General features: G+C 48.9%; 1 protein-coding gene across 1 annotated transcript; it reads left to right on the forward strand.

The window, feature by feature from the left end:
• The first annotated feature begins 26,501 nt into the window (after window positions 1–26,501).
• plek (pleckstrin) lies at window positions 26,502–104,037 on the forward strand. Its single transcript, XM_085981631.1, has 8 exons — window positions 26,502–26,644; window positions 27,481–27,662; window positions 47,767–47,858; window positions 52,363–52,547; window positions 61,383–61,487; window positions 97,381–97,464; window positions 102,492–102,567; window positions 103,361–104,037. Exons 1-8 carry the CDS (start codon window positions 26,642–26,644, stop codon window positions 103,498–103,500), a joined length of 867 nt encoding a protein of 288 aa, XP_085837757.1. The 5' UTR covers window positions 26,502–26,641; the 3' UTR covers window positions 103,501–104,037.
• The last annotated feature ends 40,142 nt before the right edge of the window (window positions 104,038–144,179 follow it).

Genomic DNA, 144,179 nt, shown 5'->3' on the forward strand with positions numbered 1-144,179 from the left:
TGTAGCCGGATGGTATGGGGCAGATGTATAGTGTTTCACCCCATTCTTTTTCATGAATTTCTGGAATTCTTCTGACACGAACTGTGGTCCGTTGTCTGAACAAATTTGCTCAGGCAATCCATTCCTAGCAAATATAGTTCTCAAGACTGCAATCGTCTTCTCAGTGGTAGTGGTCGACATCTTGATCACTTCTGGCCATTTAGAGTGTGCGTCTACTGCTATCAAAAACATGGAATCCATGAATGGACCTGCAAAGTCAATATGCACGCGTTGCCATGGAGCTGAAGGCCATTCCCACGGATGCAGCGGTGCAATTGGAGGTGCATTCTGAACTTTTTGACACCCTGGGCAGCTTTTTGTCAGGTCCTCTATTTGTTTGTCTATACCTGGCCACCACACATAAGCCCTAGCAAGGCTTTTCATCTTGACTCCCCCCAGATGACCTTCATGCAATTCTTTTAAGACTCTCTCCCGTAATTTAGGAGGAATAACCACCCTTGTTCCATACATCAGTGTTCCTTGACATACGGACAGCTGTTCTCGTCTGGCTGAGAATGCTAGTAACAGTGGTTCACCATGTGCTGGCCATCCCTTCACCGTCAAATCGTAGACCCGAGACAGTGTCGGGTCATTTCGGGTCTCTCTCTCAATACCCGCATTGGTAACTGGCAAGCATTCGATGATGGTCGAGTGGAATATCTCGACAGGATCAACTGCCGGTGCCTCTTCCGCTGTAGGTAGTGGCAGGCGCGACAGCCCATCAGCATTACCATGTTGCTTTGTACCTTTGAACTCAATATCGTATTGATGTGCCCCTAGGAAAAGGCACCATTTCTGAAGCCTCTGCGCCGTCATTACCGGAACACCCTTTTTAGGATTGAATATGGAAACCAATGGTTGATGATCTGTCAGCAGTGTAAACTGTTGTCCGTGCAGGTAGTGGTTAAATTTCTTCACTCCCCACACGAGGCTGAGGGCCTCCCTATCTATCTGAGCATAGTTGCGCTCAGCGGAGGTCAATGATCTGGATGCAAAAGCGACTGGCCTTTCCGAGCCATCTGGAAACCTATGTGAGAGCACCGCCCCGATACCATAGGGAGATGCATCACAAGCCAACCGAATAGGTAGCGTTGGGTTAAAGTGAGCCAACACTTCCTTAGACGTGATCAGCGCCTTGCTCTTCTGAAAAGCCCGCTTACAGTCATCGCTCCACTTCCATGGTATTCCCATTTGCAAGAGGGTGTTTAGTGGGTGTAACACCGTAGATAAATTTGGTAAAAACTTGTGGTAGTAGTTAACTAGCCCGAGGAACGACCTCAACTGTGACACATTTTCCGGTGCTGGAGCCTTGACTACTGCCTCAATCTTGTCAGGGGACTTATGTAACCCCTCCTTGTCAATAACGTGGCCGCAGTACGAAATTTGCTTCTGAAAAAACTCGCATTTCTGGCGATTAGCTCTTAGCCCATATTCTTTCAATCTGATGAGCACCTGTTCCAAATTCGCGAGGTGATCACTATCATTATCTCCTGTAACCAGGATGTCATCCAAGTAACACTGTGTCCCTGGAATTCCCTGCAAGACCTGCTCCATGGCCCGTTGCCAAATAGCCGGAGCCGATGCCACACCAAAAACCAGCCTATTATACTGATATAAGCCCTTATGCGTGTTTATCGTGAGATACTGTCTCGACACTTCATCAACTTCCATCTGCAGGTACGCCTGCGCCAGGTCTATCTTGGTGAAGTGCTTGCCGCCAGATAGCGAAGCAAAGATATCTTCAATCCGCGGAAGCGGATATTGCACTGTGTGAAGAACTGGATTAACAGTGACTTTGAAATCACCACAGATGCGAACCTTCCTAGGTTCACCAGGCGTGTTGCTCAACGATCGCTTCATGACAGGAACAATGGGTGTAGCCCACTCGCTCCAGTCCACTTTGGACAGTACTCCTGAACGTTCTAACCCTTCCAGCTCTGCTTCCACAGCAGGTCGTATCGCATAAGGCACCGGTCTGGCTTTGAAAAATTTTGGGCTTGCATTTTCTTCAACCTTGATGGTTGCAGTAATTCCTTTCAGTGTCCCAAGTCCCTGTTGGAACACCTCCTTAGCATCGTCTAAGATTTTGGACAGTCGTCCAGGTTTGACGTCGTCCTCCTTACTGGCATCCACAGTCAGTGCTCGTATGGAATGCCAATCCAGTTGTATTTTCCGGATCCATTCACGTCCTAGTAGTGGCGGACCTCCATCAGGTAACACATATAAGTCCATTTTCTGACTTTCTTTACCATTGTAGACCACGTTTACTTTTATTTTTCCTTTGGGGTATACTTTTTGCCCCGTGTATGCTTTCAATACAATCTTCGTATCCCTCAGGGGAATGTGCGAGAATAACCTTTTGTAGTCTCGCTTATTTATGACCGTTAAGGCCGATCCTGTGTCCAATTCCATCTTCACTTGGACTCCTGCTATCTTGAGCATGGCCCAGATAGTTTGGTGGTCTGCTGTGTTGCCCACATTATGTATCTTCAGACAACCCAGTTCCTTGCTGCTGGAGTCTGAATCAGTCTTCTGTTCATCCGAACTGTTCTCTGTCACTTTATGTACTTTTTTGTACTTCTCCTGCGGTGACTTTTTGCTGTTGGTCTTCTTTCCTGACCGGCAGACTCTCGCTATGTGACCAAGTTTGCCACATTGCCTGCATTCTTTGTCTTTGAACCAGCACTGGTTCTGGTCATGCGTTGTCCTACTGCAACGATAACACTTTACTGCACCCAATGCCATTTCATTGGTGCTGAATTCAGGTGGCTTTTGCTGTATTTCCGCATCTCCCCGTGCTGCTGCTTCATACGATACGGCCACGCTGAAAGCCTTGTCCAGTGTCAACTCTTTCTCTGAGAGTAGCCTTTTCTGGGTTCCTTCGCTCAGGAGACCGCAGACGAATTTGTCCCGTAGGGAATCTACCAGTCCTGCTCCGAACTGACAGTGCTTTGATAGCTTGCGTAATTCCGTAAGGTAATCAGCATTACTCTCATTTTTATGCTGATTCCTCTTGTAGAATTTAAATCGTTCTGCTATCAGCAGCGGTGTAGGGTTTAGGTGCTCCTGCAGGATAGCAACAATATCCGTGAAACTTTTTCCTACCGGTTTATCTGGGGTTATCAGGTTCCTCAATAACCCGTACGTCTTCGCACCCATCAAGTTTAATAGGGTTAGTGCTTCCTTATCATCCGGCACTTCATTCTCTCTACAATAAACTTCGATGCGTTCCACATAAGTGGACCAATCTTCCACATCGTTGTCGAATGCAGTAATGTTGCCTGTTTTCGGCATCCTAGCTGAGTTTCTTCTTTCCCTTCGGATATTATTATTATTTTTTAAAATTTAAGATGGCGGCTCCCGCGCTCGTCTTCTTCTCCGCTGGCTCAAGATGGCGTCTTTTCCCGTGCTGCTGCTGTTGTTGTTGTTGTTGTTGTTGCCACGCCGCTTTCTGCGGTCCTCGTGGCAATGGAGCGCCTTTCTGGCTGCTGCGTGTCTCTGCCCCGCGATTGCAGTCCGGCCCCTGACACCGGCTGCGGTCTTGTTCTCCGCTCTCTATGCTTTCCTCCCCTTCTCCCTCCGACAAGCTCGGCCGTCTTCCCCCGCGCCGCTCGATCGGGCTTACCCGCCGCTGCCTTAGAAGGGTTGCGCACTACCTGTAGCCAGCCCTTATGCTGGACTTCGTGGCCAGGAAACCAAGCCCGGTTCTCGATGGCCTCCCTTGCGATGCACCGCTCTGCAGGATGCTGAGGGCGGATGCCCTTGGTCGGCGCCCGTGTTCCAGGATGCAGCCTCCTTCCAATGTACCCCAGATTCAGTACTGGGGGAGGTGATGCAAAACTGCTGCTAGGTTCGATCAGACACATCGCCACTGTTGAGTCTGTGTTTACAAGTGCAGTTATTATGAATAACACGACACAGACAACAGAGAGTAACTAAACAGGTCTTTAGTGATTGAGGGTCAGAGCGGGAACTGAGATACATATTACTCCACAGGGTTTATATACCGGTGTGGTCACTACCGGTACTACAATGTACAGGAGCTGTTAAAAGTAGTCCTTCACCTTAAGGTATCCTCTTAAGGTAGTACAGGTTACATACACTACACCTTCCACCCTATCACAGACCTTCCCTTTGTTCTTTCCTCCACTCCCCCCTTTCCCTGTCCCACACTTGCTTAAATCTCTGTTACTTCTCCAATTTTTTCCAGTACTGACGAAGGGTCATCGATCTGAAACGTTAACTCTGTTTCTCTCTCCAAGATGCTGCCTGACCTGCTGAGTTTCTCTTGTTGGTTCAGACTTCCAGCATCCGTAGTATTTTGCTATTGTATTACACAAACTAGGGTTGTATTCCCTGGAATTTAGAAGGATAAGGGGTGATTTGATCGAAGGTTTCAAGATATTAAGGGCAACTGATAGGGTAGGTAGAGAGAAACTATTTCCGCTGGTTTGGGAGTCTAGGACTGGGGACATAGCCTAACAGTTAGTGCCAGGCCTTTCAGGCGTGATGTTAGGAAACACTTCTACACGTAAAGGGTGATAGACGTTTGGAACTCTCTTCCGCAAACAGCAATTGATGCTCGGTCAATTGTTAATTTTAAATCTGAGATTGATAGATTTTTATTAATCAACGGTATTAAGGGATATGGGGCAAAGGGCCGTGGAGTTAGGTCACAGATCAGCCATGATCTCATTGAATGGCGGAACAGGCTCGAGGGACTAAATGGCCTACTTCTGTTCCTATGTTCCTAAGTGCATCACCTTCTATTCGCTCCTCTAGGTGCAGCTCTGTTTACTCCTTCATCTTGCTCCTTCTCCTCCTACAGTAGGATTCCTAGAAGGACCCTAGCCAGAAGCACCTTTACAGTACAGAACTTACAATAGCAACTAAAAGCACCCTTTAAAAACATTCAGGTCAAAATATCCCATAAGCTTCAGTAAGAAAAATGTATCCAAAAGCTTTACCAGAGAGCAGCTGCGGACCATTTTAAGTAGCATTTGAAATGGCCGCCACAGAGCTTGTACCACCCACAGTTTGTGGGTGGGTGTGTGAAATGGCATTAGTTGGGCATTATTAAATCATAGAATGATAGAACACAGAAGGAGGCCATTCTGCCCATCGTGCCTATGCCAGCTCTTTGGTAGAGCTATCCAATTAATCCCACTCCCCTGCTCTTTCCCCATAGCCCTGTAAATGTTTTCCCTTCAAGTATTTATCCAATACTCTTTTGAAAGTTACTATTGAATCTGCTTTCACCACACTTTCAGGCAGTGCATTCCAGATCACAACTCGCCATGTAAAAAAAATGTTTCCTCATGTCGCCTCTGGTTCTTTTGCCAATCACCTTAAATCTGAGTCTTCTGGTTACCGACCCTTCTGCCATTGGAAACAGTTTCTCCTTATTTTCTCTATCAAAACCATTCATGATTTTGAACCCCTCTAGCAAATCTCCTCTTTACCTTCTCCGCCCTAAGGAGTACAACCCCAGCTTCTCCAGTCTCTCATAACTGAAGTCCTTCATCCCAGTAAACCTCCTCTGCACCCTCTCCGAGGCCTTGACATCCTTCCTAAAGTTTGGCACCCATCATGGGCCACAATACTCCAGCTGAGGCCTAGCCAGTGTTTTATATAGGTTTAGCATAATTTCCTGACTTTTGTACTTTATGGGCTCGAATTTCCAATCCCTGTGGAGGCGGGTTTGGAGGCGGGAGTGGTGGGAAAATTGCAGAATCGGGGGGCAGGAACCCATCCCGCCCCCAACCCGCCTCCGTGCCAATGTCCCAGGAGGCGGGTATCCGACCTGTGCTGGGTGCCACCTTCCCGAGGTGGGAAGGGGATTAGTGCCAATTAACTGCCTGTTAACAGGCAGTTTTTTGCCTAATCCCTATTTTTAGCCCTGAAGTGTGGGCTTCCCGACGGCTCTGAACTATGCTAAGTTAGCAAGGTGGACCGTCGGTCTGAAGGGGTTGGAGGGGTCGAGATGTCCGTTGTGCAGGTGAGTGATGGGTGCATGTGTGCAGAGGTAAGTGTATGAGGTAAGTGTAAAGTGTTTTAATAAGTTTTACTTACCTTTACTTTCTCCTGCAGACTTCCTTCCTTCAGTTCTCGGGAGTCCCTCAGTTCACCGGCACAGAAAGCAGAATGGCCGCTGAACTGTCAAAAGCTGCAGCCTCTGCTTTCTGGTCTGGAGAGATCTCTAACTGAGTCTGAGTAGAAGGACTCAAGTTAGAAGACAGATTGTCAGTGTTTGACAGCTTCACAGAGCTGTCAAACGCTGATTTTTCATCTGTCACAAGCTCTTGAAAGATGAAATGTCAATCACTGACGTCACCAGTAACCAAGTGTCCCTTAATTGGCTTGCTGAGCCTGCTGGGCGGGCTTAACAAGGTCAATCAAGGGAAAATAGTGTGGGTTGGCCACAAGTCGATGGAGGCGGGACTACAACCCAAAAAGTGGGAGTCCCGCCTCCATCACGTCCCCATTGACAAAATCCAGCCCTATGACTCTATTAATAATGTCAAGGATCCCATATTAAGGTTGCAAAATGGCGGCATCGTAATGACGCCATGCGACCCTGATTTGAACATATTCATGAGGCTCCAGTCTGTTTCAGACTGGTTCTGTTCCTTGCAGAAATCATTGTAACTCACCCCATGTTCCCCATTGCTCCCCAAACCCCCAACCCGCTCTCCACTCTCCCTCCCCACTGCCTCGCCAAAGAAAATCAGGTGAGTTGTAAAAGCAGCATTAACTGCACAGGAGAATCTGTGCCTGCTACTGTCCCGATTTCAAAAGCAAATAGAACATTAAGGAGAGCAAAATCATCCCCACAATGTTTAATTAGCATCCTGTTTGCAATTGCCTCATTGGCGGTGTCACAGCTGAAAACATTAACCAGAGAGTTTCTGTGTGAGGAACGTAACTGATGCTTGCAGTCAGTCAGTCAGGTGACTATGTTTTTGTTCTTTGTGACTTACTTCAGGGCAGGAATCTCAGATATGAAAGTGGTAACATTGAATTTAATATTGTAGCGGTACCACCGAGTGTCTCTTACTTATTGTACATAATTCCCTTTAACTACGTTTCTATAGAGTTTGCATGTTCGGGCCATTGCCCCTTTAAGATCGCGACCTAACGCGATGACGCGGGTAAACGCGAGCCGGCCCAGCTCGGCCTCCCGCTCCCGCGACAATCACCGGCCCAGCTCGGCCTCCTGCTCCCGTGACAACCGCCGGCCCAGCTCGGCCTCCCGTTCCCGCGACTTCAGCCGCAATGGCCAGCTGCACTGCCGGGTAAATGCGATGATGTCATCACGCAATTCACGTGACCGCCCAAAGCGCGGGCAAACGCGATGACGTCACGTTGCGCATCACGTGACTGCCGCAAGTGCGGCAAAACGCGAGCAACGCGATGACGTCACGACGCAAATGCGATGACGTCATCGCGCAAACCTCCGGACTGCCTAGTCAGTCCTCGTGGCGTCCCCGTTCGGGTAAGACCTGTTACAAGGCTCTCCTGCATCGATCCTTGTTGTTTTCTGTACTTTGCCAAATCCTTCATTAAAGACCTGTTGGATTGTTTCTCCTGAGTCGACTTCAGTGATTTGGTTAGGCTACATTGGTGACCCAACGACGTGAGGACGGGAATTCATCAACACCTACATTGGTGACCCTGTCTCCGTGAACGTTTTTCACGGAAGAAGCGCACAGCCTGAACCCCGTCTCTGTGCATGTTTTCATAGAAGTCGAACAACATCCGACGAACAACAACCGACGAAGAACAACTGACGAACACCAATTCCTACATTGGTGACCCCGAGTTTCGTGAACGTTTTTCACGAAAGAAGCGCAGCCGGACTCCGATTTTTGTGAACGATTTTCACAAAAGAAGCACGCCATGGAAGCACCAGCCGTTTCGCTGTCGCTACCGTAATTCAGGGAGCAACAACTGCCCTCGTGCTTTATTCTGGTAGAAGCCCCGTTCACCCTGTGCAACATCGAGGCGGCGCAGACCACGTACCTGTATACGGTCTCCGTACTCGACTGCTCTACCGCCGCTCAGATCGTCCGCCTCCTTGACATCTCCCAACGGAACAGCAAGTATGAAACCCCTCCAAGCGTGGGTGCTGCAGGTTTTCGGGCCCAAAAGATCGGAGCGCGCCCCGGCGGTGATGCCATGAGGACTCAGTCCTCGCAAATCACGAGGACCCATCCCTCGCAAACCACGAGGTTTCATCCCTCGCGAAACATGAAGACTAATTCCCCGCCGATGACGCACCAGCCCGTCAGCCTGCTGGTTGTGTTTTCTACCACGCTTTTCGGCACGAAGGCGCAACTTTGCCGCCCTCCCTACAGTTGTCCCCAATCGCACTAATCAACAACTGACGCTGCAACCGCTGAGGAACGTGTCTATGGTCGCGATCGGCCACGCGGGACTATTGCTGACCATCTCTGATAACTGATCAACGCAGCAACTGTTAACTCGCTTCGGTGTTACCGTTGTAACACTACGTCGCGCACCGTCTCCGGTGCGTTTTCGACTTGCGATGAGTTCACTCGCCTGCTCGGCGAGTTCCCCGACCGACAAGACCCACGTCCATTTCCTCCTGGATCGCCCATTTCGGCATTCCCGCAGCTTTCGCCAGACAGGGGACTTCCTACCTCACTTCCTAACAACACCGACAGAGCCACGGTCCGCATCTACCCAGCCTGCCAGTTACTACGAGGCGGCCAGATTTTTCGCACCGGTGCCCGCTTCGAACCACGGGCTGCAGAGGTCACATGTCTACGGTCCTTCACGTGGCTGGATACGTCTTATTCGCCACGACGCACATAAGGATCCGCGCACGACCAACACATTTAGACCTCCACCGCCCCGTCGGAACAGCACAATCGCCGCAATGAGGTCAGACACCCATCGACGTTATGGCAGACCAAGTGCGACCGCCAGCAGCCTCCGCCTCGAGACTACACGGCAGACCAAGTACGACCGCCCGCCAGACCACCAGCCGCCCAGCAGCCTTCGCTTCGAGACTACAGGAGTCATTCGGACAGCCTCGTCAGACCACCTCATCGTTTGACTCTGTCCGTTAAAGCGAATTCTGGGGGGACGTATGTAACGGTACCACTGAGTGTCTCTTACTTATTGTACATAATTCCCTTTAACTATGTTTGTATAGAGTTTGCATGTTCGGGCCGTTGCCCCTTTAAGAACATGGCCTAACGCGATGACGCGGGTAAACGCGAGCCGGCCCAGCTCGGCCTCCCGCTCCCGCGACAATCGCCAGCCCAGCTCGGCCTCCCGCTCCCACGACAACCGCCGGCCCAGCTCGGCCTCCCGCTCCCGCGACTTGAGCTGCAACGGCCAGCTGCAGTGCTGGGTGCCGGGTAAAGGCGATGACGTCATTACGCAATTCACGTGGCCGCCCCAAGCGTGGGCAAACGCGATGATGTCACGTCGTGCATCACGTGACTGCCCCAAGCGCGGGAAAACGCGAGCAACGCGATGACGTCACGACGCAAACGCGATGACGTCATCGCGCAAACCTCCGGTCTGCCTAGTCAGTCCTCGTGACGTCCCCGTTCGGGTAAGACCTGTTCCAAGGCTCTCCTGCATCGATCCTTGTTGTTTTCTGTACTTCGTCAAATCCTTCATTAAAGACCTGTTGGATTGGCTCTCCTGAGTCGACCTCAGTGATTTGGTTAGGAATACGTCTATTCCTACAATATAACTATACTCTCTCAGGATCTGAATGTTACTTCTCGAAAATGTAAATTTTGCCATCTGTTATTTTACTACTTCCTGTTTCTTTTCTCGATGTCTGAAAGCAACTGAAAAGTTGCCAAAGATCAAATGAAAATTAACTGCCTTGCAGTTTTTTTTCCCTCTGCACTGCTTCTGCCTTCTATTTATAATCTTGCAATTCAGCTCACCCCCTATCAGCAGCTGTACAAGAAAACCGAGAATGGCTGCTTAGGGAAGCAATTTTAAACGCAGTGCTCTCAGTGACAGAATTGTGTTACTTCCTTTGTGTTAAAAGACCATGTAAGGGCATTCTTCCCCACTTCTGCTGCTACAACCAATTGCAGCACAGTGTGTTGCAGAATTGTGAAACAGCATAACCTGGTTGACTTGAGTCGATCACTGGGGACAGTGCTATGATATTGAAACTGGGGTATGTTTCAAGATTTTCAACACTGATTGGCTGGAACAATGATCTTTGAGGCCCATTTTCATCCAAAACCCAATGCTGTGTGGTCCTCCTCCATAAAATGGATATTGGTACCTTGGAGCAACAACAACAACTTGTATACTTATATAGCGCCTTTAATATAATAAAACATCCCAAGGCACTTCACAGGAGTGTTAACAAAAAACAAAATTTGACACTGAGCCATATAAAGAGATATTGGGGCAGATGACCCAAATCTTGGTTGAAGAGGTAGGTTTTAAGGAGCGTCTTAAAGGAGGAAAGAGAAGTAGAGAGGCGGAGAGATTTACGGAGGGAATTCCAGAGTTTAGGACCTAGGCAGCTGAAGGCACGGCCGCCAATGGTGGAACATTTAATATCGGAGATGTTCAAAAGGCCAGAATAGGTGGAGTGCAGAGGCCTAGGGGGATTATAGGGCTGGAGGAGATTACAGAGATAAGCAGGGGCAAGGCCATGGAGGGATTTGAAAACAAGGATGAGAATTTTAAAATGAGGCATTGCTTAACTGGGAGCCAATGTAGGTCAGCGAGCACAGGGGAGATGGGTGAGCGCGACTTGGTGCGAGTTAGTACACGGGCGGCAGAGTTTTGGATGACCTCAAGTTTATGGAGGGTAGAATGAGGGAGGCCAGCCAGGAGTGCATTGGAATAGTCTAGTCTAGAGGTGATAAAGGCATGGATGAGGGAAAAATGGGTGAGAACAGAAGGAGGAGAATGTGGAGAAAAGTGAAGATAGGGAGAGATGAAGTAAAGCAGTTGAAATTTTTATTTATTAAATTATAGGGTTACTGTTACAGTCAGAAAGCTGCATCTGACGGAGGATACAGAGAAACAGAGAAAAAACAAGCAACTAGCATTTTTTCCCTATTTCCCTGGATTAGATTGGAAAACTACTGTTAAGCCCGCCATGTAGGTTACCCGCCCTCATCAGAAGGTGTGGGTCTGTTCAGCTGATATGCTGACACGTTTGCAACCAGTGCATTTAAGGGGACCATTTCACCATTAGATCTCAGGTGGTTTCTGGTGCTTCTGACTGCTGCTTCTCACCACGATGTCTGCACACAGAAACACAGAAACACAGAAGATAGGAGCAGGAGTAGGCCATTCGGCCCTTCAAGCCTGCTCCGCCATTCAATGCAATCATGGCTGATCATCCAATTTCAGTACCCAGTCCCTGCTTTCTCCCCATATCCCTGGATCCCTTTAGCCTTAAGAAATATATCTAACTCCTTCTTGAATATATTTAATGAATTGGCTTCTACTGCCTTCTGTGGTAGAGAATTCCACAGGTTCACCACTCTCTGGGTGAAGAAATTCCTCCTCATTTCTGTCCTAAATGGCTTACCCCTTATCCTTAGACTGTGACCCCTGGTTCTGGACTCCCCAACCATCGGGAACATCCTTCTTGCATCTAGTCTGTCCAGTCCTGTCAGAATGTTATAAGTTTCAATGAGATCCCCTCTCATTCTTCTAAACTCCAGCGAGTACAAGCCCAATCGTCCCAATCTCTCCTCATACGTCATTCCTGCCATCCCAGGTATCAGCCTGGTGAATCTTCGCTGAACTCCCTCCATGGCAAGAACATCCTTCCTCAGATAAGGTGACCAAAACTGCACACAATATTCAAGATGTGGTCTCACATGTACAACTGCAGCAAGACATCCTTGTTCCTGTACTCAAACCCTCTCGCTACGAAGGCCAACATACCATTTGCCTTCTTAACCACCTGCTGCACCTGCATGCTTACCTTCAGCGTCTACAGAGGAACAAAAGGCAGCTCCCCGCTTCAATGAGGACTCCCTCCATGTTCTTGTGGAGGGAGTTAGAGGACTTCAGGAGGTCCTGTCCCCAGGTGATGGAAGAAGGAAACCTCCTCAGCAGACAAAGGTATGACGGTAGACAAGCAATGGCTAGCATTTAAAGAATTCATACATAATTTACAACAAATATACATTCCTTTAAGGCACAAAAACCCCACAGGAAAAGTGGTCCAACCGTGGCGAACAAGAGAAGTTAAAGATAGTATTAGATCAAAGGAAGAGGCTTATAATGTTGCCAAAAAGAGTAGTAAGCCTGAGGATTGGGAGGATTTTAGAATTCAGCAAAGGAGGGCCAAGAAATTGATAAAGAAAGGGAAAATAGAATATGAGAGTAAACTAGCGAGAGACATAAAAACAGACTGTAAAAGCATCCATCCATAGGTATGTAAAAAGGAAAAGATTAGCAAAAGTAAATGTGGGTCCCTTACAGGCTGAGACAGGAGAAATTATAATGGGGTATAAGGAAATGGCTGAGAAATTAAACAATTACTTTGGCCGTGATTTTCTTCCTGGAGGCGGGTTGGCATCGGGAACGGTAGTGGGCGGGTTCCCGCACCGCTGTCGGCTCCTGCTGGCATGCTGACACAATTTTCCATTGATTGGCCTAGTTAAGCCCTCCGTGTGGGTTACCCGCCCTCATCACAAGGTACGGGTCTGTTCAGCTGATATGCTGACGCGTTTGCAACCGATGCACTTAAGGGGACCATTTCACCATTAGATCTCAGGTGGTTTCTGATGCTTCTGACTGCTGCTTCTCACCACGATGTCTGCAGAGAAACAAAAGGCAGCTCCCCGCTTCAATGAGGACTCCCTCCATGTTCTTGTGGAGGGAGTTAGAGGACTTCAGGAGGTCCTGTACCCAGGTGATGGAAGAAGGAAACCTCCTCAGCAGACAAAGGCAGCCTGGCTGCAAATAGCTGAGGAGGTCAATGCCAGGTCTGTGTATAGACACACCTGGGTCCAATGCAGGAAAAGGTTCAATGGTCTCCTGCGTTCTGGAAAAGTGAGTATAAATGGTCACTTACCTTAATACTGCTGTGCCCGTCATCACATCCCCATCACTCTGCATTGCTAACCCTTCTCCTGCACATCCTGACTCAACCTAACATCCCTTGCACCATCACCCATCACTCTCTCCCTATGCACAGATTCACTTCCCCATCTAACTATGCACCCCTCACACCCACCCTCAAGGTTATGCACTGACAACAACTAACAACTCAAAACAAGGGAACTTCATTATGGGAAACCAGTCCTTCACAGTCTCCCTCTAAACATCTATCCTATCCATTCTTTACTCTCATTCCATCACTCTCACTGAAACTTCACTTCTTTCCCTCATTGCAGGAAAAGAGAGCCCACAATAGAGGGAGAGGGAGAGAACAGGCGGAGGACCACCATCCTTATCACAGCTGACCAACACTGAGGAGGCCGCTCTGGAAATTGTGGGATCAGTGGAACAGCTCGAAGTGGGGGACGGAGAGACAGGCTCAGTTGAACAACCTGGTGACAGAAAGCTTCTCCATCCATCTTATTTGGCTTTCATGAGTGACACATATGGCATCTGATGTCATTAGAAATTGAATGCTCATCATGTGCACAATGGGATGTGTCTGCAATCTACATATCACATGTCTAACTCATGTCTTTACTCTCCCACAGGACCATCAAGAGCCGCCCTCCCTACTGTCCAGGACGAAGAGCCGGAGGACTCCTCAGAGGATACTGCATCCTCTGAGGGAGCAGCGTCAGCAGAAATGATCGCACCCAGCACCAGCGCAATGATGCACACCTCGGTGGGTCGTTCGCGAAATAGAGTAGTGTGGTCACCTGGCATATCACAACTCATGAGTGAGCAAGAGCAGATGGTGGAGACAGGGACAGCAGTGGAGAGTCCTAATTGGAGGCCGCAGGGCGCTCCTAGCTCTGCTCAGCTGTATGTTGACGCTGAGCCTCGGGGGGCCATCCAGAAAGAGAGCGGTGCTGGAGTTTCAGGAACAAGTGCAGGAGGCTCTGACTGGGTTTGCAACCATGGTGACTGTGAGTGCGCAGAGAATGGAGGAGTCCATCTCAAACATGAGCAATGCCGTGGTGCACGCAATGGCGAATGTAGGTGCCACCGTGGAAAGGATGGCAACCTCCATGGAGGGCATAAATCACCACATTCAAATGAACATGGTGACTGTTCTAAATAGGTGGTCTGCTATGGAGGATAGATCTGCATCTATCGTGGAGAGGAACCAGAGGTACATGGACGTCCCCGTTATGAGGACTGTCAGTACAGAGACGGGTCCTCTTGGCCCCACTGATGTGCAGCAAGCTGATCTCCAGCTACTTGCTAGCAGAGAAGAGTGGGTGGCCCATGAGAGGGATGATGGTGGGAGGCAACATGCAAGTGGGGGCTCCCTTCCAAGCACCCCAACTTCCATCCCCTTGCCAACCCCTCGGTCAGAGCCCCAGATGACTCCCCAAGCAGCGATGGCCGAGGCTGCCCTTGTGCCTTCAAAGGCTCCAAAACCCAGAGGACGACCGCCAAAGGCATCTAAGCAGGCGCAGCAGGGAAGTGAGCAGGCTGCCGCTTCATTTTTTTAAATTAGTTTTTATCGGATGTGGGTGTCGCTGGCAAGGCCAGCATTAATTGCCCATCCCTAATTGCCCTTGAGAAGGTGGTGGTGAGCCGCCTTCTTGAACCGCTGCAGTCCGTGTGGTGAAGGTAATCCCACAATGCTGTTAGGGAGGGAGTTCCAGGATTTTGACCCAACGACGATGAAGGATTGGCGATATACTTCTAAGTCAGGATGGTGTGTGACTTGGAGGGGAACTTGGAGGTGGTGGTGTTCCCTTGCGCCTGCTGCCCTTGTCCTTCTAGATGGAAGAGGTCGCAGGTTTGGGAGGTTCTGCCGAAGAAGCCTTGGCGAGTTGCTGCAGTTCATCTTGTAGATGGTACACACTGCAGCCACGGTACGCCGGTGGTGGAGGGAGTGGATGTTTAAGGTGGTAGAGGGGGTGCCAATCAAGCGGGCTGCTTTGTCCTGGATGGTGTCGAGCTTCTTGAGTGTTGTTGGAGCTGCACTCATCCAGGCAAGTGGAGAGTATTCCATCACACTCCTTACTTGTGCCTTGTAGATGGTAGAAAGGCTTTGGGGAGTCAGGAGGTGAGACACTCACCACAGAATACCCAGCCTCTGACCTGCTCTTGTTGCCACAGTATTTATGTGGCTGGTCCAGTTAAGTTTCTGGTCAATGGTGACCCCCAGGATGTTGATGGTGGGGGATTCGGTGATGGTAATGCCATTGAATGTTAAGGGGCGGTGGTTAGACACTCGCTTGTTGGAGATAATCATTGCCTGGTACTTCTGTGGCTCGAATGTTACCTGCCACTTATCAGCCCAAGCCTGAATGTCATCCAGGTCTTGTTGCATGCGGGCATGGACTGCTTCATTAACTGAGGAGCTGTGAATGGCACTGAACACTGTGCAGTCATCAGTGAACATCCCCATTTCTGACCTTATGTTGGAGGGAAGGTCATTGATGAAGCAGCTGAAGATGGTTGGGCCTAGGACACTGCCCTGAGGAACTCCTGCAGTGATGTCCTGGGGCTGCTGAGGCCACAGGGGTGGCACAATGTAGAAGCACGCATAAGAGAAAGCTGACACATAAATGATCACAAGGGTACTCACTTGAGTGTTCTCATAGAATGCAATGTGAAATTTCTGTTCTTTTATTATGCAATAAATTAATCTTGTCTGAACGTTTGACATCCTTGCCATTTGTGTGATCCCAATTTGAGGTGGCACATGAAGGGTGGGGGCACATTTATGTCCAGCAATGCAGGTGACAGTGGATATAGAATTAACAACAGACACTTACAGCCTCAAGACAGTCTCTCAAATCGTGAAATCAGCAACCACTGATATCTGAAATTGAGCAGATTTGAGAGTGCAGCTTTTAGACTGCAGTTGCAACTGTAAAGTTTCCAGGTCGTAGGCCTTCCCGACACACTTACCTGGCGGGATCTCCGAACGTCGTGAAACCCGAATCAAATGTTGGAAAATTGCAGAAGGCTCTCAAAATAGCAGTTAACAAGCACTTAACAAGGAGTTAAGTGCCTTAAATCCCTTACCCGCCACTTGGTGTCAGGTCTGATGTGAAATCACAGACTCGACACTCTTGAAACTCACACAGAGGCGGGTTTACGGCGGGTTTCCGACCTGCCGTCAATCAGCGTGACTTTAACACCTGACCCACCTCCGAACCCATCCCCTGAGCATCGGCAAAATCACAGCCTTTGTGTCTGTCTTCACCGAAGAAGACGCAAAAAACTTCCCGGAAATAGTGGAGAACCAAGGGTGTAGCGAGAATGAAGAACTGAAAGAAATTGGTATTAGTAAAAAAATAGTACTGGAGAAATTAATGGGACTGAAAGCCTATAAATCCCCTGAACATGATGGCCTACATCCAAGGGTTTTGAAAGAGGTGGCTATAGAGATAGTTGATGCATTGGTTGTCATTTTCCAAAAATTCCATAGATTCTAGAACGGTTCCCGTGGATTGGAAGGTAGCAAATGTAATGCCACTATTTAAGAAAGGAGGTAGAGAGAAAATGGGGAACTACAAACTAGTTAGCCTGACATCAGTAGTAGGGAAAATGCTAGAATCTATTATTAAGGACGTGGTAACAGGGCACTTAGAAAATAATAATAGGATTGGGCAGAGTCAACACGGATTTATGAAAGGGAAATTGTGTTTGACAAATCTGCTGGAGTTTTTTGAGGTTGTAATGAGCAGAATAGATAAGGGGGAACCAGTGGATGTGGTTTATTTGGATTTTCAGAAGACATTTGATAATTTGCCACACAGGAGGTTATTAAACAAAATAAGGGCTCATGGGATTGGGGGTAATATACTAGCATGGATTGAGGATTAGTTAATGGACAGGAAACAGAGAGTAGGAATAAATGGGTCATTTTCGGGTTGGCAGGCTATAACTAGTGGGGTACCGCAGTGCTTGGGGCTCAGCTATTCACAATCTACATCAATGATTTGGATGAAGGGGCTAAATGTAATATATTCAAGTTTGCTGATGATACACACTGAGTGGGAATGTAAGTTGTGAGGAGGATGCAAGGATGCTTCAAGGAGATATCGACAGGCTATGTGAGTGGGCAAGAACATGGCAAATGGAATATAATGTGAAATGTGAAGTTATCCACTTTGGTAGGAAAAATAGAAAAGCAGAGTACTGTATTTTTTAAATGGTGAGAGATTGGGAAATGTTGGTGTTCAGAGCGACTTGGGTGTCCTTGTACATGAATCACTGAAAGTTAAGATGCAGGTACAGCAAGCAATTAAGAAAGCAAATGGTATGTTGGCCTTTATTACAAGAGGATTTGAGTATAAGAGTAAAGCCATCTTACTGCAATTATATAGGGCCTTGGTGAGACCACACCTGGAGTATTGTGTACAGTTTTAGTCTCCTTACCTAAGGAAGGGTATACTTGCCATAGAGGGAGTGTAACGAAAGTTCACCAGACTGGTTCCTGGGATGGGAGGATTGTCCTGAATAGACTAGGCCTATATTCTCTAGAGTTTAGAAGAATGAGAGGTGATCTCATTGAAACATACAAAATTCTTACAGGGATTGACAGAGTAGATGCAGGGAGGATGTTTCCCCTGGCTGGGGTGTCTAGAACCAGGGGTCACAGTCTCAGAATAAGGGGTCGGCCATTTAGGACTGAGATGAGGAGAAATTTCTTCACTCAGAGGGTGGTGAACCTTTGGAATTCTCTACCCCAGAGGGCTGTGGGTCGTTGAGTATATTCAAGACAGAGATCGATAGATTTTTGAATATTAAGGGAATCAAGGGATATGGGAATAGTGCAGGAAAGTGGAGATGAGGTAGAAGATCAGCCATGATCTTATTGAATGGCAGAGCAGGCTTGAAGGGCCAAATGGCCTACTCCTGCTCCTATTTCTTATGCTCTTATGTTCCTTGTTGTGTGGTTTGTGTATGGGCCTCTCCCATATCTTTATCCATCTCCACTATTTTCACATTCTTTTATCCATTTCAAATCTCTCCATAACCTCACTGATTTTTTATACAATCTAACAGTTTTCTTTTAAACATTGTGCAGGTTATTAAACTCATGAACTCACTCGCTATGTTTGGCATATTCATTGATCCCCTCCCCCTCTCCCCATTACTTTTGTGCTTCTCTCTATTCCTTTCCAACCATACTAAAATTCAGACCTGATTGAGAGTTACATGGCTGAAAGATCAATAACATGTCTTTTTACAAATGTTGACTGACCTGCTGTGTCTTTTTTCAATATTTACTATATTTATTTCTTGAAGGTACAAAAGTGATCGTGCAATTCTAAGGGAAGGAACAGTGTACATATTCCTTTGGAAAAATTGGACTTTTTACATTAAAAAGATGCAATAAGGTTAATTCTAAGTAATTTTTAACAGATTTTTAAAATAAAGGAAAGAAAAACCAATTGGCATTTGGATTTTCATCCAACCAGATTCCACATAGAATCATAGAATCGTACAGCACAGAAAGAGGCCATTCAGCCCATCAAGTCTGCGCCGGCTCTTTCAGAGAGCAATCCAATTAGTCCCACTCCCTGCTCTTTCCCCATATCTCTGCAATTTTTTTCTCCTTCAAGTATTTATCCAATTCCCTTTTGAAGGCTACTATTGAATCTGTATCCACCACCCTATCAGGCAGTGCATTCCAAATCCTAACCACTCATTGCGTAAAATTTTTTTTGTCTCATGTCGCCTCTGGTTCTTTTGCCAATCACCTTAAAACAGTGTCCTCTCTTTATCAATCCTTTAACCATTGGAAATAGTTTCTCTTTATTTACTGTATCTAAACCCTTCATGATTTTAAACATCTCTGTCAAATCTCCTCTCAACCTTCTCTGCTCTATGGAGAACAACCCCAGCTTCTCTAATCTATCCACATAACTGTAATCCCTCATCTCTGGAAGCATTCTAGTAAATCTCTTCTGTACCCTTTCCAAAGCCTTCACGTCCTTCCTAAAGTCTTTCCTAAACATCCCCAAAAGTTATCTCGACAGTCACTCTCTCACATCCAACCCTCTACCCGTCTGTTTTACTTACACCAGCCATCCCATCCACTACTAAGTGTACTGTTAGATACTTTTGCAGACCCTTATGCAGAGTTGTCTAATACCCTTATTCAGGGGTGTAGACAACAAATTTTAAATTGTACATAATTGTTCCAGACGCTCTTCTATCTCCCACCACCCCCACCCTCTGCCGTTCCCAGCCCCCCCAATCCCCCCACCCTCTGCCGTTCCCTGCCCCCCCAATCCCCCCCACCCTCTGCCGTTCCCAGCCCCCCAATCCCCCCACCTACTGCCGTTCCCAGCCCCCCCATCCCCCCACCCTCTGCCGTTCCCAGCCCCCCCAATCCCCCCCACCCTCTGCCGTTCCCTGCCCCCCCAATCCCCCCCACCCTCTGCCGTTCCCAGCCCCCCCAATCCCCCCCACCCTCTGCCGTTCCCAGCCCCCCCAATCCCCCCACCCTCTGCCGTTCCCAGCCCCCCCAATCCCCCCCACCCTCTGCCGTTCCCAGCCCCCCCAATCCCCCCCACCCTCTGCCGTTCCCAGCCCCCCAATCCCCCCCACCCTCTGCCGTTCCCAGCCCCCCAATCCCCCCCACCCTCTGCCGTTCCCAGCCCCCCCAATCCCCCCACCCTCTGCCGTTCCCAGCCCCCCAATCACCCCCACCCTCTGCCGTTCCCAGCCTCCCCAATCCCCCCACCCTCTGCCGTTCCCAGCCCACCCATCCCCCCACCCTCTGCTGTTCCCAGCCTCCCAATCCCCCCACCCTCTGCCGTTCCCAGCCCCCCCAATCCCCCCACCCTCTGCCGTTCCCAGCCCCCCCAATCCCCCCGACCCTCTGCCGTTCCCAGCCCCCCCAATCCCCCCACCCTCTGCCGTTCCCAGCCCCCCCAATCCCCCCACCCTCTGCCGTTCCCAGCCCCCCCAATCCCCCCACCCTCTGCCGTTCCCAGCCCCCCCAATCCCCCCGACCCTCTGCCGTTCCCAGCCCCCCCAATCCCCCCACCCTCTGCCGTTCCCAGCCCCCCCAATCCCCCTACCCTCTGCCGTTCCCAGCCCCCCCAATCCCCCCGACCCTCTGCCGTTCCCAGCCCCCCCAATCCCCCCACCCTCTGCCGTTCCCAGCCCCCCAATCCCCCGACCCTCTGTCGTTCCCAACCCCCCCAATCCCCACCACCCTCTGCCATTCCCAGCCCCCCATTCCCCCCACCCTCTGCCGTTCCCAGCCCCCCAGTCCCCCCACCCTCTGCCATTCCCAGCCCCCCAGTCCCCCCACCCTCTGCCGTTCCTAGCCCCCCAATCCCCCCCACCCTCTGCCGTTCCCAGCCCCCCAGTCCCCCCACCCTCTGCCGTTCCCAGCCCCCCAGTCCCCCCACCCTCTGCCGTTCCCAGCCCCCCAATCCCCCCGACCCTCTGCCGTTCCCAGCCCCCCCAATCCCCCCACCCTCTGCCGTTCCCAGCCCCCCAGTCCCCCCACCCTCTGCCGTTCCTAGCCCCCCAATCCCCCCCACCCTCTGCCGTTCCCAGCCCCCCAATCCCCCCACCCTCTGCCGTTCCTAGCCCCCCAATCCCCCCCACCCTCTGCTGTTCCCAGCCCCCCAGTCCCCCCACCCTCTGCCGTTCCTAGCCCCCCAATCCCCCCCACCCTCTGCCGTTCCCAGCCCCCCAATCCCCCCACCCTCTGCCATTCCCAGCCCCCCAATCCCCCCACCCTCTGCCATTCCCAGCCCCCCAATCCCCCCCACCCTCTGCCGTTCCAAGCCCCCCCATCCCCCCACCCTCTGCCGTTCCTAGCCCCCCAATCCCCCCACCCTCTGCCGTTCCCAGCCCCCAATCCCCCCACCCTCTGCCGTTCCAAGCCCCCCAATCCCCCCACCCTCTGCCGTTCCAAGCCCCCCAATCCCCCCACCCTCTGCCGTTCCCAGCCCCCCAATCCCCCCACCCTCTGCCGTTCCTAGCCCCCCAATCCCCCCACCCTCTGCCGTTCCTAGCCCCCCAATCCCCCCCACCCTCTGCCGTTCCAAGCCCCCCAATCCCCCCACCCTCTGCCGTTCCAAGCCCCCCAATCCCCCCACCCTCTGCCGTTCCCAGCCCCCCAATCCCCCCACCCTCTGCCGTTCCAAGCCCCCCAATCCCCCCACCCTCTGCCGTTCCCAGCCCCCAATCCCCCCACCCTCTGCCATTCCCAGCCCCCCAATCCCCCCACCCTCTGCCGTTCCCAGCCCCCCAATCCCCCCGACCCTCTGCCGTTCCCAGCCCCCCCAATCCCCCCACCCTCTGCCGTTCCCAGCCCCCCAGTCCCCCCACCCTCTGCCGTTCCCAGCCCCCCCAATCCCCCCCACCCTCTGCCGTTCCCAGCCCCCCAATCCCCCCCCACCATCTGCCATTCCCAGCCCCCCAATCCCCCCACCTTCTGCCGTTCCCAGCTCCCCCAATCCCCCGACCCTCCGCCGTTCCCAGCCCCCCAATCCCCCCACCCTCTGCCGTTCCCAGCCCCCCAATCCCCCCACCCTCTGCCGTTCCTAGCCCCCCAATCCCCCCACCCTCTGCCGTTCCTAGCCCCCCAATCCCCCCCACCCTCTGCCGTTCCAAGCCCCCCAATCCCCCCACCCTCTGCCGTTCCCAGCCCCCCAATCCCCCCACCCTCTGCCGTTCCCAGCCCCCCCAATCCCCCCACCATCTGCCATTCCCAGCCCCCCAATCCCCCCACCCTCTGCCGTTCCCAGCCCCCCCAATCCCCCCACCATCTGCCATTCCCAGCCCCCCAATCCCCCCCACCCTCTGCCGTTCCAAGCCCCCCCATCCCCCCACCCTCTGCCGTTCCTAGCCCCCCAATCCCCCCACCCTCTGCCGTTCCCAGCCCCCAATCCCCCCACCCTCTGCCGTTCCAAGCCCCCCAATCCCCCCACCCTCTGCCGTTCCAAGCCCCCCAATCCCCCCACCCTCTGCCGTTCCCAGCCCCCCAATCCCCCCACCCTCTGCCGTTCCTAGCCCCCCAATCCCCCCACCCTCTGCCGTTCCTAGCCCCCCAATCCCCCCCACCCTCTGCCGTTCCAAGCCCCCCAATCCCCCCACCCTCTGCCGTTCCAAGCCCCCCAATCCCCCCACCCTCTGCCGTTCCCAGCCCCCCAATCCCCCCACCCTCTGCCGTTCCAAGCCCCCCAATCCCCCCACCCTCTGCCGTTCCCAGCCCCCAATCCCCCCACCCTCTGCCGTTCCCAGCCCCCCAATCCCCCCACCCTCTGCCGTTCCCAGCCCCCCAATCCCCCCACCCTCTGCCGTTCCCAGCCCCCCAATCCCCCCGACCCTCTGCCGTTCCCAGCCCCCCCAATCCCCCCACCCTCTGCCGTTCCCAGCCCCCCAGTCCCCCCACCCTCTGCCGTTCCCAGCCCCCCCAATCCCCCCCACCCTCTGCCGTTCCCAGCCCCCCAATCCCCCCCCACCATCTGCCATTCCCAGCCCCCCAATCCCCCCACCTTCTGCCGTTCCCAGCTCCCCCAATCCCCCGACCCTCCGCCGTTCCCAGCCCCCCAATCCCCCCACCCTCTGCCGTTCCCAGCCCCCCAATCCCCCCACCCTCTGCCGTTCCTAGCCCCCCAATCCCCCCACCCTCTGCCGTTCCTAGCCCCCCAATCCCCCCCACCCTCTGCCGTTCCAAGCCCCCCAATCCCCCCACCCTCTGCCGTTCCCAGCCCCCCAATCCCCCCACCCTCTGCCGTTCCCAGCCCCCCCAATCCCCCCACCATCTGCCATTCCCAGCCCCCCAATCCCCCCACCTTCTGCCGTTCCCAGCTCCCCCAATCCCCCGACCCTCCGCCGTTCCCAGCCCTCCAATCCTCCCCACCCTCTGCCGTTCCCAGCCCCCCCAATCCCCCCCCACTCTCTGCAGTTCCCAGCCTCCCAATCCCCCCCCCCATTCCCAGTTGTTCCCAACCCCCCCAATCCCCCCACCCTCTGCCGTTGGTGGAACGATTAAAATCGGGGATGTGCAAGAGGCCAGGATTGGAAGAGTGCAGAGATCTTGTAGGGGGCTACAGAGATAGGGAGGCGTGAGGAGGCCATGGATAGATTTGAAAACAAGAGTGAGAGTTTTAAAATTGAGGCGTTGGTGGACCGGGAGTCAATTTAGGTCAGCGAGCACAGGCGTGGAATTACGCTGTAGTTAGGAATTCCCAATCTTGTAAAGCATGTCGTGTGAAATCCTATCCAAAGCAATGTTCCATTCCTCAGAGTAGCAGCCGCAGCAGATCGAAGCTGGAAACAGCACTGAGGGTGGAGCCAGGAGCAGAGATCGTTTGCAGAGGTTCAAAAGTGAATGGGCTAGATTTTGCTGGAGAAGGGCATCTCGCGGCCTGCCCCACTAATTAGACTTCTTTGTTTGCATGCACTGCATATGCCTCTGTCCTCGTTCTGAGAGAGTTCAGTATTGGACTGTTAAATCTTAACTCTTTGCAGGATTTTAAATACTAACAGCTACAATTTATCGAGGTCATTAAAACATCTGTGAATCAAAGGACTGCAATAACATGCATTTATTCCTCCAGTACAGCCTGGTGAGCAAGTTGTATTTGTGTGAGACAATCCAGTTTTCATCTGCTGGCATGACCTTCTTCAGTCCTTTGAGGGATGCTAAATGTCTCAACTATTCCTGCGGAAATCATTTCTAAGCACTTAGTACAAATAAAAGTGGTAACTCAAGGGGTAACAAATGCTTAAAATGGATTTGGCTCAGTTCTTTCACTTAGGGTTGCCAGCTCTGGTTGGGCCTCTGGAGGTCTCATCACATGACTACCCGCCACTCCCACACTCCCGCCATTGGTCCATCCTCCAGGCACACTGGAAACAGACTCTTTGTTCCCCAATTGGATGAATCTTGACTGTTAGTGAAACAACCCTTCCCCACCCCGCCCCATCTCCAACGTTTTTACAACTAATAAATGAAGGTGTTCAAAGAAAATGAGAAAAGACTCAATTTTGTTTAAGGCCTCTATGATTTTTCTCTACGGTTGATCACAGCAGTGTCCTGGAGATTAATCTGCAATTCCTGGACACCGCAGGACAATCCTGGAGGGTTGGCAACTTGGATTCTGATACATTTCTTTCAAACTATTTTTGCAGTTTACAAGTCCCTTTGTTTTGTTTGTTTGGCGAGAGTAACAATTCCTCTATTTAAGTTACGGGGTGATTTGCTACGAGGCCTACATCATTTCGATGTTGAAACTAGCCATTAGGAGGTGTACAACAGATGCATGAATGTGTAACGCGCGACAGATGTGTGGGAGCTATTTACTATTTCAATTTACTTCTTACTGTACATGAAGATAGAATAGTCAGAATGGTACTGGAATAATGGGAACAATTGGCACTGGTTTGATGCAGCAAATCCTGTGCACAATAAGCAAGAAGTTACCATTAGCAACACTGCATAGCGCGAATTATTGGGCTTATCTAATAGTTCTTTAATAGCCACATCTGACTGACTGTAAAGCAGCAAAGGTCCTGCTGGGGAACTGCTGTGTTTTAATCTTTTGAAACCAACATGTGCGAGATTGCAATCTCCTGTCCTTCCCTTTGTGGCTACCTGTTCACGACGTTTCTGTTTTCGGCTCGTCTGTACAATGCGCGGAAGGCCAAAAAGTCGTGAATTGTGACTTTAAAATGAGCAGGCGTGCACAAGCTTTCGCTTTATGTTGTGTGAGAGTTGCGCAATCGGATCCTCAACATAAACGGCGGTTTCCACATCGCCCCAGCCCTGAGGCGACATTGCAGCAATATAAATCAGCCATAAGACACTGAGAGGTTTGTCAAGCACAGTAAACTCAAGCAGAGTGTGATTCAGACTTTCTATCAGTCACTAACTGGCTGCAGATGACAGGCTCCTCCAACTTACATGACTGCTGATGTGATGTGTTTGTGGTTTAATAGCACTGTAGAAAACCTATATGCTTTTGGCTATTTGAAAAAATGCTCGGGGAAAAGAAAGTACAGTGACTCATATGACCAGTTAGATGCGTGGCTTATCTTCATTTCAGTGTTTCCGGTGCTGAGGTTCATGTGCTGGGCCACATATTGAGAATTTGGGCCCATACCCCTGTGATTTTCTGTCCACTGTACTGGTAGGAGGCGCACACCTGTAGTCCTGATGTGTGCTTCTGCCACATAAAGCCCTTTCCCAGGACAACACTTTTACCCATGGTCATTAAGTAACTCAGCATCTGGCATTAGACTTCCGTTTTTCTATATGGTGAGAATTTTGTGAAGCATTTACTACCCACTCAACAGTTTTAAGATTGACAGAGATTGTAAAACGAAAACGTGAGTTTAAACATTGCCTTATCACTTCAAAATATCTAAAAGCACATCCGCAACAAAATACAATGACTCTTGTGAAGCAGATTAACAACAAATTGTAAACAACAACAACTTGGATTTATATAGCACCTTTAATGGAGTAAAATGTCCTAAGGCGCTTCACAGGAGTGATTATCAGGCAAAATTTGACACCAAGTCACATATGGAGATATTAGGACAGATGCCCAAAAGCTCGGTCAAATAAGTAGGTTTTAAGGAGCGTCTTAAAGGAGGCGAGAGAGGCGGAGAGGTTTAGGGAGGGAATTCCAGGGTTTAGGGCCCAGGCAGCTGAAGGCATGGCCGGCTGAATGAAACTCGGTGTTTAAAGGAATTTTTCAGATTTAACACACTAAAAGCTGCTTGTGTTTGTGCCGTTCCCGTTTCATGTATTATTGAAAACTACAGGAGTGTCTGTCTCAATTGTTGATTCATGGTAGTACCCGACAGTTCAGGTGAATGTCAACTTTAGCTTGGACAGTCCTTCAGTACTCTACTGGATGAAGGACAACTCTGAGCATTCTTCAATTGCAGCAAAGTCCCAGCGCAGTTTAAGTTTGTGCTGTGACAGACATGTGTACAAGCAATTCTCCTTCATGGTTTGGAACTTCTAAGCTTGCAATAGATGGGCTTCTTTTGTCCACTGTGTGAGCTCCAGGACCAATGTGGATTTATAGTGAAAGGGCAAAATGGTTGGAGGGGAGCTGGGCTTTGGCCTATACTGACCTGTCACTCCGAAGCTTGGAGGGGAGTGGGGCTCATGGTGGATATGTACCTTGGTTATAATCCCTTACATAAGATCTGTCTTAAGCAGTTGGTTATGAGGAAGCCTGGCACGTAACATTGAACTTGAATTTCGCAAATCTGGCTGCCCAAAATAAAAGGTTCACCAATGTCAGTATTTATGTTAGTCACTGGGATGTCATTGCACATCATACCTCCTGATGGGAATTTTTTCTTTCTGCTATAGGGGACTGTGTTTAATTCCTGGAAGGCAATTTGGGTTGTTCTTTTAGAAGATGGGATTGAATTTTACAGTAAAAAAGCTGACGGGAGTCCCAAAGGAGTCATTCCGCTGAAGGGGAGTTTGGTTACATCCCCATGCCTGGACTACAGCAAAAGAATGGTGTGTAAATCCAAATTATTTATTGCAATTTTTTGGTTGCTTGTAAATATTAATTATTAAATGACACATGTTTTATAAAAAATACTGCATATGTATAATTGTCGAGTAAATTATATTAGTAAATTCTTGACTTAAGCTAAAATATGACTAAATTTTGTTTGATGAAACTAAAATTAGGATTAAATTTCCTGTAAGAACTAGAACTAAAATAAGACTAATATTTGAGAGAAAAAGAGAAAAACTGTAACTAAATTTATTTCTATCAGTAAATAGCATTGTTTCATAATTCAATCACGGATGAGAGAGACAGTTAACTCTCTGAAAACTCCTTCACATATACATCATAGGAACTGCAGCTAGTTATGTGAATAAAAAGACTTTTAAGGTTCAAATTATTATGTAAACTGGCAGATTAAACTGTAGCCTTTAATGGTCACATTAATTACAGTTTTTAAAACTTAAGAATCCAAATAAATAATCTAATACATGCAAAAATGTTTCATTGTTATAGAATCATAAAATCGTACCACACAGAAGGAGACTATTCGGCCCATCGTGCCTGTGCCGGCTCTTTGAAAGCCGATTGGTCCCACTCCCCTGCTCTTTCCCCGTAGCACTGTAAATTTTTCCCCTTCAAGTATTTATCCAATTTCCTTTTGAAAGTTAGCGTTATATCTGCTTCCACCACCCTTTCAGGCAGTGCATTCCAGATCATAACAACTGGCTGCGTAGAAATCTGGAACTCTCTGCCATACAGATTGCTTTTGTGTGTGTTTTATTCTGTAGTTGATTTTGCCCTCTTACAGTTGTTTATCGTGAAATCTTTTTTCTCCCAGTTTGTTTTCAAGTTTCATACAGCAAAGAGTCAGGACCATTATCTGCAAGCTACATACATTGAAGAACGCGATTCCTGGGTGAAGGACATCAAGAGAGCAATTCAGTGTATCGAAAGTGGTCAGAAATTTGCACGAAGGTCAACAAGAAAGTCTGTCAAGTTGCCTGCAAATATACATTTGGGGTAAGACCTTCAATTGATCTGTTTATAGTGTCAGCTGTGGCTCAGTTGGTAGCACACTCGCCTCTGAGTCAGAAGGTTGTGGGTTCAAGTCCCACTCCATAAAGCTAGGCTGATACTCCAGTGCAGTGGTGAGGGAGTGCTGCACTGTCGGAGGTGCTGTCTTTCAGATGAGATGTTAAACCGAGGCCCCGTCTGCTCTCTCCAGTGGACGTAAAAGATCCCATGGCACTATTTCGAAGAAGAGCAGGGGAATTATCCCCAATATCCTGGCCAATATTTATCCCTCAATCAACATAACAAAAACAGATTATCTGGTCATTATCACATTGCTGTTTGTGGGACTTTGCCGTGCGCAAATTGGCTGCCACATTTCCCACATTACAACAGTGACTGCACTTCAAAAGTGCGCCATTGGCTGTAAAGTGCTTTGAGATGTCCGGTGGTCATGAAAGGAGCTATATAAATGCAAGTCTTTCCTTCTGTCTACATCTTCTGTCGATACAGCAGCAAATTGATTAATCTGCATAGTTGGTCTAGTTTGGTGAGATAGAAGCATTGACCTGTAGTTAATTTGGATCGATAAAATGAGAGTCCGAGATCTTTGTGACTTCAGTTTTATCAGATTCGGTATGATAATGTTATGTGTGCAAAGAATGGAGTTAAGAATGTTATTGGAGAGAGTTAGTCAGCAGTAGAGACCATGAGGGTGTCAAGGCCAAATATGATGATGAGATTAACGGGATGGCCACAAGTGCCTTAACCCTAAAGTGCCGACTCAAATTCCGACATCTTACACAACCTGTTTCTTGCAAACTTGCCTGTGCATAGCCTTTGTAACTGGTTGCTTTAATTCCACCCCATCCACATGCCAATTGGTCCTGACCATCCTCTCAATAAAAATCAGCAGAAAATATCACAACCCAAGGGGCAGGCCCTCCATGACTGCAGTAAAATATCTTTTACTGATCGTTCAATTTGTGTAAGTACATTGTGTGGATTGTTACTAAAGCCATACAGACCAGGAAGGGCCCAGGTTTGATCCCTGGTCTGTGTGCACTGAAACCATCCTGATCAACGTGACAGCACTCACCTTCAGTGTCCTAAACTGATCTTTGGAACCCACATCCAGTCCATTACCAAGACCACCTACTTTCACTTTGAAATATCTCTGTCCCTCCCTCACCAGGTCACTGGGATTGAAACCCTGATCCACTTCTTTATAATTTCCAGACATCCCATGCTCTCCTCCCCACCAAGCTACCTCCACCCTACATGATTTCCAACTCATTTTATCTCGCACTAAATTCTGCTCTACTATCACCCCTGTCTTCGCTGATCTCTGGTGGCTTCCCACCCCTCGGCATATCAACTTCCAATTCCTCATCCATGTCTGCAAATCCCTCCATGTGCCACCCTACCTCTGCAACCTCTTCCAGTCCTATGTCCCAGCTCTTGTAGTGTACTGTGCGTTTCCTCTCCCTCTACCATAGATGGCAGAGCCTTCGGTCATCTTGCCCCACACTCTGAAATTCTCTCCCTAAATCCTTTCACTTTATTATATCTCTCCCTATTTTCAACAGCCTTTTAAAACCTATCTCGTTGACAGTGCATTTGACTACATCCTCTAATTTCCACTCTCTTCCTTGTGTCTGACCCAGCATTGTGAAGCACATTGGGATGTTTTGCTATGTTAAAAGTATCCTACGAAGGGCCTGTTACATTGTTATAGTATCACATCGTTAAATGGAACTACTTTGACATGGAACTACTTTGGTATGGTGTAGTTATATTGCTATGTGGCACACTGTGCACGGGCAGTGCACAGTGCAGCATCGGACATCTTGTATCACTCCGCACCATGCGGCAGCACTGTAACAAAAGCAAGAATACAGCTTAGTAAAAGCACTAACTAAAAATGAACTAAAAGTGTCTGTAATATATATAGTATAAGAACACAAGGAGACACAACATGGTGGCAGCGGTATAAGTGAGTACAAATTCTGCTATACGAACTACGAATAAGACGAAAAATGATTTTATGAGCTGATTGTGAGTGCCGGTGTCTGCAGAATCATACGGGAAACTAAAATGACGGCTGCCGCTGCACTGACTGTGCAAATGCAACCCCTCATGAACTGGGAAGCCGACGATATAGTAGAAGCATTCTGCAAGTTCAAACAGAAATATGAGCTTACATTCAAAAGCTTCCTGAAGGGTACTACCAACGAGGAAAAGGTTAGTTACATTCTGTTGTGGACAGGAGAAAAAGGCCTAGATTTGTATAATAGCTGGAGTTTGACTGAAGAGGAAAAGGAAAACCCAGCGACAATTTTTGATAAATTCAGCAACCATCTAGAGCCTAAATCCAATCACCATACACACAGATACAAATTCCAGAGTCTAAGACAGGAACCCGGTGAAACAGCTGACAATTTCCTGACAAGGCTGAGAAATGAAGCCAGCAAGTGTAAATTTAAGGAAATGGAGGAAAGGCTTGTGGACCAGCTAATATGGGGGTCAGCACATGTAGAGGCACAAAAAGCCCTGATAGGAAAAGAAAAGCTTGGAATAACAGAGGCTATAGATACTACGAGAGCTCATGAAGCCATGAAGCAGCAAATGAAAATGCTGATTTCTCAAACGGCTGACATGCGGACAGTTTCTGAGATGGACAACAGAGTGGATGCAGTGAGAGAAAAGTACAACACACAAAGACATGCACATGACAACGGGGGAAACATGTACAGAAATTGTGGAAGACCGCACGATTACACAGACAAGAGGAAATGTCCAGCATATGGAACAAGCTGCAATGCATGTGGCAAACTAAACCACTGGGAAAAGAGGTGTAGAACGAAGAAAGGAGGAACATACATCAAAAACAAAGGAGGACAGCAGAACCAGAGAAAGAAACACAATATCCATGCCATGGATCAGCAGGATGATGATGATGATCACGACAATGCACTAAACATCGAAACCATAAAGATACTGCTTCACGAGATGTCCAGAGTGGAAAATACTCTGAGGAGAGAATTGCACACCATCATCCAAATCAAAAAAAAGGTCAAAGGTCGGCCCACAACCATTAAATTAAAGTTGAAGCTGGACACAGGGGCTCAGAGCAACATTCTCCCATTGAGACTGTACCAGCAGATCTTTCCTGAAAACCTGAGAGAAGATGGCTACCCGAAAAGCGGTTGTTTAAAGGCAAGTAATGTCACACTGACAGCATACGGGGGGAGTGAGATTAAACAACTCAGAATAACCTTTATCAAAGGGACACATAAAAGAAAGAACATCAACTGCATGTTCTATGTCACCGACACTGAGGGGCCAGCGATCCTGGGATTAAACAGCTGCGAGAAGTTGAGATTGATCTCAGTGCATCACGAGCTGACAGAAACGCCACTGAAGATAGACAGCAACACCCCATTGGAGAACTGCCCACAAATCAAGAGTAAAAAAGACTTGATAGACATGTATCCGGAATGTTTCGATGATACAGTGGGATGTTTCGGAGATTTCCAATACCACATCACCATCGATCCAGAGGTAAAGCCCGTTATCCATGCTCCACGAAAAGTACCCATCGAGCTGAAGACAAAGCTTGAAAGAGAGCTAAAGGAGATGGAAGAAAAGGGAGTGATCGTAAAGGTCACTGAACCCACAGACTGGGTAAACTCAATTGTGGTACTAGAAAAGCCAAACGGGCGTCTCAGAATATGTTTGGACCCCAAAGATCTAAACCAGGCGATAAAGAGGGACCACTATCCCACCCCAACGCTAGAGGAGATTACGCCATCACTGGCAGGAGCCAAGGTTTTCTCAAAACTAGATGCCAGAAATAGATATTAGAACGTGAAGTTGGATGAGGATGAGGATGTTGACAACATTCAACACACCATTTGGGCGTTACAAATTCCTGCGGCTACCATTCGGGCTAAAGGTCAGTCAAGATATCTTTCAACAGAAAATAGACGAGACAGACAGAGGCTGTGAAGGAGCTATAGGGATAGTTGATGATATTCAGATCTATGGAGCAGATGAAAGAGACCATGACATGCACCTACATGAGGCCATGGAGAGTACCAGGATGGCTGGCATCAAGTTAAATGCAGATAAGAGCATAGTTAAAGTCAAGGAATGCCAATTCTTCGGTATGATTTATACACCAGAGGGAGTCAAGCCAAATCCAGAGAAGATTGCGGCGATTGCTGAAATGAAACCACCCAAAGACAAGAAAGAGCTGAGGAGTTACCTCGGCTTGGTCCAATACATGAGTTCTTTCATCCCACACATGTCGGAACATACAACAAATCTCAGAGAGCTATTAAAAGAAGACACCGAATACCAGTGGTCTGAATCACACAAAAGGAATTTCAAACAACTTAAAGAACTGTTGTGCAAAGAAACAAGTCTGTCATATTATGACAGAAGAAAACCAGTCACTCTGCAAGTAGACGCTTCTACCAGAGGACATGGGGCAGCTCTGGTGCAAGAAGGAAAGCTGATAGCTTTCGCATCAAAGGCCTTGACGTCAGCCGAGACGAGATATGCCAACATAGAAAGAGAACTATTAGCAGTAGTGTACGGATGCGAGAAATTCCATACATACCTATATGGCAGACGATTTTCAATAGAGAGTGACCATCGTCCACTAGAACAGATCTATAAGAAGAAGCAGTGCAAAGCGCCTGCAAGACTGCAAAGACTAATTCTAAGAATCCAAAGCTATGACTTCACGCTTAAATATAAGCCAGGAAAGGAAATGGTGCTAGCAGATGTGTTGTCTCGATTGTCACCATATGAGAAACACGAGGTGGAGGACCTAACAGTAAAAATCCACCACCTAGTGAATGTTACCCCTACAAAGCTCAGTCAAATCAGAGATGAGACTAGCAAAGATGAAGAGTTGCAACTACTCACACAACAAGTAATACAGGGGTGGCCGGAGAGAATCCAGCAGGTACAGGCGACAATTCGTCAATACTGGACGATCAAAGACGATATTGCAGTAGAAGACGGTATTCTCCTTGCTGGATCGAGGATCATCATGCCAAAGACGATGCAGACACAACTTCTCCATCTCATACATGAAGGCCACATGGGAATGGAGAAATGCAAGCTGAGAGCCAGATCAGCTGTATACTGGATAGGCATGTACAAAAATATCGAACAGATGGTCTCTGCATGTGGTATATGCCAGAAATACAGAAATGCACAACAGAAAGAGGAGATGATACCTAGTGAAATACCGTCAAGACCATGGCACACTGTTGGGGCAGATCTCTTCATGTGCAATCAAGAATGGTATCTCATAGTAGCAGATTACTATTCCAAGTTTCCTTTTGTGAGAAGGATGAAAGACTTGAGAGCCACAACTACCACCAGGATTGCAAAGAGCTTGTTTGCTGAACAAGGAATCCCGGAAAAGGTAATCTGTGACAATGGAACCCAGTTCACATCGAGTGAATTCAGAGCTCTGGCAGGAAAGTATGGGTTCAAAGTAGTAACCTCATCCCCACATTTCCCAAGGGGACACGGGTTCATCGAAAGACAGATCCAGACTGTCAAGAGAACTCTCATCAAAAGTAGTGAGATGGGGGAAGACCAAGACCTTATCCTCCTATCACTCAGATCAACACCACTGAAAGCAGACATGAAATCACCTGCGGAATTGCTGAATGGGAGGAAGTTTAAGACTACACTACCAGCAAAAATACATCCTCCCCAGGACCAGGAGGACTTCAGACAAAAGCTGGCAGAAGCACAAATCGTAGGATGCAAACATTACGATAAACATGCAAAGACGCCACCAGAATTGCTGAATGGACAATCAGTGCATGTGCAAGACGCAGTGTTGAAAACCTGGAATCCAGCCAAGGTCATTGGAAAAGCTGATACTCCAAGACCCTACTTCGTAGAGACTGAACCTGGTAACCAATACAGATGGAACAGACTCCACATCAGACCTTCACCTGAACTGGATAAGCAGCAGACAACATCAGCAACATTGACAACACCAGCTACCACAAGCAGTACAACACCAGAAACAAGCGCTACAAATCAAACAACCACGAGCATGCACACTCCAACTCCAAAGGCGACAGCAACAACAACAATGAGAGTGGAACACACCAAAACACCGCAGAGAGGAATGGTCACCACCAAATCCACAAGATGGAGGGACAACATCCAACCACCTGAGCGATATCGCAAATAAAAAAAAACTCATGATTCTTTGTAGTTGATAATAATAGTTTAGATATAATATTTGTTAATTTAAATTGTTAAATTTCATATTTTAGTTTTTTGAGAAAGAGGGATGTTACATCGTTATAGTATCACATCGTTAAATGGAACTACTTTGGTATGGTGTAGTTATATTGCTATGTGGCACACTGTGCACGGGCAGTGCACAGTGCAGCGTCGGACATCTTGTATCACTCCGCACCATGCGGCAGCACTGTAACAAAAGCAAGAATACAGCTTAGTAAAAGCACTAACTAAAAATGAACTAAAAGTGTCTGTAATATATATAGTATAAGAACACAAGGAGACACAACAGGGCCCATTGAGACACTCTTCATTGCCTCCTTACCAGCAGCAACCCCAACTGTCCCATTTTACTGTTTCACTGGCCTTCCTGCCCAGCACGCCTACTGGGGGCTAACCTTGCTAATCTCCTCCCCATCCAACTCACCCCTCCCAGCGCTGACCCTGTGGACGCTGGCAGTGGGTCAGCCATCACCGACCCTCTCCGCATCAGCCTCCAGAATGTCCGTTCACTTGCGAACAAGGCCCTTGCCATCCATGAGCTTATTGTGGATGATTGCATCGACATCATGGCCCTGACGGAAACTTGGTTGAGAGGTGATGACCCCTTACCCTTAAATGAAGCCTCCCCACCTGGCTATACCTTCCACCACTTGCCCTGCTCAGACCGCCGTGGTGGCGGTGTGGCTCTCATCACCAAATCATACCTTGGCCTGTCCCCCTACTGCTCCGGCACTTTCTCCTCCTTTGAGCATCTCGCCTTATTTCAGCCCTTTCACCTCTCATTTAAAATTCTCATTCTCTAACACCCACCCAAGGACCATAAAAATGTTATTACCGAGACAACTTCACTGCTTTTCTCCCTCAGCCTCTGTAATGAACGACTTCTCATTCTCGGTGATTTCAATCTTCATTTCAATTCACCATGCTCTCTCTCCTCTGAGTTCACTAGTCTTCTATCCTCCCTTAATCTCTCCCTTCATGTAAACTCCACAACCCATATTCACGGCCACCCCCTCGACCTTGTCATCTCTTGTGGCATCACTACTCCCATTGTGTCGATCGCAGATAAGGCCATCTCTGACAACTTCCTCATATCGCCCTCCACCCACATCCCCCTTCCCCCACTACCCCCCAAACCTACTTCCTTCTGTGTCCGTCCCTGGAAAAAACTCTCCCCCAACTCTCTTACAACTGCACTTATGAAATCCCAACTGTCCAACCTTTGGCCCTCCATTCACCATGACATTTCTGCAGCTACCGATCTGCTCAACAACACCCTCACCACCACCTTTGATGCTCTAGTCCCTATTAAAACAATTACTCTCTTTCACCCTGGCCACTCTCCCTGATACGGCCCTCATCTTCGCTCCCTTAAGTCCAAGTGACGCAGACTTGAATGGATATGGTGGACAACTGGTTTAGCCATTCACCGCCAGATCAGGCTAGACCACATAAAGCATTATTGGGTTCTGCTCTCGTCCGCCAAAATTGCTCACTATTCCAGAATCATTCTGGAATGCAAACACAAACCCCGGTTTCTATTCTCCACTGCTAACCATCTTATTAAGCCCCTCGCCCCTGTCTCCTCCACCCTCACCTCCAACAACAAGTGTGAGGAGCTCATGGACTTCTTTGTCTCTAAGATTGAGACCATCCGTTCAGCTGCCTCTGCCACTTCCCTTCCTTCCCCTAATCCAGCAGGCCAAACGTCCTCTAAAGTTCCCCCCTGCCCTAGCCCTGAACTCACATCTTTCTCCAGTTTCTCTCCGATCTCCCCTCATGACCTCTCCGCACTCATCTTGTCCATAAGACCCACTTCCGGCTACCTCAACCCTATTCGCACCAAACTGCTGACCACCCAACTTCCTTTTCTGGCTCCCATGTTAGCTGACATTGTTAACGGTTCTCTCTCCTCAGGTACTGTCCCCCTCTCCCTCAAATCTGTCTTCATCACCCCTCTCTGCAAAAAACCAACCCTTGATCCCTCCGTCCTTGGAAACTACTGCCGCATCTCCAACCTCCCTTTCCTTTCCAAAGTCTTTGAACATGTTGTTGCTTCCCAAATCCATGCCCATCTTTCCCACAACTCCATGTTTGAATCCCTCCAATCAGGTTTCTGTCCCTGCCACAATACCGAAACGGCTCTCATCAAAGTCACAAATGACATCCTTTGTGACTGTGACAAAGGTAAACTATCCCTCCTCGTCCTTCTTGACTTGTCTGCAGACTTTAACATGGTTGACCACTCCATCCTTCTCCAACGCCTCTCCACTGTCGTCCAGCTGGGTGGGACTGCACACGCCTGGTTCCGTTCTTATCTATCAAATCTTAGCCAGAGAATCACCTGCAATGGCTTCTCTTCCTGCTCCCACATCGGTACTTCTGGTATCCCCCAAGGATCTATCGTTGGCCCCCTCCTATTTCTCATCTACATGTTGCCCCTTGGCGACATCATCCAAAAACACAGCGTCAGTTTCCACATGTACGCTGATGACACCCAGCTCTCCCTTACCACCACTTCTCTCGACCCCTCCACAGTCTCTAAATTGACACACTGCTTGTCCGACATCCAGTTCTGGATGAGCAGAAATTTTCTCCAATTAAATGTTGGGAAGACCGAAGCCATTGTTTTCTGTCCCCTCCACAAACTCCGTTTCCTAGCCACTGACTCCATCCCTCTCCCTAACATCTGTCTGAGGCTGAACCACACTGTTCACAACCTTGGTGTCATATTTGACCCTGAAATGAGCTTCCGACCACATCCCCGCAGCATAACTAAGACTGGCTATTTCCACTTCCGTAACATCGCCCGTCTCCACCTTTGCCTCAGCTCATCTGCTGCTGAAACTCCCATCCATGCCTTTGTTACCTCTAGACTTGACTATTCCAATGCACTCCTGGCTGGCCTCCCACATTCTACCCTACGTAAACTTGAGGTGACCCAAAACTCGGCTGCCCGTGTCCTAACCCGCACCAAGTCCCGTTCACCCATCACCCCTGTGCTCGCTGACCTACATTGGCTCCCGGTTAAGCAACGCCTCGATTTCAAAATTCTCATCCTTGTTTTCAACTCCTTCCATGGCCTCACCCCTCCCTATCTCTGTAATCTCCTTCAGCCCCACAACTCCCCGAGATAACTGCGCTTTTCTAATTCTGCCCTCTTGAGCATCCCTGATTATAATCACTCACCCATTGGTGGCTGTGCCTTCTGTTGCCTAGGCCCTAAGCTCTGGAATTCCCTCCCTAAACCTCTCCACCTCTCTACCTCTCTATCCTCCTTTAAGACCTCTTTGACCAAGCTTTTGGTCATCTGCCCTAATTGCTCCTTATGTGGCTTGCTGTCAAACTTTCTGTCTTATAACACTCCTGTGGAGCGCCTTGGGACGTTTTACTATGTTAAAGGCTCCATATAAATACAAGTTGTTGTTGTTATGAATTCATGTTGCAGTTGTGGAATTATCAGCCAGGATTATCTTTTAAATGTTACAATCGGCTTTAGCATTCCTTGGATTAGAAAGGGAAAAATCAGCTTGGGACCCTGCTGCTGATTCTTACTCTCACTGTAAGATGTGTGTGCGTAAACATGATGGCAATTTTAACCCTACTCACTCAGCAGAAACCTGACAGGCGGGCGGGCAGTTAAAATCGCCCTGGCTCTTACCTGTCCGAAAGCCGCCATGATCCCAACATCTGCAACTTTAACCTGTTTTCCTGAGCAGGCAGCAAGGACACCCTCCCGGAGCCAACAAGGTCCTTCTTTACATATGCATGTTGCGACCCAATGACATCATTGAGACCCGACTGTAATTATAACTCAAGCCTCAGCGGGGAATCCACCTGGAGTTAAAATCGGGGCCGATGAGCAATGTTCCCCGTAAGCTACACTGCTTCCTGCATGGCCCATTCAAATTTTTGCGTATGCACGGTATCTACAATGGAAAAGCCGGTGAGCGGCCTGTGCAGGACATTGCAGATGACCGCGTGGCCACGCAGCTTAGCAGGAACATTGCCGATGAGCCTTGGCAGCAATGCCTTCTTCAGTCAAGTAGCTTGCTGGAAAGTATGTGTGTGAATAACACAATGGGCCATAATTTGCAGCTGTTGAATCCGTGATTCTTAAAGTATGGTGTTTTCCAATAACTAGACGGAGGCTGTAAATTAACAACCAACAGGTGTTTACTGGAGGAGGGTAGTCTAAAGACTAACAGTACAGAGGCATGCTCAAAGCTTATATACAGGTGTGGTCACTGCCGGTACTACAGTATACAGGAGCTGTAAAAGTAGTTCTCTCTTAAAGGTACATACACTACAATTCTTCCCCTTTTAGATTAACAGTACCCATAACATTCAAATAATAGTTAACACTTTAACATGCATATTAAACTGAAATAGTCCATTTATAGATTCAGTCTTTGGGGCGGCTTCCTGATCCTTTCTGGATAGCACCTTTCCTGAGTGTCTTGTTCTTGGTGCGGAGGCGATTCTGGCCCCCTTTCGTCGGTTAGTTCATCAGTTTCCACTGCTACTGTTTCTGGGATAGATGATACCGGTATGTCGGGTTCATCCCCAGGTACGCGAGACATGGGGTTGACTCGTTCCTGTGACGCTAGGATCTGGTCGACATGGCGTCTCACAATGTTCTCCCTGACATCCACTGTGTACATTAGTGGCCCCTGCCGTGTGCATATCATTCCGGGTTGCCATTTCTCTGTTCGGTAGTCGCGGGCCAAGACTGGTTGTCCTACATTGAAGCTCCTTGTCGGCTTCTCATTGATATGCAGGAATTGCTTATCCTCAACATTTCTTCGCACATTTGGTCTGAGCAAATCCAAACGAGATCTCAACCTTCGGTTAAAGAAAATCATGGCTGGGGTCTGGTTGGTAACTGCATGTGTCACATTTCTGTAGGCTAACAGGAAGTTGTCCACCTTATGCTGTACTGGAATGTCACCATCGCACATGGCCCTTATTGCCTTTTTAAAGGTTTGTACGAACCTCTCAGCCAATCCATTTGTGGCTGGATGATACGGGGCGGATGTGTAATGCCTTACCCCATTCCTTCTCATAAATTTCCGAAATTCTTCGGACACAAACTGTGGTCCATTATCAGAGCAAATCTGCTCTGGCAAGCCGTTCCTGGCAAATATGGTCCGTAGGACTGCAATCGTTTTCTCTGTAGTGGCGGAGGACATTTTGATCACCTCAGGCCATTTCGAGTGCGCATCCACTGCTATTAAAAACATTGAGTCCATGAATGGACCAGCAAAATCAATATGCACCCATTGCCATGGAGAAGAGGGCCACTCCCATGGGTGTAGCGGGGCATGTGGTGGTGCATTTTGGACCTTCTGGCATCCTGAGCAGCTCTTTGTTAGGTCTTCGATTTGTTGATCGATCCCCGGCCACCACACATAAGCCCTAGCAAGGCTTTTCATTTTCACCCCTCCCAGATGGCCTTCGTGAAGCTCATTGAGCACTCTCTCCCTTAACTTGGGTGGAATTACCACTCGGGATCCACACATCAAGGTCCCCTGGCATACTGACAGCTGTTCTCTTCTGGATGAGAATGCTGGCAACACTGAGTCGCCATGTGTTGGCCATCCCTTCACCGTCAGATCATATACCCGAGACAGTGTCGGATCATTTTGGGTCTCCTTCTCTATATCCGCGTTAGTTACTGGCAAGCGTTCAATTATCGACGAATAAAATATTTCGATAGGGTCCACTGCTGGTGCTTCCTCCACAGTAGGCAGTGGCAGGCGTGATAGCCCATCAGCGTTTCCATGCTGTTTCGTGCCCTTATACTCTATTTCATATTGGTTCGCCCCTAGAAAAAGGGACCATCTTTGTAGCCGTTGTGCAGTCATCACCGGAACGCCCTTCTTTGGATTAAAGATGGAGACAAGTGGTTGGTGGTCAGTCAGAAAGGTGAACTTCTGCCTATGCAGATAGTGGTTGAATTTTTTTACTCCCCATACTAGGCTGAGTGCCTCCCTGTCAATCTGGGCATAGTTGCGCTCGGCTGAGGTTAGCGACCGAGACGCAAAGGCTACTAGCCTCGCCAACCCGTCTGGGAATTTGTGCGAAAGCACCGCTCCAATACCATAGGGTGATGCATCGCACGCCAACCGAATTGGTAGTGCTGGGTTGAAATGGGCCAATACCTCTTTTGATGTGATCAATTCTTTGCACTTCTGGAAAGCTCGTTTACATTCGTCATTCCACTTCCATGGTACCCCCGTTTGCAGTAGGGTGTTCAGTGGGTGTAATACTGTAGACAAATTTGGTAAGAACTTATGGTAGTAGTTCACCAGCCCGAGGAACGACCTCAGTTGTGACACATTTTCCGGTGCTGGAGCCTTGACTACTGCCTCAATCTTTTCAGGGGACTTATGTAACTCCTCTTCATCAATAACGTGGCCACAATACGAGATCTGCTTCTGGAAAAACTTGCACTTGTGGCGATTAGCTCACCGCCCATATTCCTTTAATCTAGTGAGCACCTTCTCCAGGTTGGCGAGGTGATCACTGTCATTTTCGCCCGTGACCAGGATGTCGTCCAAATAACACTGGGTCCCTGGAATCCCTTGCAGGACTTGATCCATTGCCCTTTGCCAAATAGCCGGAGCCGATGCTACCCCGAACACCAGCCGGTTGTATTGGTAGAGACCTTTATGAGTGTTGATCGTGAGGTATTGTTTCGAGGCTTCTTCTACCTCCATTTGCAGGTACGCCTGGGCCAGATCAATCTTAGTGAAGCGTTTACCTCCAGATAGTGAGGCAAAAATATCCTCAATCCGTGGAAGCGGATATTGCACCGCGTGAAGGACTGGGTTCACTGTCATCTTAAAATCCCCACAGATGCGGACCTTCTTTGGTTCCCCAGGCGTATTACTCAATGACCTCTTCATTACAGGAACGATGGTGTAGCCCACTCGCTCCAGTCCACTTTGGACAGTACTCCTGAACGTTCCAAACCTTCCAGCTCTGCTTCGACGGCTGGTCGGATCGCATAAGGTACTGGTCTGGCCTTAAAAAACTTTGGGCTTGCATTTTCCTCTAATTTAATTGTCGCTGTTATGCCTTTTAGTGTTCCGAGTCCCTCCTGGAACACTTCTTGTGCGTCAGTTAGCATTTTTGACATTCGTCCAGGTGTGACGTCGTCATCCTTTTTGGCCTCAACCTTCAGTGCCTGTATGGAATGCCAATCTAATTGTATCTTCCGGATCCATTCACGTTCTAGTAGTGGTGGTCCTCCATCTGGCAATACATATAGGTCCATTTTGGGTATTTCCTGGCCTTTGTACGTTCACCCTTATTTTTCCTTTGGGGTAGACTTTTTGCCCCGTGTACGTCTTCAAGACAATCTCTGTAGCTTTCAAGGGTATATGTGAAAATAGCCGCTTGTAGTCCCTTCGGTTTATGACTGTTAGGGTTGATCCTGTGTCCAATTCCATTTTCACTTGGACTCCGTCTAGCTTGAGCGTGACCCAGATAGTCTGGTGATCCTCCATTTTGATTACCTTATGTAGTTTCAGACAACCCAGCTCCTTGCTTCCGGAGTCTGTATCAAGAAGAACTGTCAAACTCATGAAAACTCCGGGCGCCCAAAACAGTACATAACGTTAAAATAATTTTTTTTTTAAATCACACTAGTTAAATCAACTAGAAATAACATTAAATAACCATTTTAAACAATAATTTTAATTTTTGAAACAAATAATTTTATAAAAAATCGGAGCTAAAAATACACTTACCTTACTGTAAAGTATTTAAAAATAATAAACCTGTGGAAAAAATGTTCTAATTTTAATTAATTGACTACTTACCTTTTAAAATGAAGTCCTTACGTCTGCTTTTTTAAAGTGTAAAAAGTGGAGGCCTTCACGCACGGGCAAACCTGTCAAAAAAAAGGAAGTTCAACACGCACGCGCACACGCTGCCTCATACATCGCACGCGTTTCACCTCTTAACCCCTGCTTTCAGGGGACCGGAAGTGCCGTTTTCCCGCGCATGCGCTGTGCATGCAAGAAACCAACACTTCCATCGGGTCCACGCGTGAGTACCCCGTGTGTACTCATGCGTTGAGACCCGAATTACTGGGCCGTTAAATATTTAATTAAATGGCATTTTAATAAATTTTAAATATGTAATTTTTTAAAACTTATTTGATGTGTACATGTATTTTTGGGGGTATTCCCTGTAGTGTATGTGCTTTAAGTCAGAACTACTTTTTACAGCTCCTGTATACTGTAGTACCGGCAGTGACCACACTGGTATATAAGCTGTGCGCATGCCTCTGTACCCCAGTCTAGAGATTACCCTCCTCCAGTAAAGACCTGTTATTTGTTTATGTACAGCATCCGTGTAGTTATTTATCCACTGAACCACGGATCTAACAGTGGCAACGAGTGTTGATGCGAATCTACCTGCAACATAAAAAAAAAATAGTCAAGTCCAGGAACACAGGCGTCGACCGCGAGCAACCGCCCAGCAGTCAGGCAGAGATCCAACTTCGCTGGGGAGGCTGTGGAGAGCCGGGCTTGGTTCCCCAGCCACAACGAGCAGTAAGAGACCGACGACAGGTCCAGAGCAGACCCTTCCCGAGCAGAGGCGGCTGGAGCCGACCGACGGCAGAGAGAGAGAGCCGGGCAGCGTCGACGGGGTAAGAAAGAGGGTGAAGAGAGCAGGGCGCAGCCGGGGGTTGGTCACCGAGCGGCGTCGAGGAAAAATACTGCAAACCGGAGAGAGAGGGTAAGAAACAGCCGGGTTCTAGACTGAGCGGCGTCGACAAATATCAAGAGAAGAACACGCAGAGCACAGCCAGGGATCACGGGCTGATCAGGGTCCGCGGGGCGAAGCAAGGGGAGATGCCATTGAGCCGCGGAGAAGCAGGGAGAGCGCGGGAGACGCCATTGAGCCGCGGAGAAGAAGGAAGAGCGCGGGAGACGCCATTTTGCGAAGCCGCAGCGGAGAAGACGGGCGAGCGCGGGAAGGAAGGAAAGCGCGGGAGACGCCATTTTGTGCCAGCGGAGAAGAAGGGGAAGCGCGGGAGGCGCCATTGGTGATAGTTAACACACAACCAAGGATGCCGAAGAGTGGCAGTATCTCTACATTCAACAATGAAGTCGAAGATTGGGCGACATATGTGGAATGTATTGAGGTGTACTGCAGGGCGAATGAAGTGCCAGATGCTAATAAAGCACTGGTTCTGTTAAATTCCATGGGTGCAAAAACTTATGAGTTACTGCGAAATCTAATAACCCCAGAGAAGCCGGTAAACAAGAATTTTGAAAGCATAGTAGAAATCCTACAGGACCACTTAAACCCCACACCGCTGCTGATAGCAGAACGATTTAAGTTCCATAAAAGGAACCAACACAAAGACGAAAGCAATGCTGAGTACCTAACGGAACTGTGCAAACTATCGAAATACTGCCAGTTTGGAGCGTGACTAGCAGACACGTTAAGGGACAAGTTTGTGTGTGGGCTACAAAGTGAAGGAACCCAGAAACGGCTTCTATCAGAAAAGGACCTAACGCTGGATAAAGCTTTCAGTATGGCAGTATCACACGGAGCAGCCGCAAGCGGCGCTGCAGAGATACAACGGAGACCGCAAGAATATGGCACCAACGAAATGACCTATGGAACAGGGAAGTGCTATCGCTGCGGCAGAACAACACATGACCAGAAAGATTGTTGGTTCAAGGACCAAGTGTGCAGACAGTGTGGGAAAGCAGGACACATAGCAAGAGTCTGCAGGTCTGGGAAGAAAACCAACAGTAAGAAATCTCCACAGGAGAAGTACAAAAAGGTACACCAGATGATGGACAGTGGTTCAGACGAACAGAAAAGTGACACAGACTCCGGAAGCAAGGAGCTGGGTTGTCTGAAACTACATAATGTAACCGAAATGGAGGATCACCAGACTATCTGGGTTACACTCAAGATAGACGGAGTCCAAGTGGAAATGGAATTGGACACAGGGTCAGCTCTAACAGTCATAAATCAAAGAGACTACAAGCGGCTATTTTCACACATACCCTTGAAAGCTACAGAGATTGTCTTGAAGACGTATACAGGGCAAAAAGTCTACCCCAAAGGGAAAATAAGGGTGAAAGTGACATATAAAGGTCAGGAAATACCTAAAATGGATATATATGTATTGCCAAATGGAGGACCATCACTGCTAGGACGTGAATGGATCTGGAAGATACATTTAGATTGGCATTCCATACGGGCACTGAAGGTGGAGGCCAAAAAGGATGATGACATCACACCTGGACGACTGTCAAAAATGCTAACTGACGCAAAAGAAGTGTTCCAGGAGGGACTAGGAACACTAAAAGGAATAACAGCAACAATTAAAATAGAGGATAATGCAAGCCCAAAGTTTCTGAAGGCCAGACCAGTGCCTTATGCGATCAGACCAGCGGTTGAAGCAGAGCTGGAAGGGTTGGAACGTTCAGGAGTACTGTCCAAAGTGGACTGGAGTGAGTGGGCTACACCCATCGTTCCTGTAATGAAGAGGTCGTTGAGTAATACGCCTGGGGATCCAAAGAAGGTCCGCATCTGTGGGGATTTTAAGGTGACAGTGAACCCAGTCCTTCACATGGTGCAATATCCGCTTCCACGAATTGAGGATATTTTCGCCTCGCTATCTGGTGGTAAACGCTTCGCCAAAATTGATTTAGCCCAGGCGTACTTGCAAATGGAGGTAGAAGAAGCTTCGAAACATTACCTTACGATCAACATCCATAAAGGTCTCTATCAATACAACCGGCTGGTGTTTGGAGTAGCCTCGGCTCCGGCTATCTGGCAAAGGGCGATGGATCAGGTCCTGCAAGGGATTCCAGGGACCCAGTGTTATTTGGACGACATCTTGGTCACGGGCGAAAATGACGGTGATCACCTCGCTAACTTGGAGAAGGTGCTCGCCAGATTAAAGGAATATGGGCTACGAGCTAATCGCCACAAGTGCGAGTTTTTCCAGAAACAGATCTCGTATTGCGGCCACGTCATCGATGAAGAGGGGTTACATAAGTCCCCTGACAAGATTGAGGCAGTAGTCAAGTTTCCAGCACCGGAAAATGTGTCACAACTGAGGTCGTTCCTCGGGCTGGTAAACTATTACCACAAGTTCTTACTAAATTTGTCTACGGTATTACACCCGCTGAACACCCTACTGCAAACGGGTACCATGGAAGTGGGATGACGAACGTAGACGAGCTTTCCAGAAGTGTAAAGAATTGATCACACCAAAAGAGGTGTTGGCCCATTTCAACCCAGCACTACCAATTCGTTTGGCATGTGATGCATCACCCTATGGCATTGGAGCGGTGCTGTCGCACAAATTCTCAGACGGGTTGGAGAGGCCAGTACCCTTTGCGTCTCGGTCACTAACCTCAGCTGAGCGCAACTACGCCCAGATTGACAGGGAGGCCCTCAGCCTAGTATGGGGAGTAAAAAAATTCAACCACTATCTGCATGGGCAGAAGTTCACCTTGCTGACTGACCACCAACCACTTGTCTCCATCTTTAATCCTAAGAAGGGCGTGCCAGTAATGACTGCACAGCGGTTACAAAGATGGTCCCTGTTTCTAGGGTGAATCAATATGAAATAGAATATAAAGGCACGAGACAGCATGGGAACGCTGATGGGCTATCGCGCCTGCCACTGCCTACTGCGGAGGAAGCACCAGCAGTGGACCCTATCGAGATATTTTATTCGTCGATAATTGAACGATTGCCAGTAACAAACGCGGATATAGAGAAGGAGACCCGCAATGATCCGACGCTGTCACGGGTATATGAATTGACGGTGAGGGGATGGCCAACACATGGCGACTCACTGTTGTCAGCATTCTCATCCAGAAGAGAACAGCTGTCAGTATGCCAGGGGACAGTGATGTGTGGATCCAGAGTGGTGATTCCACCCAAGTTAAGGGAGATAGTGCTAAATGAGCTACATGAAGGTCATCTGGGGGGAGTGAAAATGAAAAGCCTAGCTAGGGCTTATGTGTGGTGGCCGGGAATCGATCAACAAATCGAAGACCTAACTAAGAGCTGCTTAGGATGCCAGAAGGTCCAAAATGCACCACCTACACCCATGGGAGTGGCCCTCCTCTCCATGGCAACGGGTGCACATTGATTTCGCTGGTCCATTCATGGACTCAATGTTCTTAATAGCAGTGGATGCTCATTCAAAGTGGCCTGAGGTGATAAAGATGTCTTCAACCACTACAGAGAAAACGATTGCAGTCCTACGGACCATATTTGCCAGAAGCGGTTTGCCAGAGCAGATCTGCTCTGATAATGGACCACAGTTTGTGTCTGATGAGTTCCAAAAATTCATGAAAAGGAATGGGGTAAGGCATTTCACATCCGCCCCGTATCATCCAGCCACCAATGGATTGGCTGAGAGCTTCGTACAAACCTTTAAGAAGGCGATAAAGGCCATGTGCGACGAGGAAATTCCACTACAGCATAAGATGGACAATTTCTTATTAGCCTAACGAAACGCGACACATGCAGTTACCAACCAGACCCCGGCCATGATGTTCTTTAACCGAAGGTTGAGATCTCGTCTGGACTTGCTCGGACCAAATGTGCGAAGAAATGTTGAGGACAAACAATTCCAGCACATCAACGAGAAGCCGACAAGGAGCTTCAATGTAGGGCAACCAGTCTTGGCCCGGGACTATCGAACAGAGAAGTGGCAGCCCGGAATGATATGTACAAGGCAGGGGCCTTTAATGTACACAGTGGATGTCGGGGAGAACATTGTGAGACGCCACGTCGATCAGATCTTAGCATCACAGGAATGCATCAACCCCATGTCTCGAGTACCTGGGGATGAACCCGACATACTGGTAGCATCTACTTCAGACCCAGTAGCAGTGGAACCCGATGAACTACCCGATAAAAGGAGGTCAGAATCGCCTCTGCACCAAGAACAAGAACCTCCGGAAAGGCGCTATCCCGAAAGGGTCAGGAAGCCGCCCCAAAGACTGAATCTATAAATGGACTTTTGTTATTGAATGTACATGTAAAAATGTAATTGTTATTTGAATATTAAGGGGGTATTATTAATCTAAAAAGGGAGGAATTGTAGTGTATGTGCTTTAAGTCAGAACTACTTTTTACAGCTCCTGTATACTGTAGTACCGGCAGTGACCACACCGGTATATAAGCTGTGCGCATGCCTCTGTACCCCAGTCTAGAGATTACCCTCCTCCAGTAAAGACCTATTATTTGTTTATGTACAGCATCCGTGTAATTATTTATCCACTGAACCACGGATCTAACATTCCCAATCATGATTATGGGGTTTCCGTACATTCTGTTTTTTGTTGGGCCGGCCCACGTAATCCCAGGGATGCTTGCAAACTGCGTGTGCCCCTGAGATATGTGGGCCTCTACCCGCGGGTACCTAGAGAGGCCCAGGACTGCGAGGCTCCGTACCTCCCAGACCACCAGGTATGCGGGCATTTTATTTGTGGATCGGAGGCGTTTCCCCGCGGGAAGCCCCCGACCACAAATTCAGGGCCAATAATTTAGCCAGAGAGGAAATAAATCTCTTTCAAGTGGAAATCATAGTTCTTCCGTACCAGGCATGTGTTAGTTATCCAGCTTCCCTGTTAAATTTTCTTGGTTTTATTTTTTGTTTTTTACTGGGATGGTCTATGCTGCTTTTCTTGCCAAATACTGACCTATCAATAATCTTATTAAAAATGATTTCTAACTTGTGTTCAGTACACTTTGCTATTATAAAGAGACTGGCTTAATGGGCTCTAATTTTAGAAATCTTCCCTCCGTTTAGTGCTTTGTACCTCTCTATGAAGGACCCTGAGACGGGAGTAAAAGAATTGAAATTGCAAAAAGAAAAGAAAATCTTCAATCATTGCTTTGCAGGTGAATATGAAACAATATGAATGTTTTCTTCTCTGAGGAAGTGTCATTGAGGGAACTACACAATGCCTTACCTTCTCATCAGCAGGCTATAACCTCAAGTACCAGGACTCGCTGTCACTTTGGCTCATAGACTTCAGTGTGGAGTTTGCACATTCTCCCCGTGTTTGTGTGGGTTTTCTCCGGGTGCTCCGGTTTCCTCCCGCAGTCCAAAAGATGTGCAGGTTAGGTTGATTGGCTATGATAAATTGACCCTTAGTATTAGGGGGATTAAATACGTGGGGATAGGGTGGGATATGTGTTGGTGTAGGGGTTAAGGGGATCGGGTGGGATATGTGTCGGTGCAGGCTCGATGGGCCGAAATGGCCTCTATCTGCATTGTGGGGTTTCTGTGAATTCTGTGAGTTGCATGAGCTCCATCAGTTCTCTCAATAGAGTCACCAAGTAGACTAAACAGAACAAAATACCACAACAACATCTTGCATTTATATAGCACTTTTAACATAGCAAAATGTCCCAAGGCACTTAGCAAGAGCGTTATCAATACAAATTTGACACCGAGCCACAGAAGGAGCTATCAAGTCAGATAACCAAAAGCTTGGACAAAGAGGTAGGGGACAAAATTGGGTCGCGCCCCCCTTGGGGCGCTAACTTTGCCAGGGCGCTACTTTTAGTGCCCCGAAAAAGTTAGCACCACCGCGCCCGAAGTTCACCGGTAGCGCCCCAAGAGGGAGGTGGGGCGCTACTGGAAATGCTCTCCCTCCCTCTTGGGGTGCTGGGAGTGAATATCGCGCCACTACGTTCCGCGATACTGCAGGCCTTCCTCCCCTTATTAAAGGGGAGGGGCCTAGCGCAACGCGACTCGGGGCCCAGTTGGGCCACCAGGGATCGGAGTGCCAGCAAAAGAGCCCGGCACTCAAGAAAACAGGGAACTACAGGCCAGTTAGCCTGACATCAGTCGTTGGGAAAATGCTGGAATCCGTTATTAAGGAAGTGGTAATGGGGCACTTAGAAAATCATACTATGATTAGGCAGATCAACATGGTTTTATGAAAGGGAAATCATGTTTAACACATTTATTAGAGTTTTTTGAGAATGTAACTAGCAGGGTAGATAAAGGGGAACCAGTGGATGTAGTATATTAGAATTTCCAAAAGGCTTCAATAAGGTGCCACATAAAAGGTTGCTGTGCAAGATAAGTACTCATGGGGTTGGGGGTAATATATTAACATGGATAGAGGATTGATTAACGGGCAGAAAACAGGGAGTAGGGATAAACGGGTCATTTTCCGGTTGGCAGGCTGTAACTAGTGGGGTGACGCAAGGATCAGTGCTTGGGCCTCAGCTATTTACAATCTATAATAATGACCTAGGTGAAGGGACCAAGTGTAATATATCCAAGTTTGCTGACGATACAAAGCTAGGTGGGAAAGTAAGCTGTGAGGAGGACACAAAGAGCCTGCTAAGGGATATAGACAGGTTAAGTGAGTGGACAATAAGGTAGCAGATGGAGTATAATGTGAGGAAATGTGAGGTTATTCACTTTCGTAAGAAGAATAGAAAAACAGAATCTTTTTTAAATGGTGAGAAACTCTTAAATGTTGGTGTTCAGAGAGATTTAGGTGTCCTCATACAGGAAACACAGAAAGTTAGCATGTAAGTACAGCAAGCAATTAGGAAGGCAAATGGCATCTTGGCCTTTATTGCAAGGGGGTTGGAGTACAAGAGTAAGGAAGTCTTACTACAATTGTACACGGCCTTGGTGAGACCACACCTGGCGTATTGTGCACAGTTTGGGTCTCCTTATCTGAGAAAGGACATACATGCCTTAGAGGCGGTGCAATGAAGGTTCACTAGATTGATTCCTGGGATGAGAGGGTTGCTCCATGAGGAGAGAGTGAATAGATTGGGCCTATACTCTCTGGAGTTTAGAAGAATGAAAGGTGATCACATTGAAACATATAGGGATGGATATTCTGACCCCCACGGGTGTGTACGAGGTGTGTACACACCTGTAGGGGCTTTGCAAGTGCCGGTTTCAGGCATGGGAAGCGCATGCGCTAAAACCCGGCACTTGTGATCTGTCAAGAATCCTCTTGACAGATCCTCCACCTGCCCAGGAGATGGGCCTCCGCGGTAAGTTTATTTTTAGCCTCGTAAAAAACTTTAATTATTTTTTTCAAAAATTAAATTTTTGTTTAAAATATATTTAATGTAATTTTAACTAATTTTAAGTACATGGGCCTAGAAATTAGGTTCGGGGGCTTGCCGCACGTGCAAGCCCCCGATGTGCACTTACCTGGCACGCTGACATTTCAATCCTGGCCCGCATTGCATTTCCTGTCACTGGCCCGCTTCAGGTCCTGCGTGCGTGACCCAGCGGCGTACTAAGTGCAATGAGCCGGCTGGGATCACGTGAGCACTGGGCAACCAATGGGAGGTTGCAAAAGTTCATTCATGAGTTTGATTGTAAGAACTGTCAAACTCATGAAAACTCCTGGCCCCAAAACACTACTTAAACTTGAAAGAAAATTTTTTAAAAATCGCACTACTTAAATGAACTATAAATAACTGTAAAAAACTATTTTAAACAATAATTTTAAATTTTGAAAAAAATTATTATATAAAAAATCGGGGCTAAAAATACACTTACCTTACTGTAAAGTCTTCAAAAATAATGAACCTGTGGAAAACTTTTCTAATTTTACTTAATAGACCACTTACCTGTTAAAAGTAAGTACTTACGGCTGCTTTTTTCACGCGTAAAAACCGGAGTCTTTTCCCCACGGGCAACTCTTCAAAAAAAAAGGGAAGTTCAGCGCGCACACGCTACCTGAAACCTTGCACGTGTTCCGCCTCTTAACCCCTTGGGTCAGAGGAGAGGAAATGCTGGTTTTCCCCGCATGCGCTGTGCATGCTGAAAACCGGCAATTCCTCCGGGCCCACACGTGAGTACCCCATCCGTACTCACGCGTTGGGACAGGAATTACTGGCCCATGATGTTTTTTTAAAATGTATTTAATGTTTAACTGTTTTTTAAGTGATCCCCATTCATACTTTTGACAAATCTATGCATAGAGACCTGTCAAAAGTGTGCAGAGGGATTCTCTTCTTTGATTGGTTCCCCATGGCCCACGTGATCCCAGGGACGCTTGCGAACCGCCTGCGCTCCTGGGATACCTGGGCCTCTGTGCGCGCAGACCAGGAGTAGCCCTGGATCGGAAGTCTCGGGACCAACGGAGCCAGCAGGTAAGTGCGTAGCTTTTTTCCGATCAGAGGCATCCGCCCGTAGGAAGCCTCCGATCGGAAAATCCGGCCCATAAGATTCTGAGGTGGATTGACAGGGTAGGTGCTGAGAGGTTGTTTCCCCTGGCTGGAGAGCCTAGAACTAGGGGTCATAGTCTCAGGATAAGGGGTTGGCCACTTAAGACTGAGATGAGGATGAATTTCTTCACTCAGATGTTTGTGAATCTTTGGAATTCTCTACCCCAGGGGGCTGTGAATGCAGAGTCTTTGAGTATATTTAAGGTTCAGATAGATAGATTTTTAGACACATGGGGAATCGAGGGATATGGAGATCGGGCAGGAAAGTGAAGTTGAGGTCGTAGATCAGCCATGATTTTATTGAATGGCGGAGCAGGCTCAAAGAGCCGTATGGCCTACTGCTGCTCCTAATTCTTAGGTTCTTATAAGACTCATGAGAAATACTTATTCTAGCTTCTTAATTAATGGAACCTCAATAATGTACAGAGATTGCCACAAATTCTAGAACTGGAGTCACGGACTCAAGCTTAGAAGAGAGAAGGTGAGCAAGGAGTTTAGGTTTAACGACTTTACACAGAAGCTGGTTTATGGGTGGAATGGCATGCCCATGGAGGCAGTGAAGGCAGATCGTGTGGAAACATTTGAGAGAATTGGATGGATATTTGAGGGCGTGGTGACTGAGAGGCATTAGTTTATGAGACCAGACACTTGTACTTGCCTACATCCCTGTCTCTCACAGTCATGAAAGAACTGCCACGAATTACTGTCCACTGTGACGTAGCTTTCATTTATTTACCTCGTGCATTTGGCAGAACGCAGTCCGCAATGGAACTGGAGGTTAAGGTTATGGCGACTGGACTAGCCACCCAGAAGTCATGAGTTCCAATCCCACCATGGTAAATTGTGAAATCGAATTCAATAAATCTCTCAAATTGTGGGTTGGCACTAGAAAAATAAATGGTCATGAGAAATGACAGATTGCTGCAAAAATCCAACTGGTTCACTAATGTCCTTCAGGGAAGGGGACCTGCCACCCCTACCTGGTCTGGGCTTGCACGTGACTCCAATATGTGGTTGGCTCTAAATGCTCCTGCAAAGTGGCTCCCACCACAATCTCAGGGGCAACTGGGGCCAGGCATTAAATGATGCCTTGCTAGCGTTGCCCATATCCTGAGAACAAATGATAATAGAAACAAAAAAAATCAAGTACTTTTTTTTCATTAATTTTAAATTATTATTGCAGGTGCTTCTGTGATTGACTGGTTGCTGTCAGCTAACTTTGTCAGGAATCGTCGAGAGGGGATCCTGCTGGCGGCTGCTCTCATCTGCGACGGGTACATTCAGCCAGCTGAGGATAAGGCCAAGGCGGCAGCTGAACAGATAGCTGAAAACTGCTTTATCGATGATTCCAACGCTTATTATTATTTTGTAAGTGGTAAAAATATGCCATGTGGCACAATATTTGTTTTATTTTATTTTCCATTTAGTGGTTCGTAACGTTTTATGAGGGGTCTGACAACAGTCTTTTTTCGTTAGGCAAGGGTGCAAAAGAGATTTCCTCGAAAGGTACCAGGGATGAGGGACTTCAGTTATGTGGAGTGACTGGAGAAGCTGGGGTTGTTCTCCTTACAGCAGAGAAGGTTAAGAGGAGATTTGATAGAGGTGTTCAAAATCATGAATGGTTTTCATAGAGTAAATAAGGAGAAACTGTTTCCAGTGGCAGGGTCAGTAACCAGAGGACACAGATTTAAGGTAATTGGCAAAAGAACCAGAGGAGACTTTTTTTTACACATTGAGTTGTTATGATCTGGAATCCACTGCCTGAAAGGGTGGTGGAAGCAGGTTCAATAGTAACATTCGAAAGAGAATTGTATAAATACTTGAAGGGGAAAAATGTACAGAGCTATGGGGAAGGAACAGGGGAGTGGGAATAATTGGATAGCTCGACCAAAGAGGTGCCGAATAGTCTCCTTCTGTGCTGTACCATTCTACAATTCTATGATTAAGGGTTACGGAACCCAGACAGGTAGATGGGGTTAAGATCTGGGGTAGATGGGGTACAGATCTGCCACAATCTAATTGAATAGCGGAACAGGCTTGAGGGGCTGAATGGCCTATGTCCTATGTCACTTGTCCTTTTTTAAAAACAGGGCAAGACTGTGCTTTTATATAATTTCACATTGTGGAGTAAATAGCTTTGCTTTTCTCCGTGACAGAGCTTTTGGATATTGTTTCCCAATTTTAAAAAGAAACTGGTTGGAATTATCTGAGGGTTGATAAATTCTTCACCTAACTTCGACTGGGTAAATAATTGTATTTTAGCCATTTTTGCAGTGTAGTCACTATATTGTAATATAGGAAACACACCAGCCAATTTGCGCACAGCAAGGTCCCGCAAACAGCAATGAGATAAATGATTAGATGAGCTTTTTTTTAAGTGATGTTGGTTGGGGGATAAATGCTACCTAGGACATCGGGAAAACGCCCCTGGTTTTCTTCAAATTATGTCATAAGATCTTTGACATTCAGCTGGAAAGGCAGACGGTGCCTCATTTTAACATCTCTTCCAAAAGGTGGCACCTCTGACAGTGCAGCACTCCCTCAGTGCTCAGCATTTTTAACATAGAAAACCCCCCCAAGGTGCCTCACAGAAACATAATCAGACAAGCCCACTACATTGTTCTTGTAGTGTATGTAACCTGTACCACCTTAAGAGGATACCTTAAGGTGATGGACTACTTTTTGATGGCTCCTGTACATTATAGTACCGGTGGTGACCACACCAGTATATAAACCCTGCGGAGCAAAGTGTATCTCAGTTCAGCCCTGAGCCTCAATCACTAAGAGTCTTCAGTGCATTTCTGGCTGTCTCAGTCAGCAGGAGGAGAAGGAGCAGCCAAACCAAGAGAGTGGAGAGTAGAAAGTGGTGGTCTCCTGACCAGGAAGAGGAGGAGAACGATAGACCACCACCTCCACCTCCTCCACCATCATCACAGCAACTGAGGTGCCTGGAGAGATAGGACAGAGGAGGAGAAGGAGAAAGGAGGCCAGCAACAACACCAACCAGGGGAGAGGCCTTTCCATTACTGCCTCCCCAAATTGGCCTCCACTTCAGGAGAGGGAGAGAGGGGAGAGAAACAACCAACAACCACCAACTGTTTGGAAGGAGGGAAGAACAAAATCATCTCTTCTGAACATCTACAGGTGGGTGTTATTTGGGGCACTCTCCCAAAGACTTTGTATTTTAGGTGGGGGGAGAAAAGAAGAAACAAGGCCGGATCATCAAGGGGTGTAGTGTGTGTGGCTCTTGTTAAAAGCTAGGCCACGCACACCACTAATAAGCACCCCTTTCTATTGCCTGGCCTGGGAGAGCTGGAGCTGCCTAGGTGAAGTCTTTAATTTAATTCCATTAATTGCATCGTTAAGACCTGCTGCAGGACTGAGCCTGGGCATCTCCAGTTTTCCCAGGTGAAGACATCTTCTCCCCCTGCCAGAAGACCACCACCACCAAAGACTTCTAAATCCCATCGGAGAGTGCACCCCTGCCAACACCCACCCACCATCCTGAGTGGCAACACTGCCCTTGTGGCCTCCCTCCTTACCACCCCCTCTCTCTCTTTGTCTCTCTCTGCCTATTTCTCTGAGGCACCTGACTTTCATTTCTTTTTATTAATTGCCTATTGAGTAGAGGGGAGAAGGCCCCTCTCCCAATTTCAATCAATAAGGGGGAGAGGTGTGCCTTCAATTTAAACAGCTCCCTCTGCTCAATAGAGGACCAAAAAAAAATACCTGAGGCCATTAAAACCTTCAGGCCTGTGACTTGGGGTGAGTGTAGCCCTTATAAAAGCACCCCAGAATGGCGACTGCATCTTCGCCGGTGGCGGGGCAAGCCAGGACTTATGCGGGAGTGGCAGCCACAGCCACAGCTGCTCCCGCTGCTTCTGCTGCCCCGTCACCATTCAGATTAATAACAAAAAAGCTTGGGGTGAAGAGCTACACTCACCCCACTATGACCATTGAGGCCTGCGTTAAAGCCATGGCTGGGGTTGTCGGCCCCTCAGCCATCGTCGCGGCCTCAAAAATGTATGGGAAGGCTGTGTTCTTCCTGGGGTCGGAGCGGGCAGTGTCTCTGGCCGTCGCCAAGGGGCTCACCGTGGGCGGGACCTTCCTGCCGGTGGATCCTCTCGAGGCCACCGTGCAGAGGATCATCATTTCCAACGTCCCGCCCTATGTTCCTGGTGAGCTCCTCCTTCCCCATTTACCTCAACTTGGGGAGGTGAGGTCGGGGATCACACCCATCCCGCTCGGCTTCCGGGAGGCCAGCCTTCACCACGTCTTCTCCTTCCGGCGCCAGCTGTTTATCCAGCTGGCGCGGGAGGAGGACACCGACAGGGCGATCATCGTCCTCCACGAGGGGACCGCCTATCGCGTCTTTTGGACGTCGGACGGTGTGCGGTGCCATGCCTGCAAGGAGGTGGGGCACATTAGGAAAAACTGCCCCGCCTCCAAGGCCACCGGATCATCTCATGCGGCCGAGGCTGGCGCCGCCGCCGCTCCTCCCCCCGGATCTGCCTGCGCGTCGAGAACGTCTGATGCGCGGTTGACGTCGGGGGCCGATGCCACCAAGGCCTCCGGCGGGGGGGAGGGAGCGTGTCCGGCTGGAAAGAAGGCGCGGGGAAAAAATAAACACCTTAGGGCAGGTCCCCCCGTGGATGGCCAGCCCTTGCCCCTTGAGCCCCTTACACCCGCGCTCCTCGCGGAGTTAATCGGGGCAGACGTGAGCGGGAGGGGCCTCGTGCCCGAGCCTGTGGCCGCAACCGCCGCAGCGGTAACGCCAATACCTGCGGCCGGGCTCGGGCCCGAGGAACCCGACAAACCTGCTCCGCCGGAGGGAGCTGAGGAGGAGGCCTTTGCAGACATGGAGGTCTCCCTCGCTCCCTCCGTGCTAAAAAGAAGGCGCGACCCCCTGGAAGAGGAGGAGGACCGGGAGGAGGAAGGTCCCTCCGAGCAGGGGGAGTCGTCGCCCACCGCGGGTACTGCGCCCCCCCCCGCTGTCATCATCACCAGCGATCGGCAGGGGTCGCCTGTCCCTCGGGAGGCTGAGGCAGATGTGTCTGTCCAGCGCGTGCCTCCCGGGGATGGGGACGAGACCCTGCCCGTGGGGGGGGTCGCGGAACAACCCGCGGCGGAAAATGAAATTGACATTCTATCGGTGCCGTTACCTCTCGCCGGGTCGGGCGGCCTGGGGTCTGGGTCGGGCGAGCTCGGGGATAATGAGCTCGCCCAATGCGACCCGGACATCTCCCAGGGGCTGCTCGACCTGGCAGAGGTTTTTATTCAAAACACCCCATCCGCTGGGTCGGAGGTTGGTGGCGGGGAGGAGGATGGCCCCCTGGCTGCGTCTCTGGTGCCGGATGTACTGGAGGAGCTGGGAATTGTTCTCTCCCCGGTTTCTCCAGTCGTTCCGGCGTCTGGGGCGGAGGGGAGCTCTGAACCGCCGCCGTCTTCTGACCCAGCACCCCTAGAGGAGCCCAGGGAGGAATCCTCTGCCGCCGATCCTGGGGGTGGGATCCGGGCGGAGGCGGGGCTGGCTGGTGCGGCCGAGCCGTTCGCTGCGCACTGCGCGGCGGACGGGTTGGCCGCTGGTGACAACCCCCTGGAGGAGGATGGGGACTCGGTGATGGGCACGGAGGACGATTCGGACTCCAGCGCTGACGAGGCGATGGATGACCTCGTGCCCCTTGCCGAGTCTCCCCTCATTCCCGTAAGGGAACTCTGGGATTTTATGGCCACGTGCCTGGGTCGGCGCAATAAGGTCCGGCTGACCCTCGACAGGTGGTCGAAGCTGGCGCTGCTCATTGTATCCGTCCGCGCCGCCGTTAAGATCATGGGCGTGGACGAGGGTGTGAACCCGCTCGAGCTGCGTCGGCTCAGAACGTTTCTCACTGGGCTGCTGAGGAAGTGGCGGCTGACCAGCGGCTGCGCTTCCTCCCCCCGTTAGGTGTAGGTAGAGGTTGCACTATGCTTCTGACATGAAGATAACCATAGCCAGCCTCAACATCAACGGCAGCAGGGAGGCGCGCCGCAGATTCAATAACTTCTCGGTCCTTCGGGACGGGAAGTATGCGGTGTGCTTCCTGCAAGAAACCCACACCGTTCCGGGAGACGAAGCCACGTGGCTCCTGGAGTGGCAAGGAGGGGTCAGCATGAGTCACCTCTCCAACAATTCCAGCGGGGTGGCTATCTTGCTGGCCCCGCATTTTCAGCCGGAGATCTTGGGGGTCAAGGAGCACGTGCCGGGCCACTTGCTCCAGGTCACTGTTCGCCTGGGGGGCGTGCCGCTCCATCTAGTGAACGTGTACGCCCCTCAGGCCGGTGCGCAGCAAGTGCGCTTCTTTCAAGAAGTGTCCACTCTTCTGGGCTCCATCGACGTGGGCGAGTGCATCATCCTCGGGGGGGATTTTAACTGCACCCTCGAGGCGAGGGACCGTCCGGGTCCCCCGCGATGCCCGGCGGCAATGGAGAAGTTGAGGGACCTGGTCGGGTCCTTCGACTTGGTGGACATCTGGCGAAATCTTCATCCCGACTCCAGCGCCTTCACTAGCGTGAGGTCTGGAGGAGGAGGGTCCAGAATCGACCGCCTCTACATTTCCCGGGTGTACGTCTCCTGTGTTCCGGTGGCTTCCATGTGGCCGGTGCCGTACACGGACCACCACCGGGTGTGGGTGGAGCTCGTTCCGCTGCGCACGCGGGGGGTGTCCGCGTACTGGCACTTTAACAACCTGCTGCTGGAGGACGCGCAGTTCCGGGATTCATTTCATCGGTTCTGGGCCGACTGGAGAAGGAAGCAGGGGGACTTCCCCTCCTTGAGGCTGTGGTGGGACGTGGGCAAGGCTCACGTCCGTCTCTTCTGTCAGGAGTACGCGAAGGGGTCGACCAAGAGGCGGGAGGCCCGGGTCGGGCGGTTGGAGAAGGAGGTGCTCGACCTGGAGCCCTGTCTCGGTCAAGTCGTCGGGGACCCGGCCCTGCGGAAGGTGTACGAAGAGAAGAAGGGCGCGCTGAAGGACCTGCAGCTCGTCGGGTCCCGAGGCGCGTATGTGAGGTCGCGGATCCAGCTCCTGCGGGACCTGGACCGCGGCTCCCCCTTCTTCTACTTGCTGGAAAAAAGACGGGGGGTCCGTAAGCAGCTCTTGGGGCTGCTGGCCGACGACGGATCTCTGGTCTCGGATCCGGAGGGAATCAACGCGGAGACCCGCGCCTACTACGGGGCTCTGTTCTCTCCGGATCCGTCCAGCGAGGATGCGCGCAGAGTTTTGTGGGAGGACCTGCCGAAGGTCAGTCCGGAGGGCGACGAAAAATTGGACGCTCCGCTAAGCCTGGCAAAGCTGACCGGCGCCCTCCACCAGCTCTCGAGGGGAAAGTCCCTGGGGCTGGACGGGCTGACCGTGGAGTTCCACAGGACGTTCTGGGACATCTTGGGGGGTGACTACGCGCGGGTCCTGGGGGAAAGTTTGGCGACCTGGGAGATACCCCTCTCTTGGCGCAGGGCGGTCATTGTCCTGCTGCCTAAGAAGGGCGATCTCCGCCTCCTTAAGAACTGGCGCCCGGTCTCCCTCCTCAGCACGGACTATAAAATCTTTGCCAGGGCCATGTCTGCTCGCCTTGGCACCGTGCTGGCCCACATGATCCACCCCGACCAGTCCTACATGGTCCCGGGCCAGACCATCAACGATAACATCCATCTGGTCCGGGACCTGGTCCACCACTCCCAGAGGGCTGGTCTGTCGGTCGCCTTCCTCTCCCTGGATCAGGAGAAGGCGTTCGACAGGGTGGATCACGAGTATCTCTTCGGGACTCTGCGCGCTTTCGGGTTCGGGACGCATTTCGTCGCCCGGATCCGACTTCTGTACGCCGCCGCAGAGTGTCTGATTAAAGTTAACGGGTCCTTGACGGCGCCCCTTCACTTCGGGAGGGGGGTGCGTCAGGGATGCCCCATGTCCGGTCAGTTATACGCCATTTGCGTGGAGCCATTCCTGCGCCTCTTGCGGAAGAGGTTGACGGGACTGGCTCTGCAAGGGCCGGGCATGGAGGTGGTCCTCTCGGCTTACGCCGATGACGTGCTCCTCACGGTCACGGATCGCGCTGACTTGCGGAGGATGCGGGAATGCCAGCAGATTTACTCGGACGCATCCTCCGCCAAGATCAACTGGGAGAAATGTTCCGGACTCCTGGTGGGTCAGTGGCGGGTGGACTCCCTGCCGGAGGAGTTCAGGCCTTTTGCCTGGAGCACCACGCACCTCCTCTATTTGGGAGTCTACCTTAGCCCTGCCGAGGACGCCTGGCCGGCGAACTGGCAAGAGCTGGAGGCCAAAGTCACCGCTCGCCTAGGACGCTGGACAGGACTGCTCCGAGTGTTGTCCTACAGGGGTCGAGCGCTGGTTATAAACCAGCTGGTGGCCGCCATGTTGTGGTACCGGTTGGTCACTTTGATCCCTCCCCCTGCGTTTGTCGCCAAGATGCAGAAGAAGCTCATCGACTTCTTCTGGGACAAAAGGAAGCACTGGGTCTCTGCCGCGGTTCTGTGTCTCCCGCTTAGGGAGGGCGGTCAGGCGCTGGTGTGCCTTCGCACCCAGGCTGCGACTTTCCGTCTTCAGACGCTGCAGAGATACCTGTACGTTGAGAATCCTCCGAGATGGTGTGCGCTGGCGACGTTTTTCTTCCGCCAGCTGCACGGCCTCAATCACGACACGCAGCTCCTGTTTGTGAAAGTGGGCGGCAGGCGTGCCGACCTGCGGGAGCTGCCTGTCTTCTACCAGGAACTACTATGGGTTTGGAACTACGTTGCTTCCAGGCGGAGCTCTCCCCCGTCAGGAGCGGCGGCTCTCCTTCGGGAGCCGCTGCTCAGGAATCCGCACCTCCACGAACGCGGGTTCGGGCGGCTGGCGGAGGGCAGTGCTGTGCCTGGCGGGGTGACCAGAGTCGGGGACCTGCTCGATGGCGGAGGAGCGGGCTGGATGGCGCCGGAGGAGCTGGTGTGGCGCCTGTCCTGGGCCAACGTCCGGCTCGCGGCCGAAACCATCGAATCGGTGAAAGCGGCACTGGGCCCCGACTCCACTAGGTGTATCGAGGCAGCTCAAGCACGTGGGGCGATCCCGTCCGAGCTTACCCCCGTCCGGACGGAATTCCTCATTGGCGCCCGGCCCCGAAACTCCCCTCGGGAGCCGGCGCCTCACAACTTGAGCCGTCTCGAGGAAATACCCTCCGTGCCTTTTCATTCCGCGCGGAGGGGTTTCCTGTACGGGCTGCTCCTGCACACTCTCCACTTTGCCATCTTCGTCTACCGTCTGGACACGCCTTGGCGTGGCGTCTTGCCGACTGGCGGTGGCGGAGGTCCCCAATGGAGGGCTCTCTACGCGGGAGTCCTCCCTTGTTCCATCGGGGACTTGGCCTGTAGGGTGTTGCACGGAGCGGTCCCGTGCAATCAGGTTTTAAGTAGGTTCACGGACTCCCAGGCCGCCTGCATTTTTTGCGGCCTGGAGGAGTCCGTGTTTCACGTTTATATGGAGTGTGAGAGGTTGCAGCCCCTCTTTCACTACTTGAAGGGGCTGCTCCTCGATTTTTGGTTGCACTTCAGTCCCACGCTCTTGATCTACGGTCACCCGGTGCAGAGGGGAGCGGACAGGCTGGAGGACCTCCTTGTGGGCCTGCTTCTGGGCCTGGCTAAAAGAGCAATCAATTGGTCCAGGCAGCGGGCGGTCGAGGGGGTCGTCCAGCCGGATTGCCTGCCTCTCTTCCGCGGCCATGTTGGCGCCCGGGTGGCCCTGAAGATGGAGCACGCGGTGTCTGCCGGTGCGCTTGAGTATTTCCTCGACCGGTGGGCGCCGCGGGGACTGGAGTGCATCATCAATTCGGAAAACCAAATTTTAATTTGATTTGTTAAGATTTAGTTGAACTTTTGTTTATTTACAGTCTAATTGGGTTTTTTGGGTTCAAACAAAAAGAGGACCCTCAATCACTAAAGACCTGTTTACTTACTTCTGTAGTCTGTGTCCTGTTATTCAGTATAACTGCAATTGAAAACACAGACTCAACAGTTCTCAAGGACAGTATTATTGGGAGTGTTTGCGTTTCCTGTGATTTCACCCCTTACTGCTCATATAACTACTAAAGATCATGTGTGAGTTGGACAGTTAGGTGAAATTGTATGTTGTTTTATTTTGGGGAAGTGTTTAATTGTGTCTTACTGCAGTGCGTTTCTTGCAGGCTGACAGTGGGTTTTTCAGTGAAGGAAGTTCAAGTGACGACGAAGATGTTTTAAAAGAGGAGTTTCGAGGAGTTATTATAAAACAAGGATGCCTGCTAAAACAGGTTAGTGATAAAGAACTGGACCTGTGTTACATCAGTACACAGTCTGGGGTAAAGGGAGGACAGTACTGGGCCTGTGTTACATCAGTACAGAGTCCAAGGTAAAGGGAGGACAGTACTGGGCCTGTGTTACATCAGTAGAGTCCGAGGTAAAGGGAGGACAGTACTGGGCCTGTGTTACATCAGTACAGAGTCCGGGGTAAAGGCAGGACAGCACTGGGCCTGTGTTACATCAGTAGAGAGTCCGGGGTAAAGGGAGGACAGTACTGTGCCTGTGTTACATCAGTAGAGTCCGAGGTAAAGGGAGGACAGTACTGGGCCTGTGTTACATCAGTAGAGAGTCTGGGGTAAAGGGAGGCCAGTACTGGGGCCTGTGTTACATCAGTAGAGTCCGAGGTAAAGGGAGGACAGTACTGGGCCTGTGTTACATCAGTACAGAGTCCGAGGTAAAGGGAGGACAGTACTGGGCCTGTGTTACATCAGTACAGAGTCCGAGGTAAAGGGAGGATAGTACTGGGGCCTGTGTTACATCAGTACACAGTCCGGGGTAAAGGGAGGACAGTACTGGGGCCTGTGTTACATCAGTACAGAGTCCGAGGTAAAGGGAGGACAGTACTGGGCCTGTATTACATAAGTAGAGTCCGAGGTAAAGGGAGGCCAGTACTGGGCCTCTGTTACATCAGTAGAGACCGAGGCAAAGGGAGGACAGTACTGGGCCTGTGTTACATCAGTAGAGTCCGGGGGTAAAGCGAGGACAGTACTGGGCCTGTGTTACATCAGTAGAGAGCCTGGGGTAAAGGGAGGACAGTACTGGGCCTGTGTTACATCAGTAGAGAGTCTGGCGTAAAGGGAGGACAGTACTGGGCCCTGTGTTACATCAGTAGAGAGTCCGGGGTAAAGGGAGGACAGTACTGGGCCTGTGTTACATCAGTAGAGAGTCTGGGGTAAAGGGAGGACAGTACTGGACCTGTGTTACATCAGTAGAGAGTCTGGGGTAAAGGGAGGACAGTACTGGACCTGTGTTACATCAGTAGAGAGTCCGGGGTAAAGGGAGGACAGTACTGGGCCTGTGTTACATCAGTAGAGAGTCTGGGGTAAAGGGAGGACAGTACTGGACCTGTGTTACATCAGTACACAGTCCGGGGGCAAAGGGAGGACAGTACTGGGCCTGTGTTACATCAGTACACTGTCCGGGGTAAAGGGAGGACAGGACTGGGGCCTGTGTTACATCAGTACAGAGTCCAAGGTAAAGGGAGGACAGTACTGGGCCTGTATTACATCAGTAGAGTCCGAGGCAAAGGGAGGACAGTACTGGGCCTGTGTTACATCAGTAGATTCTGGGGGTAAAGCGAGGACAGTACTGGGGCCTGTGTTACATCAGTAGAGTGTCCGAGGAAAGGGAGGACAGTACTGGGGCCTGTGTTACATCAGTACACAGTCCGGGGTAAAGGGAGGACAGTACTGGGCCTGTGTTACATCAGTACAGAGTCTGTGGGTAAAGGGAGGGCAGTACTGGGCCTGTGTTACATCAGTAGAGCCCGAGGTAAATGGAGGACTGTTCTGGGGCCTGTGTTACATCAGTACAGAGTCCCGGGGTAAAGGGAGGACAGTACTGGGCCTGTGTTACATCAGTAGAGTCCGAGGGCAAGGGAGGCATTACTGGGCCTGTGTTACATCAGTACAGAGTCCGGGGTAAAGGGAGGACAGTACTGGGCCTGTGTTACATCAGTACACAGTCCGGGGGTAAAGGGAGGACAGTACTGGGCCTGTGTTACATCAGTAGGGTCCGAGGTAAAGTGAGGACTGTTAAATCCGTGACTCTTTAGGTAGTGTGTCCTTCAAATAATCGACAGAGACTGCAGAGGAACAATCAACAGGTGTTTACTGGATGAGGGTTGCTCTAAAACTAAACAGTACAGATCCCAATCAGGGTTATATACAGGTGTGGTCACTGCCGGTACTACAGTATACAGGAGCTGTAAAAAGTAGTTCTCCCCTTAAAGGTACATACACTACAATTCCTCCCCTTTTAGATTAACAGTACCATAACATTCATTTAACAATTAACACTTTTAACATGCAACATTAACTGAAAATAGTCCATTTATACATTCAGTCTTTGTGGCGGCTTCCCGACCCTTTCTGGATAGCGCCTTTCCTGAGTGTCTTGCTCTTGGTGCGGAGGCGATTCTGGCCCCCTGTCGTCGGTTGGTTCAACAGGTTCCGATACTACTGTTTCTGGGGTAGATGCTACCTGTATGTCGGGTACATTACCAGGTACGCGAGACATGGGGTGGACTCGTTCCTGTGACGCTAGGATCTGGTCGACATGGCATCTCACAATGTACTCCCCAACATCCACTGTGTACATTAGTGGCCTCTGCTGTGTGCATATCGTTCCTGGTTGCCATTTCTCTGTTCGGTAGTCGCGGGCCAAGACTGGTTGCCCTACATTGAAGCTCCTTGTCGGCTTCTCATTGATGTGCTGGAATTGCTTATTCTCAACATTTCTTCGTACATTTGGTCTGAGCAAATCTAGACGAGATCTCAACCTTTGGTTAAAGAACATCATGGCCGGGGTCTGGTTGGTAACTGCATGTGTCGCATTTCTGTAGGCTAACAGGAAATTGTCCACCTTATGCTGCAGTGGAATGTCGTCATCGCACATGGCCCTTACTGCCTTTTTAAAGGTTTGTACGAACCTCTCAGCCAATCCATTTGTGGCTGGATGATACGGGGCGGATGTGTAATGCCTTACCCCATTCCTTTTCATTAATTTCCAAAACTCCTCGGACACAAACTGTGGTCCGTTATCAGAGCAAATCTGCTCTGGCAAGCCGTTCCTGGCAAATATGGTCCGTAGGACTGCAATCGTTTTCTCCGTGGTGGTGGAGGACATTTTGATCACCTCAGGCCATTTCGAGTGCGCATCCACGGCTATTAAAAACATTGAGTCCATGAATGGACCAGCAAAATCAATATGCACCCGTTGCCATGGAGAGGAGGGCCACTCCCATGGGTGTAGAGGGGCATGTGGTGGTGCATTTTGGACCTTCTGGCATCCTGAGCAGCTCTTTGTCAGGTCCTCGATTTGCTGATCGATCCCCGGCCACCACACATAAGCCCTAGCAAGGCTTTTCATTTTCACCCCTCCCAGATGGCCTTCGTGAAGCTCATTGAGCACTCTCTCCCTTAACTTGGGTGGAATTACCACTCGGGATCCACACATCAAGGTCCCTTGGCATACTGACAGCTGTTCTCTTCTGGATGAGAATGCTGGCAACAGTGAGTCGCCATGTGTTGGCCATCCCTTCACCGTCAAATCATATACCCGAGACAGTGTCGGGTCATTTCAGGTCTCCTTCTCTATATCCGCGTTAGTTACTGGCAAGCGTTCAATTATAGTCGAATAAAATATTTCGGCAGGGTCCTGTCGAAGTTTCAACTGTTCAATAAGACTCTGTGAAACAAAGTGATCGTCAAAGGCAGACTTTATTTAATCTACTTGCTAGCAAGGGGAGCTTCACGTAGGCAAAGGCTATCGTGACTTCTCCGAATACATGGACAAAAACACCTCTTTTTATACACAAAAATCAAAACCTTTTATCACATGGTATGGTATTGAGACACAATTAATAACATTAAGAAAGAGATGAGTAAGGAATGTTTAAGGTCAACAAGAAGATGACTAAAGGGTCAGCAGAGCCTCGGTGTCTTAAGATAAGGTTAGCCAATAGATAATCAAAAGTCATGATGCAGGAATACCTTTAGATAAAGTTAATTAATTTTATACAATGGAGATGGTTTGTCTCTCACTTTGGTTCTGGACATTCATATGAATGTTTACAGTACATGTCCTTCGGTTATCATGCTTTTTGTTCTGCTAAGCTTATCTTGTTTACTGGAACTGCTTAGCCTGCAAGCTACAAAGGAGTCACATCCTCTTCCTTAAACCGCTTCCTAATATGGGCCTGCCCGTTTCCCCTTATGTTATACTGTGTGAAGCCATTTTGGCCTGTTGAAACAGTTCCAGACTCCATTTTAATATAAGAGAGTATGTGTGCTTATTTTATACTAATATGTGTGGATATATATTTCTATGCTGATGCACTTCTACAGTCCACTGCTGGTGCTTCCTCCGCAGTAGGCAGTGGCAGGCGTGATAGCCCATCAGCGTTTCCATGCTGTTTCGTGCCCTTATATTCGATTTCAAAATGGTTCGCCCCTAGAAAAAGGGACCATCTTTGTAGCTGTTGCGCAGTCATCACCGGAACGCCCTTCTTTGGATTAAAGATGGAGACAAGTGGTTGGTGGTCAGTCAGCAAGGTGAACTTCTGCCCATGCAGATAGTGGTTGAATTTTTTTAATCCCCATACAAGGCTGAGTGCCTCCCTGTCAATCTGGGCGTAGTTGCGCTCGGCTGAGGTTAGTGACCGAGACGCAAAGGCTACTAGACTCTCCAACCCGTCTGGGAATTTGTGCGAAAGCACCGCTCCAATACCATAGGGTGATGTATCACACGCCAACCGAATTGGTAGTGCTGGATTGAAATGAGCCAACACCTCTTTTGATGTGATCAATTCTTTGCACTTCTGGAAAGCTCGTTTACATTCGTCATTCCACTTCCATGGTACCCCGGTTTGCAGTAGGGTGTTCAGTGGGTGTAGTACTGTAGACAAATTCGGCAAGAACTTATGCTAGTAGTTCACCAGCCTGAGGAACGACCTCAGTTGTGACACATTTTCCGGTGCTGGAGCCTTGACTACTGCCTCAATCTTTTCAGGGACTTATGTAACCCCTCTTCATCAATAACGTGGCCACAATACGAGATCTGCTTCTGTAAAAACTCGCATTTCTGGCGATTAGCTCGGAGCGCATATTCCTTCAATCTAGTGAGTACCTGCTCCAGGTTGGCGAGGTGATCACTGTCATTTTCGCCCGTGACCAGGATGTCGTCCAAATAACACTGGGTCCCTGGAATCCCTTGCAGGACTTGATCCATTGCCGTTTGCCAAATAGCCGGAGCTGATGCTACCCCGAACACCAGCCGGTTGTATTGGTAGAGACCTTTATGAGTGTTGATCGTGAGGTACTGTTTCGAGGCTTCTTCTACCTCCATTTGCAGATACGCCTGGTCCAGATCAATCTTAGTGAAGCGTTTTCCTCCAGATAGCGAGGCGAAAATATCTTCAATCCATGGAAGCGGATATTGTACCGTGTGAAGGACTGGGCTCACTGTCACCTTAAAGTCCCCACAGGTGCGAACCTTCTTTGGTTCTCCAGGCGTATTACTCAACGACCTCTTCATTACAGGAATGATGGGTGTAGCCCACTCGCTCCAGTCCACTTTGGACAGTACTCCAGAACGTTCCAAACCTTCCAGCTCTGCTTCGACGGCTGGGCGGAACGCATAAGGCACTGGTCTGGCCTTAAAAAACTTTGGGCTTGCATTTTCCTCCATTTTGATCGTCGCTGTTATGCCTTTTAGTGTTCCGAGGCCCTCCTGGAACACTTCTTGTGCGTCAGTTAGCATTTTTGACAGTCGTCCAGGTGTGACGTCGTCATCCTTTTTGGCATCTACCATCAGTGCTTGTATGGCATGCCAATCTAACTGTATCTTCCGGATCCATTCACGTCCTAGTAGTGGTGGTCCTCCATCTGGCAATACATATAGGTCCATTTTTGGTGTTTCCTAGCCATTGTATATCACGTTCACCCTTATTTTTCCTTTGGAGTAGACTTTTTGCCCCGTGTACGTCATCAGGACAATCTCTGTATCTCTCAAGGGTATATGTGAGAATAGCCGCTTGTAGTCCCTTCGGTTTATGACTGTTAGGGCTGATCCTGTGTCCAATTCCATTTTCACTTGGACTCCGTCTATCTTGAGCGTGACCCAGATAGTTTGGTGATCCTCCATTTTGATTACATTATGTAGTTTCAGACAACCCAGCTCCTTGCTTCCGGAGTCTGTATCACTTTTCTGTTCGTCTGAACTACTCTCCGTCACCTTATGTACCTTCTTGTACTTCTCCTGTGGAGATTTCTTGCTGCTGGTTTTCTTTCCCAACCTGCAGACTCTTGCTATGTGTCCTACTTCTCCACACTGTCTGCACACTTGGTCCTTGAACCAACAATCCTTATGGTCGTGTGTTGTTCTGCCGCAGCGATAACACTTCCCTGCTCCATATGACATTTCATTTGTGCCATATTCTTGCGGTCTCCATTGTATCTCTGCAGCGCCCCGTGCGGCTGCTTCGTGTGATACTGCCATGCTGAAAGCCTTGTCCAGCGTAAGATCCTTTTCTGATAGAAGCCGTTTCTGGGTTCCTTCACTTTGAAGCCCACACACAAACTTGTCCCTTAAAGCATCTGCTAGTCCCGTTCCAAACTGGCAGTGTTTCGATAGCTTGCGCAGTTCCGTTAAATACTCAGCATTACTTTCATCTTTATTCTGGTTCCTTTTGTGGAACTTAAATCTTTCTTTTATCAGCAGCGGTCTGGGGTTTAAGTGGTCCTGTAGGATTGCCACTATGCTTTCAAAATCCTTTTCCACTGGCTTCTCTGGGGTTACTAGGTTTTGCAGTGAGCCATACGTTTTTGCACCCATGGAATTCAACAATACCAGTGCTTTCCTGGCATCTGGCACTTCATTCACCTTGCAGTACACTTCTATGCATTCTATGTATGTCGCCCAATCTTCGACTTCATTGTCGAACGCTGTGACACTGCCAGTCTTTGGCATCCCTGGGTGTGGTTAGACTGGCTCAAAATGGCGTCTCCCGTGCTCTCTCTTCTCCGCTGCCTCAAAATGGCGTCTCCCGCGCTTTCCTTTCTTCCCGCGCTCTCCCTTCTTCTCCACTGTGGCTCAAAATGGCGTCTCCCGTGCTCTCCCTTCTTCTCCGCTGCGGCTCAAAAATGGCGTCTCCCGCGCTCTCCCTTCTTCTTCGCTGCGGCTCAAATGGCGTCTCCCGCACTTCCTTTCGTCCCCCGCGGACGCTGCTCAGCCCTTGAACACCGGCCGCGCTCTGCGTATTTTCCTGCGCGCCTCTCTCGTTGACGCCGCTTGGTCCAGAACCCCGGCTGCGCCCTGTGCACTTTACCCTCTCTCTTACCCGTCGACGCTGCTCGGCCTTTTTCTGTGCCGTCGGTCGGCTCCCGCCGCCGCTGTCCGGGAAGGGTCTGCGCCGTACCTGCTGCCAACCCGCTGCGCTGGATCGTCGCGGCTGGAGAACCAAGCCCAGCTCTCCACAGCCTCCTTTGCCTGCTCAAGTCCACTCAGGATGGTCGACGCCCGCACTGATGGAATCGGCCTTCTTCTGCAGAGTTGCAGGTAGGTTCGAATCACCTCGTCGCCAATGTTGAATCTGTGAATCTTTAGGTAGTGTGTCCTTCAAATAATCGACAGAGACTGCAGAGGAACAATCAACAGGTGTTTACTGGATGAGGGTTGCTCTAAAACTAAACAGTACAGATCCCTACGCAGGGTTATATACAGGTGTGGTCACTGCCGGTACTACAGTATACAGGAGCTGTAAAAAGTAGTTCTCCCCTTAAAGGTACATACACTACAAGGACAGTACTGGGGCCTGTGTTACATCAGTAGAGTCCGAGGTAAAGGGAGGGCAGTACTGGGCCTGTGTTACATCAGTAGAGTCCGAGGTAAAGGGAGGACAGTACTGGGCCTGTGTTACATCAGTACAGAGTCCGAAGTAAAGGGAGGATAGTACTGGGCCTGTGTTACATCAGTACAGAGTCCGAGGTAAAGGGAGGACAGTACTGGGCCTGTGTTACATCAATACAGAGTCCGGGGTAAAGGGAGGACAGTACTGGGCCTGTGTTACATCAGTACAGAGTCCGAGGTAAATGGAGGACAGTACTGGGCCTGTGTTACATCAGTACAGAGTCCGGGGTAAAGGGAGGACAGTACTGGGCCTGTGGTACATCAGTACAGAATCTGAGGTAAAGGGAGGACAATACTGGACCTGTGTTACATCAGTACAGAGGCCGGGGTAAAGGGAGGACAGTACTGGGCCTATGTTACATCAGTACAGAGTCCGGAGTAAAGGGAGGACAGTACTGGGCCTGTGTTACATCAGTACAGAGTCCGAGGTAAAGGGAGGACAATACTGGGCCTGTGTTACATCAGTACAGAGTCCGAGGTAAAGGGAGGACAGTACTGGGCCTGTGTTACATCAGTACAGAGTCCGAGGTAAACGGAGGACTGTACTGGGTCTGTGTTCTTCTTCTTCTTAGGCAGTGCCTCAGAACCGAGGATGACTTGCTTCCAGATTAAAAATGTATTCTCAGGTGACTGATGAGTCCAATGCAGGACCTACAGTCTCTGTCACAGGTGGGGCAGTTGTGGTTGAAGGGGCGGGTGGGTGGGGTGCTTGGGTTGACGTGCGCTGCTTGCGCTTGGCTAGCGCTTGCTTCCGGCGAAGTGACTCGATGTGTTCGGCGCCTTCTCGGATGCTTCTCCTCCACTTTGTGCGGTCTTGGGCCATGGATTCCCAGGTGTCGGTGGTGATTGTTACGTCCGTGTAATAAGAAGAAAAGGACTGCAGAGAACGGTACAACAGGTGTGTAGTGTATGTACCTTTAAGGGGAGAACTACTTTTTACAGCTCCTGTATGCTGTAGTACCGGCAGTGACCACACCTGTATATAAATCCTGAGTAGGGATCTGTACTGCAGTTTTAGAGTAACCCTCATCCAGTAAACACCTGTTGATTGTTCCCCTGCAGTCTCTGTCTAGTTATTGAAGGACACACAACATCAAGATACATGGATTTAACATTGGCGATGAGTCGATTCGAACCTACCTGCAACTCTGCAGAAGAAGGCCGATTCCAGAAGCATGGGCATCGACCATCCAACGGAGACTGCAGCTAAATGGGCTCGCAAAAGGTACGGCGCAGACCCTTCCCGCACAGCGGCGGCTAGAGCCGACCGACGGCACAGGAAAAGGCCGAGCAGCGTCGATGGGAGCAGAGAGAGGGTAGAGCGCACAGGGCGCAGCCGGTGTTCAGGACCGAGTGGCGTCGATGGGAAAAGAGTGAGAGGGTAGAGCGCACAGGGCGCAGCCGCTGTTCAGGACCGAGCGGCGTCGACGCGAGAAGAGAGGGTAGAGCGCACAGGGCGCAGCCGCTGCTCAGGGCCGAGCGGCGTCAATGAGAGAGGTGCGCAGGAAAACGCGCAGAGCGCAGCCGGTGTTCAAGGGCTGAGCAGCGTCCGCGGGGAAGAAAGAGAGCGCGGGAGACGCCATTTTTTTTTGAGCCGCAGCGGAGAAGAAGGGAGACCGTGGGAGACGCCATTTTGAGCCACAGCGGAGAAGAAGGGAGAGCGCGGGAAGAAAGGAAAGCGCGGGAGACGCCATTTTTAGCCAGTCTAACCACACCCAGGGATGCCAAAGAGTGGCAGTGTCACAGCATTCGACAATGAAGTCGAAGATTGGGCGACATATGTAAAACGCATAGAAGTGTACTGCAAGGTGAATGAAGTGCCAGATGTCAGGAAAGCACTGCTATTGTTGAATTCCATGGGTGCAAAAATGTATGGCTTACTGCGAAACCTAGTAACCTCAGAGAAGCCAGTGGAAAAGGATTTTGAAAACATAGTGTCAATACTACAGGACCACTTAAACCTCACACCGCTGCTGATAGCAGAAAGATTTAAGTTTCACAAAAGGAACCAGCATAAAGATGAAAGTAATGCTGAGTATTTAACGGAACTGCGCAAGCTATCGAAACACTGCCAGTTTGGAACAGGACTAGCAGATACTTTAAGGGACAAGTTTCTGTGTGGGCTTCAAAGTGAAGGAACCCAGAAACGGCTTCTATCAGAAAAGGATCTTATGCTGGACAAGTCTTTCAGCATGGCAGTATCACACAAAGCAGCCGCACGGGGCGCTGCAGTGATACAACGGAGACTGCAAGAATATGGCACAAATGAAATGTCATATGGAACAGTGAAGTCCTATCGCTGCGGCAGAACAACACACGACCATAAGGACTTTTGGTTCAAGGACCAAGTGTGCAGACAGTGTGGAAAAGTAGGACACATAGCAAGAGTCTGCAGGTCGGGAAAGAAAACCAGCAGCAAGAAATCTCCACAGGAGAAGTACAAGAAGGTACATAAGGTGACGGAGAGTAGTTCAGACGAACAGAAAAGTGATACAGACTCCGGAAGCAAGGAGCTGGGTTGTCTGAAACTACATAATGTAATCAAAATGGAGGATCACCAAACTATCTGGGTCACACTCAAGATAGACGGAGTCCAAGTGAAAATGGAATTGGACACAGGATCAGCCCTAACAGTCATAAACCGAAGGGACTACAAGCGGCTATTCTCACATATACCCTTGAGCGATACAGAGATTGTCTTGAAGATGTACACGGGGCAAAAAGTCTACTCCAAAGAAAAAATAAGGGTGAACGTTATATACAACGGCAAGGAAACACCAAAAATGGACCTATATGTATTGCCAGATGGAGGACCACCACTACTAGGACGTGAATGGATCCGGAAGATACAGCTAGATTGGCATTCCATACAAGCACTGACTGTAGATGCCAAAAAGGATGATGACGTCACACCTGGACGAATGCCAAAAATGCTAACTGACGCACAAGAAGTGTTCCAGGAGGGACTCGGAACACTAAAAGGCATAACAGTGACGATCAAAATAGAGGAAAATGCAAGCCCAAAGTTTTTTAAGGCCAGACCGGTACCTTATGCGATCCGCCCAGCCGTCGAAGCAGAGCTGGAAGGTTTGGAACGTTCTGGAGTACTGTCCAAATTGAACTGGAGCGAGTGTGCTACACCCATCGTTCCTGTAATGAAGAGGTCGTTGAGTAATACGCCTGGGGAACCAAAGAAGGTTCGCATCTGTGGGGACTTTAAGGTGACAGTGAACCCAGTCCTTCACACTGTACAATATCCGCTTCCGCGGATTGAAGATATTTTCGCCTCGCTATCTGGAGGGAAACGCTTCACTAAGATTGATCTGGCCCAGGCGTACCTGCAAATGGAGTTAGAAGAAGCCTCGATACAGTATCTCACGATCAACACTCATAAAGGTCTCTACCAATACAACCGGCTGGTGTTCGGGGTAGCATCAGCTCCGGCTATTTGGCAAACGGCAATGGACCAAGTCCTGCAAGGGATTCCAGGGACCCAGTGTTATTTGGACGACGTCCTGGTCACGGGCGAAAATGACAGTGATCACCTCGCCAACCTGGAGCAGGTGCTCACTAGATTGATGGAATATGGGCTCCGAGCTAATCGCCACAAATGCGAGTTTCTCCAGAAGCAGATCTCGTATTGTGGCCACGTTATTGATGAAGAGGGGTTACATAAGTCCCCTGAAAAGATTGAGGCAGTAGTCAAGGATCCAGCACCGGAAAATGTGTCACAACTGAGGTCATTCCTCGGGCTGGTGAACTACTACCATAAGTTCTTGCCGAATTTGTCTACAGTACTACACCCACTGAACACCCTACTGCAAACAGGGGTACCATGGAAGTGGAATGACGAATGTAAACGAGCTTTCCAGAAGTGCAAAGAATTGAACACATCAAAAGAGGTGTTGGCTCATTTCAACCCAGCACTACCAATTCGGTTGGCGTGTGATGCATCACCCTATGGCATTGGAGCGGTGCTGTCGCACAAATTCCCGGACGGCTCGGAGAGGCCAGTAGCCTTTGCGCCTTGGTCACTAACCTCAGGCGAGCATAACTACGCCCAGATTGACAGGGAGGCCCTCAGCCTAGTGTGGGGAGTGAAAAAGTTCAACCACTATCTGCACGGGCAGAAGTTCACCTTGCTAACTGACCACCAACCACTTGTCTCCATCTTTAATCCAAAGAAGGGCGTTCCGGTGATGACTACGCAACGGCTACAAAGATGGTCCCTTTTTCTCGGGGTGAACCAATATGAAATATAGTATAAGGGCACGAAACAGCATGGAAATGCTGATGGGCTATCACGCTTGCCATTGCCTACTGCGGAGGAAGCACCAGCAGTGGACCCTGTCGAAATATTTTATTCGACTATAATTGAACGCTTGCCAGTAAGTAATGCGGATATAGAGAAGGAGACCCGAAATGACCCGACACTGTCTCGGGTATATGACTTGACGGTGAAGGGATGGCCTGTAGTGATCAATACCATGTCATTCTGTGGTGGACACTAGGTGGAGCAGTAGAGCTGTGTAGAGCTGTATGTATAAGACTACACTACCCAGCTGTATATATATTAAGACTACATTACCCATGATGCTAGGCTACCCACAAGGCAGCAGTCAAGATGGAAGCCTCTACAAGATGCTGTACAAGTCCACATGTGCTCAATAAAAGTAGCTAGCAAAAGCTAGCTGTGTTCATAATAAGAATGTCTATTTATTAATGAACATAACATGGCCAACACATGGCGACTCACTGTTGCCAGCATTCTCATCCAGAAGAAAAAAGCTGTCAGTATGCCAGGGGACCTTGATGTGTGGATCCCGAGTAGTAATTCCACCCAAGTTAAGGGAGAGAGTGCTCAATGAGCTTCACGAAAGCCATCTGGGAGGGGTGAAAATGAAAAGCCTTGCTAGGGCTTATGTGTGGTGGCCGGGGATCGATCAGCAAATCGAGGACCTGACAAAGAGCTGCTCAGGATGCCAGAAGGTCCAAAATGCACCACCACATGCCCCTCTACACCCATGGGAGTGGCCCTCCTCTCCATGGCAATGGGTGCATATTGATTTTGCTGGTCCATTCATGGACTCAATGTTTTTAATAGCCGTGGATGCGCACTCGAAATGGCCTGAGGTGATCAAAATGTCCTCCACCACCATGGAGAAAATGATTGCAGTCCTACGGACCATATTTGCCAGGAACGGCTTGCCAGAGCAGATTTGCTCTGATAACGGACCACAGTTTGTGTCCGAAGAGTTTCGGAAATTTATGAAAAGGAATGGGGTAGGGCTGCACGGTGGCATAGTGGTTAGCACTGTTGCCTCACAGCGCCAGGGACCCGGGTTCAAATCCGGCCTCGGGTGACTGTCTGTGTGGAGTTTACACATTCTCCCCGTGTTTGCGTGGGTTTTCTCCGGGTGCTCCGGTTTCCTCCCACAGTCCAAAGATTTGCAGGTTAGGTTGATTGGCCATGAAAAAAAAAAAAAAATTGACCGTTAGTGTTAAATACGTGGGGTTACGGGGTTATGGGGATAGGGCTTGGGTGGGATGGCTGTCGGTGTAGGGACCGGGTGCTAGGGTTTGGATGATCAGCCATGATCTCGTTGAATGGCGGAGCAGGCTCGAAGGGCCGAATGGCCTACTCCTGCTCCTATTTTCTATGTTTCTATGTTTCTATTACACAGCCGCCCTGTATCACCCAGCCACAAATGGATTGGCTGAGAGGTTCGTACAAACCTTTAAAAAAGCAGTAAGGGCCATGTGCGATGACGACATTCCACTGCAGCATAAGGTGGACAATTTCCTGTTAGCCTACAGAAATGCGACACATGCAGTCACCAACCACACCCGGCCATGATGTTCTTTAACCGAAGGTTGAGATCTCGTCTGGATTTGCTCAGACCAAATGTACGAAGAGATGTTGAGAATAAGCAATTCCAGCACATCAATGAGAAGCCGACAAGGAGCTTCAATGTAGGGCAACCAGTCTTGGCCCGCGACTACCGAACAGAGAAATGGCAACCAGGAACGATATGCACACGGCAGGGGCCACTAATGTACACAGTGGATGTTGGGGAGAACATTGTGAGACGCCATGTCGACCAGATTCTAGAGTCACAGGAACGAGTCAACCCCATGTCTCGCGTACCTGGTGATGAACCCAACATACAGGTAGCATCTACCCCAGAAACAGTAGCATCGGAAGCTGATGAACCAGCCGACGACGGGGCCAGAATTGCCTCTGCACCAAGAGCAAGACACTCAGGAAAGGCGCTATCCAGAAAGGATCAGGAAGCCGCCCCAAAGACTGAATTTATAAATGGACTATTTTCAGTTAATGTTGCATGTTAAAAGTGTTAATTGTTAAATGAATGTTATGGTACTGTTAATCTAAAAGGGGAGGAATTGTAGTGTATGTACCTTTAAGGGGAGAACTACTTTTTACAGCTCCTGTATACTGTAGTACCGACAGTGACCACACCTGTATATAAACCCTGAGTAGGGATCTGTACTGTTAGTTTTAGAGTAACCCTCATCCAGTAAACACCTGTTGATTGTTCCCCTGCAGTCTCTGTCTAGTTATTGAAGGACACACAACATCAAGATACACGGATTTAACAAGGTGTTTACTCAACGTGGTTCAAACTGCAACTGAAACAACAGATTACTACTCAGCGTTATATAGAGGTGTGGTCACTGCTGGTACTACAGTATACATGAGCTGTAGAAAGTAGTTCCCCCCTTAAAGGTACATACATTACAATTCCTCCCCTTTTAGATTAACAGTACCATAACACTCATTTAACAATTAAATATCAAACTAATTACAATTAACACTTTTAACATGTAACATTAGCTGAAAATAGTCTATTTATAAATTCAGTCTTTGGGGAGGCTTCCTGATCCTTTCTGGATAGTGCCTTTCCCGAGTGTCTTGCTCTTGGTGCGGAGGCGATTCTGGCCCCCGTCGTCGGTTGGTTCGTCAGCTTCCGATGCTACTGTTTCTGGGGTAGATGCTACCTGTACGTCGGGTTCATCACCAGGTACGCATGGGCGACGCATGGGGTTGACTCGTTCCTGTGACTCTAGGATCTGGTCAGCATGGCGTCTCACGAAGCTCTCCCCAACGTCCACTGTGTACATTAGTGGCCCCTGCCGTGTGTATATCATTCCTGGTTGCCATTTCTCTGTTCGGTAGTCGCGGGCCAAGACTGGTTGCCCTACATTGAAGCTCCTTGTCGGCTTCTCATTGATGTGCTGGAATTGCTTACTCTCAACATCTCTTCGTACATTTGGTCTGAGGAAATCCAGACGAGATCTCAACCTTCGGTTAAAGAACTTCATGGCCGGGGCCGGGTTGGTGACTGCATGTGTCGCATTTCTGTAGGCTAACAGGAAATTGTCCACCTTATGCTGCAGTGGAATGTCGTCATCGCACATGGCCTTTACTGCTTTTTTAAAGGTTTGTACGAACCTCTCAGCCAATCCATTTGTGGCTGGATGATACAGGGCGGCTGTGTAATGCCTTACCCCATTCCTTTTCATAAATCTTCGAAACTCTTCGGTCACAAACTGTGGTCCGTTATCAGAGCAAATCTGCTCTGGCAAGCCGTTCCTGGCAAAAATGGTCCGTAAGACTGCAATAGCTTTCTCCGTGGTGGTGGAGGACATTTTGATCACCTTAGGCCATTTCGAGTGCGCATCCATGGCTATTAAAAACATTGAGTCCATGAATGGACCAGCAAAATCAATATGCACCCGTTGCCATGGAGAGAGGGCCGCTCCCATGGGTGTAGAGGGGCATGTGGTGGTGCATTTTGGACCTTCTGACATCCTGAGCAGCTCTTTGTCAGGTCCTCGATTTGCTGATCGATCCCCGGCCACCACACATAAGCCCTAGCAAGGCTTTTCATTTTCACCCCTCCCAGATGGCCTTCGTGAAGCTCATTGAGCACTCTCTCCCTTAACTTGGGTGGAATTACCACTCGGGATCCACACATCAAGGTCCCCTGGCATACTGACAGCTGTTCTCCTCTGGATGAGAATGCTGGCAACAGTGCGTCGCCATGTGCTGGCCATCCCTTCACCGTCAAATCATATACCCGAGACAGTGTCGGGTCATTTCGGGTCTCCTTCTCTATACCAGCGTTAGTTACTGGCAAGCATTCAATTATAGTCGAATGAAACATTTCGACAGGATCCACTGCTGGTGCTTCCTCCGCAGTAGGCAGTGGCAGGCGTGATAGCCCATCAGCGTTTCCATGCTGTTTCGTGCCCTTATACTCGATTTCATATTGGTTCGCCACTAGAAAAAGGGACTATCTTTGTAGCCGTTGCGCAGTCATCACCGGAATGCCCTTCTTTGGATTAAAGATGGAGACAAGTGGTTGGTGGTCAGTCAGCAAGGTGAACTTCTGCCCGTGCAGATAGTGATTGAACTTTTTCACTCCCCACACAAGGCTGAGGGCCTCCCTGTCAATCTGGGCGTAGTTACGCTCGGCTGAGGTTAGTGACCGAGACGCAAAGGCTACTGGCCTCTCTGAGTCGGCCAGGAATTTGTGCGACAGCACCGCTCCAATGCCATAGGGTGATGCATCACATGCCAACCGAATTGGTAGTGCTGGGTTGAAATGAGCCAACACCTCTTTTGATGTGATCAATGCTTTGCTCTTCTGGAAAGCTCGCTTACATTCGTCACTCCACTTCCATGGTACCCCCGTTTGCAGTAGGGTGTTCAGTGGGTGTAGTACGGTAGACAAATTCAGCAAGAACTTATGGTAGTAGTTCACCAGCCCGGGGAACGACCTCAGTTGTGACACATTTTCCGGTGCTGGAGCATTGACTACTGCCTCAATCTTTTCAGGGGACTTATGTAACCCCTCTTTAACAATAACGTGGCCACAATACGAGATCTGCTTCTGGAAAAACTCGCACTTGTGGCGATTAGCTCGGAGCCCATATTCCTTCAATCTAGTGAGCACCTGCTCCAGGTTGGCGAGGTGATCACTGTCATTTTCGCCCGTGACCAGGATGTCGTCCAAATAACACTGGGTCACTGGAATCCCTTGCAGGACTTGATCCATTGCCCTTTGCCAAATAGCCGGAGCTCGAGCTCATGCTACCCCGAACACCAGCCGGTTCTATTGATAGAGACCTTTATGAGTTTTGATCGTGAGGTACTGTTTTGAGGCTTCTTCTACCTCCATTTGCAGGTACGCCTGGGCCAGATCAATCTTAGTGAAGCGTTTCCCTCCAGATAGCGAGGCGAAAATATCTTCAATCCGCAGAAGCGGATATTGTACAGTATGAAGGATTGGGCTCACTGTCACCTTAAAGTCCCCACGGATGCGAACCTTCTTTGTTTCCCCAGGCGTATTACTCAACGACCTCTTCAGTACAGGAACGATGGGTGTAGCCCACTCGCTCCAGTCCAATTTGGACAGTACTCCTGAACATTCCAAACCTTCCAGCTCTGCTTCGACGACTGGGCGGATCGCATAAGGTACCGGTCTGGCCTTAAAAAACTTTGGGCTTGCATTTTCCTCTATTTTGATCGTCGCTGTTATGCCTTTTAGTGTTCCGAGTCCCTGCTGGAACACTTCTTGTACGTCAGTTAGCATTTTTGACAGTCGTCCAGGTGTGACGTCATCATCCTTTTTGGCATCTACAGTCAGTGCTTGTATGGAATGCCAATCTAGCTGTATCTTCTGGATCCATTTACGTCCTAGTAGTGGTGGTCCTCCATCTGGCAATACATAGAGGTCCATTTTTGGTGTTTCCTTGCCGTTATATATAACGTTCACCCTTATTTTTCCTTTGGGGTAGACTTTTTGCCCCGTGTACATCTTCAAGACAATCTTTGTATCTCTCAAGGGTATATGTGAGAATAGCCGCTTGTAGTCCCTTCGGTTTATGACTGTTAGGGCTGATCCTGTGTTCAATTCCATTTTCACTTGGACTCCTGCTATTTTGAGTGTGACCCAGATAGTTTGGTGATCCTCCATTTTGATTACATTATGTAGTTTCAGACAACCCAGCTCCTTGCTTCCGGAGTCTGTATCACTCTTCTGTTCGTCTGAACTACTCTCCGTCACCTTATGTACCTTCTTGTACTTCTCCTGTGGAGATTTCTTGCTGCTGGTTTTCTTTCCCGACCTGCAGACTCTAGCTATGTGTCCTACTTTTCCACACTGTCTGCACACTTTGTCCTTGAAGCAGCAATCATTATGGTCGTGTGTTGTTCTGCCGCAGCAATAGCACTTCACTGTTCCGTATGACATTTCATTTGTGCCATATTCTTGCGGTCTCCGTTGTATCTCTGCAGCACCCCGTGCTACTGCTTCGTGTGATACTGCAATGCTGAAAGCCTTGTCCAGCGTAAGATCCTTTTCTGATAGAAGCCGTTTCTGGGTTCCTTCACTTTGAAGCCCACACACAAACTTGTCCCTTAAAGCATCTGCTAGTCCCGTTCCAAACTGGCAGTGTTTCGATAGCTTGCGCAGTTCCATTAAATACTCAGCATTACTTTCATCTTTATGCTGGTTCCTTTTGTGAAACTTAAATCTTTCTGCTATCAGCAGCGGTGTGGGGTTTAAGTGGTCCTGTAGGATTGACACTATGTTTTCAAAATCCTTTTCTACTGGCTTCTCTGGGGTTACCAGGTTTCGTAGTAAGCCATATGTTTTTGCACCCATTGAATTCAACAATACCAGCGCTTTCTTGTCATCTGGCACTTCATTCGCCTTGCAGTATACTTCTATACGTTCGACATATGTCGTCCAATCTTCGACTTCATTGTCGAACGCTGTGATACTGCCACTCTTCGGCATTTTTGGGTGTGGTTAGACTGGCTTTAAAATGGCGTCTCCCGCGCTTTCCTTTCTTCCCCGCTGCGGCATAAAATGGCGTCTCCCGCGCTGCTGCCAACGCCGCTCTCGGCGGTCCTCGTGGCAAATGGCGACGCCCTGTGGGTTTCGTGCCCTGCATCTGCGCTGCTGCCAATGCCGCTCTCTCCGGTCCTCGTGGCAATGGCAACACCTTGTGTTTTCCTGCGCGCCTCTCTCCCCCGTTGACGCTGCTCGGCCCTTGACCACCGGCTGCGCTCTGCTCTCTCTCGCCTCTCTCCCCTGTTGACGACACTCGGTCCTGAACACCGGCTGTGCCCTGTGCGCTCTGCCCTCTCTCTCTCCCCCGTCGACGCTGCTCGGCCTTTTTCTGTGCCGCTCGGTCGGGCTCTAGCCCGTTGCTGTCCGAGAAGGGTCTGCGCAGTACCTGTTGCCAACCCGTTTCGCTGGACCACCGTGACTGGAAAGCCAAGCCTGGCTCTCGACAGCCTCCCCTGCAATGCTCAAATCTCTGCTGGATGACTGGGTGGTTGCCCGTGGTTGACGCCCGTGCTTCTGGACTCGAACTTCTTCCACTGTTCTCCAGGAGCGAATCCCTGGGAGGTGATGCAGAGTTGCAGGTAGGTTCGAACTTGCTCATCGCCACTGTTACGTCCGTGTAATAATAAGAAAAGGACTGCAGAGAACGGTACAACAGGTGTTTATTCAACGTGGTTCAAACTGCAACTGAAACAACAGATTACTACTCAGCGTTATATACAGGTGTGGTCACTGCCGGTACTACAGTATACATGAGCTGTAGAAAGTAGTTCCCCCCTTAAAGGTACATACATTACAGTGATGCTGTACTTTTTCAAGGAGGCTTTGAGGGTGTCCTTGACGCGTTTGCTCTGCCCACCTGGGGCTCTCTTGCCGTAGCGGAGCTCCGAGTAGAGCGCTTGTTTTGGGAGTCTCGTATTGGGCATGCAGATGATGTGACCTGTCCGTCGGAGCTGATCAAGCGTGGTCAAAGCTTCGATGCTGGGGATGTTGGCCTGAGCGAGAACACCGATGTTGGTGCGCCTATCCTGCCAATGGATTTGCAGCATCTTGCGGAGACAGCGTTGGTGATACCTCTCCAGTGCTTTGAGGTGGCTGCTGTACATGGTCCATGTCTCTGAGGTATACAGGAGAGTGGGTATCACTGCTGCCCTGTAGACCATGAGCTTGGTGCTGGGTTTGAGGCCCTGGTCTTCAAACACTCTCTTTCTCAAGCGACCGAAGGCTGCACTGGCACACTGAAGGTGGTGTTGGACTTTGTGATCGATGTCTGCCCTTATTGACAGTAGGCTCCCGAGGTATAGAAAGTGATCCACGTTGCCCAAGGCCTTGTCATGGATTTTGATAATCAGGGGGCTGTACTGTGTGGCGGGGGTAGGTTGGTAGAGGACCTTTGTCTTACGGATGTTTAGTGTAAGGCCCATGCGCTCGTATGCTTAGGTGAAGGTGCTAACGATGGTTTGGAGTTCGACCTCCTTACATCAGTACAGAGTCCGGGGTAAAGGAACGACGGTACTGGGACTGTGTTACATCAGTAGAGAGTCCGGGGGTAAAGGGTGGACAGTACTGGGCCTGTGTTACATCAGTACAGAGTCTGGGGTAAAGGGAGGACAGTACTGGGGCCTGTGTTACATCAGTACAGAGTCTGGGGTAAAGGGAGGACGGTACTGGGGCCTGTATTACATCAGTACAGAGTCTGAGGTAAAGGGAGGACGGTACTGGGCCTGTGTTACATCAGTACAGAGTCCGAGGTAAAGGGAGGACAGTACTGGGCCTGTGTTACATCAGTAGTGTCCGAGGTAAAGGGATGACAGTACTGGGCCTGTGTTACATCAGTGCACAGTCTGGGGTAAAGGGAGGACAGTACTGGGCCTGTGTTACATCAGTACACAGTCCGGGGTAAAGGGAGGTGTTGAGTCTGTGTGTCCCAGTTATGCTTATGATTAATCACTGGACACAGGCAACAAGAATAACTTTTAACAGGTCTTTACTATTCGGAGGTCAGGGCTGAACTGCCCAGCAAATCCCTACACAACACTTATATACCGGTGTGGTCACCACCGGTATTACAGTATACAGCAGCCAAGAGAAAGTAGTACATCTCTTAAGGTAGTTCTCTTAAGGTGGAACAGGTTACATACACCACAGGAGGACAGCACTGGGCCTGTGTTACATCAGTAGTGTCCGAGGTAAAGGGTGGACAGTACTGGGCCTGTGTTACATCAGTACAGAGTCCTGGGGTAAAGGGAGGACAGTACTGGGCCTGTGTTACATCAGTAGACTCCGAGGTAAAGGGACGACAGTACTGGAGCCTGTGTTACATCAGTACACAGTCTGGGGTCAAGGGAGGACAGTACTGAACCTGTGTTACATCAGTAGAGTCCGAAGCAAAGGGAGGACAGTACTGGGCCTGTGTTACATCAGTACACAGTCTGGGGGAAAGGGAGGACAGTACTGGGGCCTGTGTTACATCAGTCGAGTCCGAGGTAAAGGGAGGACAGTACTGGGCCTGTGTTACATCAGTACAGAGTCCGGGGTAAAGGGAGGAGAGTACTGGGCCTGTGTTACATCAGTACAGAGCCCGGGGGGTAAAGGGAGGACAGTACTGGGCCTGTGTTACATCAGTAGAGGCCGAGGTAAAGGGAGGACAGTACTGGGCCTGTGTTACATCAGTCGAGTCCGGGGTAAAGGGAGGACAGTACTGGGCCTGTGTTACATCAGTACAGAGTCCGAGGTAAAGGGAGGATAGTACTGGGGCCTGTGTTACATCATTATACAGTCTGGGGTAAAGGGAGGACAGTACTGGGCCTGTGTTACATCAGTACAGAGTCCGAGGTAAAGGGAGGACAATACAGGGCCTGTGTTACATCAGTACAGATTCTGGGGTAAAGGGAAGACAGTACTGGGCCTGTGTTACATCAGTACAGGGTCCGAGGTAAAGGGAGGATAGTACTGGGGCCTGTGTTACATCATTACACAGTCTGGGGTAAAGGGAGGACAGTACTGGGCCTGTGTTACATCAGTACAGAGTCCGAGGTAAAGGGAGGACAATACAGGGCCTGTGTTACATCAGTACAGAGTCCGGGGTAAAGGGAGGACAGTACTGGGCCTGTGTTATGTCAGTACAGAGTCCGAGGTAAAGGGAGGACAGTATTGGGCCTGTGGTACATCAGTAGAATCCGGGGTAAAGGGAGGACAGTACTGGGCCTATGTTACATCAGTGTAGAGTCCGAGGTAAAGTGAGGACAGTACTGGGCCTGTGTTACATCAGTACACAGTCTGGGGTAAATAGAGGACAGTACTGGGCCTGTGTTACATCAGTAGAGTCCGAGGTAAAGGGAGGACAGTACTGGGCCTGTGTTACATCAGTAGAGTCCGAGGTAAAGGGACAACAGTACTGGGCCTGTGTTACATCAGTACAGAGTCCGAGGTAAAGGGCGGACAGTACTGGGCCTGTGTTCTTCTCCTTCTTAGGCAGTGCCTCGGAACCGAGGATGACTTGCTTCCACATTAAAAATGAGTTCGCAGGTGACTGATGAGTCCAATGCAGGACCTACAGTCTCTGTCACAGGTGGGGCAGATGGTAGTTGAAGGGGTGGGTGGGTGGGGTGCTTGGGTTAACGTGCGCTCCTTGCGCTGCCTGCGCTTGGCTTCTGCTTGCTCCTGGCGAAGTGACTCGTTGTGTTCGGCACCTTCCCGGATGCTTCTCCTCCACTTTGTGCGGTCTTGGGCCATGGATTCCCAGGTGTCGGTGATGATGCTGCACTTTTTCAAGGAGGCTTTGAGGGTGTCCTTTGTAGTGTATGTACCTTTAAGGGGAGAACTACTTTTTACAGCTCCTGTATACTATAGTACCGGCAGTGACTGTAGTGTATGTACCCGTCTACCTTTAAGGGAACGAGTGAGTGTAACCGTTCACCTTTAAGAGAACTACTTTAGGTGTGGCACTATTTGATTGGCTTCTGTATACGGTAATACCGACAGTGACCACACCAGTATATAAGTGATGTTACAGGATAACTAGGGCAGATTCGCCCTGACCTCTGAATAGTAAAGACCTGTTTGTTTGTACTTCAAAAGTCTGTGTATTTATTTACTGCACAACCCACAGACTTTACAGTGGCGACGAGTCCGATCGTACCCTGCGGCAAGAATAGCAAAGTAACAAAGAGCGTCGAAGAGAGGCAACCGCCCTCGTCGTGCTACCAAAAGAAAACACGAGGCTACAACAACAGAAAGTGTGGTACTTTACAGAAGCTGGAAGACTAGCAACAAAAGCTTCATCAGCAACAGGCACTGATTACCCTGCTACCACGGTGTGGAGTGAGCCGACCAGCAAGAAACAAGGCGGCCGAAGAGACTGTGAGTAGGGGAAGGGGTAGAAGTATCTGGAGGAGAAGGGCAGAGCACTCGACCTCGGTCGAGGGGGAGCTGTACCGGCCAAAAGTCGGGTCCAACGGCGTCGGGTGACAGCCGGACTGCGATCGGCGGGAAAAATCCGGGCAGCGACCGCAGCCACGAAGCGCTGAGCCTGCGAGTAGGCGCGGGAGGAGAAACCCAGCCGCAGCCGGGGAGGGAAACACCGGTCTGCGAGAGGGCTGGGGAGGCGAACGGGAACCGTGCGGGTGAGAGCCGGGTGCGGAGTGAGAGACTGCGAGGAGCCAGTCCAGCGGCTGAGCTGTTCTCCACCAACGGGGTACTCAGAGCCGGCAAAACCGAACGTGCGGGAGTGGGAGAGCGAACAGGAGCCGAGAACGGGGAGAGAGACTGCGCGAGAGCCAGTCCAGCGGCTGAACTGTTCTCCACCTACGGAGTACCCAGAGCCGGTAGAACCGAACGTGTGGGAGAGGGAGAGACAGAGCCGAGCACGGGGAGAGAGAGACTGCGCGAGGGCCAGTCCAGCGGCTGAACTGTCCTCCGTTAACGGGGTGTACCCAGAGCCGGTAGAACCGAACGTGCGGGAGAGGGAGAGACAGAGCTGAGCACGGGGAGAGAGAGACTGCGCGAGAGCCAGTCCAGCGGCTGAACTGTCCTCCGTGAACGGGGTGTACCCAGCGCCGGTAGAGCCGTGCGGGCGGGAGGAAAAGACAGAGCCGAGTAAGGGGAGCTGTGCGAGAGCCAGCCCAGCGGCTGAACCTGTCCGCTGTGGGGAAAGCGTACCCCTTACACCAGGGAGAAACGCGGAAAGCCGCCATTAGGCGGAGAAGACGACAGAGGCGGGAAACCGCCATTGAAGTGGGCGGGGAGAGAAAGGAAGAGCGGGAAACCGCCATTTTCGCGGGAAAAGAACCGCCATCTTAACTGCCATTGAAGTGGGCAGAGAGAGAGAGAGAGAGAAGGGAAGAGCGGGAAACCGCCATTTTCGCAGGAAAACCGCCATTTTAGAAAAAAAAAGATAATAAATAATACTTAAAGAAATACTGTGCTGCTTCAAAGAAAGAAAGATGCCTAAGCGAGGGAATATTAACGATTTTAATTCTGAAATAGAAGACTGGGCCACGTACGTGGAACGCATAGAGATCTATTGCGAAGCCAACAAAATAGAGGAAGACGACAAGGCGATAACATTGCTAAACTCGATGGGGGCAAAAACATATGGGCTCTTGAAGCATCTAATAGCACCAGCTAAACCAGCGGATCAGACCTTCGAAGAAATTGTGGCTGTGCTGAAGGACCACTTGAACCCCACACCGTTGATGCTGGCTGAGCGATTCAAATTCTACGCAAGAACGCAGAGGAAAGACGAAAGCAATGCGGAATACTTGGTCGAACTGCGTAGGCTAGCGAAATACTGCCAGTTCGGAGGGAATCTGACAGAGGCACTGCGGGACAAGTTCGTATGCGGATTGTCCAAAGAAGGAACGCAGAAGCGACTACTGGAAGAAAACGACCTCACACTGGACAGGGCTGTCCTCATAGCTGCATCACACGAAGCCGCAGCGAAAGGAACGGCCGAAATGCAGCTAAAGGCGGCGGCACTCGGGGTGGACAAATTACTTCGAGCACAACAAAATGCTACCGTTGTGGGAAGACCACGCACGACCAGAATCACTGCTGGTTTAAGAACCAAGAGTGTCGGAAATGTGGCAAACAGGGTCACATCGCGAAGGTATGCAGGTCTGGGAAAAAGACCAACAATCAACGGAAGCCACCACAAGAAAAGTACAACAAGGTACACAAGGTGGCTGAAAAGAGTTCAGACGAACAGAATTCAGACTCAGACCCAAACAACCAGGAGCTGGGTAGTCTGAAGATCCACAATGTGGGGAAAGAAACTGATCTACAAACGATTTGGGTCGTACTAAAAATAGCTGGAGTCCAAGTACGAATGGAGCTGGACACTGGACCAGCTCTATCAGTCATCAACCGAAGGGACTACCACCGGCTATTCTCTCACATACCTTTGCGAAATACCAAGTTCGTATTACAGACATACACGGGGCATAATGTATACCCCATGGGGAAAATAAGAGTCAAGGTGAGAGATAGAGGGAAAGAACACCCAAGAATGAATTTGTACGTATTACCTGAGGGAGGACCACCACTTCTAGGATGGGAGTGGATTAAGAAAATAGACATGGAATGGCACTACCTAAAAGCCATAATGAAGGAGGATTCGGTGCAAGCTATCAGCTCAGATTCTGAGATGGATGACGATAAGACCAATTCAAATATGCATGACAAGGCTAAAGGGGACTTGCCGACGATGGGGAAGGAAACAAAGACATGCAGAAAGACTTATGTCACCAAGAAGAATAAAGTTACAGAGCAGAACTCCAGGTTGACAGAGAATTCTGAGCCTGCTCAAGCTAAGGATTCATCCACGACGGAAGAACACCGAGCTCGGACTCAAACTTATGTCAAAGTACGACAACAATTAGAACAGTGGAGTGACCGTCTCGTACAAGAGATGAAAAATATGGAAAAGTTCTGGGACACTGAATGGGAGAACCTGGAAAGACAACAGAGACAGCTAGCTCGAGAAAAGAGCGACCATAGAGCCATCGTGGCCAAGTACCGATCACATCTCCCTGAAACTGTTCAGGAACTAGACTATTTACAGAACGACCTAAAGGAAGAGGAATCTTCAGGAAGCCAGGATTTTATCCCAGTTCATCTCTACGACTCGTTGCAAGCAGAGTGTAACAAGTTGAAGGAACAGTATGAACGGGCCCAGACTACAATCCTGGAAGGGGTTAACTCGGCAACCTCCGAAAAGCTAGTTTTAGTGAAAGCATATGAACAACTAAAGTTTGAACATGAGCGAGAATTACAAAGGCTGCAGGAAATGTTTGACGAGCTCCAGGCCAAGACAGACTCATCGGTAGAGATTCCATCCGTAGATGGAAAATTAGAGGTGGAAGACATAGCAGAACGTGAAATTCAAGATGTCCAAGAACTCGTTAAATTATTGAAGGAAACCCAAGACAAATATGAGGCGGCAATGGCAGAGGTCCAACAACTTGAAGAACATATTCAACTAGGAATCCGGGCAGTGGAAGGAAAGGCCAATGGAAGGAACACAGAGACTGTAGGAATGGCCCCTGATCAGGAGTTAGAGAACACCAAGGCGCAATTTCTTCGAGCGCTTAAAACCAAAGGACCGGAGGAAAGGAAGGTGAAAACATTGGAGGGAAAGGTGGATGAAATGGAGAAGGCGCTAATCCACAGTGTCCCCGTAGAAGAGTTAACGGCCAGCCAACTCTTATACACGCTGAGGGACAAGACTCCAAAATGGGAACACGAGTTTCAGGTTTCAAAGGGAAAGAATTCGGAGCTTCCAAAAGTCACGGAGAGAGCTGAGGGGGCAACACAGCTTGCACATGGATGTCAAAAGTATGCTGAATTACGTCAAGGGGAACAGAAGAATGCGGAAACAGCTACTTCAGTAGAAGGATTAAATAGCCTGATAACGAATCCCCGATGGAAGGGAAGGTATTGAACTCACAAATGAGGCCAGGCGTGAAGGAATGGCAGACATCCCAGGAAGAGCGGGATGAATATGAATGCTTGAAGAAGTCTTTTCAAGAAAGATGGTCAGAGAAGGAACCATCGTCGGCTAACGTCCAGTTGGATAAGAAGGAAGTAGAAGGGCCCCTCACTGGCCTAACTCAGGACGACCCCGAATACTATCATGACCTATTGAGTGACACTGAATATTACGAGGATCTGGTCTGCCCAGTTTGTGATGAAAACTCCCAAAGTACAGAAATCCGCATGAAGCACTTAAGGCCTAATGAACATAGAGAGTTGGTGGCGCTACAGATGGCCGCAGAGAAAGGAGCTCCGAGAGTTTCAAAAAGGCAGAAAAGAAAAAGAAGAAGCAGGAGATAATAACTGTCTAAAATACTACCATCTCAGGCGGGACACCATGAAAGGAGCTAAATTAGTTGAAAACCCGAAAATTATCAAGACAGCCAGTTGGTTGTAAAAGTCCGCACTGCTGGATCAACAGGACGGAAGGTCAAGCTGTTACGTTAAGAAAAAGGCTATGGAGGAGTCACGCTAGCCATGTGAACCGGCTACACCAAAGAGATGCTGTTCGGAATGAGTCAAGATCAGAGGCTGAATCTATGAACTGTTTCCGCAGAGACTGAACCTGTGAACTGTTCCCACCGAAAGTATATCTGTAAACTGTTTTATATGACGTTGACTCCACCGGAATTATCTCTGTAAATTGTTTGTTCTCCACCGAGAGTATATCTGTAAATTGTTATGTGAAGTTGAAGATATGTATGTTTAACGGGGACCCTGTAAGTAATAAGCTAAAAAGGGAGGATTGTAGTGTATGTACCCGTCTACCTTTAAGGGAACGAGTGAGTGTAACCGTTCACCTTTAAGAGAACTACTTTAGGTGTGGCACTATTTGATTGGCTTCTGTATACGGTAATACCGACAGTGACCACACCAGTATATAAGTGATGTTACAGGATAACTAGGGCAGATTCGCCCTGACCTCTGAATAGTAAAGACCTGTTTGTTTGTACTTCAAAAGTCTGTATATTTATTTACTACACAACCCACAGACTTTACAGTGACCACACCTGTATATAAACCCTGAGTAAGGATCTGTACTGTTAGTTTTAGAACAACCCTCATCCAGTAAACACCTGTTGATTGTTCCTCTGCAGTCTCTGTCTATTGATTGAAGGACACACTACCGAAAGATTCACGGATTTAACATTGGCGATGAGGCGATTCGAACCTACCTGCAACTCTGTAGAAGGAGGCCGATTCCAGGGGCACGGGCGTCGGCCATCCGGCGGAGACTCCAGCGAGACGGGCTGGCAGCAGGTATGGCACAGACCCTTCCCGGACGGCGGCGGCTGGAGCTGACCGACGGCACAGGGGAAGGCCGAGCAGCGTCGACGGTGTAAGAGAGAGGGTAAAGCGCAGCCGGGGTTGAAGACCGAGCGGCGTCGACGGAAAAAAAAGAGAGAGAGGGTAGAGCGCACAGGGCGCAGCCGGGGTTCAGGACCGAGTGGCGTCAACGAGAGAGGCGTGCAGGAAAACGCGCAGAGCGCGGCTGGTGTTCAAGGGCTGAGCAGCGTCCGCGGGGGAAGAAAGGAAAGCGCGGGAGATGCCATTTGAGCCGCAGCGGAGAAGAAGGGAGAGCGCGGGAGACGCCATTTTTGAGCCGCAGCGGAGAAGAAAGGAAAGCGCGGGAGACGCCATTTTGAGCCAGCGGAGAAGAAGGGAGAGCGCGGGAGACGCCATTTTTAGCCAGTCTAACCACACCCAGGGATGCCGAAGAGTGGCAGTGTCACAGCATTCGACAATGAAGTCGAAGATTGGGCGACATATGTAGAACACATAGAAGTGTACTGCAAGGCGAATGAAGTGCCAGATGCCAGGAAAGCACTGGTATTGTTGAATTCCATGGGTGCAAAAACGTATGGCTTACTGCGAAACCTAGTAACCCCAGAGAAGCCAGTGGAAAAGGATTTTGAAAGCATAGTGGCAATCCTACAGGACCACTTAAACCCCACACTGCTGCTGATAGCAGAAAGATTTAAGTTTCACAAAAGGAACCAGCATAAAGACGAAAGTAATGCTGAGTATTTAACGGAACTGCGCAAGCTATCGAAACACTACCAGTTTGGAACGGGACTAGCAGATACTTTAAGGGACAAGTTTGTGTGTGGGCTTCAAAGTGAAGGAACCCAGAAACGGCTTCTATCAGAAAAGGATCTTACGCTGGACAAGGCTTTCAGCATGGCAATATCACACGAAGCAGCCGCACGGGGCGCTGCAGAGATACAACGGAGACCGCAAGAATATGGCACAAATGAAATGTCATATGGAGCAGTGAAGTGTTATCGCTGTGGCAGAACAACACACGACCATAAGGATTGTTGGTTCAAGGACCAAGTGTGCAGACAGTGTGGAAAAGTAGGACACATAGCAAGAGTCTGCAGGTCAGGAAAGAAAACCAGCAGCAAGAAATCTCCACAGGAGAAGTACAAAAAGGTACATAAGGTGACGGAGAGTAGTTCAGACGAACAGAAAAGTGATACAGACTCCGGAAGCAAGGAGCTGGGTTGTCTGAAACTACATAATGTAATCAAAATGGAGGATCACCAAACTATCTGGGTCACGCTCAAGATAGACAGAGTCCAAGTGAAAATGGAATTGGACACAGGATCAGCCCTAACAGTCATAAACCGAAGGGACTACAAGCGGCTATTCTCACATATACCCTTGAGAGATATTGAGATTGTCTTGAAGACGTACACGGGGCAAAAAGTCTACCCCACAGGAAAAATAAGGGTGAACGTGATATACAACGGTAAGGAAACACCAAAAATGGACCTATATGTATTGCCAGATGGAGGACCACCACTACTAGGATGTGAATGGATCCGGAAGATACAGTTAGATTGGCATGCCATACAAGCACTGACGGTAGATGCCGAAAAGGATGACGACGTCACACCTGGACGACTGTCAAAAATGCTAACTGACGCACAAGAAGTGTTCCAGGAGGGACTCGGAACACTATAAGTCATAACAGCGACGATCAAAATAGAGGAAAATGCAAGCCCTAAGTTTTTTAAGGCCAGACCGGTGCCTTATGCGATCCGCCCAACCGTCGAAGCAGAGCTAGAAGGTTTGGAACGTTCTGGAGTACTGTCCAAAGTGGACTGGAGCGAGTGGGCTACACCCATCATTCCTGTAATGAAGAGGTCGTTGAGTAATACGCCTGGGGAACCAAAGAAGGTTCGCATCTGTGGGGACTTTAAGGTGACAGTGAACCCAGTCCTTCACACGGTATAATATCCGTTTCCGCGGATTGAAGACATTTTCGCCTCGCTATCTGGAGGAAAACACTTCACTAAGATTGATCTGGCCCAGGCGTACCTGCAAATGGAGGTAGAAGAAGCCTCGAAACAGTACCTCACGATCAACACTCACAAAGGTCTCTACCAATACAACCGGCTGGTGTTCGGGGTAGCATCAGCTCTGGCTATTTGGCAAAGGGCAATGGATCAAGTCCTGCAAGGGATTCCAGGGACCCAGTGTTATTTGGACGACATCCTGGTCACGGGTGAAAATGACAGTGATCACCTCGCCAACCTGGAGCAGGTGCTCACCAGATTGAAGGAGTATGGGCTCCGAGCTAATCGCCACAAATGCGAGTTTTTCCAGAAGCAGATCTCGTATTATGGCCACATTATTGATGAAGAGGGGTTACATAAGTCCCCTGAAAAGTTTGAGGCAGTAGTCAAGGCTCCAGCACCGGAAAATGTGTCACAACTGAGGTCGTTCCTCAGGCTGGTGAACTACTACCATAAGTTCTTGCCGAATGTGTCTACAGTACTACACCCACTGAACACCCTACTGCAAACGGGGGTACCATGGAAGTGGAATGACAAATGTAAATGAGCTTTGCAGAAGTGCAAAGAATTGATCACATCAAAAGAGGTGTTGGCTCATTTCAACCCAGCACTACCAATTCGGTTAGCGTGTGATGCATCACCCTATGGTATTGGAGCGGTGCTGTCGCACAAATTTCCAGACAGCTTGGAGAGGCCAGTAGCCTTTGCGTCTCGGTCACTAACCTCAGCCGAGCGTAACTACGCCCAGATTGACAGGGAGGCCCTCAGCCTAGTGTGGGGAGTGAAAAAGTTCAACCACTATCTGCACAGGCAGAAGTTCACCTTGCTGACTGACCACCAACCACTTGTCTCCATCTTTAATCCAAAGAAGGGCGTTCCGGTGATGACTGCGCAACGGCTACAAAGATGGTCCCTTTCTCTAGGGGCGAACCAATATGAAATAGAGTAGAAGGGCACAAAACAGCATGGAAACTCTGATGGGCTATCACGCCTGCCACTGCCTACTGCGGAGGAAGCACTAGCAGTGGACCTTGTTGAAATATTTTATTCGACTATAATTGAACGCTTGCCAGTAACTAACGCGGATATAGAGAAGGAGACCCGAAATGACCCGACACTGTCTCGGGTATATGATTTGACGGTGAAGGGATGGCCAACACATGGCGCCTCACTGTTGCCAGCATTCTCATCCAGAAGAGAACAGCTGTCAGTATGCCAGGGGACCTTGATGTGTGGAGCCCGAGTGGTAATTCCACCCAAGTTAAGGGAGAGAGTGCTCAATGAGCTTCACGAAGGCCATCTGGGAGGGGTGAAAATGAAAAGCCTTGCTAGGGCTTATGTGTGGTGGCCGGGGATCGATCAGCAAATCGAGGACCTGACAAAGAGCTGCTCAGGATGCCAGAAGGTCCAAAATGCACCACCACAGGCCCCTCTACACCCATGGGAGCGGCCCTCCTCTCCATGGCAACGGGTGCATATTGATTTTGCTGGTCCATTCATGGACTCAATGTTCTTAATAGCCATGGATACGTACTCGAAATGGCCTGAGGTGATCAAAATGTCCTCCCCCACCACGGAGAAAACTATTGCAGTCCTACGGACCACATTTGCCAGGAATGGCTTGCCAGAGCAGATTTGCTCTGATAACAGACCACAGTTTGTGTCCGAAGAGTTTCGGAAATTTATGAGAACGAATGGGGTAAGGCATTACACATCCGCCCCGTATCATCCAGCCACAAATGGGTTGGCTGAGAGGTTCGTACAAACCTTTAAAAAGGCAGTAAGGGCCATGTGCGATGACAACATTCCACTGCAGCATAAGGTGGACAATTTCCTTTTAGACTACAGAAATGCGACACATGCAGTTACCAACCAGACCCCGGCCATGATGTTCTTTAACCGAAGGTTGAGATCTCGTCTGGATTTGCTCAGACCAAATGTACGAAGAGATGTTGAGAATAAGCAATTCCAGCACATCAATGAGAAGCCGACAAGGAGCTTCAATGTAGGGCAACCAGTCTTGGCCCGCGACTACCGAACAGAGAAATGGCAACCAGGAACGATATGCACACGGCAGGGGCCACTAATGTACACAGTGGATGTTGGGGAGAACATTGTGAGACGCCATGTCGACCAGATCCTAGCGTCACAGGAACGAGTCCACCCCATGTCTCGCGTACCTGGTGATGAACCCGACATACAGGTAGCATCTACCCCAGAAACAGTAGCATCGGAAGCAGATGAACCAACCGACGACAGGGGGGCAGAACCGCCTCCGCACCAAGAGCAAGACACTCAGGAAAGGCGCTATCCAGAAAGGATCAGGAAGCCGCCCCAAAGACTGAATTTATAAATGGACTATTTTCAGTTAATGTTGCATGTTAAAAGTGTTAATTGTTAAATGAATGTTATGGTACTGTTAATCTAAAAGGGGAGGAATTGTATTGTATGTACCTTTAAGGGGAGAACTACTTTTTACAGCTCCTGTATACTGTAGTACCGGCAGTGACCACACCTGTATATAAACCCTGAGTAGGGATCTGTACTGTTAGTTTTAGAGCAACCCTCATCCAGTAAACACCTGTTGATTGTTCCTCTGCAGTCTCTGTCTATTGATTGAAGGACACACTACCTAAAGATTCACGGATTTAACATCATTGAAGCGTTTGCTCTGCCCACCTGGGGCTCTCTTGCTGTAGAGGAGCTCTGAGTAGAGCGTTTATTTTGGGAGTCTCGTGTTGGGCATGCGGACGATGTGACCTGTCCGTCTGAGCTGATCAAGCGTGGTCAAAGCTTCGATGCTGGGGATGTTGGCCTGAGCGAGAACACTGACGTTGGTGCGCCAATCCTACCAAAGGATTTGCAGCATCTTGCAGAGACAGCATTGGTGGTACCTCTCCAGTGCTTTGAGGTGGCTGCTGTACATGGTCCATGTCTCTGAGGCATACAGGAGAGTGGGTATCACTGCTGCCCTGTAGACCATGAGCTTGGTGCCGGGTTTGAGGTCCTGGTCTTCAAACACTCTCTTTCTCAAGCGACCGAAGGCTGCACTGGCACACTGAAGGCGGTGTTGGACTTTGTGATCGATGTCTGCCCTTGTTGACAGTAGGCTCCCGAGGTATAGAAAGTGATCCACGTTGCCCAAGGCCTTGTCGTGGATTTTGATAATCAAGGGGCAGTACTGTGTGGCGGGGGCAGGTTGGTAGAGGACCTTTGTCTTACGGATGTTTAGTGTAAGGCCCATGCTCTCGTACGCTTCGGTGAAGGTGTTAGCGATGGTTTGGAGTTCGACCTCCTTACATCAGTACAGAGTCCGGGGTAAAGGAACGACAGTACTGGGACTGTGTTACATCAGTACAGAGTCTGAGGTAAAGGGAGGACGGTACTGGGCCTGTGTTACATCAGTACAGAGTCCGAGGTAAAGGGAGGACAGTACTGGGGCCTGTGTTACATCAGTACACAGTCCGGGGTAAAGGGAGGACAGTACTGGGGCCTGTATTACATCAGTACAAAGTCCGAGGTAAAGGGAGGACAGTACTGGGCCTGTGTTACATCAGTAGAGCCCAAGGTAAATGGAGGACAGTACTGGGCCTGTGTTACATCAGTACAGAATCCGGGGTAAAGGGAGGACAGTACTGGGCCTGTGTTACATCGGTAGAGTCTGAGGTAAAGGGAGGAGAGTACTGGGCCTGTGTTACATCGGTACAGAATCCGGGGTAAAGGGAGGACAGTACTGGGCCTGTGTTACATCGGTAGAGTCTGAGGTAAAGGGAGGAGAGTACTGGGCCTGTGTTACATCGGTACAGAATCCGGGGTAAAGGGAGGACAGTACTGGGCCTGTGTTACATCAGTAGAGTCTGAGGTAAAGGGAGGATAGTACTGGGCCTGTGTTACATCACTAGAGTCCGAGGTAAAGGGAGGACAGTACTGGGCCTGTGTTACATCAGTACAGAGTCCTGGGGTAAAGGGAGGACAGTACTGGGCCTGTGTTACATCAGTAGAGTCCGAGGTAAAGGGAGGACAGTACTGGGTCCTGTGTTACATCAGTACACAGTCTGGGGTAAAGGGAGGACAGTACTGGGGCCTGTGTTATATCAGTACAGAGTCCGGGGTAAAGGGACGACAGTACTGGACCTCTGTTACATCAGTAGAGTTCGAGGTAAAGGGAGGACTGTACTGGGCCTGTGTTACATCAGTACAGAGTCCGGGGTAAAGGGACAACAGTACTGGGCCTGTGTTACATCAGTAGAGTCCGAGGTAAAGGGAGGACAGTACTGGGTCCTGTGTTACATCAGTACACAGTCTGGGGTAAAGGGAGGACAGTTCTGGGGCCTGTGTTATATCAGTACAGAGTCCGGGGTAAAGGGACGACAGTACTGGACCTCTGTTACATCAGTAGAGTCCGAGGCAAAGGGAGGACTGTACTGGGCCTGTGTTACATCAGTACAGAGTCCGGGGTAAAGGGACAACAGTACTGGGCCTGTGTTACATCAGTACAGAGTCCGAGGTGAAGGGAGGACAGTACTGGGCCTGTGTTACATCAGTACAGTCCGGGGTAAAGGGAGGACAGTACTGGGCTGTGTTACATTGTGGCGGAGCCACTAAGGGACTCCGATCAAATGTATATAATTCCCTTTAACAATATGTTAACTACAGTCTGAGTCTGTATCTTTGTATATACTGTTTGCATGTACAGAGCGCGGTCCCTTTAAGAGCGCGGGCAAACGCGATGATGTCACGCCATTCATCACGTGATCCCCACCGGCGGGAAAAACGTGATGACGTCATGACACCAGCCACGGGACCGCCCAAGCAGTCCTCGTGGAGCCTCCGAACTGACTAGACCTGTATTCGTAGTTTTCTTGCATCTGTTTGTTAAACTGAATTAGTTTTACATTAAACATCGTTTGTTTGATCGCCTGAGTCGACCTCAGTCTCTTGATAGGAACTAGACATTCCTACAACATCAGTACAGAGTCCGGGGTAAAGGGACGACAGTACTGGGCCTGTGTTACATCAGTACAGAGTCTGATGTAAAGGGAGGACGGTACTGGGCCTGTGTTACATCATTCCAGAGTCCGGGGTAAAGGGACGACAGTACTGGGCCTGTGTTACATCATTCCAGAGTCCGGGGTAAAGGGACGCCAGTACTGGGCCTGTGTTACATCAGTCCAGAGTCCGGGGTAAAGGGACGCCAGTACTGGGCCTGTGTTACATCAGTCCAGAGTCCGGGGTAAAGGGACGCCAGTACTGGACCTGTGTTACATCAGTAGAGTCCGAGGTAAAGGGATGACAGTACTGGGCCTGTGTTACATCAGTACGGAGTCTGGGGTAAAGGGGGGACAGTATAATACCATACCTGTGTTACATCTCTGCGACACTGTCTGGGTGATCCACTATACAACTAATTAGCCAGTCTTTCTCCACTCCCCCAATTCAAGCTGGCTCTCTTCCCTATTTCCACAAAGTTTATCCTGGCACTCTTCTACCTCTCCAACCCCAAAGCACCCCTTCCCCCTCACATTCATTGCCATCCATCCCCCTACCCTGCTCAGTCCCGCTCCTGCCTGTGTCTGTCTGCTAATGCACCTGACAGGGTCCTTTGCTCTTCTGCGCAGTTGCAAGCATTAATTGCTGATGTTCTCTTGAGAGTTCCTGCCTACAGTACTCAGAGACCCAACGATACTTGCTGGGGCACGAGCAATGGCATGAAGAGGAAAACGCAACCCGGTCTAGTGCATTAGCAGCCAGAGCTGGGTAGAAGTGGAATTGGAGCGGGCGTGGGAGGTGGTACAGGCCTGGTCAGCAAATTCTGGCACACTGACTGGACCTAGAAACGCTGAAATGCTGATGTTTAGCATGTTCCACTCAGCACTGATCTACTTTAGAATCTTTCACCGGACTCAGCTGTGCTGCAGAAGGCTCCGCCGGACACAGATATGCTGTGAAAGGCTCCACTGAGTGTATTGACATGGTTATCTTTTTTTTACCAGGGCCACAGGAGGAAAAACTGGAAAGTCCGAAAGTTTGTGCTGCGAGATGATCCGGCCTACTTGCATTACTATGACCCTGCTGCGGTATGGTTTAAGTGTAGTGTTTTCAAACTTTACTCTGCAGAAGATGCCCTGCAAATATTGGCACCTTGCTGCCTCCACACTGCCCTAACTTCTGAAATACAGCGTCCAATTTAACTCCTCCAGCCTGGCAGAAACTGGGCCGGGAGAGGGTGGGGCGGATGCAGTTAAAATGAGGGCAGCGACCTACTCCCTCTGATCCCGCTGCCTTCCCGGCCTATCCCAATGGAATCCTTCCACTGGGCTACACCCGCCTTCCCGCCACCCCCCCCACCTCCCAACTACATCTCCCATCCCTTCTCGATCACGTCCAGAGCTCCAGCTCCCCCCACCCCCCTCACTTACCTGACTGACGGGACCGTTCCCGCGGGTCCCTGGCTGCGGCCTCCTGCTGCCCGAATCCCTGCTTCCACCTGCTGGTTTCTGGGTCACTGAGAACATTTATGGAAATGCGGCCAGGCCGTTAAGATCAGCCGGTCATGTCTCCAGACTGCCCGGACTCACTGCCCACTTCGGGGCTCGTACGCACTGTATCCCCCTTCCCCCACTCCCAACCCCTTTAAGATCGGGGTCACAGTGTCAGCTAATCAAGAGTTAACAGTACCAGTAATGCAGAAAACATTGTTATCAGTACACAATAAAAATAATATGTTATTAAGTAAAAGAAAAGCAAAATCTGATACCTGATGAACAAAAGTCTAATAGCCTTGTGGACCTTTTAGGGTCCAGAACCCCCAGTTTGAAATATAACATAGGACTCCTCTTTACATTCTGCAAAGGAGTATGGTTCATTATAAACTGATAAAATACACACAGCCAGTTTTCCCAGTGCGAGGTTTTGATTTTTGTGACCTTGTGTACAAGTAGAGGCATTATTTTCAGCAGTATTAAGCGTTATTCTCAGCAGTTTTCTGCATTTGTTCCCATAGTGTAATTGTGTGCCTGACCAAACAAATAGAGGTTGATAATATGTCTGAAAGCTTATTCCGTGCCTGATGCAGTGAAAGCTGGAAAATTCAGACAGGACCTCTGCCTCGTGTTTACTGGGAGCCTGTGCACTGACTCTGTGCAAAGCTCATCTATATTAAGGGACCTTCCCATAATGTAGGGGGAGGACCTGAGCAACAATTCTTCCAGGTAGGCCCAAATTTAAGAAAAATAAAATGTTATTCCTAGAACCACCTGTCGTTAATGACCCTGCTTTTATTTGGCCTCTAACAGCTTATTCTACAAAACATTCCTATGTCACAAGGCATTACATTGGAACAAAACAAATGTTGGCACGTGAAGGGCTGGCAGCAACCCTTTAATAACTGCTGGCACCTGACATTATGATCACCCCTGACTCTTGCGGTGCTCCCAGGGTTCAGGCATGGCAAGTGCACGAGTTGCTAAGGTTCCAGTGTCTGCATTATCGGCCTCCTAATTTCTGTATCAAACACAGTGCACCATTGGAGAAATATGAATTGCAGATTTGGAGCTATTATTTTTACAACGTTAAATGAAAGGGAATTCAATTGCCATTTGTTCAATTATCAGAAGCATCATGGGCTAAAAATTCGAGTACTTAGCGCCATCCGTTACCGCCAGATTCGTGAAAAGAAATGGCGGCCGCCTCACTTCCGTCTGCCTCTGGTGCGGAACTCGGCGGCCGCCATTTTGGTGAGGGCCATAGCACTGCCGTGAGCAGCGCTAGCCCTAAATATGCAAATCTGCAGAGCGTGATTTCAGTCGTCATGCAATGCTGACTTGATGCCGCGCTCTGCGAACATGGACCTTTGCGCTGAGTTCAATGCTGGGTCCTAAACTCACTCAGAAATGCAAGCATGCAGCAGACCTACAGAGACACTGGGCTGGATTTTCATTGAGGAGGCGGGTAGGAGGCGGGACTATCACTTTCGGGGTTGTATTCCTGCCTCCATCGAGTTCTAGCCAACCCACGCGATTTTGACTTGATTGACCTTGTTGAGCCCGCCCAGCGGGCTCAGCAGGCCAATTAAGGGCCACCCAGCAACAGGTGACGTCACAGATTCATATTTCATCTGTCAAGACATTTTGACAGATGAAATATCAGTGTTTGAAAGCTGTTTGAAGCTGTCAAACACTGACAATCTGTACTCCAGGTTAATTCCTTCCTCTCAGGATGATTTAGAGATCTCCCCGGAACAGAAAGCTGAATGCTGCAACTTTTGACAGCTCACGGCCATTCTGCTTTCTGTGCCGGTGAGATGAGGGACTCCCGAGACCTGAAGGAAGGAAGGCTGTAAAGGTAAGTACATGTAAGTAAAACTTCTTTAAACCCTTTACACACACCAAACACACTTACCTTTGCACTCATGCACCCATCACTCACCTGAACACCAGACATCTCGACCCCTCCAAGCCCTTCAGCCCGACGGCCCACCTCGCTAACTTGGCGTGGTTTGGAGCCATCGGGAATCCCACATTTCACCAATGAAAACAGGGATTAGGCTAAAAACTGCCTGTTAACCACCTGTTAACAGGCAGTTAATTGGCACTAATCCTCTTCCCGCCTCGGGGAGGCGGGTCCCTGTGCGGGTCGGGTACCTGCCTCCTTTGAAGCTGGCATGGAGGCGGATTAGGGGCAGGATGGGTTTGTGCCCCCCCGATTTCGGGATTTTAACCCCCCACACGCCTCCAATCCCGCCTCCACGGCCCAATGAAAATCCTGCCCACTGTCAGCGCTATTTAAAGGGACACACACATCTTTCAGGTAAGCTCGCAGTTAAGCTTTTGAACTGGATTTTTTATATCGTATTAAGTAGTGGCTTGGTGCAATAAATGTTAGAAGTTTTTAAAGTGTGCGGGGTGTGCTGCTGGATGCTTGCAAGGCCTTGGATGGTAAAGGAGGGCCTCTGAGAAGACAGAAAATGCTGGAAATATTCAGCAGGTCAGGCAGTATCTGAGGAGAGAGAAACAGAATTCATGCCTCAGGTCAAGATGCTGCCTGATCTGCTGAATATGTCCAGCATTTTCTGTTTTTATTTCAGACTTCCAGCATCCACTCGTAGAGGGAAGAGGACGATGCAGAAGAGGAAGACACAGAAGAGGAGGAAGCAAAAGAGGAGGAAGGAGAAGGTAGGATGCAACGCAGACAGCCCCTTTCTCGCCGGGATATTCGGGATGGAATCATCTGCCTATGGTACCAGTGACTACAACCCCAATTCCCCTTTCAACTTTTGTCCCACAACTTACCTTCCCTCTGTTACTGACCATCACAGTGTCCTCTTGGCCACAAGGCTGAAATAAAAGTCACCACAAAGCAAACTTTTCAATCCAACTTTATTTCTTTAATTTTTCCTGGGGTGTGGGCATCACTGGCAAGGCCTATCCACCTATCCATTCAACATGACATCAAGAAATCAACCAATCACCCTGATGTATTCCCTTAGTGACTGTCTTGTGTGTGCCTTTGCCTATCCTGCTGATGTCACGCACTGCTACCCCAGTGGCTGCAACATGGCTGGTGGAAGGCTTTCAGTGGGGGACACTGCAAATGGCCTTGCAGGATGACCTCGAGGAACTGGTGGCTGGGAGTGTCAAATTGAGTGATGGTGTTTCTTCTTCTTCATGTTCTTCACTCTCCTCTTCCTCTTCTTGGTCAACCATTGGCTGGACAGACTGCATTTCTTGAGTGTATGAAATGAGGAAGGCACAACGGTGGCGTTATGGTGAGGGGAGAGTGGGAAAACTTGAGGTGCATGCAAGAAGGAGGATAATGTATGAGGATACCAGCATCTTGTATCCTTTCAGCCCTGCCCGCTGGCCTAGGACTCAGCCATGCCCCTGCCAAGAATGGCCAGAACTGTCTCCTCCAAGGGGGTGAGGTGAAGCTAGGAATGGGAGATGTGCCTCGTATTTGGTACAGATTGGTAGGTGAGTGATTGAATGTGCATTGAGAAGTGGTGAAGCTGGTGGTGCAGTTGGTAGGAGTCAGCTTTTGAAGATGCATTCACTGACCTTGACCACTGGTCTGAGGTTATGAAGCTTCTTTGGCACTGGAGCCAGGTGGTGGGGGGCGACACTAGTGGCAGTGATGGCCTCGGTAATGTGGTCCCACGTCCTTCTTTCTGGAGGGCTGCCTGGCCCCTGTGGGTAGAGGACCTGTCTTGCAGTGTTGACCCCCTGCACAAAGCTGGAGTGCTGCATGTGAGACCCTTGGTGCCCCTTCTCTGGCTTGCTGAGGCATTTGTGTTCGTGCTGAAGCACTTTTCCCATTTTTTTTATAAGTGCAGAAGACAATTCAGCTTTAAGAGCTGAAGACTCCAATTTGGGAATTCTTTTTAATTTTTTTTCCCAGAAGTCCACTGAGCTCCAAGGGCTGAAAACTGCTTATTTTTAAATGATTTTTGTTTTCATTTTAGAAGGCTCTTCCCCTTTAAGGGACCGACACTGCTTTCTAAAATGACAGCCTTGCTTTAAGGGAAGGCTGTTCTTGCTCCAGGGATGCTACAGCCACGCTACATTGGGCCTCCTGCTGAGACTACCGCCCGAAAACCTGCCTTACGCGGTAGGTTTAGCACTGCGCTAATGTTAAACAGCAGGCAGCACCAAAATACCGGTGCTGCCTGCGCGATTAATTCTAGCGGCCATTAACTGCGGCCCGCGGTGGCACCGGCAGCTTTTCAGTGCACTTGAATCTTTAGCCCATTATCTGGCGTAGTCCGTGACAGGATCACTTGGTGCAATGCCTTACATTGGCAGGTGGCTCTCTGTCTCTGCAGAGCAAAACGGAACCACTGAAACCTCTTCTGCCCAGCAAAAATACACCAGTTTCAGCTTTCGCAGGATGGCTTTGACATTGGCAGAGCAATCCTCAGCCCATTCATTTCTTTTGCCAATTATCTTAAGTCTGTGTCCTCTGGTTACCGACCCTTCTGCCATTGGAAACAGTTTCTCCTTGTTTACTCTAATAAAAATCCTTCAAGACATGTGGCTGCTTTAAGAGGCCCATACTTTGTGTTAGAATTTATCAACTCATTTTTCTCTGCTTTCCCCCCTCCCCACAGAGTGAGCAGGATGAGCCACTTGGTTCCATTCATCTGCGGAGCTGCGTGGTGACTGCTACGGATGATCTCCCAGATGGTAAGTGTCCCTCCTGATCTGACCCAGGAGATTGTTACACCAGGTTACAAATTCATCAAGTTATTTCAAAACCGTAATTTCATCTCAGGCTTCAATGTCTCAATTTTAAAATTCTCATCCTCGTTTTCAAATCCCTCCATAGCCTCGCCCCCCTCCCTATCTCTGTAACCTCCTCCAGCCATACAACCCTTTGAGATCTCTGTGCACCTCAATTCTGGCCTCTTGCATATCCCCTATTTTAATCGCTCCACCATTGGCTGTCGGGCCTTCAGCTGCCTGAGCCCCAAGCTCTGGAAATCCCTCCCTAAACCTCTTCGCCTCTCGATCTCACTCTCCTCCTTTAAGATGCTCCTTAAAACCTACCTCATCTGTCCTAAATCTCCTTATGTGGCATGGTATTAAATTTTGATGATAATTGCTCCTGTAAATGCCTTGGGATGTTTTACTAGTTAAAGGCGCTATATAAATGTAAGTTTTTGTCGATAGAAACTGTTAATGTTTCACTGCCTTAAATGAATGGAATCTGAAGCATATGGAGTCAAAATTTGATTAGCTTTCGTGTCTGAAAATGGATTTGCTATCATTGATAACCACAATCGCCTGTCTAGAACAAAATACAGGCCAATAAATCCCCCACCATTTTGTAATAAATGCCTTTGATATGACTTCCACAGATCGCCTCAGATAGATGGAGGACAGATTAATTTAATTATAGATATGTTCTTATTGATCTGATTTTTTAAAATATTGACTATTGACCACCAATACCTCACACAAAGAAATTTCTTTTCAGGAAGGAAATCTGAAGTTAAAGGAAATCTCTTTGAAATCATCACAGCGAATGAAGTGCATTATCTGATACAGGCTGCTACACGGGAAGAACTCACAGAGTGGATTAAAGTCATTAAAAATGCAGCAAGTACTGGAAAATAAAGGCAGAATTAAACAAATACTATATTGCTAATATTCCAGAGCTATTCAAAACGTACAACATTAACCAGCACTCAAAGTAAATCTCAAGCCCTTTATTGTTGGGATCAACAACATGAATAATGAATGTACATTGTGTCTCAGTAACTCATGAATGTTTCTAATCCCTAAGAGATGGTCGTCAGCTGTATTTCACTTCCTTTTTTGTTGTATGCTTTATTCATTTTTATTCTAAAACCTTCTTAAAAGTATTTGTAACAAATGTTAACAGCATACTTATAGTTAATACTGCCTGCCGTCAATGTACTAGACATACATTTTTGCTAGACATATGGCTGGAAACTAATGTGAAGGATATTAGTCAGTTGCCACTGTTTGCTTATGGTGCCAGCAAGATTTTTTTGGTGTAAAATTCAGAACAAATGGCTAGAATAGCATTTAATGAAAATAAAATTGGTGGCGCTGTGGTAAGTTCATTCCTAAACTATTGTACTGAGAAAACTTTTTATTAGTTTATTAATAAACACTTCATTTCATTTACTCTAATTGAAGTATTTTAAGAACGTAAGAACATAAGAAATAGGAGCAGGAGTAGGCCATTCGCCCCTTTGAGCCTGCTCCGCCATTCAATAAGATCATGGCTGATCTTCTACCTCAACTCCACCTTCCCGCCCAATCCCCGTATCCCTTGATTCCCTTAGTTTCCAAAAATCAATCGATCTCAGTCTTGAATATACTCAACGACTGAACATCCATAGCCCTCTGGGGTAGAGAATTCCAAAGATGCACAACCCTTTGAGTGAAGAAATTTCTCCTCATCTCAGTCCTAAATCTTTTCTCTTGTTCACCTTCTTAAAGGTGTAATAGCTGTCATGTTTCATTTTGCTACAACAACTTGCAATTATATAGCACCTTTAATGCAGTGAAATGCCCCAAGTCACTGCTCAGGGGCAATTATCAAACAAAATTTGACGCTAATCTAGTGAGTGGCCCAATGAAATGTTTCTTCCATATAGACTTCATGTTGACTATGTTTACTAGAGTTCTTCCCAATACTCCATTTCCATTTATTTGATTTCAAACCTACAACCCCCCCCCCACCCTCCGGCCCGGCCATCATTGCTAAATAGAGTTACATAGATTTTACAACACAGAAACAGGCCATTCGACCCAACTACTCCATGCTGGTGTTTATGCGCCGCACGAGCCTCCTCCCAACCCTCTTCATCAAACGCTATTAGCATATCCTTCTTTTCCTTTCTCCCTCGAGTGCTTATCTAGCTTCCCACATTCCTGCTTTTTCTTGACAGCAGGAAAGTGTGATGAGTTGTGTCACGGTTATCTTCAACAGAGGTACAACTATCTTTAAAGAGTTGCGGGTACAGCAGGAGCAATTCTGGGAGTTGACGTAGGATTAGAGGAGACATAACCATGCCAACATTTTTTTGGGGAAGGGGGGAGGTAATCATGCCCCACTCAAACCCCTCCTTGCCCCCACAGTGATTGTGTCTATGATCCCCAGCAATTGCACCCCATGTCAGCTGAGAATTGCTTTATGGTGTCAAACAGATTTCCTCGATTGTGTCTCCTCCAATCTTGGAGCACAATATCACCATGGCCAGAATTTTCTGGGGTCCATGCGAGCACAGTTGGAGGTGGGTCAGGTGGGAAATTTGAAATATCTTGGAGCGGGTTGGGAACCCGCTGTCATCCTGCCCCCATGTGCCTTTCCCTCGGGCGTATTTGTCAGTGCGACAGTGACCCAAACGGCAGAGGTGGGCGACCTAATTTAAATTATTATCAGGTGGTTGGCAGACCCTTAAGCGCCTTTTTAAGCCTACCTTTCAAATTTCCCTGCATGACTACGGGATTCACACAGCTCAGGAACTACATGTCAACCTGAGGTGGGAGTTGAGTGGTCATTGATCCAGCTGATCAGTTGACAGCATGAAAAGTACTATAAAAGCTCCCACCTCACAACTTGATCACTTTCCTCAGGCAGAAGCTGTTGCTGACTGCATTGCCAGCACATATTTAACTTTCTAGAGGCTGCAAGTGTTTCCAGCAAAGTTGCCATCCAGTGTCACCTCATTGGTAGAGCCTCTCTCACAGATTGCTTCTGTCATCTCTACTTGACCTGCCAACTATTTCATCAGCATGGGTGCCGTTTATACTGTCTTACCTTGGTCCTCAGAATCGGATATAGAAATATAGAAGATAGGAGCAGGAGTAGGCCATTCAGCCCCTCGAGCCTGCTCCGCCATTCAATGAGATCATGGCTGATCATCCAAATTCAGTACCCTGTCCCTGCCTTCTCCCCATATTCCTTGATCCCTTTAGCCTTAAGAAATATATCTAACTCCTTCTTGAATATGTTTAATGAATTGGCCTCAACTGCCTTCTGTGGTAGAGAATTCCATAGGTTCACCACTCTCTGGGTGAAGAAATTCCTCCTCATCTCTGTCCTAAATGGCTTACCCCTTATCTTTAGACTGTGACCCCTGGTTCTGGACTCCCCCGCCATCGGGAACATCCTTCCTGCATCTAGTCTGTCTAGTCCTGTTAGAATTTTATAAGATTCAATGAGATCCCCTCTCATTCTTCTAAACTCCAGCGAGTATAAGCCCAACTGACCTAATCTCTGCCATCCCAGGTATCAGTCTGGTGAATCTTCACTGCACTCCCTCCATGGCAAGAACATCCTTCCTCAGATAAGGCGACCAAAACTGCACACAATACTCAAGGTGTGGCCTCACCAAGGTCCTGTACAACTGCAGCAAGACATCCTTGTTCCTGTGCTCGAATCCTCTCGCTACAAAGGTCAACATACCATTTGCCTTCTTAACCGCCTGCTGCACCTGCATGCTTACTTTCAGCGACTGGTGCACAAGGACACCCAGATCTCGTTGCACTTCCCCTTCTCCCAATCTATTGCCGTTCAGATAATAATCTGCCTTCCTGTTTTTGCCACCAAAGTAAATAACCTCGCATTTATCCACATTATACTGCATCTGCCATGCATCTGCCCAATCACCCAACCTGTCCAAATCATACTGGAGTTTCTCGGCATCCTCCTCACAGCACACACGCCCACCCAGCTTTGTGTCGTCTGCAAACTTGGAGATATTACATCTAGTTCCCTCGTCTAGATCATTAATATATATTGTGAATAGCTGGGGTCCTAGCACCGATCCCTGCGGTACCCCACTAGTCACTGCCTGCCACTCGGAAAAAGACCCATTTATTCCAAATCTTTGCTTCCTGTCTGCCAACCAGTTCTCTACCCAAGTCAATATCTTGCCCCCAATCCCATGTGCTTTAACTTTACACGCTAATCTCTTATGCGGGACCTTATCGAAAGCCTTCCGAAAGTCCAAATACACCACGTCTGTTAAGTCTGTGTGTTATAGTGAGAATTACTACACAGACCACAAGAGTAAATTTTAACAGGTCTTTACTAGTCGAAGGTCAGGGCGGAACTGCCCAATAAATCATTACACAGCACTTATATACCGGTGTGGTCACCACCGGTATTACAGTATACAGCAGCCAAGATAAAGTAGTGCAACTCTTAAAATAGTTCTCTTAAAGGTGGAACGGTTACATACACCACAATCCTCCCTTTTTAGCTTAACAGTATATATTCCCCATTAACATAACATAATAACATATATACACAACTTCATGTAAAAACAGTTCACAGATTCAGTCTCTCTGGAGGCTTCCTGACTCGGTCCGGATAACGCCTCGGTGGTGTAGTAGTTTTCGGTGGTGTAGTAGGTTCTTTTGGCAAGGTCGATTCGGCTTGAATGCCAGTGTCGGGTTCATCTGATTGCAGTATCACCGGATCGGAGGTAGATACTATGGGTATCTCTGCTTCATCATTAGGCGTATAGAGTTGTGAAGTAGGTTGTCCCTTTTCGGATGACTCTATGATCTGGTCAACATGGCGCCTTATTATGCTTTCACCAATGTCCACGGTATACATCAGCGGCCCTAGTCGTGTGCAAATAGTTCCAGGCTGCCATTTCTCGGTACGGTAGTCCCGGGCCAAAACTTGTTGACCTATCTGGAAGGTTCTAGTTGGCCTTTCATTCATGCCTTGAAATTGCCGGTTCTCTATGTCCCTTCTGATGTTTGGCTTGATCAAATCCAGCCGGCATCTTAGTCTTCTATTGAAAAACATCATGGCGGGAGTTTGATTTGAAACCGCATGTGTTGCATTCCTGTACGCCAACAAGAAGTTATCTACCTTATGTTGTAGATTTATGTCTTCATTACCCATGGCCTTTATGGCCTTCTTGAAGGTCTGGACAAACCTTTCAGCTAATCCATTGGTGGCGGGATGGTATGGGGCGGACATGTAGTGCTTAACCCCATTGTTTTTTAAGAACTTCCTGAATTCTTCGGACACAAATTGCGGTCCATTATCAGAACAGATCTGTTCCGGCAGCCCATTCCTGGCAAATATGGTCCTTAATACTGTGATGGTTTTTTCCGTGGTGGTGGAGGACATCTTTATTACCTCCGGCCACTTGGAGTGTGCATCCACCGCGATTAAGAACATTGAGTCCATAAATGGACCAGCAAAGTCGATATGTACCCTTTGCCATGGAGATGAGGGCCACTCCCATGGATGTAGAGGGGCTTGTGGTGGGGCGTTTTGGACCTTCTGGCATCCTAGACAGCTCTTGGTCATTTCTTCGCTGTCTCCATCGATACCTGGCCACCACACAAACGCTCTGGCTAGGTTCTTCATTTTCACTCCACCCAGATGCCCCTCGTGAAGCTCCTTTAGCACTTTATGCTGAAGTTTGGGTGGAATCACCACTCTGGATCCACACATCAAGGTTCCTCGGCACACCGACAGCTGTTCTCTTCTTTGCGAGAATGCTGGCAACAGTGGTTCGTCATGTGCTGGCCATCCCTTCACCGTTAAATCGTAGACTCGTGAGAGAGTCGGGCCATTTCTCGTTTCCTTTTCAATGGTAGAATTTGTTACTGGTAGACATTCCACTATGGTTGAGTGGAACATCTCCACTGGGTCCACTGTAGGCGCCTCTTCTACCGTTGGCAACGGTAGGCGCGATAAACCATCAGCATTCCCATGCTGTTTTGATCCTTTGTATTCTATGTCATATTGGTGTGCCCCTAGGAAAAGGGACCACATCTGTAGCCTTTGCGCTGTCATAATGGAAACGCCCTTTTTAGGGTTGAATATGGATACCAACGGCTGGTGGTCTGTCAGCAGTGTAAACTTCTGGCCCTGCAGGTAATGATTAAACTTCTTTACTCCCCACACCAGGCTGAGAGCCTCCCTATCTATCTGAGCATAGTTGCGCTCAGCGGAGGTCAATGATCTGGATGCAAATGCGACTGGCCTTTCCAAACCATTTGGCAACTTGTGTGAGAGTACTGCTCCAATACCATAAGGAGAAGCATCACAAGCTAAACGAATAGGTAGCGTTGGGTTGAAATGAGCCAACACTTCCTGTGAGGTGATCAATGTCTTGCTTTTGCGAAAGGCCTTCTTACAGTCCTCGCTCCACTTCCATGGTACTTCTTTCTGCAAAAGAGCATTCAGCGGGTGCAGCACCGTGGATAGATTTGGCAGAAACTTATGGTAATAGTTAATCAACCCTAGGAACGACCTCAACTGGGATACATTTTCCGGAGCGGGAGCCTTCACCACAGCTTCGATCTTGTCAGGTGACTTGTGCAGCCCCTCCTGGTCAATGACATGACCACAGTACGAGATCCGTTTCTGAAAGAACTCACATTTCTGGCGATTAACTCGAAGTCCATATTCCTTCAACCTGGTGAGCACCAGTTTCAAATTTGCAAGGTGTTCCTCATCGTCATCTCCTGTAATCAGGATATCGTCCAAGTAACATTGAGTGTTTGGAATTCCCTGTAATACCTGCTCCATGGCCCTCTGCCAAATTGCTGGAGCCGAAGCCACTCCAAAAACCAATCTATTATATCGATACAAGCCTCTGTGCGTGTTGATTGTGAGATACTGGCGCGACTCTTCCTCAACTTCCATCTGTAAGTACGCTTGCACCAGGTCTATCTTGGTGAAGTGTTTCCCGCCAGACAATGAAGCAAAGATATCCTCAATCCGCGGAAGCGGATATTGCACCGTGTGAAGCACCGGATTAACTGTGATCTTGAAGTCTCCACAGATGCGGACCTTCCCCGGTTCCCCTGGCTTGTTACTCGATGAACGCTTCATGACGGGAACAATGGGCGTGGCCCACTCACTCCAGTCCACCTTAGACAGTACACCTGAACGTTCTAGCCCTTCCAGCTCAGCTTCCACAGCAGGTCGTATCGCATAAGGTACCGGTCTGGCTTTGAAAAATTTTGGGTTTGCATGTTCTGCAATCTTGATTTTTGCCTTAATTCCTCTCAGTGTTCCCAGTCCCTGTTGGAACACCTCTTTAGCCTCATCCAATATTCTGGACAATCGTTCAGGTTTGACATCTTTTTTTCCGGAATCTACCGTTATTGCTTTTAGGGAGTGCCAGTTCATATTTATTTTCCTGATCCACTCCCGTCCCAGAAGTGGTGGACCTCCCTCAGGTAGTACATATAAGTCCATTCCTTGGTGTTCTTTGCCCTTGTGTATCACCTTGACTTTTATCTTTCCGATGGGGTATACTCTTTGCCCCGTGTATGTCTGCAATACTATCTCCGTATCCCGTAGGGGAATATGTGTGAATAACCTTTTGTAATCTTGCTTATTCATGACCGTCAACGCCGATCCGGTGTCCAATTCCATCTTCACTTGGACTCCTGCTATCTGCAGTGTGACCCAGATAGTTTGTCGGTCAGCTTCCTTACTCACATTGTGAATTCTCAGACTACCCAGTTCCTTGCTGTTGGAGTCTGAATCCGAATTCTGTTCATCCGAACTCTTCTCAGCCACCTTATGTACCTTTCTGCACTTTTCCTGCGGTGACTTTTTGTTGCTGGTCTTCTTTCCTGACCGGCATACTTTAGCTATGTGACCAAGCTTGCCACATTTTCTACATTCCTGGTTTTTAAACCAGCATTGGTTCTGATCGTGTGTTGTCTTTCCACAATGATAACATTTCGTTGTACCCAAAGCCATTTGATCTACGCTGAGTACCGCTGCCTTCAGCTGCATTTCCGCAGTGCCTCTCGCTGCGGCTTTGTGCGATGCTGCAATAGTGACAGCCTTATCAAGTGTAAGATCATTCTCTTCAAGCAGCCGCTTTTGTGTTCCTTCTTTTGACAATCCACACACGAATTTGTCTCTCAGTGCCTCTGTCAGACTTTCCCCAAACTGACAGTATTTCGCTAGCTTACGCAGTTCAATTAAATACTCCGCGTTGCTTTCCTCTTTCAGTTGCGTTCTCGCATAAAATTTAAATCGTTCCGCTAACATCAGCGGTGTGGGGTTCAAATGATTTTTCAGGACAGCAACAATTTTAGCGAAAGTCTGATCCGCCGGTTTAGCTGGTGATAGAAGATGCTTCAATAGCCCGTATGTCTTTGCACCCATTGAGTTTAGTAAGGTTAATGCTTTATCTTCATCTGATATTTTATTTGCCTTACAATATATCTCGATGCGTTCTACATACGTGGCCCAATCTTCAACATCGGGATCGAAATCGTTGATGTTACCACGCTTAGGCATCCTCGCAATCTTCTTGAGAACAAAAAGAAATTTTTCTTTTATTTATTTATTTATTTATTTCAAAATGGCGGTTTCCCGCACTTGTCTTCTTCCCCCGCCTACGAAAATGGTGGCTTCCCGCGTTTGCCTTTCTCCCCCGCTGGCTGTAATGGCGATTGCCGTATTGCTGCGTTCGCCCTCCCCAGCGGTTTTCAAATCGTGCCTCCCAGCCCCTCTTGCAGTCCGGTCCTTTCCCCCGGCTGCGGCTGAGTTCTCCGCGTTTTTTTTGAAAATTTTCTCCCGCGCCTTACGCTGACCCGGTCGCTGCGCCTCGCGGCCTCGGTAGCTGCCCGGCCTTTTTCACCGGTCGCGGTCGAGCTCTCTCTCGACGCTGTTGCGTCTCCCAGCCCGCTTGCAGCCCGGTCTTTTACACCGGCTGCGTTTGCATTCACTGCGGCTCCCGTGCCTTACGCTGCCCCAGTCTCAGCGCCTCTGGCCCCGACTTCTGTCCGGCTCTTTTCCCCGGCCGTGGTCGAGTTCTCCGCCCTTATATCCTCCGTTTTTCCCTCCCCTACTTCACAGCCAACGTGGCCGACTTGCTGCTCGTCGCTGATCGGCTTACCCACCACCGTGATACAAGGGATGATCACTGCCTATTGCTGATGGAAGACTTCGTGTCAGGATTCTTCCTTTGCTCTTCAGACCTGCGTCTTTTCTCAGCAGGATGATGAGGGCGGATGCCTCCTCTCAACGCCTGTCAACTGCCTTGGATGTATCTCTGCCGCAGGGTAAGATCGTACTCGTCGCCACTGTTAAGTCTGTGTGTTATAGTAAGAATTACTACACAGACCACAAGAGTAAATTTTTACTAGTCGAACGTCAGGGTGGAACTGCCCAATAAATCATTACACAGCACTTATATACCGGTGTGGTCACCACCGGTATTACAGTATACAGCAGCCAAGATAAAGTAGTGCAACTCTTAAAATAGTTCTCTTAAAGGTGGAACGGTTACATACACCACAACGTCCACTGGTTCTCCCTGATCTATTCTACCAGTTACATCCTCAAAAAATTCCAGTAGATTAGTCAAGCACGATTTACCTTTTGTAAATCCATATCGACTTTGTCCGATCCTGTCACTGCTTACCAAGTGCTCTGCTATTACATCTTTTATAATGGACTCCAGCATTTTCCCCACCACCGATGTCAGGCTTACTGGTCTATAATTCCCCATTTTCTCTCTACCACCTTTTTTGAATAGTGGGGTAACATTAACTACCCTCCAATCCATGGGAACTGTTCCAGAGTCTATAGAATTTTGGAAGATGACCAGCAATGCATCTACTATTTCTCGTGCCACTTCCTTAAGTACCCTAGGATGTAGATTATCAGGCCCTGGGGATTTATCGGCCTTCAATCCCGTCAATTTCCCTAACACCATTTCCCTACAAATACTGATTTCATTCAGTTCCTCCCTCTCATTAGACCCTCTGTTCCCCGACATCTCTGGGAGGTTATTTGTGTCCTCCTTTGTGAAGACAGAACCAAAGTATGTATTAATTGGTCTGCCATTTCTTTGTACCCCATTATAAATTCCCCTGATTCTGACTGCAAGGGACCATGATGAGCCCCAGCACCAGCAGCACCAGGCACACCTGCAGCACCAACAACAACACCACCAACCTTCTCCTCAACCACCTGATGCTGTACAGGACAGAGGGCATCAGCGCAGGGCTGCACTGTGCCAGTGGCAATACCCCCAACACAGGGTATACAGGCAGAGGATGAGTTTCCTCAACATGACAATGCCAAAGGAGGCTCAGGCTATCATGCCAGGTCATTGCAGACATTTTCACATTGCTGAGCAAGACCATGCCTTACCAGTGGCTGTCAGAGTCACCAGCACCCTCAACTTCTTCGCCTCAGGCTCCTGCCATGGATTTGCAGCAGACATTAGCGGCATCTCGCAGTCGGCCACCCACAGATGCATCACACAGGTCACTGATGCCATCTTTGACAAGTCAGCCAATTATATCAACTTTGCCACTGATGAAGCCACTGATGAATCCAGTGTTACTGAGCAGGCACTCAGCTCTGCCACTCTGGCTGGCTTCCCACGGGTGCAGGGTGTCATCGACTGCACACACGTGGCCATCAGGGCACCCCATCATAACACGAGAGTCTTTGTCAACTGCAACAGCTTCCACTTCCTCAATGTGCAGCTGGTCTGCAACCATAGGAAGATCATCATGCATGTGTGTGCGCCAAATTCTCTGGCAGTTGCCATGATTCTTTCATCCTTCACCAGTCAGGCCTCCCTCAGCTCTTTGCTCCTCCAAACAGACTTTCCGGCTGGCTGCTTGGAGACAAGGGCTATCCACTGGAGACGTGGCTCATGACACCCTTGAGGAGGCCAAGTACTGAGGCCCAGGAGAGATATAATGAAAGCCGCATTTCCACCAGATGTGTCATAGAGCAGACAATAGGCATGCTGAAAATGCGCTTCAGATGCCTTGACAGATCTGGAGGATCCCTTCAGTACGCACCAGCCAGTGTCTCCAGAATCGTCGTGGTTTGCTGCACCCTGCACAACATAGCGCAGCAGCGAGGATTAGCGCTGCATGAGGAGCAAGGCACTGAGCGCACAGCCTCTTCAGAGGAGGAGGAACAGGAGGAGGAGGCACATCAGCTGGAAGACGAGGAGGAGGAGCTGGTGGGTCTAAAGGGGAGGGACGCTGCGAACTCTGCAGGGTGATGTGGTGCTGTGGCTGCAGCCTGGCACCGAGACTCGGTGCCAGGCTGAGCGATGGCGGCCATGGACCATGCCAAGGGCCACCACGGAGGGCCAACCTGGAGGTCGGCCTAAAGAAGAAAATGGCGGCACGGGTCGCAGCCGCACCTCCCCTTAAAATACCGCCCTGCGAGCGGAGGTCGGCTGGTTCGTGACCCACGAGGCTGGCACTAACACTGCCCACGTGGGGCGCAGCCAAATTTCTGCCGTGGGGCGCTAAAGGGTCGTGCCACACGGTGATGACATCATCGCCGGTGGCGTTGCGGCCCGAGGAGCTATCGGCGGGACGAGGAGCTAACGGCAGACGTAAAGGGGCCGAATCTCACGCCCATTGTGTCCAATTCTGGGCACCGCACTTCAGGAAGGATGTGAAGGGCTTCGAGAGGGTGCAGAAAAGATTTAGGAAAATGATTGCAGGGATGAGGGATTTCAGTTACGTGGATAGGCTGGATGAAGTTGGGGTTGTTCTCCTTAGAACAGTGAAGATTGAGAGAAGATTTGATAGAGGTGTTCGAAACCATGAGGAGTCTAGACAGAGTAGATAGAGAGAAACTGCTCCCATTGGCAGAAAGGTCGAGAACCAGAGGACACAGATTTAAGGTGATTGGCAAAAGAACCAAAGGCAACTTGAGGAAAATCTTTTTTACTCAGCGCGTGGTTAGGATCTGGAATGTAATGCCTAAAAGGGTGCTGGAGGCAGACTCAATCACAGCTTTCAAAAGGGCGTTGGATGACTATCTGAAGGAAAAAAATTTGCAGTGCTACGGGGAAAGGGCAGGGAATGGGACTAGCTGAAGTGCTCTTGCAGAGAGCTGGCACGGGTTCGACAGGCTGAATGGCCTCCTTCCATGCTGTAACCATTCTATGATTCTATGCACCCTCTGGCGGGAAGTCTCCACCATCTGCTCTTGTTCATTTGTAAGTTGTGAGACACCAGGTGACAACACTACTCTATCTCACGTGGGACCCACCGAGGTATGCGTATCTGCGCTGGTGCTCTGTGCGCTTATGTCTGGTGGCGGTGTGCCCTCAGAGGCTGGAGGCTCCTCTGAGGAGTCATCTTCCTTTTCTTCATAAGAACATAAGAACATAAGAAATAGGAGCAGGAGTAGGCCAATCGGCCCCTCGAGCCTGCTCCGCCATTCAATAAGATCATGGCTGATCTGATCCTAACCGCCAATCCACTATCACAGAACCATCTCCTGAATCTAACAGAATTAGACACACAAAATAGGAGCAGGATCAGGCTACACGGCTCCTGGGCCCGCTCCGCTACCCACAGGGCCATGACCAATCCGAACCTAGACTCATGTCCAAATTCCTGCCCGCTCCCCGTAACCCTTAATTCCCTTTACTTCTAGGAAACTGTCTATTTCTGTTTTAAATTTATGTAATGATGTAGCTTCTACAGCTTTTTGGGGCAGCATATTCCATGGACCTACCACCCTCTGAGTGAAGAAGTTCCTCCTCATCTCAGTTTTGAAAGAGCAGCCCCTTATTCTAAGACTATGCCCCCTAGTTCTAGTTTCACCCATCATCGGGAACATCTTCCCCGCATCCACCCGATCCAACCCCTTCACAATCTTATATGTTTCAATAAGATCGCCTCTCATTCTTCTGAACTCCAATGAGTAGAGTCCCAATCTACTCAACCTCTCCTCATATGTCCATCCCCTCATCCCCGGGATTAACCGAGTGAACCTTCTTTGTACTGACTCGAGAGCAAGTATGTCCTTTCTTAAGTATGGACACCAAAACTGTACGCAGTATTCCAGGTGCGGTCTCACCAATACCTTGTACAACTGAAGCAATACCTCCCTATTTTTATATTCTATCCCCCTAGCAATGAAAGCCAACATTCCATTGGCCTTCTTAATCACTTGCTGCACCTGCATACTAACCTTTTGAGTTTTGTGCACCAGGACCCCCAGATCCCTTTGTACTTCAGTACTTTCCAGTTTCTTGCCATTAAGATAATAACTTGCTCTACGATTTCTCCTGCCAAAGTGCATAACCTCACACTTTCCAGTATTGTATTCCATCTGCCAAATCTCTGCCCACTTACTTAGCCTGTCGATGTCCCCTTGCAGGTTTTTTATGTCCTCCTCACTCACTACTTTCCCTCCCATCTTAGTATCATCTGCAAACTTTGATATGTTACACTCGGTCCCCTCCTCCAAATCGTTAATATAGATTGTAAAGAGTTGGGGACCCAGCACTGACCTCTGCGGAACACCACTAGTTACTGATTGCCAGTCTGAGAATGAACCATTTATCCCAACTCTCTGCCTTCTGTTAGATAGCCAATCCTCTATCCATGCCAGAATATTACCCCCAATCCTGTGATTTTTTATCTTAAGCAAGATGCTGGGCAGTGGCGGGGGCGCTCTAGAATGGGTACAGATACCATTATGCACATGATGACCATTCAGTGGCTGCTGACATCTGTCCCCACATGAGTGGCTGATGTATGCCATGTAGCTGTATGATATGATATGATAGGTTGCTGAGATGTCCCCCTCTCTCTGTCTCCCACCTCCAGCTGCTCGGTGACTCCCAAATATCTAAAGCAGCCTCTTCTGCTATTGTGAGGGTCGCCAATGATGGTGTTCCACCTCCGGTTCTCTCCCTCTCCCTCTTATTGTGGACTCCCTTTACCTGCAAGGAGGGAAAGATGAGACGGTTGAGTGAGAGTGATGGAATGAATGTAAGGAATGGATGGGTTAGATCTTTAGCGGGAGACTATGATGGAGTGGGGTGGCAATGCCAAGTGGCCTCCTTTTGTGTTATTAGTTGTTATGATTACATTAGGATGAGGCTGAGTATGAGGGGTGGCTAGTGAGATGGGGGTGTGATAATGTAGATAGAGAGAGATGGATGGGTGGACATGCAAGGTATGTTGGTGTGAGTAAAGATGTGCAGGAGCAGGGTTGGGAAGGCAGTGTGATGGGAATGTGATGAGAGGCGCAGCAGGATGAAGTTGAGTGTGGCTTTGTACTAACGTTTCCTGATCTAATGAGATCATTGAAACATTTGTGGCACTGTACCCAGGTCCTCCTGACCACATCCCTGCTATTGACTGCCTCAGCTATTTGGAGCCAGGCTCTTTTTGTCTCCTGGGGATGTCTCTTCTGCCCATTCGAAGCGAAAGGGACCTCCCTGCGTGCTCTGACTCCCTCCACAAGGATATGGAGGGAGTCATCGGAGAACCTGGGTGCAGCCCTCTGTCTTTGTGCGGTCATCTCTGGAAATGTTTGCAACACTCCTATTATCTAGTGTGCTGCCTGCACACTTCTAGATGAACCTTCAAATGCAATGTGGCCATGGCTCCTTTAAATATCCTGGCTGAAAATGCATCATCGATGATGTCATCAGACCTGTACCATTTAATAGGGTCGCATAACGCAAAGTCGATCTGAGGAGCGGGATGGAATCAACAACGCGACCCGCCACAGCGACTGCCCGCACCTGACCCACCCAGGTAAAAAAAATTCTGGCCCATGAGTGGGCATTATCTAACAACCAAAATTCAGTAAAAAATAGAAAAGAATCATTGAGTATGAATGAGAGCGGAGGGTGTCCATGAGACATTCTAGTACTGTTCCCGTGCTGGGCGTACTTTCATATCTTTTACATCCACCTTGAAGAACAGACAGGGCCTTGGTTTAACATCTCATCTGAAAGACGGCACCTCTGACAGTACAGCACTCACTCAGTACTGCACTGGAGTGTCAACCTAGATTTTTGTGCTCAAGTCTCTGGAGTGGGACTATGAACCCACAACCTTCTGACTCAGAGACGAGAGTGCTACCACTGAGCTACGGCTGGCATAGATGAGAGAGCCCCATGGCTATTTATTCATTATCCTTCAAACAGAAGAACGTGGTTTTCTTTTTTGGTTTCTCAGATGTTTGGATTTTGTTCCCAAAAATAAATGCCCTGAAATCCCAATGCTTTCAAAGCAGGCCTGTATAATATCTGTATGCAAAGTAGGGCCATCTTTGCTTCACCTAAAGGTTGAACCCTAATTCTAAAAGTCTGTGGAAGAAATGCTGTGCTCGTGAAGAGCACAGGTATTCTAATTAGGGTATAGTCTATGGAGAATATTGAAATAATTTGCCCTTATGTTTGACTAACAGAAATATCTTATGTAGGGCTGTGTTTAGATAAAAGGTGTCGATTCTGATTTATTATAAAGGGTGTGAATGTACCATTGCACCCGCCCATAAACTTGAACTCATCCAAAACTCTGCTGCCCGTATCCTAACTTGCACCAAGTCCCGTTCACCCATCACCCCTGCGCTCACTGACTTACATTGGCTCCTGGTCTGGCAATGCCTCGATTTTTAAAATTATCATCCTTGTTTTCAATCCCCTCCATGCCTTCACTCTTCCCTACCTGTGTAACCTCTAGCCCTACAACCCTCCAACATCTCTGCTTTCTAGGCCCTACGCTCTGGAATTCCCTCCCTAAACCTCTCTGCCTCTCTACCTCTCTCTCCACCTTTAAGACACTCCTTAAAACCTACATTTTTGTGTTCTAATTTCCCTATATGTGGCTCGATGTCAAAAAATGTTTTCATAATAGCTCCAGTGAAGCCCCTTGAGATGTTTTACTACATTAAAGGTGCTATATAAATGCAAGTTGTTGTTGTTGTTGTGGCGTGCTCACTCTTGTTACCTGACCAGAAAGCTAATGAATGCTTCACTGTGGCAGAGAAAGAAGATTGGAATTTAAACAACCCCCCCCACACACCAACAGAGTCCAATCTTCCACTGCTGGAGCTGCCAAACTAGCTCTCAAATGACTCTTTTTGTCTTAAGTAATCTCCAGTAATTTTACTCTGGGGCCGATTTTGACTTTGGGCGGACATTGGACGGGCAGTGGGTGGTGCATTTGCAAGAGGCCCAACTCATTTTGATGGCTAGGCCCTCATTTGGATCATCATGTTGAGCTCTGCGGATGAGCCATCAGCGGGTCCAAAAATTTTTGTGTTGCCAGGAGAAGCACTCACGTTCCTCCTGGCCCCACAAAAACTGATGGACAGGACTTTTACTTTCCTGTTTCTTGGAGAGGCCTGCAGCAGCCCTTTAGGAACTACTGGCTAGGCACCTCAATGCCTAGTATCAATGGGCGGGGTGTGCCCTATAGCTTTGACATTTGGGAAAAATAAGTGACTATTGAATATATAACATGAGAATAGATATCTATCAGCAAGCACTAATTTAATCTCCTGACATTTATAAATGTTTCTGTTTCTGTCTCACCACTTCTATTGTCATAATTGCTCAATTGATTTACCACAATGATACTTGGTGCCAGCCCTGCATTGCTCGTTGTTTCACACAGTTCAGCTGCAGTTTGGCAGCTGTTCAGTTCTGGCACCACACCCAGTACTTGCTTTTGCAAGTACACCCACGTTCAAATGTATTTTTGCTCTTTGGATCAGTTTGGTTGCTTAACCTTTCGTTAAATTGTACTATGCACTACATCCGTGCACACTGTACAATTAGATTGAACTATCAACTTATTACAATTAACCAAACACTCACAGCAGAGCATAACAGAAATCAAGGATGACAAAAAACGATTCAATCCATTCAAGCTCAACCATTTAAATTTGCCATCCCAACGTCCGACTACATTTTGAATGTTTTTTGCTCCATCTGGGGCTTCTCCACTGCCATCACCACCATCTCCCTTTCCTCTCCAAGGTCTTTGAGCTTGTAGCCACCTCCCAAATCCATGCCCATCTTTTCCGTAATTTCATGTTTGACTTTCTCCAATCATCACCAACAACTTTCAGTTTATATAGCGGCTTTAACGTACTAAAATGTCCCAAGGTGCTTCACAGGAGCGATTAGCAAACAAAATTTGACACTGAGCCACATAAGGAGATATTGGGTCAGGTGACCAAAACCTTGGTCAAAAAGGTAGGTTTCAAGGAGCGTCATAATGGAGGAAAGAAAGGTGGAGAGGTAGAGAGGTTTAGGGAGGGAATTCCAGAACTTAGGGTCTAGGCAGCTGAAGGCATGGCCACCAATGGTGGAGTGAAGAAAAGTGGGGATGCGCAAGAGGCCAGAATTGGAGGAACGCAGAGATCTTGGAGGGTTGTAGGTCTGGCCCTTGCCACAGCACTGAGACTGCCCTAATAATTGTGTGTCACTGCTCCCAGTTTGGTATCATTTGTAAATTTAAACATCTTGAACGTAACTCCATCTACAGTAGTATGAGTATTCACGAAAAATAGCCTGACTGGGTTTAGGACCACTGTCACTGGGGGCAGATGGTGCTAGAGTTGCTACATGGTCCAAGCTGGAGTGCAATTCTGTTAAACATGTACGACTGCCTAGATATGACTAGTGGAATCCTTCACACTTCTTGCTTGACCTTACAGGGCGCTTGACATATCCACAAATGACTACAGGAAATGTGGGTGCTCAGATAACAGCCTTCTGTTAAATGCTGGACTTGTGGGATTGTGATCCTGGAGCTCTGGGGCTTCTCCACTGCCATCACCACCACTCACGATCTGTCAGCCATCCAGTGCACCCAGTTCTACCTTATTATTTAATTCCCACTGTGTAATGCACCTATACTGGTAGGAGTGAGTGACATAGAACCCTGTAAAGTGCTGATTTCTTTTGAGTCACTGACATATGCGTGAAAGGGTGGTGGAAGCAGATTCAATAGTAACATTCAAAAGAGAATTGGATAAATACTTGAAAGGAGAAAAAAATATCGGGCTATGGGGAAAGAGCAGGGGAGTGGGATTAATTGGCTAGCTCTGCCAAAGAGCTGGCACAGGCATGATGGGCCGAATGACCTCCTTCTGCACTATATAATTCAATGATTCGGTGGTTCTATGATATCGCACTGTTTCTTCTGGCACTGTATAGGAAGAGAATAGGAACATATGCTAGAGTACTAGTTGTATGAGACCAATTGAACTATTGGAGGCAAAGTTCAACGGGGGCACAAAATGGGGGGCAGTGGATCAGCTTCCCGTTATACACCCCGCCTGATTTTCCTTCCCATTGAAGCCTCTGCGGAAGTTGAATTTCAGTTAATTTACATAAGAATATATTGATACAGTATGGCTGATTTTAACCCCACCCGCTTGGGGGAAACTGGGCGGGTTGTTAAAATCAGACACCTGACATACAAAGTTCTCTGTAAAAAAATTTTGGTGCGCGGTCCCTTTAACGTGCTGCACGGCCCATGCAAATGATCTCGCATGCCCGATTTCTTGCATTGAAAAGCCAGTGAGCGGCCTGCGCGGGACCTCCAGACTGCTGCGCAGCTGCACAGCTTAGCGGCAACACTGCTAACATCCTGCACTGATCCCGCTGTCTGGAATTTTAAGCTGCTCTTCTGAGCAGGTGGCAAGGACACCCGCCTGATGCCGGAGGGTCCTTCCTTGAATATGCTGATCGGGATCTGATGATGTCATCAGGCGCCGACTGCAATTTTAACTGGTGGCCTGAACAGGGATACCGTTGTGACACTCCCGCCAGATGAAGATAGCGGGAGGAGGAGCCGGGGCTAGAAAAGGCTAATAACTTTTTTTTTTAACTTGGCCCAACTATCATCAGCTGCCTCATCAATGACCTTCCTTCCATCATAAGATCATAAGGTCAGAAGTGGGGATGTTCGCTGATGATTACAGTGTTCAGTTCCATTTGCAACTCCTCAGATAATGAAGCAGTCCATGCCCACATGCAGCAAGACCTAGACAGCATTTAGTCTTGGGCTGATAAGTGGCAAGTAACATTCGCACCACACAAGTGCCAGGCAATGACCATCTCCAACAAGAGTAAGTCTAACCACCTCCCCTTGACATTCAAAGACATTAGCATCGTTGAATCCCCCACCATCAACATCCTGGGGGTCACCATTGACCAGAAACTTAACTGGACCAGCCACATAAATACTGTGGCTACAAGAGCAGGTCAGAGGCTGGGTATTCTGTGGCAAGTGACTCACCTCCTGACTCCCCAAAGCTTTTCCACCATCTACAAGGCACAAGTCAGGAGTGTAATGGAATACTCTCCACTAGCCTGGATGAGTGCAGCTCCAACAACACTCAAGAAGCTCGACACCATTCAGGACAAAGCAGCCCGCTTGATTGGCATCCCATCCACTACCTTAAACATTCGCTCCCTCCACTACCGGCATGCTGTGGCTGCAGTGTATACCATCTACAAAATGCACTGCAGCAACTTGCCAAGGCATCTTCGACAGCACCTCCCAAACCTGCGACCTCTACCACCTAGAAGAACAAGGGCAGCAGGCGCATGGGAACACCACCATCTCCAAGTTCCCCTTCAAGTCACACACCATCCTGACTGTTGAGAATCTTAAAGGAGGAGGGAGAGGTAGAGAGTCGGAGAGGTTTAAGGAGGGATTTCCAGAGCTTAGGGCCTTGGCAGCTGCCAATGGTGGAGCGATTCAAATCGGGGATGCGCAAGAGGCCAGAATTGGAGGAGCACAGAGATCGTGGGAGGGTTGTTTGGATGGAGGAGATTACAGGGGTACTGGGAGGGGCGGGGCCATGGAGAGTTCTGAAAACAAAGATGAGAATTTTAAAATTGAGGTGTTGCCAGACCGGGAGCCAATGTAGGTCAGCGGGCAGCAAATTTAGTTTTATTGTACAGGTGGCAAATTCACTGCTGTAATACCAATGACTGAACTCAACTGCAGTGGGTAGAGACATATGGATTGATTTGACGAGGCAACGTGTATGAGTTACTTGTGTTGGGTTAATGTAGTTTCTAGCAAGACTGGGTAGTCTGGAAATCAATACAGTTGCAGTAGGGCTGCCAACTCTGGTTGGACATATTCCTGGAGGTTTCATCACATGACCTCCTGCCACCAACCACCCCACACACTCCCGCCATTGGTCACGCGACACGCCTTCCCATGCCAATCGGAAAGTGACTAGGCTCTTCATTCCCTGATTGAATGATTCTTCACTGTTAGTCAAACAGCCTTTATTCCCATGTCCAATATTTTTATTAACAAATAAACGAAAGTGTTCAAAGAATTTTTTTTTTAAAACACAATTTTCTATTGACCCTATGCTTTTTCTCCTGGGTTGCTCGCTGCAGTGTCCTGGAGATTAGTCTTCCTGGAGACTCCAGGCCAATCCTGGAGGGTTGGCAACCCTAATTTGCAGTTGTGAAAATAAAATATTACATATAATGTGCTACTAATTATATTTGGGTGAAGGAAGAATCCGTACATCCATGAACCAATTATGTATCATCAAAAATGATACGCAGTTACAATATTGATAATTCAGAATTGCATGAGGCAAAGATGGATTTCAGGATGTGGTGATCCTTTGTGTCTGTGTATCTGAGCATTACAATATGACCTCCTTAAGAGTGGCAAAAACCGATCTGAGCAAATACAGATCTTAACTCTGCTCAGTTTATTGCACTTCATTTAAACTTCTTGTTGAAGTGCCTTGTGGGAAAATCTTTTAGCAACATCTGGTCAGTCGCCATGTGCAGGGGTTCTGATCACCCAAGATGTTGGTTGGGTTTGCGTGATACAAGACCTTCTATAATCATGGCTTTCTGTTTTGGTTTGACAAGAAATGACATCCCATAATTCTAAAAATATCTGATTTATCTTTCTGCCAGTGAGTGTCACATTTGAAAATAACATGTTGACTAACTTACAGCTTGATACAGTAATACATTTTGAAGCTCTTCAGCGAAATTGATGCTATTTTTAAAAAAATGTGACACATGCAGGCTTCTTTGCACCTCAAAGCTGAAGCCATTCTGTATTGATGCAAACTGCGTAGTATCACTGGACTATAAGAAACCCATAGCATGCACACACATAGAATAGTGGAGGTTGTTGTGGTCTCTTTGTGACTGTGCAACACTCTATTGGAAATACGTTAAAAATGTACATAGAATTATGTAGAATGTACAGCACAGAAACAGGCCATTCAGCCCAACTGGTCCACATGAGCCTCCTCCCATCCTTGATGTTTCATGAGCTTCTGCTGTTGGCAGCTTAAAGAGAGTTTTTTTTTAAATACTTCTGAGAACACTGTGAGGAATGGAACTTGGTGAACCCAACTGCAGGAAGGCAAACTGAGGCAGAGGTTAGGTTGCAAAAACAAAGATAGACTTTACTTGAAATAAACAAAATAACAACAGCACAGATACAGGCTAGCAGGCCAGCAAGATGATCACAAAGCAGTGAAACTCAAGACTGAGCAATGAACATAAACTAAGCACCAATTAAATAGCAGGCATAACCATGCACAGGTGAGTACAATTAGGAATAAAGAAGGAAACAATTAAGAGTTCATGGTGCCCTCTGGTGGCGAGGCGAGGCAGAACCTGGGTCATTCCTGACAGGACCCCCACCCCCTTCTAGGAACGGCCCCTGACGTTCCCCCAGAAGGTCCATGGCGACGACGAAGAAAGTTCTGCACTAAATCGCGATCCAGGATGTTCCGGTCTGGGACCCAGGAGCGTTCCTCCGGACCATATCCCTCCCAGTCCACCAGGAACTGGAGGCCCCCGCGAACCCGGCGAGAGTCCATCAGGCGACGGACCGTGTAGGCAGGCTGGCCTTCGATGATGCGGGGAGCAGGAGGAGGCCTCGTGGCGGGCGCCAGGGAACTGATGGCCACTGGCCAGAGCCGGGAGACGTGGAAGGTAGGATGAATCCACATGGAGCGGGGCAGCTGGAGATGGTAGGACACCGGGTTGACCTTCCTCAACACCGTGAAGGGACCGATGAAATGGGGCGCCAGCTTGCGGGACTCCACTCGCAGCGGGAGATCCTGCGTAGAAAGCCAGACCCTCTGACCAGGACGTAATGAAGGAGCCGGTCTGCGCCGCTTGTTGGCCTGGACCCGTCGTTGCCGAGAAGCTCGTTGTAAGGCCAGCCACGCTCTCCTCCAGGTCCGTCAACAGCGCTGGACAAACTTCTCCACGGAGGGAACCCCCACCTCAAGCTCCTGCAACAGTGGAGGCTGAAAACCGAACTGGCACTCGAATGGCGACATTCCTGTGGGGGAGCAGCGCAAGGTGTTGTGCGCGTACTCAGCCCAGATGATGGGACGACTCCAGGTCGCAGGGTTAGCGGACACGAGACACCTCAGGGTCGTCTCCAGGTCTTGGTTGATCCATTCTGTTTGACCGTTAGACTGAGGGTGGAAGCCCGAGGAAAGGCTGACAGTAGCTCCAATGAGCTTATAGAAAGCTCTCCAAAACCAGGAGGTGAATTGTGAACCACGGTCAGAGACGATGTCAAGAGGCAAACCGAACAACCTGAAAACATGCTGGACCATGAGCTTGGCTGTCTCTTGGGCTGAGGGAAGCTTGGGCAAGGGCAGAAAGTGACAGGCTTTGGAGAAGTGATCTACGATGACCAGAATGGCAGTGTTGCCTTGAGATGGTGGAAGGCCTGTGATGAAATCCACAGCGAGGTGTGACCAGGGGCGGGTGGGAATGGGGAAAGGATGCAGCAAACCCTGGGGGCAAGATCGAGGGTTCTTGTTACGTGCACAAATAGCACAAGCTGCCACGAACGCCTTAACGTCCTTCTCCATGGTGGGCCACCAGAACCTTCTGCGAAGGAACTCCAGCGTCCTGGATGTGCCTGGATGACCGGTGAGTCGCGACGAATGCCCCCACTGCAGGACTTGAGCGTGCCGTGTTGGGAACAAAAAGGCGACCTGGTGGGCCGTTGCCAGGGTCTGCCTCCCTCTGTTGCGCCTTTCTGACCAGCGTCTCGATCCCCCAGCGAACCGGTGCTACAATTTGAGAAGTTGGAAGAATAGGTTCTGGTTGTCTCTCCTGCTCGGGTGAATCAAATTGCCTGGAGAGAGCATCAGGCTTGAGATTTTTGGATCCTGGACGATATGATAGGACAAAGTCGAAACGATTGAAAAACAGTGACCAGCGAGCTTGACGAGAGTTAAGCCGTTTGGCCTCCTGGATATAGGCCAGATTCTTATGGTCTGTCCAGACAATGAATGGGTGTTTAGACCCCTCCAACCAATGTGTCCACTCCTCCAGTGCCAACTTAACTGCTAGTAGTTCCCTGTTTCCAATATCGTAGTTTCGTTCTGCAGGAGTGAGTCGGCAAGAAAAGAAGGCGCAAGGGTGCAGTTTGTTGTCGTTAGACCGCTGGGACAAAACGGCACCCACTCCTATATCAGAGGCATCCACCTCGACAATGAAGGGGAGTGAGGGATCTGGAATCACGAGGACAGGAGCAGACATGAAGCGCCGCTTGAGATCCTCGAAAGCCTGCGCAGCCTCAGCGGACCAACTGAACCGGGTGGAAGCGGTTTTGGTGAGGGCGTTAAGAGGGGCAGCAATGGTGCCGAAGTTCCTGATGAATCTCCGATAGAAATTAGCAAACCCCAAGAAACGTTGCACCTGTTTGAGAGAGGTGGGTGGTGGCCAATCTCGGACAGCTTGGGTCTTGCCAGGGTCCATTTGGATGTTGCCGCTGGAGATGATGAAGTCCAGGAATGAAACCGTGGAAACGTGAAACTCACACTTCTCAGCCTTGACAAACAAGAGGTTGTTAAGCAGACGTTGCAGGACTTGCCTTACATGCTGGACATGATCGTGAAGAGTTTTGGAGAAAATGAGAATGTCGTCCAGGTAGACAAAGACAAAGCGATTCAGCATGTCTCGGAGGACGTCGTTGATGAGCGCCTGGAACACAGCAAGGGCGTTGGCCAATCCAAAAGGCATGACCAGGTTCTCATAGTGCCCGGTAGGTGTGTTGAATGCTGTCTTCCACTCGTCGCCTTCGTGGATGCGGATGAGGTTGTAGGCGTTGCGGAGATCCAATTTAGTGAAGACTGTGGCTCCCTGTAATAGCTCGAAGGCCGTCGACATGAGCGGAAGAGGATAACGGTTTTTTATAGTAATCTTGTTAAGGCCACAGTAGTCGATGCAGGGGCGGAGACCTCCATCTTTCTTACTCACGAAGAAAAAACCAGCACCAGCAGGAGAGGTGGACGGATGGATGAAGCCAGCGGCGAGGGCGTCACGGATGTAATCCTCCATGGTGGCGGTCTCTGGAGCAGAAAGGGAGAAGATCCTACCCCTAGGTGGGCATGTCCCAGGCAGGAGGTCAATGGCACAGTCATATGGCCTATGAGGGGGAAGTGATGTGGCTCGAACCTTACTGAAGACCTCTTTTAAATCCTCATACTCGGGAGGCACTCGGGACAATTCGGAGTGCGATGGGGGCTCCTGGGGCTGGGAAGGAGACTTGGAGCGAAGACAGGTGGTATGGCAGGCAGAGCCCCATTCCGTAAGCCGGCCGGCGGCCCAATCCATGCACGGATTATGGCAGGCCAACGAAGGGTAACCCAGAACTAATGGAAACTCGGGAGAGTGGATAAGGGAGAATTGGATGGTCTCGAAATGTTGTCCTTCCACGCCCAAACACTGGGGGGCAGTAAGATGGTGAATAGTTCCGGGGCCCAGGGGTCTTCCATCCAGGGCGATAACAGTGAGTGGGTGAACTGGATGGGTCAGGGAAATCTTGAGCTGTTTAGCTAAATGCAGATCCATGAAGTTACCATCGGACCCAGAATCTACTAGGGCCTTAAGATCATGTTGTTGATTGCCCCAGAAAAGGGAGGATGCCAGCAGGACCCTAGAAACAGTGGGACCGGGAGGGATGGCTACGCTCATCTCAGGTCCCTCCGTCCTGGACGAGCCCTGGCTTTTCCCACCAACTTTGGGCAAGAAGAGCGAAAGTGGCCCGGTTCCCCACAATAGAGGCACGATCCCTCGCTCATTCGGCGATTACGTTCAGGCTGCGAGAGACGAGTTACTCCCAACTGCATGGGCTCCTCTGGATCAGTCAAAGATGGACTCGGGATGGCTCGGAGGTTCTCGGATGGCTTCGAAGCAGGGAAGGCTCTTGTCTCCGGAAGTGGGATGAAAAAGGAGCGGCGTTCTCTTCGCCTCTCACGGAGACAATTATCCACTCGAATGGAGATATCAAAGAGAGACTCCAAATCACTCACTGGATCTTTGGAAGCCAGTTCGTCCTTGATTTCATTCGTGAGACCATGGCGAAAAGTGGCGATGAGCGCCTCCGAATTCCATTGGCTCTCTGCAGCGAGAGTGCGAAACTCAATAGCGTAGTCCGCAACGCTACGAGCCCCCTGGCGAAGCCGAAGCAGTTTGTTAGATGCCTCTCTCCCACTGACAGGATGATCAAAGACCCTTCTCATTTCCTCAGAGAAAAGTTGGTAGTTTGAACATGCCGGAGTTTGCTGTTCCCAGACGGCCGTAGCCCAGGTAAGTGCTTTGCCGGTGAGTAGCGAAATGATGTAGGCTACTTAAGAACGGTCACTGGGAAATAATGAACCTTGCAGTTGGAAAGCCAGGGACGATTGGGTTAGAAAGCCTCGACATCCTCCCGGGTTACCGTCGTAGCACTCGGGTGCAGGTAATCGGGGTTCTTTCAGAGGGGGAGGCGAAACCGGAGGAGTGGGTAACGGTGCTGGAGTAGCTTGGGTCGCCTGACTCTGGCTCTGATGGAAAGCAATGATGAGGGCCTCCAGCTGTTTCTGGCTTTGGGAGAATGACGTGGCGAGGCACCGCAGTTTGTCCAAGACCAGTTGTAGCTGTTCAAAGACTTGTTGTAGCCATTGGTCCTTCTCTGCTGGGTCCATGTTTGGCTCAGTCTTGCTGTGAGGAATGGAACTTGGTGAACCCAATTGCAGGAAGGCAAACTGAGGCAGAGGTTAGGTTGCAAAAACAAAGATAGACTTTACTTGAAATAAACAAAATAACAACAGCACAGATACAGGCTAGCAGGCCAGCAAGATAATCACAAGGCAGTGAAACTCAAGACTGAGCAATGAACATAACCTAAGCACCACTTAAATAGCAGGCATAACCATGCACAGGTGAGTACAATTAGGAATAAAGAAGGAAACAATTAAGAGTTCATGGTGCCCTCTGGTGGCGAGGCGAGGCAGAACCTGGGTCATTCCTGACACACTTTCCTGGCATTCATACTTTTGTGGTCTAGTGGTTTACATCAAAATCTCCATTTCTGTATTGCCGAGTGGGTGTCTGATTTTTTCTTTGTTCCTCTGGCAGTCAGGGATGATGAAGTCAGCAGTCTGCAGCAACCATTTAACTGACCATCTAGGAGGTTATCCAGCAAAAAAAAACATTTTGTGGTGGTCCAATGAGGCAACAGACTGGATTTTCCTCTGCTAGATTGCCTGAAATCTGCAGAAAGTCCTCCTGACTTACATTTGCCTCCTCTTGCTCCAGTAGGAAAGGCTACTGGCCACCCTTTGACCTCTCTGTTGCATGTAAATGATGGATGGGAGGTGGGGCCTAGCAACTTGCCTAAATTTCCGTTTTCCACTGATGATACTGTTTGCACTGTTTCTAGCAAGCCTCCCTCCCCCCACCAAAATGGTGGCACCTAAGCGGTAACAGGAACAAGATAGTTAGTGCTGTGCCGCAATTTTCATCGCATTACCGTTCTGTACCTGCCCTGCCGTGAAGACAAAATTTGGCCCCCATTGAATAGATTTTTATTCATTGTTATTGTAGTATGCAAAGTAGAGTAAATGCTACCACGTTAACAATTCAAATGAGGCTCTTTGTAACAGAAAATTGTGAAACGTATGTGAGAAAACAGGAATTTTCTAAATAGAACTTTTCTCAAAACTTATGACATGACCGTAACTTCATGAGAGGATAAGCACCAGATGGTGAAAGACAGGAAATATTGTCAAGAAGTTGATGTGGAATAAGTGTGTAGTTAGAATGACAGCGTCTTGGAGAGTTTTAGTACATACACTTAACACATTGCTTAACCTGATTTATTGAGTGATGACTTTCAGTTAGCTGCGATTACAAAGCTTGTTTTAAATTCCATATAGAAGGTTTTGCTTGTAAAAGTAAAACCTTCTTCCAGTGGTTGTGGTTACATTTGCCATTCCTTTGGATCTGTGCTTGTAGACAGAGAGTAATTCTGTTGATTATGTCTGATGTTTTATGGGCACTGAACTGCCACAAATACTTCAGAAAAGGCCTTTTCCTAGAATCAGAGAAGGTATTTGCCCGGGTTGAATGGAGACTTCATGTTTGTGGTCCGCTTGAGGGCCTAGGAAACAACTTCTCTAGTTGGATCTCCGACCTGTAGGCTAGCTCAACCTTGCCCAGTGTTCACCAACAGTATAAGCCCCCCAACAACAACTACAACAACTTGTATTTATATAGCACCTTTAATATAGTAAAACGTCCCAAGGCACTTCACAGGAGCGACTATCAAATAAAATTTGACAACGAGCCACATGAGGAGATATTAGGGCAGGTGACCAAAAGCTTGGTCAGAGAGGTAGGTTTTAAGGAGCGTCTTAAAGGAGGGAAGAGAAGCGGAAAGGTTTAGGGAGGGAATTCCAGAGCTTTGGGACTTGGCAGCTAAAGGCACGGCTACAACCCACCAATATGATAATGTTCCTGTGAAGCGCCTTGGAACGTTTTATTGTACTATGTTAAAGCTGCTGTATAAATGCAAGTGGTTACTTATCTCAGACTGGTAGCTGTAGAATATATCCTGGGGAGTAATTCGGACAATTCTGATTTTTCAATCTCCAGCTAAGGTTTTAGAACCTGCAATGTCAAATAGAACCATAACTTAACAGCCCTCCATGAGGGAGAATTTCCCTTAAATACTGCAAGTATCTTTCTAATAGTTACAACCCACTCACTTCCTGTCACAAACAGAAACCTTAATATAGATGACCAGACCCACAACCGCACTCAAAATGATTCATTTGTAAAGAAGTATGAAACTTATTCACACGGTCATGAATGTCATGCTAATCTGACTTTTAAGTAGTCATCAACAACAACAACAACATATATTTATAGAGTGCCTTTAACATAGCAAAATGCCGTAAGGAGCTTCACAGGAGTGTTAGCAAACAAAATTGGACACCGAGCCACATAAGGAGAATTTACCTCTTTGACCAAGCTTTTGGACATCTGCACTAATATCTCAAGTGGCAAATTTTGTTTGATAATGCTCCTGTGAAGCACCTAGGGATGTTTTACTATGTTAAAGGTGCTCTATAAATAAAAGTTGTTGTTGATATTAGGACAGGAGACCAAAAGCTTGGTCGAAGAGGTAGGTTTTAACTGCGTCTTAAAGGAGGAAAGGCGGAGAGGTTTAGGAAGGGAATTCCAGAGCTTGGTGGAACAGTGAAAATCGGGCAATGCGCAAGAGACCAGAATTGGAGGAGCGCAGAGATCTCGGAGGGTTGTAGGGCTGGAGGAGGTTACAGAGATAGGGAGGGGCGAGGCCATGGAGGGATTTGAAAACAAAGATGAGAATTTTTAAATTGAGGCTTTTTAAAGAGGAGACTAAGGGGGAAAAATTGAGTCGTGCCCCCTTTGGGGCACTAACTTCACCGGGGCGCTACTGGAAGTGCCCCCTCTCCCTCTTGGGGTGCTGCGAGAGAATACTGTGGCACTACGGTGCTGTGGCATGTTGCGCCGCGGTTCTGCAGGCCTTCCTCCCCTTCTTAAAGGGGAGGGGCCTTGCGCAGAGCAACCCGGGGCCCAGCTGGGCCACCAGGGATCAGGAGTGCCGGCAAAAGAGCCCGGCATGCAAGAGAAGTGCCGGGCTCACGGAGCGCAGCCAGAACTCTGTGGGGGGTGGGGGGGGGAGGGGCCACTCAGGAGGCCGGGGACGGCAATGGTGGCAGGCGGTCAGCAACAAAAATGGCCACCCAGCACCTTGCCTTTAACTAGCGCCGCCATGGCCACAGGTAGGACCCACTGACCCCGTCGAACATAGCGTCCATGGTAAGTCAGGGGGCGCTACCGAAGATCGCGGCCAGGGAGCGAGCGGGGCGCTGTGCACGGCGATGACTATTATGACTAATATCAAGTTCCATCTTCACCTGTTCTGCCAAAAGTCAAAATCGATTTGTCTGCACCAGTCAGTACAGCAGGATCCATATTTATAGATGCCTCCACAATTACCTGCACATGTAATTGGTTCATTCATTTTGTATTTAGAGTACCGTGCACAGTCTGATCTCCAAATTACAGAAAGGATAGTGAGGCACTGGAGAAGGTGCAAAAAAGATTTACAAGGATGATACCAGAACTGAGAGGTTATAACTATCAGGAAAGACTTAACAGGCTGGGGCTCTTTTCTCTAGAAAAGGGAAGACTGAGGAGTGAACTGATAGAGGTCTTTAAAATAATGAAAGGGTTTGAGAGGGTAGATGTAGAGAAAATGTTTCCACTTGTGGGGAGTCCAAAACTCAGGGCGGCAAATATCAGATGGTCACTAATAAATCCAGTCGGGAATTCGGGAGGAACTTTGTTACCCAGAGGGTGGTTAGAATGTGGAACTCGCCAGCACAAGGGAGTAGTGTGGTAAACCACTGTTATACCTGTCTGTAAGTGTATGTGTATTCCACTAGGTACAGGTCTGGACATGCCTCGGCTGACTCCTCCCACTATTCCAGGTATATAAGTGACTACCTCCCAGTCCCTTAGTATTCTGGACGGGTCGACCACTCGAGACAAGACCTTCATTCTTTAGTTAATAAAAGCCTGGTTGTTACTCGCTTAACCTCAGTCTTTTGAGTAATTGATGGCGCATCAATTTTATTAACTAAATTTTTTATAATGGAGAAGATCCTCACACCAGCATGCCTGGACCTGGACAGTCGGGAAGCGGACGCTTCCACCAAGTTTGCTCACTGGCTCATGTGCTTCGAGACATTCCTGACTGCCTCCACTGCGGTCGTAACGGATGCGAACAAACTGTCTGTCCTGATCTCCAAGGTGAACCACCAAGTGTACTCAGTCATCCGGGACGCGACCTCGTACACAGCCGCCCTCCAGCTCCTCAAGACCAAGTACACACGCCCTGTGAACGAAGTATACGCCAGGCACCTACTGGGGAGTCGCAAGCAACAACCTGGGGAATCGACTGAGGAATACCTCCAAGCTCTGTCCGTGCTTGGCCGGGCCTGTGGGTGTAAGGCGGTAATGCCCACTACGTACACGGAGGAACTGATCCGGGATGCCTTCATAGCGGGCCACAGGTCCAACTACACCCGACAGCGACTGCTGGAGCAGAGTGACCTCACCCTCGACAAAGCCTCCGAAATTGCACTAACGCTGGACGCAGCCTACCGGGGCATGGATGCCTACTCCTCTGCACCGTGGACGCCGCGGGGAATGACAACCTGGGACACAGTAGGACAGCCCCATAGCACCGTGCCACCCCAGCCACCCCTCATGAGAAAATGTTTGTCTTCCCAAGGAAGTCCACATCGGGGACATCGTTACCGCCATGGCTGACGTCCCCAGGGCTGGTACTACTGAGAAGACACGTGAGGACCAATAAAACGGACCCCCTGGTCGAGAGGGTCGACCTCCTCCACGCCAACCCCCAGTACGCTTACATTGCGTACCCGGACGGGCGGGGGGACACAGTCTCCATACGAGACCTCGCACCCTCGGGGACCGCTGTAACCCACTACCCATTACCACCCCCCCCACGACCCGATATCCAGCCCCAGCAGCCGGCACGCCTGAGCCCGTCACCCACGAGGACTACACTCCAGTGCACCAGCCTACACGGGACACGACGCCGGAAGCTCCACCACCCCTGCCGTCGCCACGTCGATCACAGCGGCAGATAAGACCTCCGGAGAGACTCCAATACACGAACTTTTAAACACACTTCACCCCGCCAGACTCATTTTTAAACAAGGGGTGAATGTGGTAAACCACTGTTATACCTGTCTGTAAGTGTATGTGTATTCCACTAGGTACAGGTCTGGACATGCCTCGGCTGACTCCTCCCACTATTCCAGGTATATAAGTGACTACCTCCCAGTCCCTTAGTATTCTGGACGGGTCGACCACTCGAGACAAGACCTTCATTCTTTAATTAATAAAAGCCTGGTTGTTACTCGCTTAACCTCAGTCTTTTGAGTAATTGATGGTGCATCAAGTAGTTGAGGTGAATAGCATAGATGCATTTAAGGGAAAGCTAGATAAACACATGAGGGAAAAATAAATAGAAGGTTATGCTGATGGGGTTGGATGAAGAGAGTTGTGTGGGGCATAAACACAGGCACGGACCAGTTGGGCTGAATGGCCTGTTTCTGTGCTGTACTTTCTATGTAATTTTAGAGGGACTCTGCCTTCACTGCTTTCACATTACCGGAGAGGTTGTAGAGTTGTATCATCTGCGACCGGATGACCTGCTGTCAATAACTGGAATAGAGACATCTCATCTGTAGAAATCAACATTACCACAGCATGATGCTTTAATGCTCCCAAATTCTTCCGAACCACTCCAGGGGACATCTGTCATGTCAGGCAGTCTGATTGTACACATGGCTCAAGCAAGTTTGGAGAAAACCTTTATTAATTTCCCTGTGGAAAGGAGGCATCAGCTGGATAGGCACACCACTTTCACTAGGTGTCAGGATTCCCTCAAGTCCAAGCCATTTCATAGAATGCACCTATAATGACATTAGGGCTCCTTCAAGCTACATAAACAGCAATGGTTTATAGTCTTGTAAGAACCATCTGGCAGTGTTTCTTTTCCTTCCAAAAATGGAAGCACTTTGTGCTGCCACGTAATGGGCATTGGCATACAGAATGCTATTTCTGTGGTGAGATATTTTCAGGTGCTGTCAGACCACATCAATGGTCACCATCCAGAAAGCAGCTGTGATGCCTTCATTGTGTAACAGTCCACAAGAGAAGAAACATTGGCAGATGGCTCTTAAAAGAGCTGGGCTAACCTTTGCATTCATTGCTGTGGTTCCCACTGGGAAACTCCCTAATAACAGAGGTGTGCCTTGGGCTGGAAACCTGAGTATCTGGTGTTAGTCTTCAGTCAGAAGGTTGTGGATTCAAGTCCCAAGACACAATTTCAAGAAGAGCAGGGCAGTTCTCCCCAGTTTCCTGGCCAACATTTATCCCTCCACCAACATCACATCTGTAAATATTTTTCCCTCAACCAACATCTGTTGATATAACAGATTATCTGGTCATTATTTCATTTCATGTTTGTGGGACCTTGCTGTGAGCAAATTGGCTGCCATGTTTCCTAAATTAAAACAGTGGCTACACTTCAAAAGTACTTCATTGGTTGTAAAGTGCTTTGGGAGAACCTGAGGTCGTGAAAGGCACTATATAAATGGAAGTTTTATTTCCTTTTCTTTATCTGTTTAGTACTCCACGTCTACTACCTCCATCTGGAGGAAAAGTGGGCCATTCTGGAATGCACTGCCGAAAGGGCGGTGGAAGCATATTCAATAGTAACATTCAAAAGAAAATTGGATAAATACTTGAAGGGAAAGCATTTGCAGGGCTATGGGGAAAGAGCAGGGGAGCAGGACTAAATACATAGCTCTACCAAAGAGACGGCACAGACACCATCGGTCAAATGGCCTCCTGCTGTGCTGTATCATTCTATGATTCTGCTTTGGCGCAAGGAAAGAGTGCGCACAAAGGGGGGAATAATTGTCTACAATACTTGAAATGGTTCCTCCCAGAAGGTTCACAACCCAACTTGGGATTAAGCTTGATGTGACGTACGAGAAATGTAAGGAGTTCATCTTTATTTTTAAACAGTTTAAAAATTGAACTCAGCGAATGGAAAATAACTGTAAAATAAAATAGCTGCTCTAGACTAACTAATAAACCATGTTTAATTTCCACAGGATATGCTTTTAGCCAACATTTATTGCTTGCCATTTGGCATACAGTACAAAGTTCTGTAAAATGTAGTACCCAGTGTTACCAAAAAGCCACCAGTTATTCAATCTGTGCTATCGTCTTTACGTCAAACCTTGTTAATTCCACACAAACGAGATATATACAGGCAGAAACTGATACTTTGCTTTTGATCAACTTACACATAACTGAATTTTTGAAATCTGGTTACGACTTGCTGTGGTTTTATTGAGCTGTGAAACAGTGCTGTTTAGGTGGCACTTCCTGCAACATCCACGAATATTCATGAGCTGTATCATTAGCCATTGGTGTGAAGTAATGCAACACGATTCAGTCACTCACTTCCTCCTTCGTTTTAATGTTGGAGAGAAAAAGACAGCAGAACTCTATCCTCATGAATATAAAAGAGAAATCCTTTATACTTGTACCCACAGCTGTTCTTTCTTTTAAACACACACCCTTGTTTTTTTCCAAAGATTTTGGTTGAGGATACAGCAAATCTTTGTCGGCATTTACTGAAATTGGTTTTGATCAAATTTCTTGGCTTCAGATCAAAAGAATAACTACCGTCAATGCAGGAAATATGAAACAGGACAATATAGGCTGCTCCAAGCTTGAGCACTCCCCTAGGAAAAACAAATGATTATTATATGCCTCAAAACTTATACCCGCAACTCAAACTTTTTTTGTTGTTCAATAAGTAGTCTATATGGGTGATTCTGCAATCCGCTGTTTCCAGCGGTGAGCCACATTCACAGGGATTGCCGGTTAATGGAAAGTCGGGGCTACAGTGTAGTAACCCAGTCTCCGACCTGTGCTGCTTGTCCGTTCACAGTGTGGGGTTTGCCCTTATATGCGGCCAGTATGGCAATAACAGAGAATGCCAGCAACTCACAGCTGGCCAGTCCATATGTGAAAGAGTTAAGGTTTTAAGTGGGCACTTTCATTGTAATAGGTTAATGGTGCTTATTGCTGATATACTGACAACATTGACAGTGTTGGTGTGCTAGTATTTGTGAATAAAGTGAATGTGAATTATTAATGTTGGCTGAAAAAAATGGCAATATTTGAAGATAAATCCTTCATCTGAGAGCATTATTTATTATTTTCCCCTCTTCTCTTTGGGTCCCCTCAGAATGGGTTATATTCTCCAGTTCAGTGGGTAGAGAGCATACGAGAGTTACCCAACTTTACTAGAATGATATCAGAACTGAGAGGTTATACCCATCAGGAAAGATTGAACAGGCTGGGGCTCTTTTCTCTAGAAAAGAGAAGCCTTCGGGGGTGACATGATAGAGGTCTTCAAGATTATGAAAGGGTATGATAGGGTAAACATAGAGAAAATGGGCCAAAAATTCAGGGGCTGAACGCCACCTGTTACTGGTAAAAAATGGTGAAAAGAGGGCAGCCGCTGCTCTTTTGCCAGCTGGTGGTGGGTCCTGCAGCGTCCTCCATTTTCCCAGGCCCGGTAGCGCTGTCATTAAGAAGTATTGCCTGTAAAGAAAAATGAGGGAGTGGTGACATCAGTCGGCGTGCAACGACGACTTAACGTCACCACATAGAACTTCTACCCTAGCGCTGAGTTCAGCGGTAGGTCCTAAGCAAGCCAAGTAAACCCAGCGTGCAAGCAGACTCACAGAGGCGCTGTCAGCACCTCATAAAGGGACACACACATCTTTCAGGTAAGTTTGCATTTAAGCTTTTGATTTTACTGAAGTAGTAGTTTGCAGCAATAGATGTTAAAAGTTTTTTAAGTGTGTAGGGAGTGCTACTGGATGCTTGCAAGGCCTCGGATGGTAAAGGAAGGCCTCTGAGAAGACAGAAAATGCTGCCAATACTCAGCAGGTCAGGCAGCATCCGTGGAGAGAGAAACAGAGTTCACATCTCAGGTCAAGATGCTGCTTAACCTGCTGAGTATTTCCAGCATTTTATGCTGTCAATTCAGATTTACAACATCCACTCGCAGAGGGAAGAGGAAGACACAGAAGAGGAAGAAACAAAAGAGGAAGAAAACAAAGAGGAGGACGCAGAAGAGGAGGAAGTAAAAGAGGAGGAAGCAGAAGGAAGGATGCAACCCAGACAGCCCCTTTCTGGCCAGGATGTCTGGGATGGAATTACCCGCCTGCACACCCAGTGACCACAACCCCAATTCCCCTTTCAACATTACTGATCATCACAACGTTCTCTTGGCCATGATGCTGAAATAAAAGCCACCACAAAGCAAACTTTCCAATCCAACATTATACATTTATCCATCCAATATGACATCAAGAAATCACCTCATCACCCTTATGCATTCTCTTAGTGACTGTCTTATGTGTTTCTTTGCCTATCCAACTGATGTCACGCAGTGCTACCCCAGTGGCTGCAGCATGGCTGGTGGAAAGCTGCTGACTTTCAGCAGGGGACACTGTAAATGGCCTTGCTGGTCGAACTTGAGGAGCTGGTGGCTGGGAGTGTCAAATCAAATGATGGTGTTTCTTCTTCTTCTTCTTCACTCTCCTCTCCTTCTTGGCCAACCATTGGCTAGGCAGGCTGCATTTATTGGGTGTGTGAAATGAGGAAGGCACAAGGGTGGAGTTGAGGTGAGAGGAGGGTGGGAAAGCATGAGGTGCATGCAAGAAGGAGGATAATGTATGAGCCAAGAATAGCCAGCACTGTGTGAGATGAGGCTAGGATTGGAAGATGTGCCTCTTGATTGGTGCAGATTGCTGATAGGTGAGTGATTGCGGGGGGTGGGGGGGGCGGGGGTGGGGAGTCGTACATTGAGCAGTGTGTGAGGCTAGTGATTCAGTTAGTAGGAGACGGATTTTGGAGATGCATTCACTGACCTTGACCAGTGGTCTGAGGTCATGAAGCATCTTTGGGCACTGGAGCCAGGTGGTGAGTCTTCTTAGGCAGTCCCTCCGAACCGAGGATGACTTGCTTCCACACTAAAAATGAGTTCTCAGGTGACTGATGAGTCCAATGCGGGACCTACCATCTCTATCACAGGTGGGGCAGACGGTGGTTGAAGGGGCGGGTGGGTGGGGTGCTTAGGTTGACGTGCGCTCCTTCCGCTGTTTGCGCTTGGCTTCTGCTTGCTCCCAGCAAAGAGACTCGAGGTGTTTGGCGCCTTCCTGAATGCTTCTCCTTCACTTTGTGCGGTCTTGGGCCAGGGATTCCCAGGTGTTGGTGGGGATGTTACACTTTTTCAAGGAGGCTTTGAGGGTGTCCTTGAGGCGTTTCCTCTGCCCACCTGGGGTTCTCTTGCCGTGCCAGAGCTCAGAGTGGAGCGCTTGCTTTGAGAGTCTCGTATCGGGCATGCGGAGGATGTGGCCCATCCATCGGAGCTGATCGAGCGTGGTCAAAGCTTTGATGCTGGGGATGTTGGCCTGAGCGAGAACACTGACATTGGTGCACCTATCCTGCCAATGGATTTGCAGGATCTTGCGGAGGCAACATTGGTGGTACCTGTCCAGTGCTTTGAGGTGGCTGCTGTACATGGCCCATGTCTCTGAAGCATATAGGAGGGCGGGTATCACTACTGCTCTGTAGACCATGATCTTGGTGCTGGGTTTGAGGTCCTGGTCTTCAAACACTCTCTTCCTCAGGCGACCAAAGGCTGCACTGGTACACTGAAGGCGATGTTGGACTTTGTCATCGACGTCTGCCTTTGTTGACAGTAGGCTCCCAAGGTATGGAAAGTGGTCCATGTTGTCCAAGGCCTTGTCGTGGATTTTGATAATTGGGGAGCAGTACTGTGTGGCGGAGCAGGTTGGTAGAGAACCTTTGTCTTACGGATGTTTAGTGTAAGGCCCATGCTCTCATATGTTTCATGAAGGCGTTGATGATAATTTGGAGTTCGACCTCAGAGTGTGCGCAGACGCAAGCGTCATCTGCATACTGTAATTCGATGACAGAGGATGGGACAACCTTAGATCTGGACTGGAGGCGACGGAGGTTGAACAGTTTCCCGTTTGTTCTGTAAATTAGCTCCACTCCAGCGGGGAGCTTACTGAGGGTGAGATAGAAACATAGAAACATAGAAGATAGGAGCAGGAGTAGGCCATTCGGCCCCTCGAGCCTGCTCCACCATTCAATGAGATCATGGCTGAGCATCCGAATTCAGTACCCTGCCCCTGCCTTCTCCCCATATCCCTTGATCCCTTTAGCCTTAAGAAATATATCTAACTCCTTCTTGAATATATTTAATGAATTGGCCTCCACTGCCTTCTGTGGTAGAGAATTCCACAGATTCAGCACTCTCTGGGTAAAGAAATTCCTCCTCATCTCTGCCTTAAATGGCTTACCCCTTATCCTTAGACTGTGACTCCTGGTTCTGGACTCCCCGGCCATCGGGAACATCCTTCCTGGAGAATTTCAGCCAGGAAGATCGAGAAGAGCGTTCGTGTGATGACACAGCCTTGCTTGACCCCGGTCCATACGTGAATTGGGTCTGTGGTGGATCCGTTGGTCAGGATCACGGCTTGCATGTCATCATGAAGCAGGTGGAGGATGGTGACAAATTTTTGAGGGCAGCCGAATTTGAGGAGGACACTCCATAATCCCTCATGGTTGACAGTGTTGAAGACCTTTGCGAGGTCAAAGAAGGCCATGTACAGCAGTTGGTGCTGTTCCCTGCATTTCTCTTGAAGTTGATGCGCGGTGATGATCATGTCCATTGTGCCCCTTAGTGGGCGGAATCCGCATTGCGACTCTGGGAGGAGCTCTTCAGCCACTGGGAGAAAGCGATTGAGGAGGATTCTTGCGATGACTTTCCCTGTGGCAGACAGCAGAGAGACTCCTCTGTAATTATCGCAATCGGACTTGTCACCTTTCTTGAAGATGGTCACGATTACGGCATCTCTGAGATCCACTGGCATGCTCTCCTCCTTCCAGATAAGAGAAATTAGTTCATGTATTTATGCCAGTAGTACTTCTCCGCCATGTTTAAGTGCCTCGGCGGGGATTCCATCTGCTCCTGAGGCCTTGTTGTTCTTCAGTTGGCAGATGGTCTTTCCAACCTCATGCCGGGCTGGGGTTGTGCTGAGGTGGTGGCGGGCAGCATGCTGCGCGATGGATTTGAGGACACTTGCGTCGAAGACAGAGTCTCGGTTATGGAGATCTTCGAAGTGCTCCTTCCAGTGGGCACTGACTGCCTCTCTGTCTTTGATAAGTACCTCTCCATTCTTGGCCCGCAGTGGGGTAGGACCTTGGGTACTTGGGCCGTAGGTGGTCTTGACTACGCTAAAGAATCCACGCACATCGTGGTTGTTGGCTAGCTGCTGGATCTCCTGCGATTTCTCCACCCACCATCTGTTCTTTAGGTCGCGAGTTTTTGTTGGATCTCGGTCTTCAGGCATCTGTAGAGCTGCTTTCTTGCTCTCGAGTTCTGTTGCTGTTTCCAGATCAGGAATGCCTTGCGCTTGTGACTCCTTAGCTCCTGGATCTCCTGGTCATTCTCGTCGAACCAGTCTTGGTGTTTCCTGGTCGAGTGACCAAGCGTCTCTTCACAGGTGCTGATTACGGAATCCTTGAGTGCAGACCAGGCGCTGTGGGCACTCTGTGTCTCTAAATCACTGGGAGTCACCAGGTTTGTTGGGAGGCGTAGGCTGAATAGGGCTTTCTTAGCAGGGTCTTTGAGTGCTCTAGCATATATTTTCCTGCGGCATTGCTTCTGTTGCTGCTGCTGTTTTGGGGCTACGTTGATGGCGATGACAGAGCGGATTAGGCGGTGGTCTGTCCAGCAGTCATCAGCTCCTGCGGGTGATGCAGACGTCCTTGCAGCCCCTCGCTCGGACAATGACTTAGTCCAGCAGATGCCAGTGCTTGGAGCGAGGGTATTGCCATGAAGCCTTGTACTTGTCTCGCTGACGGAACATGGTGTTGGTTTTGACAAGGCCATGTTCTAAGCATTTCGACAGGAGGAGAGTACCGTTGGAGTTGGCTTTCCCTACCCCCTCTCTGCCAATCACACCTCCCCAGAGGTCTGTGTCCTTTCCAACTCTGGCGTTAAAGTCGTCAAGGAGGATCAGCTTGCCTCCCGTTGGGACTCGGGACAGGGATTGTTCGAGGCTGGAGTAGAATTCCCCTTTGGTCTCGTCTGTGGCTTCCAGTGTTGGGGCGTACGCACTGATGACCGTAGCGCACTGATTCCAGGCTTTGGTGAGCCGTAGAGTCATGAGGCGTTCGTTTATTCCACAAGGGGAGTCTCTGAGACGTTCAACTAGCTAATTTTTTATGGCGAAGCCGACCCCATGGAGGCGGCGTTCTTCTTCAGGTTTGCCTTTCCAGAAGGAGGTGTAACCACCGCCTTGCTCCTTGAGCTGGCCTTCCCCTGCCTGCCGGGTCTCGCTTAGGGCGGCGATGTCTATGTCGAAACGTCTGAGCTCCCAGGTAACAATAGCAGTGCGGCATTCCGGTCTGTCGCTGTTCGGGTTGTCCATGAGGGTCCTGACATTCCAGGTCCCAAACTTCATTTTAAAGGGTGGAAGATGCCTGTGCGTGAGTTCTTTTAATGTGGGGTGGCCATTGCTCATCAGCTACCACACGGGCTTGACAGAGCAAGGTCTTGGTCCAATGGCAAGGGGATCCAAGATGATTGGAGACCAGGCTCTGCTACAATGGCCTAGCACACACACACACACACAAACATACTCCTACTGTCCTCCTCCCCTTGAATACATCTATGCGATTCGCCTCAAGTACTCCTTGTGGTAGTGAGCTTCACATTCTAACCACTCTCTGGGTAAAGGTGATTCTCCTAATTGCCTATTGGATTTATTAGGGATGACCTTATATTTATGGGCCCTAGTTCAGGTCTCGCCCGCCAGTGGGAACATCGGGGGGAAGATTTGAGGCCACCACAAGAGTTGCTGGTATTATTGGGATCTAAAGATTTTTAGCCCAGCGCTAACTTACTGTGTAACGCCCTCCTGGTGGCGTTAGTGCAGGCATGGAAGTCAAATTTCCCGTCCTGAAGTGGCGTTCCAGCTCCCAACAGCCTCTGGGAGCGAGGCTATGGAGTTCGCAAGGAATTGTGGGCAATTAAAAGGGCTATGAATTAAAGGGGCAATGAGTTCAGAACTAATAACGTTTAAAATGAAGTGAAGAAATGTAGTCTTCAGCCCTTGCTGCCTTTTAAAAAAAAATTAACATTAAAAAGAATTCCCAAATGGGAGCCTTCAGCACTTGAAGCTGAATTCCCTTCTGAACCTCAAAAAATAGGAAAAGTGCTTCAGCACAAACACAAATGCCTCAACAAACCAGGGAAGGGGCACCCAGGGTCTCGCACACAGCACTCCAGCTTTGTGCAGGAGGTCAATACTGCAAGACAGGCCCTCTACCCACAGGGGCCAGGAGGCCCTCCGGAAAGAAGAATGTTGGACCAGATCACCGAGACCATCATGCCAGCTGTGTCGCACCCACATGGACCAGTTGGGCCAAATGTTTTTTTTTTCTGTGCTGTACATACTTTGTAATACTATGTAACTTACTCCCTGATTTCTCTTCCCTTCACTTTGGGAAAGTGCTCCATAACCACTCAATGCCTCTCTCAGGGCCCAGCTGAGACCAGGAAGTTACTTGCTAGCAATTGTGAACATGAATCTGATCTTAACATTGCAGGGCAGTAAACATTTGGGTGCTGCATTAGCTTTAAGTGCACCGGTAACAATTTCTGATAGCCTACAACAATAACTTGCATTTATATAGCCCCTTTAACGTAGTAAAACCTCTCAAGGTGCTTCACAGGAGCGATAGCAGACAAAATTTGACACCGACCCATGTAAGGAGATTTTAGGACAGGTGACCAAATGCTTGGACAAAGAGGTAGGTTTTAAGGTGCGTCTTAAAGGAGGAGAGAGATGTAGAGATGCGGAGTGGTTTAGGGAGGGAATTCCAGAGCTTAGGGCCTAGGCAGCTGAAGGCACGGCCACCAATGTTGGAGCGAGGGAAATTGGGAAACGCAAGAGGCCAGAATTGGATGAACACAGAGTTCTCGGGGGGTTGTAGGACTGGAGGAGGTGACACACATTGGGAGGGGTGAGGACATGATGGTATTTGAACACTAGTTGAGAATTTTAAATTTGAGGCATTGCTGGACCGAGAGCCAATGTAGGCCAGCGAGCACAGGGGTGATGGGTGAAGCGGAACTTAGTGCAAGCCAGGATACAGACAGCAGAGTTTTGGATCAGCTGAAGTTTACAGAGGGTGGAAGATGGGAGGCTGGCCAAGAGAGCATTGGAACAGTCGAGTCTATGTTCCCAGTAAAAACCCAGTGCTGAAAATTCTGAATTTACATCTTAAATTGACTTGCCAAAGTTACATTATTCCTATCTTTTTATATGAAGCATAATGAGATAAACAGATAATGTAAGCAGGTGGTTAAGGTTCAACATACAGAATATTCAGTGAAATGGTTGATTTACAACAGGGAGGCAATCTAAATTTTACAATAAAATTAGAGGTATATAGTAGGAGTGATATTCA

This window comes from Somniosus microcephalus, chromosome 3, assembly GCF_052327205.1.
Source record: "Somniosus microcephalus isolate GS21.2 chromosome 3, FLI_Smic_1.0, whole genome shotgun sequence".
Lineage (NCBI taxonomy): Eukaryota > Metazoa > Chordata > Chondrichthyes > Squaliformes > Somniosidae > Somniosus > Somniosus microcephalus.

Excerpts from the sequence above, each read along its gene's own strand:
- plek (XM_085981631.1), top strand. Across the intron at positions 27,663-47,766 it reads CCTGCAAATATACATTTGGG|TGCTTTGTACCTCTCTATGA; the intron begins GTAAGACCTTCA and ends CCCTCCGTTTAG. Across the intron at positions 102,568-103,360 it reads TACGGATGATCTCCCAGATG|GAAGGAAATCTGAAGTTAAA; the intron begins GTAAGTGTCCCT and ends ATTTCTTTTCAG.